Source organism: Schistocerca americana, chromosome 8 (genome assembly GCF_021461395.2).
Source record: "Schistocerca americana isolate TAMUIC-IGC-003095 chromosome 8, iqSchAmer2.1, whole genome shotgun sequence".
NCBI classification, from domain to species: Eukaryota; Metazoa; Arthropoda; class Insecta; order Orthoptera; family Acrididae; genus Schistocerca; species Schistocerca americana.
The window spans coordinates 240,230,718-240,374,896 of NC_060126.1; positions in this window are offsets into that span (position 1 = coordinate 240,230,718).

Here is a 144,179-nt window from a genome sequence, read left to right on the forward strand (position 1 = left end):
GTTTGTGGCACAACTTGACCAGAAGAAGGGATCGGTTGGTAGGACATGTTCTGAGGCATCAAGGGATCACCAATTTAGTATTGGAGGGCAGTGTGGAGGGTAAAAATCGTAGAGGGAGACCAAGAGATGAATACACTAAGCAGATTCAGAAGGATGTAGGTTGCAGTAGGTACTGGGAGATGAAGAGGCTTGCACAGGATAGAGTAGCATGGAGAGCTGCATCAAACCAGTCTCAGGACTGAAGACCACAACAACAACAACAACAAGTTAACTAATACCACAGTGTGCTTGAATTCATAATTCCACGTGACAGTTTACTGCTACAGTGGGATCAGAATGTATACAGTCTAGCATTTGACGTGTATGTAAGGTTCTTTTTCTTACTATGAAGATGTTGAAGAGGAAGGATGCCTACTCAGTCCACAGAAATTTAAGGAGGTGGAACCAGTCATCATAACAGACTGTTCTAAGCAGGATGATATAATTAAATCAGGATCAGTACACGTACAAATCGAATTTGAGTCCTCATCAACTTTCCCATAACACACTATAGCATATGCTCTACTTTTACATGACTGTGTGATTAAATATTGCCCACTTACTGGTGTCGTGTAACGTGTGGTATAAATGATCAAGTACCGTGGCAGTGTGAACGTCGTTCCCGACATTCAAGGTTTCTACGATGGTGAGTGTGAAAAATTCATATTTAAATATGTTGCATTCATAGCATACACAGAAGATGCTTTTATAATAAAGATATCCTCAGCAAGAATTGCATCACTGAGGCCTGCCAAGGATATGAATTGTGCTGAAACATGGAGTGCAAAGTGGTTAACAAATTTCTTTCATGGACTCCACTGGTACAATCCTGGCATACCTTATAAAGAAATGATGACGTCACTTCGAATATTTGATCATCTACTTCGAAGGCGAGGAGAAGATCACATATTTGCTGCAAATCTTCAAATCTGCATCTATTCAATATCTGGAATTTTATGGGTGCGCTGCTACCTATCAGCTCAAGAAGAAGAAGGTGTGTGAAAATAGTGTTGTGTCAGCCTGTGAAAATGTAAAATTACTTTTAAGTTGGATTAATGAAAATAAATGAAATTTTTATCCCAGATTCTGTGTTTTCCTTTCTTTCAACCTAGTTCCTAGTTACTTAGATGGTATGTAGCTTTGCCCAGATCTACGTCTGTGGCTTTGTTCAAGCACAGGAGACATAATTTCAGACATGTTTACTATATGTCTTTAGAAGTGGCCGGCCGGTGTGGCCGAGTGGTTCTAGGCGCTTCAGTTTGGAACCGCGCGACCGCTACGGTCGCAGGTTCGAATCCTGCCTCGGGCATGGACGTGTGTGATGTCCTTAGGTTAGTTAGGTTTAAGTAGTTCTAAGTTCTAGGGGACTGATGACCTCAGATGTTAAGTCCCATAGTGCTCAGAGCCATTTGAACCATTTGAGCCTTTAGAAGTGGACAGGAGGATGGCGCAGCGGTTCCCAGAAACAAGAAAACTTAAATTTGTGCACTGAGTTTTCTTGTTGGGTGATATTTCACTAGAAACAGTCATAGTATTAGTGTAAGAGAAACTGTACCTCAGCAGCAGCTGTAATCACTACTGCAACCTGAAGTAAAAAATTTGATTAACCAGTACTATTACTTTTAAACCAAGAACTGTGAACAAAAAGAACATTTCAAACAGTAACAAAAACTGGGAGTTTAAATTGCAGTATTACTTCATGTACTGTCAAGCAACAAGATTTGTGGATGTAAAGGTGTATTACTTCTGTGAATATTTATGTCTGAATAAAATTTATATGTATATATATATCCCGATGTGTCGAATTCATTAACACGGCACGTGATTACTTCGTATGGATCGCAGTTCTTCAGCCAATAGATGAAGCTATTTGTATCCAAATAAAGAAACTTTGATTCCACAAAATGAGTTTTAGTAAACTCATAGTGGGAGTGGTACGTGTGGAGTTTGGAGATATCCAGTACACACATACCCAAACAGATAGGTTTTTTAAACTCTACTGAAACCGTCAACATCTCCACAGCAAGAAAGTTCTCATCGAAAACAGCGACCAATTAATATTTGGTCTGGCGATGCATTTTATTATGCCCTAACACCCATCCCATTCGGTCTTAATGAAAATATCTCATTCATTTCTTACATTCTGCAGTGTTTTACCGAAAACAGAATTATTTATTAATTTATAAAAACCTTTTTCGAACTAACTTGTTGCGCCCTCCCTCTTTTTGGTAGTTAATTCAATATACTCCTTCAATCAAGGGGACTGATTGAAGGATAGCCTGGACGATTCTACCAAGTTCTGTCCCTAATCTGAGGCACTGCTAGAGATTGCGATAATGAAATACATACCTCTACTTGTATCCAACAGTGGTCATCAGTTTAGGGATAGTGCTTCCTCGCAGAACTTGTTGCTCTGGACATAAAAGTAAATCACTTGTCATTTCATGCATACTAACAGCGTATATGAGGACTGCCTCCACCACATACCCTACATCAGAATCAGTCGCCAGACCCAAAATTTTTCCCTTAATCCCTCTAATTCTTTTTAGGGTACCCAGTGAAACTCACCATCCGGCAGTGGTTGCATAATGGCGTGCCAATAGAAGTTATTTACATCTAAATATAAAATATAACTTGAGTCTAGTGATGTGGTGAACCCTGCACCCATACATGGGTTATTTGCCTTGGTGTACCTGTGGACACACTAGCAAAATCCTCCACTCAAAAAAAAAAAAAAAAAAAAAAAATCATATCAGCATCAGTCAGAAGTTTGAGGCTACTCCTCGTTTTCTTGAGCATTGTGACCCAGGACAATCCACGTCCATGTAATAAAAGATGGGGTACAGAGAGCACATGGCCATGCATATACTCTAGAATTTCTCAAAAGCATCCACAAGCAAGCACACGTCAGTGTCCATATTCACTCAAACTGGAAACGTCGATTTTCCTCCAGACATTCACGGCATGCTCATAATCTGCACTAGTTTTGGCATCGCCGTGGTAGTATTGTTAAATGCACGTATGTCAGGTAGTCTGGTTTCCTCGAGTTTCATCGTACTATCCAGATACTCACAAGGGAAAATCTCTTTCCTAGTCACAAGCTGAGACTTTTCCTCTTCGGGTTATGCAGATCGGGTGATACACATATCCTCCTGAGGTAGAGTTTCAACGAGTTTCTGGAGTGGCGCCTGCATAAAACGTAGTGTGTCAAGAAAGAGAGCGTAAATTTGGCGTCATTCGTTTGGAGAGTGAAATATATTTCTCAACAGTCTCAGGCAGTACAGTGACCTGATTTTTCTCCCAACTGAAATTAACCAATTGCTCAACAAGAAAGTGACCATCATACCTACTTAAATTATGGAAGGATACCGTTATGTGCCTTCATAACAGTTACTTCAAATTGTATGCATTGTGAGTTGCACCGGGGAACTTCCCCGTAAAATGACGATTATCTTTACAGAGAGATTCAGCCTTTCTATCTAATGGCAACCCACAAATATGACAGTGAACCACATCATTATATAATTTTTTATGCTCCTTTCAACATCCCATGAGATTTTTTCAAGCTCACTGAGCAGCCACCCGCAGGATTATCCCCTACATAAGATTCACAGCGATTAACACTTAAATCACATGAACATGCAATTTGGTACGCTGCCAGATATAGTACGTGTTTTTGCGTGAAGGTGGTACGTCAGGCTAAGGGGTTTCCTTCAGAGTCGGTGATAGGGGCAAGGAGAAATTTGAAGTCTGTGTGTACAACAAACGGACATCGTTCCAGCTGGTGAGCATTCTTGAATTTAATGAACTTGTTTTCTTCTGTAGACATATCAACACGTACCGGTTCCTCGGATTCACAGTCCTCCAGATGCCTTTTTAAATACTTTCTTTCTGAAAAGGTATTTAGACACTTGAAGCAAATGTGTTTTTAGCTTTATGTTCCGACAATTGGCTGTAAAGGAGGTGGGACATGTCTTTGATCCATGCCTAACGATGATTATCACCTTCAATGAAGAACATCATGTTTACATAAAGATCACATTCACCTGCATATTTCGGAAAATGAAATGGTCCAACTGCGGTATGCTTGTCGTGCTCCTCTGTCTGGGTTTTCTGCTTCTTCTTCAGACCATAAACGTGAACCAGTATCCTGGGATTTTGTGCCTCAAATTTTGGTATGTTCTGAATCTTTACGGTGAACACGATACCGTCAAAATTACAACATCCACGAATGTTAAGACCTGTTCAATGTCGAGATGTACACTATGGATCCTTTGTGTAATTTCTCGCACAAGCCAGGATTGAATATGCAAAACAAGCGTTATCCCTTTCGTTTTGAAAGTTAATGCAAGCCTTCTTGTACTTAATATCCTCAAGAAGTTTAATATAACTGGACCCTCCATTTAACGGATCAGAGACACGATTACGGATGTCGAGGTGCGATATTTGATTGAGTGCTCTAGCTGACTCTCTTAATTCCATTTTGGAAAGCTGAGCCCAAGGTGAATTCATGATACCAATCGGCGATTGTTGTAATCTGTGACACATCACCATTATCATCCCAGATGTAGTGCAGGCTTTTCTCCTAAGTAGCACCCTGCTGTTAGGAGGAAGGGGTGGGGAGGGTTGAGTCAACGCACAACAGAGTACTGTGTTACATTTAATGGCATTAAATCTTGTATCATGTAGTACCCGCTCCTAGAAACCTGACTGGGTCGCGAAACTCCACGCCCCCCAGCCGGATTCTCAATTCCAGTACACAAGATAACCCCTCAAAGGCTCTAGCAGCTGCCGAGCATTCAGAGGTGTCATGACACTGCTAATCTGATGTCCTTCACTATGAGGAAGGGATAGAGCACTAGCGCTAGCCACAGGTTCATTATCATTACAATACAACTAGGAGACGACTGCAACCACCCAGTGGATTATGGCGTTGGGGAGGAGACGCCTCCAGGAGGGAGGCACACATACCTTCCACTGCCGCCGAGGGAGAACAGCCAGAGCTGGAGCAGGAGGACGTGGCGGTGCTGAGGTTCTGTGGGAGCACCTAGGCTGTGGAGAGAGCGCTCGTTGATGCTACTGCAAGTTGGAGCCTTTACCATTACCAGCCAGGGTGTTGGGATATCATTGCTCTGACTGAGAGAACCACAGACGCCAGATGGCAGGCAATGGTCCCGAGGCCGGCACTGCAGCCGCCACGGCTGCATCTCCTACCTCTTGCACAGCACTCTGCACAGAGGTGCGTGGGCCTCAGATGCATGTTTGATACCTGCCCCCACAACCACTGCTCTAGGTGCACATGCCACAGCAAGCTGTTGTTGTGATGGTATTGGGTGGCACCTCTGTAACAAATGAATAATGGAAAGAAATTAAGTACAGTGCTCAAGATTTTTTAAATATATGCTGAAAAACAAATAACAACAATTAAGTACATCAGCATTCCAGAATAATAATTGTATGCTATAACGATGATGGTCACATTATAATCACCTTTTGCACTCTGGGTCCTAGGTTGAGCAGTTTGGTCGAACTATCTGCTACTTCTCCCACCCAGTCATATATATCCGTCTCCTTTTCCAGAAGGGAGAGATCACACCGCCTTTCAGCAGCACCATCAAACGCTTTCACAGTATTTCACCTTCGCCGGAATTGTTGCCGTGGAGCCACCAATCCATGCCACGAAAGTCACTACATCAAGATACTTATTATAAGAAACAACAAAAGTCTGAACTCAATTTGCCTACAGTGAGATATTGATTACATATAACTACGAAAGAAAAAAAGAAAAAATTCGCACAAAATGGAAGTGATAACTCCTGGTCATCACTCTCGATGCATATCCCTACTGGATTCTCATCCTCCTCTTGATCCAAAGCAGCATCTACGACTATGAAGAATGTATGCCTCACAGAATTGTATATGATGAAAAAATAGTCTAACGGACATATACTACAAATGTACTTACATTTTTGCTGTATTTCAGCTGCCAGCAGCCGCTCAATGTCCGTCAGCTGATACACTAACGCTGGAACAGCGAGACAGCGAGATTAAAAATTTTATAAACACTTGTTACGATCTGAATATATCAATAACTGTTTTCTGAATATGTAAACTATCACACAGAATTTGGAGATGTACTGACATGATGGTAGCACAACCACCTTTGCTTGCTGGGGACTTTGAACGTGCAGCTGACGTTCTAATTCAGCCAATATTTGGGGAATGAATACTGCAATAGCAAGAGGAAAAAGAAATTTTGTAATCACTTGTCACCTAATGTATCACAATCTCGAAAAATTTGAATACTTTCCTGCGAAATTTTATGACTGTCGCAATTTGAACTCGTAACTTTTTTTTAAATTTTTTTTATTTTTGTAAGCACTACATGGTAATAGCCCAATGTTTGGCCGTTTCGCATCACCACTGCCGATGGCAACACTACTGGCTGACCATTTCGTTTTGTGAGAATCGCACAGACACAACTAGGCACTGCAAGGACCGATGATGATTGTGGTGGTGGTTGGGCTTTCTATAGCTTCAAATTCCACCCTCTATCATGCAGAGAATCAATAGGAATACCATACTAGCAAATTATAAATTGCCTTCTCTTTCTTCAAGCAGGCTGGGTTCAGGTGTTTGAGGAACAGAGCTTAGCTGAGAGAAAGATCCTTTGTTAGCCAGCAAGTGAGTGGAAAATTGGAGGCAGCTGCTAGCTTTAGAAAAACAGTCTTTCTTCATTCTGAGTCAAACAGACAGCTTGACGCTCCCAACATCAGCTCCATTTCTCGAAATACATGTTGTTGCTAGTGCGGGTACAGCCTTGGGAGCCGGACGCCAACCTCACCATCTTTTTCTTCTTCAACCAGGTCTGGTGCAGTTGGCTGCTGTGGGGGCGAAAAAATACTGGGACAGAGAGATAGAAATTCTTTGCTGCAAGTGGATGGAAAATTGGACACATCTGGTATCTTTAGAAAAACACCCTTTATTCATCCTGGGACAAATACATTGCCTGGCACTCCCAGTGCCAGCTGCAGCTTTTGAAATATATTATGTTGTTGTTTTCATTAGTGCACAGCTGTGGGAGGAAGATGGTAACATTCGAAAACAAATCTATTGTTCGTGGCAGTTGCCCACCATTGCGTGCCTTGGGAATGGTGTACATTACAATCATCTGCTGATTTCCAACTGCTTGCTGTCGCCAACCCTGTGTCTTGGAAGCTGAAGACGGAGGAACTGCTGAGCAAGTGGCCGCTGCGTGGATCACTGGACATCAAGCCAAGCAGCGTGTAGGGTCCATCATTTTCATTTAAGGCTGCCGGAGAGTTACGAGCACTGGTGGTGTGGGGTGTCGGCCACTCTTTCATCTGTAGCCGCCAGAACAGAGCAACAGTAGGGGAAGTTGGGTCCGGTAACATCACGTGAGGCGAGGCATCTGTGGCAGCTATCGTGAATGCAGCCCGGTAGGGGATGGACCGAGCTTTTAAGGCCACGTGAGGTGGCTGCAGCCTGGTGTAGTGGATGGATTGAGCCAGACATAGTGCATTAGTACCCAGCAGCAGATCGTCTTAATGACTTTGCGATCACAGTATATGAAGTGGGGGTTAAACAGGAGTATCCCTGACCTACGCAATGCAAATTATGTCCTTCTCAGAGCATAATTCACCGAGTTCCCGTCCTACGATTTTTTTATTTCTACCATCTACTTCCGTTTTATAAACAATTTCCATCAACAATTTCCAATAATACCATAGCCTTTGAATTGACCATTGAATTGTACAGCGAAAATTCGAAATTGCCACCGAAATCTTGCTGCATCAGTGATCTCCGCATCATCGACATGCTGCTTCCAGCACAGTGAACGAGTCAAACAGGCAGAAGTCGGTAGGTGCGAGATATGGGCTGTAGTGGGGATGAGGAATAGCAGTCCAATGAGATTTTGTGAGCTCTCCTCGGGTACTCGTCTAAGTGTGAAGTCTTCCATTGTTATGGAGAAGAAGTTAATTCTCATTCTTTTCTAAGGGTAACACAACACACATCAGAGTTATTCGTTGCACCTTGAAGTGGGGCATCAAACAGAATAACATCTTCAGAGTCCCAGAAGGCCGTCGCCATGGCTTTATGGGCTAAGGGTACAGCTTTGTACTTTTTCTTCGCAGGAGAGATGATGTGACACACTTTGCATTGCCGTTCTGTTCCCGGTTCGAAGTGATGAAGCCCATGTCAACGCCTGTGACGAATTCCGACAGTAAATTGTAATGATCAGCATCGTAACGCGTAAACAATTTCGCACAGATGTGCTTCATTAATTTGTGTGGTCTTCTGGGAGGCCGTGACGAACCCAGCAGTTGGTTCAAATGGCTCTGAGCACTATGGGACTCAACTTCTGAGGTCATCAGTCCCCTAGAACTTAGAGCTACTTAAACCTAACTAATCTAGGGACATCACACACATCCATGCCCGAGGCAGGATTCAAACCTGCGACCGCAGCGGTCTCGCGGTTCCAGACTGTAGCGCCTAGAACCGCTCGGCCACTCTGGCTGGCTACCCAGCAGTCAAACACCTTTTAGTATCCTAACTGGTGAACGCGTGTGTCTGTACTAACAAAAGAGACGTCCACTAATATAACGAGGTGTTTGATTGTGATCCATCGATCAACTCGAATGGGAGTATTCACAAGTTCCAACATTTTTTTTCTTTATTGAATTTCGATTCCCCCCCGAAAGGGGGCGGGCTGGCAGCACCTTAGTATGCCGCTCTTCAGCCTACAGACTTTGTTTTAAAAAGATGAAGAGAATAAATAATAAAAACAGGCAATAAAATCGGAGACTTAAATAGTAACATGGCGAAAAAACCGTGGCCACGACATCTTGGTAGATAATTGTTGCAGTGTTTGTGTGTTTATGGGTTGCATTTTTTCATACGACTTGTCAAGCCAATGGCAGCACGGCATCTCTTGCTGCAATTGTGACAAGTGTATCTGGCTGCTGAGGCAGGAGCAGTGGTAGCATTGCGAAGCTTTTTCTTCCTTAATCTGTCTAACAAGCCTTCATCATGCTTCGACATTCCAGACGATATATCATCACGCCACTCTGGTCTCATGCTAGCCCGTGCCTCCCATCTGTTTGTGTCGATTCCAAAGCTCTCCATACCTCGTTTACAGGAGTCCTTGAACCTCAATACAAAACGTCTTACAGGTCTTTTGGCTACAGAGATCTCTCCAAGCATCACCTCACGTGGTAATCTGTCAGGATCCATACGGTGGACGTGTCCCAGCCAGAGAGTCGTCTCTGCTTAAAAATAGCTGAAATACTGTTGCAGTTAGTTTTAGATAGCACTGATTCGTTGGTCACTCGATCCTTCCACGTTACTCTGAGGATGGATCTCAGGCACCGCATGAGGAAAGCAGACAGGTAAAATAATAGACAGACAATTAAAAAACATAGCGACAGCCTGGTTTCTGTTCGCAAAAGACATAAAATTCACACCCAGCGACAGCATGGTTTCTGTTCGCAACACTAGAAAGACGAACAACACTGAACATTCACTGGTACACTGCACTAAAAAGTTGGCAAATGTGACATACCACAGCTGAGAGCAGGTGGGGGGAAACTGGACAGATGATGGGAAAATAAAAAAAAAGGGGTGGAAGGAGAGGAAGAGCGAAGGGGGGAAGGGGTGAAAGGAGCCAATGGAGGATGAGGACCCATAAGAGGGGTGGGGGGTGCTGGGCAGACGCGACAGGGAGTGGGGAAGGCAGAGGAGGGGAATACAAAAGGACTCAGGGGGGGAGAAGGGAGGCAGGGAGAGGTTTGCTGGGGAGAAAACAGGATGGAAGGGGGGTGGGAAGAGGGAGCCCAGTAAAAGGACAGAGGAGAGGAGGGGGGTGAGGATCAGAGTTGATAGGAGGGATAGATGGAGGGAGAGAGGGCATCATCTGGGAGAGGGGGGTTGATGAAGCCACCTTGGGAAAGGAAATGAAGGGTGTAGAGATAGAGGGTAGGGGGGACACAACAGTGAAGGCATGGGAGGGGGTGGGGATGGGAGAGGAGAGGAGCTACCAGGGGGTTAGAGGAATCAAGGCAGCGGGAGGTGTAGAGTATGTGGATATGTTCGAGGAATAGGACCAGATGGGGGAAGGGAATGAGGTCATAGAGGATCCACGTAGGGGACACGAGGCGTACATGGAAGGCGAGGCGGAGCGCATGACGCTCGAGGATCTGGAGGGATTTATTGAATTTGGGGGGGGGGGGGGGAAGGCAAAGATCCAGGTGGGAATGGCATAACAGAGGATGGGACGGATTAAGGATTTGTAGTTGTGGAGGATGGTAGAGGGGTGCAGCCCCCATGTCCAGCCAGAGAGGAGTTTGAGGAATCAGAGGTGGTTGTGGGCTTTGGATTGGATGGAGCGCAGATGAGGGATCCAGGTGAGGTGACGGTCAATGGGGAGGCCAAGGTAGGTTAGGGTGGGGGAGAAGTGGACAGGATGGGTGCAAACGGTAAGGGAGAAATCCAGGAGTCGGAAGGAGCTAATGGTACGACGTACGATGATTGCCTGGGTCTTGGAAGGATTGATTTTCATGAGCCACTGGTTACTCCATTTGGCAAAAAGGTCAAGGTGAGTCTGGAGGAGCCGTTGGGACCGTTGGAGGGTAGGAGCGAGGGCGAGGAATGCGGTGTCATCGGCATATTGCAAGAGGTGTACTGGAGGGTGGGGTTGGGGCATATCTGCCTTGTACAGGAGGTAGAGGAGAGGGGAAAGGACAGAGCGCTGGGGCACACCTGCAGAGGGGTAGAAGGTGTGGGAATTGGCATTATGGATGATAATATAGGAGGGGCGGCGGGAGAGGAAGGAGGCCATCAGACGGATGTATTTGACAGGAAGGGCGTAGGTTTGGAGTTTAAACAGGAGACCAGGATGCCAGATACGGTCGTAGGCCTTTTCGAGGTCGAGGGAGACAAAAATGGTGGAGCGACGGAAGTTAAGCAGGAGGGAGAGGAGATGAGTGAGGCGGAGGAGTTGGTCATCGGCAGAGAAGGAAGGTCGAAAGCCACACTGGGTGTTGGGGAGAAGGTGGTTTTGGTGGAGGTGGTGATGGATGCGCCGGATAAGGATGGATTACAAGAGCTTGCTGAACACCGATGTGAGACAGATAGGACGATAGGAAGAGACATCAGATGGAGGCTTGCTGGGTTTGGAGAACATCAGGATATGGGAGGTTTTCCACAGGTTAGAGTAGAAGCCAGCGGCAAGGATGACATTGTAGGGGGTGGCAAGGACTGAAAGGAAGGAGGGACGGGTTCCAACATTGAAGAAGTCACATCTTTGTGGTGTCGGCCGATAACCGGGAGATCGGACAGGTTTGCGCAACCGTGTTGTGATGATGATAGACCCTTCGCCCAACGACTCACAGTGCCTATGTTCACTGCTATTCCTCCGCAGATATTCTGCAAGAGTCTATGGATATCTGCGATGCTCTCGTTTCCCGCCAAAAGAAACTCAACGACAGGTGTCTTCTTGGAACGCATCTTCGTTACAGACGCCATTTTGAAGTTTACGTATAGCGCCGCTATCTATCGGAATTTCATGAAACTGTAGAGGCTGAAGCGGGAATATTCCACGCTGTTCCACAACAAATTCCGCAGTTTTTCCAACCGAAACTAGTGGAGAAAAATAATGCGTTGAATTACTTATTCAACGCTTATCGCACATTACATCGGAATGCCCCTTTCGGCCGAACTATCACCGACGTAGTTCATTGTTAGGAAATGCTCTTACATGCTGTATGGTGGTGCTTCATCTAGTTAAAAACGGAAATTTTCGCTCTGTTCTCGTGCTTGTGGAAAAAGGAAGATCTCGATTTCCAACCTATCCCTGTAGAAGATTTCCGTAAACGTGCGTGTGGCACAGCTAGCTGCATCAATGACACTGCCACCGTCAACCATACGAAGATGGCGCCATGGTAAACTGTTGGTATCAATACGAAACTTAAAATTCACCCCAAAATTCTATCTTCATTCATGTAGAAGATAGTGTTGTGAAATCAGATGAAAGTTTTTGAAACTTGTGTTACTGGTCAACTCACAGTTTATTACTGACACGATAACAGTACCAACCTTGGATGTTTATGCATGTGTTGGTTGCAGATTTCAAATGCCGATAGTTGATGAATTTGTATATTGGCCTAGTAGCATAGTTTTCAGTAAAGCTTTCGGATGTGAAATTAATGTATTCTACAACCGTTTTTATTTGAGAGTCACTGTGGGTATAATAATAATAATAAAGCAATTTCGTATGGCTAATTGGTTTATGCAAGTCTTTCAATTGCACGACACTTCGGTGACTTGCGTGTCCCTAACCCGACCCGGTTATAGAACTGGGGAAAGGGGACCTACAGTTTAACGTGGAATCCGAACCACATGTTGCTTCTGGCTATTGCTCAGGTCGTTGGAAGGTAAATACTAGGTAAAGCGGAGACTGAAAAATCCGTGGTCCGATCAGTTTTGGTCCCACGATCTCTAGGTTTCCAGGTTTCCGCTAGGTGTACTGAATTATGGACATTGAATTTCTAACGAAGCATGCAGGATTTAAAATTATTCGTGCTGTCTTGCTGTCTTGTCTTGGCCAGTGTGTGGAGTTCGTCATTGCGTGCAGGTGCAGCATACCCCCAATATGAGGCATGCATACCAAATTAGTTGTTTTATAACCGATTTGCAAAGTAAGAGTCTGTTTTTCTCTCTTTAGGGGTGATGTTCTGCTTATTATAGGATATATAGCAGCTAACACTCGGTGTGCTTTACTTGTTGTTGTTACTGTGATTTTCTTATAGGCAAGGCATTTGTTGTGGGATGTTCTGTCAGTTACGTTAACCCGAAGAACGTTGGCTAGTTTATACGTACGTAGAGGTTCAAATTCTCTGGCAGACAGTGTGTTTTAGTTGTACAGTCTTTTCTTCAGGTCACTCGAAGCAAACAGGACTCTACTTCCATGTATACACGCCGGAGAACCCTTTACAGGACACGACGGAAAGTACATGTCAGTTCTAGCCACTCCTCTCGTGATTCGTTCGCTTATAAAACGAAGGAGACATGACGGTATTGGTCTGTACCTCCTTTAAACTCTTTCACCTTTTTCTCATGACTACCACGCGAGTTATATGATGGATGCTGTAGCGTGTGTATGCACACCTGACTAGAAATGGGTATATGAACAAGTTATACTACATAAAATTGTGATAAACGTTGTACGTACGGAGAATCTGTCTGAAATCTGAGTATGACCGGTGCATAGGCATCTACATTAGATCTGAAGATGTTGTGTAGCTAACGTGCTGGAAATAAAAGATGAGTAGAACTTCTCTTTGTTGGGTCTGGCTGTTAGCTTCCTGTAGAACCAATAAATATCTAGTGTCACACGCGCTTGCATGCGCTGCAGCGATTAATCAGTCCGATATGGCTGCAGTTATTCCAGTGTGTTGCTTCCAACAGACTTCTTGTGCCTCTGCTGCCGCATCCTCTCCTGGAAGCCGTGATGAATGGACACAGACCTCACACGGAAAGACAAACAGGTTCCTTCCCTGCTGTGAGCCTCTCATATGTTTGGTGTAAATTGCGCAAGGCTACTTTGATGGACGCAACATTACATGCGAAAGTATAGTGCATTGCGTTAAAACAAAAAACAGGCAATGAAGTTTGATGATTTTCAGTTGATAATGTTTATTCTACTATTCACCCTATCTCAGTTTTCCTGTTTTTACTTTTTTTAGTTCAGTCTGTTCCTATACTGCGAAAAATTTTGCTTCCTCAAAATTTTTGGGATACTTATATTTTGATAAGACCAACACTAAAAAATTGAGAAAAACTGTTATTTCTCTGCCAGATGTTTAGTGAGACATACGAGGGGCTTTCAATAAGTAATGCAACACATTTTTTCTCAAAGCATGTTGGTTTCGTTCAGGGTTCCAGTACATCATATTATTTCCCATTCTTTTGGCTACAAGACCATATTTTTCACTTCATCTTCATTGGATGCGGCGCCACCTTACTTGGATGGCCAGTATCCCTGCACGGTATCGCTCTACTGGTACACGTCGGAGCCGAAGTTTTGCTGCATCGACAACCTCTCCATCATACACGTACTGCTTACCGTGGAGTGCATTCTTCATTGGGCCAAATAGATGGAAGTCGGAAGGTGCGATATCCGGGCTGTAGGGAGAGTGGGACGGAAGAGTGCAATGAAATTATGTGAACTCCATTCGGGTGCACGGACTTGTGTGAGTCCTTGCGTTGTCTAGTCTAACAGCGAGGTGTCTGACTGTGATGCGCCGATTACCTCGGAAGATCCGAGTCTGTCCGCACGTTCCAGCACTGCGGGAATCATATCTGTGTGCGGCCGTCCGGCACGCGGGAAACCGGGCAAGTTTGCGCGAACTTGTTGCGATGATGACAGACACCTTGCCCAACGAGACACCGTGCTTTTGTTCAGTGTCAAGTCTTCGTAGACATCCTGCAGGCACCCACGAACATCTACGATGCTTTGGTTTTCTGCAAAAAGAAACTCAATGTCAACTCTCCACTTGGAACGCACCTCCTTTACGGACGCAATTTTGAAGGCTACGTATTGGGCTGCAACCTATCGGAACATCATGAAACTATAAGGGCTGAATCGGGAGTACACCAAGATGTGTGTGAAATCTTATGGGACTTACCTGCTAAGGTAATCAGTGCCTAAGCTTATACACTACTTAACCTAAATTGTCCTTAGGCCAAACACGCACACCCATGCCCGAGGGTGGACTCGAACCTCCGCCGGGACCAGCCGCACAGTCCCGGACTGCAGCGCCTAGACCGCTCGGCTAGTCCCGCGCGGCACTCCAAGATGTTCCATAAAAAATTTCGCATTTGGTCACCCGAGACTGACCGAGAAAACAATGTGTAACGTTATTTATTGAACGCCCCTGTGAAACGGAAACGACGTACGAGTTATAATGGAAGAAAGAATATTGTTCCTCGCAGGGGCTGAGTCCATTCAAGAGGGCTCTGGGGCAACTACACAAAAGTGGGGCCTCCTCCCTCTCCTGCGCGGCCGCCTCTACAGTACCCCCTTACCAACTCTACAAGACGTCCACCAAACATCATCTCTCACAGGCAGCGCTCTGCCCCCCGGTCCCTGCACACAGACACACACACACACTACATTACACCATTAGGACTTGGCCACTCTCCTGGCACATAACTCAAAAACTGAAATAAGTAAGAAAGTACTTTAAAAACGTCTGTTTTATTTTACATACTTTGATGAACCGAAATACACTGAAGCGCCAAAGAAACTGGTACAGGCATGGGTATTCAAATACAGAGATATATAAACAAGTAGAATACAGAGCTGCGGTCGGCAACGTCTGTATTACACAACGAGTGTCTGATGTAGTTGTTAGATTGGTTATTGCTGCTACAATGGCAGGCTATCAAGATTTAAGTTAGTCTGAACCAGGTGTTGCCGGCCGTTGTCGCAGAGCGGTTCTAGGCGCTTCAGTCTGAAACCGCGCGACCGCTACGGTCGCAGGTTCGAATCCTGCCTTGGGCATGGATGTGTGTGATGTCCTTAGCTTAGTTAGGTTTAAGTAGTTCTAAGTTCTAGGGGACTGAGGACCTCAGGTGTTAAGTCCCATACCGCTCAGAGCCATTTGAACCGTCTGAACGAGCGGTGGGGCACAGCATCTCCGAGGTAGCGATGAAGTGGGGATTTTCGCGTACGAGCATTTTACGAGTGTGCCGTGAATATCAGGAATTCGGTAAAACATCTTATCTCCGACATCGCTGCGCCCGGAAAAAAATCCTGCAAACAAAGGACCAACGGCGGCACTTCTGTCACGTTGAAAAATTCTCTGGAGAGAATTGTTCATGGTGACAAAAGTGCTGCCAATTTCAGTGTTGGGCCATCAACAAGTGTCAGCGCGCGAACCGTTCAACGTAACATCATCGATATGGGCTTTCGGAGTCGAAGGCCCCCTCGTGTGCCCTTTATGACTGCACGACACAAAGCTGCCATTTCTTTTCACTGAAGAACCTCTTTGATTGTCATCCGCAGTATCCTTATAGCATAGCGGCACATCAACGATATTGTACGTTCTATTTTTTTGCCCTTCATGGCGATCCAACGTAGGATAACATTTCAGCGAAATAATACCTGCTTGCACACTGCGAGAGTTTCTACTGTTTGTCTTCGCGCTTGCGGAAGCCAACCTTACTCAGCAAGGTACCGGATGTCTCCCTAGTTGATACCTTTGGAGCACATTATGGACAGAGCCATCCAAATATCGAGAGATTTTGTCGATCTAACGCGCCATTTGGAGTCAGTCTGGCACGATATTGTTCAAGAGGATATCTAATAACTCTATCAATACCAAGCCGAACAACTGATTGCATAATGGTGAGAGGTGGACCAATGCATTATTGACTTGATAATTGTGTGGTTGTTATTTTCTACGTATCTTCGTAAGAACACATCGCAACGTATCGCAGTTCTCAACAATAGAAGGATCCCTGCAGCGGGCCACGACGTCTCCTAGCGACAGTCCGAGACGAGGCGACTGGCGAGTAGCGTGCACGTGTCCGTCCCCAGTCAGCAACACCTTAAGAACACCGTGAGCTGCTGTCAGAGCACGGAACAGCGGCAGTAGTGAGAAGGTAAGACTCCAGCAAACGTCTGAGTCCCGCCAATCCTCGGCACCAAACACATGGGCGTCGCATCGACGGCTCCTTTTTGCGGACACGTAACATAACTTCACACAGGTATGTATATTTAATGAAAATGGAAATCTCTGACGCTGTAGTAATATTCAATGTAACTTCTTTAGCGAACCAATATCCAGACTGTCTATAGTGGTTTGTCTGAGGCAGCTTGTGTGAGAAAAGCATGGATCGGAAGAACCTTGTAATTCTCGGAAGACTGGAATACTACAGATCATACATTATCTTGATCTCTGTATTCACTCCTATAGTCTTCATCTGAAAATGACAAATATGAACGATGCCTCGACTTGGCTCATAGCCCGAGAAGGCTTCATCATCGAGATTCGCCGAGAAAATCTATAGACGTTATTCGACAAGTATGTGTGTCACCTTGGTGTCTTGAAACTTATACTATGTGATCAAAAGTATCCGGACACCTGGCTGAAAATGGCTTACAAGTTGGTGACGCCCTCCAGTGGTAATGCTGGAATTAAGAATGGTGTTGGCCCACCCTTAGCCTTGATGATAGCTTCCACTCTCGCAGGCAACGTTCGATCAGATGCTGCAAGGTTTTTAGGGGAATGGCAGCCCATTCTTCACGGAGTGCTGCACTGAGGAGAGGTGACGATGTCGGTCGGTGAGGCCTGGCACGAAGTCGGTGTTGCAAAACACCCCAAAGGCGTACTACAGGATTCGGGTCAGGAATCTGTGCAGGCCAGTCCATTACAGGTATGTTATTGTCGTGTAACCACTGAACCACAGGCCGCGTATTATGTACAGATACTCGATCGTGTTAAAAGATGCAATCGCATTCCTCGAATTGCTCTTCAACAATGGGGAGCAAGAAGGTGAGTAAAAGATCAATGTATGCCTGTGCTGTGACAGTGCCACGCAAAAAATCAAGGGGTGCGAGCCCCTCCATGAAAAACACGACCACACCATAACACCCCCGCATGCGAATTTTACTGTTGGCATTTCTCACGCTGGAAGATGACGTTCACCAGGGTCTCGCCATACGCACACCCTGCCATCGGATCGCCAGACTGTGTACCGTGATTCGTCACTCAACACAACGTTTTCCCACTGTTAAATCCTCCAACGTTTAGGCTCCTTACACCAAGTGTGACATCGTTTGGTGTTTACCGGCGTGATGTATGGCTTATGAGCAGTCATTCGACCATGAAATCCAAGTTTTCTCACCTCCCGCCTAACTGTCATAGTACTTGCAGTGGATCCTGCTGCAGTTTGGAATTCCTGTGTAATGGCCTGGATAGATGTCTGCTTATGGCACATTACGACCCTCTTCAACTGTCGACGGTCTCTGTCAGACAACAGACGACGTCGGCCTGTACGCTTTTGTGCTGTACGTTTCCCTTAGCGTTTCCACTTCACTATCACATCGGAAACAGTGGACCTAGGGATGTTTAGGAGTGTGTAAATCTAGCGTACAGACGTATGACACAAGTGACACCCGATCACCTGACCACATTCAAAGTCCGTGAGATCCGCGGAGCGCCCCGATCTGCTCTCTCACGATGTCTAAAGGCTGCTGAGGTCGCTGATATAGAGTACCTGGCATTAGGTGGCAACACAATGCACCTAATATGAAAAACGTATGTTTTTGTGGGTGTCCGGATACTATTGATCGCATAGTGTACGTTCTCCCCCTAGATATTGTAAGAAATGATACATGTGTGTAATAATTTCTAACGATTATAGACGAATTTCAAATATTCAGCTGAATGTTTTTTTTTTTTTTTTTTTTTTTCAGGAAACATTTTGTCTTATGAATCATTGGTGCGTCATAAACGGAATGAAGTGAAATTTCAAACTGTTGTTTCTGCTAACGTATAATGAAATAAGCTAGCTTATCTTTGAACTTGGTGCGAGTGCAGTTGGTATCTTGGTGCGAGTGCAGCTGGTATCCTCAGTAACAATACAATGCGCCCAGGCTATCGTGACTTCTCGTCTCCCAAGAACTGAAGCGATAGACGTCGCTGGAATTCGAGCAGCGAATACACTTATTTTTCTAGATGCTGGTTTTCACCATCAAATGATATTGTGCGCAATAGGTCTGACATTGTAGTAGTCATCGTTTAATGATGTGCTTCATTTCGGTACTAAGTAATCTGTAGCAGTGTTTATTGTTTCTGATGTCTTAGCCATTGTGTACCCTTCGTTTCGGCGCTAGTACTGATCATCCACTCTTGAAAGACTCTAGGAGCAGTGGCTGACGAATGTAGTTGAGTTGTTTCTATAGAAATCGACAGACCATTTGTGACTTTGGACTGACAATCACTCGCTTCTGGTTGTTTACAGTTTTAGGCTTCAATGCTATGTGCAGAGAGTACCTTCTTTGACCGTATCAATAAACAAACAATTCCAAACTCAGTTACATATAACGTTTCTGTGCTCTTTAACTCCGCATGTTACGCCTGCTTTTGTTTACGGCTACGCACAGTGATTGGACATAAGTATGGAACTGCCAAGGGGAATTGCATGCTTGAATATGAATGCAGTTGCTAGCCCAAACCTACGTGTAGCGCTGTTGTATCTGACCACAAACGCCACCTGAGCAATACTCTCAATACGTTGCAAGTTTCAACCGTGGTGAGAACGATATTCTATGTAGCAGTTGCAAGACCTCGTGGTCTACTGACCTTCATTGCTTACATATTCCGGCCTCACAATTATATTCCGCACATCAAGACGCTTCATTCGAACCCAAACTTGATAAGATAAAGTCAATGTTGTATGAATTCATGTAAACGATATGCAAATAACAAGTAAATCGCAAGTGCGCACTGAGCTTGAAATACTCAAAGCTGGCATACACACACTCATTCATGACACGACGGTAACAAAAGCTTTTAGCTCGTGAGAGGCAAACCGTACACCAGGAGGCCGGTCCCTTCAGAGGATGAGTCAACCTATCTACGTCGGCCGGCGACCACCCGTAGAGCAGACAGCATTTGCCCGAGTGAAAGGGAGAACGACCTCGTGTTTGGCTTAAAACCAAATTCCGCTACATTGTGTGGGAGCGCACAGCCTACGCATTCTTTACAAACATAGCACGCAGTTTCAGAGGTTTTCACAGGGAGACAGCAAACGCCAAACGCCGATGCTACAGATTTCCGGAATGGTCGCCTTAAACGAATCGTCATTCTCCCGTTTTAGAAGAGCAATGCTGATTGGCAGACGATATTCCTGACGCCTTGAGCTGAAGGAGTAATGGAAGAGACCAAAAGATATACCCCTTCACGTCTGGTGTGGAGAGGGGCTGTTCTGTTGTTGCTCTTGGAGCGAGAACACGTAATGAGAGCGTGTGCCCTCGTACGTGTACTCAAAGAGTGAGGAACAAGTCTCTCCTCAGTACTTCACTGGGAGAGCACCTCTGTCGAGAGCGAACCAGAGTGCGACTCTATACTGAGTCCTTGCGATTAAGCGTTGTTCACTGTGTTGGCCGCCACACTTATTGTGCGGTGTGAACGGACAGAAATATAGTTAAACGCCTGCGAGCGAATTTTTGAGTGGCATCGCGGTGGACTGGTTATCTGACCGGTGTACCACACCAATAGTTAGACTAGGAGCGAATAGGAGTCTTTGACTTCATCAAGACATAGGGAGAGTTTGATTGGCGAAGGTCAATCCAGATAGAACGAGAGTTATCTTATTTGTCTGCAGCGAGCAGCGCAGACAGCAGTCATCGCAGCTTATGGTATAGTGCGCTACAGCTCTTGCGAGCCCCATATATCCTCCACAACAGTACACTTCACTGCATTTCACCCGCGACAGCCTCGACCATACCTAGCAACATTCTAACGGATAATTATTCAAGTTGCGTAGGTGTGGCTCTCATCCATTCTGCCAAGTCAATAACAATAGTACACTTTGTATAGAAATTTCATTAGCGAATCCTATCCTTAAGAGGTAACTTCACATTCTGAAAAGAACCCGGAAATAACTTGTTCAGTTCATAACTAAAAGTACCATTGTAATTTCTCAGAATTTGTGCAAAAAAAAAAAATCGTTAGTTTCATGTTTTTCTTACACTAACTAGCACTACTCCAGTACCCAAGTACCCCGCTAGTTACGTAAGAAATTTTGTGAATTTTTGTGTCATATCCTTACAACAGACGTCTCCAGAAGAAAATTATTGTTGAAAGTTTTCCAGGCATTTCTCTTTAGAACGTTAGGAGCGTCTTTCTGACTACTGTAGTAGTGTGGGAGTGGAAATTGCATCTCGCAGGAGTCACAGGGTAAAGTGTACATCTCAGATTAATCCGTTGCGCAGAATGACAGAATAGCACCCACACATCGCTCTCACTGTGAGTGAATTAAGTTTGAGCTAAAAGACTTCTAACGTGGGAAAATTGTTGGTGCTCGTGTGGTGGGTTGTTCTGTATCCGAGATACTGAAGATATATACCGTACTTAGTGTAAGCGGAAAAACATCATCCGTTACGTCACAACGCGAACGAGAGTGTGTGTTGCGTGATCGTGGACAGAGGATCATTGAAGAGGATTATGGCAAAATTAAGAGGACGACAGCTACAAATGGTACTGCAGAACTCAATGTAATACTCGTGAGCCCTGTCAGCACCAAACCAACACGAGGGGAACTCCATACGTAGAGAATTGTAGGGCGAGTTTGAATTCAGAAAACACTCATCAATGATGCAATTGCCTGTAACAGTAGGTGGTGGTGCCAAAGCCATAAAACCTGGCCAATGGGCCAATGGAAGAAAGTAATTTGGTCGGATGAGTGTTGGTTCATGCTGTTTCTATTTATAGCCGTTCCATTAGTGAAACAGATGCGGGTGATGAATTTGGCTGGCATATCTTGGTAGTCCATGGGCCTCATCGTTACTCTGAAAGGTCGCATTACTTACTGCCACGAGTTACGTAACCATTTTGTCTGAACAGGTTCATCCCATGGTACGATGTTTGTTACCCAATGGCGAATCTATGTTGCAAGGCGACAGAAAGTCTATACTCGCTGCTCGCATCGTCCAGGACTGATTTTCTGAGCGCGAGGATGAGCTATCTCGATTACTTCTTAGCCTTCATGGTCCAGTTTGCAGAGACGGATGTCGGATCGCTATCTACCTGCATCATCATTGCCTGAATTTGCCACTATATTGCAGGAACAGTGCTAGAAGATTCGCTTGAAAACCATAGCCGCGCGGAATTAGCTTAGCGGTCTAAGGCGCTGCAGTCATGGACTGTGCGGTTGGTCCCGGCGGAGGTTCGAGTTCTCCCTTGGGCATGGGTGTGTGTGTTTGTCCTTAGGATAATTTAGGTTAAGTAGTGTATAAGCTTAGGGACTGATGACCTTAGCAGTTAAGTCCCATAAGATATCACACACATTTGAAGTTTTTTTGAAAACCTTACAACACCTGTATTTGTCCATTCCGAGATACTGGAAGCTGTTTTGAATGCCAACGGGTTTCCTACATCGTAATAGGCATGGTAGTGTGTTTTTGGCGTTTTCAAATTTTTGGGCACCACCTGTTGTCTTCTAGTTAAAGTCGACTAATTTATTCGAGTATCTTTGTGTAAAAATGATTTCCAGAAGTGGCTTTGATTATTTTAATAGAGAGAAAGACTTCACTTGACCGGTAAATTTTTCTAATATTTCCATTTTGATTCTTCCTTTTTTTTCTTTCAGGCTCCAGGGGACCCTCAGCCTGGAGGGTCGCCGTGCAAAGCCCCGACTGAATCATTTCAGTTATGCACGTGGTTTGACATTCTGTCGACATCGAGTTATTTCGTGATGGGGAGCGTAAACATGCTTGTAGACGCATATCTGCGTGTTTTTAGTTCTATGAACCTCTGTGAATAGCTTCTTGTAACTCATCGCAGGTTATAGAGGGGAGGGGTTCGTAGACAACTGCATCATCATAGGCTGCATCCAACCACAGGAGAAGTAAACAATGGCAGGGGCGAACTTTATAACATTGAGGTCTTTACCGCTCATCCTAAGCTTTGTCAAGGCGAGAGTGACTAAGATGTTAAAAAAACTAATAAATAAATGTAAAACATTATGTACAAATTGCGATGAACAGCTGAGTTGCTTATTTTTTTACTTGTTGCCTAATTCCCATTCGAGATATTAACAGCCGCGTCAACTATAATGTGTATCATCAATAAACAATTGTACTCTGATTAAGAAGCTGAAACTAATAAGCATTCAATTTCTACAATAATTTTAAAGCTTCATGCACGTTGACTGCAATTCTGTAAGCTGGATGGGTGCCCGAAAATGAAGATCTTTGAGATAAACCGAGAGAAGCCTTTTGTAGCAGAGTGGATAGCCCGCCCTTCTTCGTTCGCAATCATAACAAGGTTGTATCACTGCGTTTACGGAGCGGGTGTTAAGAACTCTTGTAGAACATCTTTTCTTTTTATTTTCCGGAACGTTACACGACTAGCAATTTCCTTCGTGTGTTTCGTTCGCAGATCATCTGCTGCAAATGGGACGAGAAACACTGCCAAGGTAGCTGTTCGCTTGAAGGTTAGCAGGTCACTACTCTCAGTACAAATTGCGATGTCGCGAAATGTGGAACTCCGGGCGAACTGGCCTTGTTCACACTTTATAAGGCGGAGCGTTAGCATAGAAATTACGTTACGGCGTGATGATTCTGTGTCAGGCCTACCTCGTCCCTATAATTATGTAAACATTGCGCAGACCTATTACTCTTCTGCGACTTGATTTTCCACTCGTTATAAGTTTAGACGACAGCTCTGCTTTATGCACTAGCCTCTGCGGGCCTGTTTGAAAACAAGACGTATTTTTCATTGCAAAAGATTTCTGATTTTGGCAAGAAAAAATGCAAGAGGCCCATAACCTTTCCTCGGCAAAGTAGTCACAAAAAATATGAGATTTTGTCGTCATTTGCGTGTGTTGTTGGAATTAAACATATTTTCTCTTGTGGGTCAGTATACGGTATGGCACGGAAAGCGACTCCTGGTATTGCTTGACATTTTGCGCATACACAGAGAATTGTCATAATTTAAAGTCACATTAAGTGACAACTATATACATAAATTTAGGTTCAACCGGACATCGTGCTACTAACCTTTAGGATTTTACTGCCTAATTCAGCCGCTGAGATAGAGTAGGGCCTTCCATGATCCCGTACTTCATTAACTTCACTAATTACCCAGCACGATGCAGTACTTTGCGGTAACAACGTTCTCAGTGCTCATGGCCTGTCACAGTTTGTTGTAACACGAGTATGTCCTTGTTCCAGACGAAATTCTAGAATCATTCAGTAGTTATAAAAGTAGAGAATTTTTCCCAAAGTTGACACCCATCCTGCAACGTCATTTCGCAACAGATTTATTAACAAACAGGAGTCGTGGAACCAAAAACGATTCAATAGTAATACCAAAAAGTTACTGTGAAACAGAGGAATACTGCGAGACAAGTTTATTGAATTCTAAACCACGATATTACCGTCCGGATTCTAAAGAAACAAGAAATCATAAAATATTTAGGTTCTATTTAAACATGTCAGTGAGTGCTGTCCAGATACTCATTGAATAGAATGATAAAATCGAATCTGAAATAATTTTGTCTTTCGGAACTGTTCACTGTGAAAGTCACAAAACAGAAAAACACAAACATGGACTTGATAAACTAGCAAAGTGACCTGCTGGAGGAAATTCCACTAGATCTGATGAGATACCCGCTAGATTATGTATCTAGTATGCCAGAAAACGGTGTATCATAGTCACCAAACAATGTAGTGTCTTGCGAGACTGGAAAATAAAATACAATAATTAAAAATTGGGGTCCTGACCCACGTTATACACATATGAAACACTGGTGGGTCCTCCCAGCGTAGGAGATATCCTCTTGTAAACGGACAATTTTCTACTTGTAAAGGTATATGTGTCAGTTCTTCTGTTCGTTGTCCCGAAAGGAGTAAGCCAGGTTGCTCTGCAGAGTCTACTGCCCGCAGATCATTGTCCGTCATTTCCAGCCACTGAGCTCCAGAAGGCCGCAGATACTGCATCCGATCAAAAGTACCCAGACACCTGTTAGCGGATATGAACACGAGGTATGTCCACTCTTCGCCTTAATAGTGGCTAGGACTTCGCTGGGGACACTTTCAGTGAGGTGTCTGAATTTGGAGATATGGAAGCCCAAACGTTCTCAAGAGCCAAATCCAGAGACAGAAGCGTGATGTTCGACGCTGTGGTCTATAGCGAAGTTGACGTCTACCTCGTCGCACAGGTGTTCCACAGATTTCGGTAGAGACTCTGGGCAGACGAGCTGATTTCAAGAATGGTATTGCTCACAGACCGTTGCCTCACAGATGCTGCTTCATGACTGGGTGCACTGTCATGCTAATACAAACAATCAACGTCTCCGGATTCCTCCACTGCACCCAGTACACAATGCGGTAAAATGTGAACATATTCTTCTGTATCCAACGTATTCGTAAAAGCAGTGAGGGTACCACACACTATCGACGGAAAACGTGCCCATATCGTAACACCACCTCTTCTGTAATCGACTGTTGGCACTAGAACTGATGGCAGGTGACGCTCTCCAGGAATTCCCTAAACCCAAACCGATCCATCGGATTGTCACAGGGTACAGCATGTCTCATCACTCCAAATGATCCGGTTGTAGTCATCCTCTGACCTGTGGCAGCGCTTTTTACACCACCTCAAGCAGCATGTAGCATTGACAACAGAAATTTGTGGTTTGTGAAGAGCTGCTCGACAGTTGTACCCAATTCTTCTTGATGCTTCGGGCACAGTCATTGTGCGAGCTGGTCTGATGGTAACCCTTTGGAACTCAAGAGTGATCGCTTACGCTGGTTGTTAACAACTACCTTCTGCAATGCGAGCTGTGTGGACAGGAGATCCATCATACTGGAAGACAGTATCGTCATATTGGAACAGCCTTTGTACTGTGGGATGGACCTCAGCCAAAACGGTCACATAAACTTTGGCGAGAGTAACAATGGGGACCGTGGAATACCGCGATACGGCTGCCCAAATTATCACCGAACCTCGCTGTGTTTCACTATTGGGACGTAAAACAGTTTGAAATAATACTCACGCGACCAAATGGCTTTCTTCCATTGCTACACCGTCCAAATCTTATGGTTTTAGCATCGAATTTTGCCATTACACCCATTTGCATCAATGATGAGTGGTTTTGGAATTCCAGCTTGCCCTGAAATCTCCTCCTTAACGCCCTCCCTGCCTGTTAGTGTGTCAGTGCTGAGAGGGTTCGTGAGCACGTCATTCGGTTCTGCAGTGACTTTTACAGCTCCCTTCTTCTTAATTTTCGTCACAGTCCTCTTCAATGACGGACATTCACGATCACTAATCACACAATTACGTTCGCTTTGTGACTTAGCTGATGACGTTTTCCCTCTTTGCTTGTATGCGGTATGAATCTTCGATACGGTGCCTCCTGGAACATCAAACACTTCAGCTCCGTGGGTTATGGAAGCACTCACTATAAGAGCATCAATAATTCTCGTGAAGTTCCTGATCGTCAATATTTGTGCTAATGTCGGATTAAATTTCAAAAATGGCTCTGAGCACTATGGGACTAAACTGCTGTGGTCATCAGTCCCCTAGAACTTAGAACTACTTAAACCTAACTAACCTAAGGACATCACACACATCCATGCCCGAGGCAGGATTCGAACCTGCGACCGTAGCGATCGCGCGATTCCAGACTGTAGCGCCTAGAACCACTCGGTCACTCCGGCCGGCTAAATTTCAAATCTGTCCCCAGTATCTTGTGAAGTGAGGGCGTGAGACATTGTTGATGGTGAACAGCCCTCAAATGACATGAACCTCTCCAGCCCCCGTGTTGCTATTAGAGCGAAGTAGCCTCTGTGCCGGCACCGGCTTTCACCTTCTTCCTTCGCCAGTTCAAAAATGGTTCAAATGGTTCTGAGCACTATGGGACTCAACTGCTGAGGTCATTAGTCCCCTAGAACTTAGAACTAGTTAAACCTAACTAACCTAAGGACATCACAAACATCCATGCCCGAGGCAGGATTCGAACCTGCGACCGTAGCGGTCTTGCGGTTCCAGACTGCAGCGCCTTTAACCGCACGGCCACTTCGGCCCGCCCTTCGCCAGTCATAACCATAATTATAACATAAACATAGCGCTGCACTATAAACGCACCCTTTACATTCACCTACATTTCACAAATACACATACGACACAACTGTCGCTTTCGCCGGGAGAGGAGTCACTGTGGGCGGAGGAAGAACGCACTTTCACTAGGCGAATGAACCCATCTCGTGGGGTATCGTAATCAACAATAACTTAAAGCATTTAATTTAAGTGATTTGTCACTATTGACGTTTACCTAGAGTGTCAGAACCTGTTTCGTCTCACTCACTTTCGTTTTCGGATGGAACGCGGCTCGAAGTGTTGTACACTGCTGGCCACCGTAAATGCAACACCAAAAAAGACAAGAGGTAGCACAACAAAATTTATTTTGTGGATAACATGTTGACCAAGTATCAAATGATTACGTTTACAGACGTCTGTGACATGTGGTTCCTGCCAGAATCAGTAGCCAGAGTAGCCGCCATTGTTGGAGATCACCGCTGCCACACGTCTCGCCATTGAGTCAAAGAGACGTTGGATGTGTTCCTGGGGTACAGCAGCACAAGCAGCTTCCACACGTTGCCAAAGATCATCTGGTGTGGCAGCTGGGGATGTAATCTGGGTCACTCGTTGAGCAACCATGGACCACATGTTTTCTATCGGCGAAAGATCCGGAGAGCGACCCGGCCAGGGAAGCACTTCAATCTGGTTATTGACGAAGAACCTTTGGACAATGCGTTCCACGTGTGGTCGTGCATTATCCTGTTGAAATATGGCTGTGGCCGAGCCCCGAAGGTAAGGAAGGACAACTGGCTCCAGCACCTCGGATATGTAGCGCCGGCTATTTAAAGTACCGGCAATGCGTACTAGAGGCGTGCGAGAGTAATATCCAATACCGCCCCATACCATAATACCCGGTGCAAGACCAGTGTGGCGGTGCATAATGCAGCTGTCCAGCATCCTCTCTCCACGGTGTCTCCACACTCGAATCCGACCATCGTGGTGCTGCAGACAGAAGCGTGCCTCGTCAATAAAGACAACGTCATTCCATTCTTCCGTCCACATCCGTCTGTCACCACACCATTGGCGACGGAGACGTCTGTGGTTCTGCGTCAATGGTAGACGAAGCAATGGACGCCTTGCGGACAGACCACTCTGCTGTAAACGGCGTCGAATGGTACGCGCAGACACTGGATGATGCGTTACAGACGCAATGTGCTGTGCTATGGTTTGGGATGTCACTGAGCGATCCGTCACTGCCATGCGCACAATTTACCTATCAGCACGTGCAGTGGTGCACCGAGGTGATTGCGATCGACCACGTCGGTCCGTCGTACCCTCCTGCATCCAACGGTCACATATCCGCATTACAGTTGTTTGGTTTCATCCAACACCATTAGCGATTTCTCTGTATGATAATCCACAGTCTCGGTAAGCCACTATCCTTCCTCTGTCGAACTCGGATACTTGATCAAACGATGTTCGCTGTTGTCTACGAGGCATAACTGATCGTCTTGTGAAACAACCACAAGGTAAACACACGTGCCGAACGTACACTCGTCGAAATCGCCAAGCCTTAAATGGCGCTATGAGGTGGCGCCACAGGCGCGCGTGATGTGCGTCTGCGCTGAAATTCTAATCAGTTGCATATCTCATCGCTGCAAACCCATGGTGTAAATTTCACTTGATTCGGATGCTTCCTTCAGGGTGTTGCATTTACGGTGGCCAGCAGTGTACTAAACCTCTCTGTGAATTAACTTAGCTCCGACACAGCGCACTCCCAGCTACATAGACCACTGTTCTTACCACGACCAACATACCGAGCATACTACACAGTTGCCGTTCGTGGTCAAATATAACAGCAGAACCTGCAGGCTTGACTAGCATGTGCATTTATGTTAAAGTACGTTTTTGTCCAAACCCAGTGCATATCGCGGAATAACTGCGACAAAGAGTACTTCAAGATTAAAAGAAGTTTTCGTGACAACCATTCCTGTCGTGTACCATCCGAAAATTAAACAGAAAGTGAGGAAACAAGTTCTGGGGCCCTACGTAAATATCGACACCGACAAATCACTTCAATGTCGAGAGGCATAGTTGATTAGGATATCCCACGGATGGTAGAAAGAGTGTTCTTCCCCCGTGCACAGTGATCCCTCTCCCTGTGGATGCGAGAGTTGGGTCGTATGTGTATTTGTGAGATGTAGGTGAATGTGACGCATGCGTTTATAGTGTAGTGTTATGTTTATGTTGACGATTGGGGAAGGGAGAAGGTGAAAGCCGGTGCTGGCACAGAGCTTACTTCTCTATAGCAGCGATCAGGGAGCTGCAGAGGTCCATGTCACCATCCGACTGACAGGTCACCATCAAAAGTGTCTCACGCCCTCACTTCATAAGGTAGTGGCGAGAGCTTCGAAATTTAATCCAACGTTAGCACAAATACTGGTGATCAGGAACTGTACGCCACCACCTCTCCTCCCCTTTTTCTGGTCAAACACAGGCAGTTTCGTCCATTGCCAAGTTTCAGACCTACTTACCTCCGAGTCGAGGGCCAGCGTAACGCGTGCGTTAGCGACCTCGGCTACGGACAAATAACTCTTTTCCCCGAACGAATCTATGTCTGAAAGTATTTTATACAATAATATTATTGCATTATACAAATATTCGCACAAATACTTTCCCGACTGGTAATGCGTCTGGTTCTCAGTATTAAAATTATGAATATTTTAGGTGGGAGTTAGAAAAATACTGCTATATTCTCTAAAACCTATTTGTAACATACTGCAAGGAATCGGAGACTAAGTTACATTCTGTAATTATGTCCACTAAGAAAGACACTACGTGTACAGTCAGATAGTAAGTCGTGGTGTCATGACTGTATTACCTTTTTTGATAAGTTCTTAAGATGAATCGAATGCTATGTAAAGAAAAATATTTCATAAAACATGTAACATTAAGAACCAAAGAGTCCACATTAAACGTAGTCTAGAGGCACTTGCAAGTGAGAACTTAAAACGTGAGTCTCTGAAACAACGTATTGTGCAAAAGAGAACTTCTTTTTCTGTTATTCCGCATCTGCTGTTATACGCGCCGTAATAGGAGGTACGTCTACAAGCCTTTCTATATAGTGAAGGAGCAATTAAATAGTAAACTCAGTTTTATTTATAAGATGTTTTCAAGTCTTTTTAGAATTCTGTGTTCGATGAAATTGATATGTTGTGTGAGTTTTCTTATGTTTCAGAGGATACATATCACAATTGGGTACTCATTGTTTGAGAGTAGAACGACCGAATGGTCATTTAAATATTATTTTGATACAAAGTCAAACCTGCATATCCTTTTTCTTGAAGTCCGATATAATACTTGTTACCATATTTTTTTACGTGTAAGTCAAATTGATATTTCTGCGGTCAGAGAAAGCTTTCAAACAATGAAGATGTACAATAGCCATCTTTATGAGATACATCAAAAGCGGACGGTAAATGCGATGGTATTTGTATGGTAAAGAGGAACCTGACGACCGTACGTGAGGTTCAATCCCGCGTCCGGCCATCCTGATTTAGGTTTTCCGTGAATTCCCTAAATCGCTCCAGGCAAATGCCGGGATGGTTCCTTTCAAAGGGCACGGCCGACTTCCTTCCCCATCCTTCCCTAATCTGATGAGACCGATGACCTCGCTGTCTGGTCTCCTTCCCCCAACAAACCAACCAACCAACCGTACGTGAGATAGTTCAATTTCTATTTTATGTATGTTATACCGATAACTGCAACGTGCCGTCGCACTTACGACGTACTTTTCCGGAGGCAAACCATTCTTAAACGCAGTGTATACTTTCTTATAAAACGGAAATATTTTTTTCAAATTTTATTCTGCCAGTAAGAAATGGATACGTTTCGTAGTGATCACAGTTTCTTTAATTTGTCACATTCCGTGAGGTGCGAGGTATTGAGAGTGAATGTTGGAACAGCTACATGTGACTCAGAAAATGTCACTTGTGTTGCTCAGCAGTGGAATGTGCAGTGCGAGGAATCCGCAATGGAGACGGAACAGCTAGCCAGATCACGGATCGAGACGAACAAATGTTTCACGTACTGCTGTGCACCTTAAGCGAGTACTGTCCGCGAATATATCGTGATTGCTCACGACTCTGCACATAGAGCGTGTTTGAAGTCTAAAGTAGTCGCCAAGGTTGGCTTGAACACAACAGTGCCTTAGTGGCATGATCCGATCCTATTACACGAAGTTTGTTGCTGTCTGTGTCCAGCATGCGGTATCCATTATATACACAACATTTCGTTAGTTTATCCAAAGTCTGCTTCTGGTGCTGCGAGTTGCGCTGTTATGTGTGTGAGCGACCTGGACGACAACCGGAAACAACAATCTGGAAGCCACGGCGAGAAAATCTGAGAGATCACAATATTCGTGAGTTTTTTTTCTCTAACATCAGTTTTTAGAAACGCTATCAAGTCTCCCATCCCTTTGAATTAATCGCTGACTCACATGGGAAAGATTGTATTTCGTTTTCATTTGTATGTCACATTTTGGTACCACGTGGACCAATGACAACTTAATCTGAAGGAAAGATTGGCAAAAGCAAATTTGACGAAAGTTTAGTTTCATATCTTTTGTTTCTGCTAAATCTCGAGAGCCAAAATAGGGAAAAGTAAAAAGAAAAAAGGATGGAATGTAATTCCTTTCGTGGTGCCACCAGCAGCTTCGCGCTTGAGTGCTACTACGATGACAGAAGATATTGTTATTAAGTATATGATTCCAAATAAGGAAAATGAGAAAACGTATTTTAATACTATAAGTGGCCTGATATTTTTGTTTGCTTGAGGTGAAGTACCTTCTTCGTCAAATTTACATCTCAGCTTCTACGATCTTGCGTTGTTGACTTTAAACATATGTTTTTTTCATTATTTCAGTGAGTTTTTTTATCATAGTTTGCAGAAAAATAGATAGTTTTGGACTGTTAATAACAGATTATCTCAAGTTCTCTTACGACTTAGGAGCATAATATGTTTCTTGTTTTATATATTTGCAGCTGTAAGTAGAAACTAACAATGATAACATTTGACATTCTTATGAAAATTAACCAAATCAGTTACTAACATGAAAATCCAAGCATCGCAGTCAAATTTACTTCTAAAACTCTAGCTGGATGTTGGTAGGATGGGAGTGAGTAGGTATGTAAGAGATAGAACTGAGAAAGGATTCTTCCATAAACTGTGGTGTGACTGAATCGTCATTGCTCAGTAACCTCAGATCTGCTACACTCACCCGTTGTTCATCTCTGTTGTCGTTATTTGCCTATCTTGCAGCGGTCACTTTATGGTACTTTATATTTATTGTACAGCGACGCCTTTGGATCATGTATCGAGAGTCGTTAATTGGGCTCTGGACAACAACCAGCGAACTTCTCTTTCTCGTTCTCCCAGGGCTTTCTTAAGCCATTTACGCATGAACAAATCTTGCAAGCGGCAAGCAATAACTACACGACGAGCCACACGCCCCCATGGCTTCTGCCTCACCATTTAGAGGCGCGCTACGCATTTAACTAACGTACTCAAAAACCTGGCACTAAATTCTGCAACAGAATTCCCGCAGTAGGCTAAAACTATTGAAGCTACTAACCGTCCGGACATAGGCAGTACAACCGTCCAACATTCTCGACCCCTACAAAGCCTTAATTCGACCTACTCTCTCTTATGCCAAGTCGCCTGGATTTCTAATTCCTGCAAATCTTAGTACGCCTCACATTCCCCTTCCATGTGTCACTAGCCTCCCTCACTCGAATCCTATCTGGTCTTCTTAATTTCACAATTTTTATCCCTCACAATGAACAATCAGTTTCCTACACTACCCGCAAACTTGACACCAACCACCACGTTGTTTCAACCCTGATAAACAATCCTCGAGCTCTGGCGCACTTGAACGAGAACACCCACCCTCCCTTCCCCTTCCCCATGGCCCACACAACGCACACACACTTACGCATTCTTATCCTCCTTATCATATCCAAAATAAAGTCCTCCGTCTACTTGACCACAAAATTCGCGTAGAAATCTACCTATCGTTCCAAATTTAGCATAATACCTCCTATGCTCCTCCTCTCCCCCCATTCGAACAGGTTGGTTCAGGATCCATATTTCCTCCTTTTCCATATCTCACATTCTTGCAGAAAATGTGTTGTCTAAGGCCATTTTCAACAACTAATCGGCCACTGATAACTCCACCTTTAGAAAAACTACTTCACGGAAGTCACTATTTTTTAAATTTATGAGCTTCATGTAATTTACCACCTATTAATGTTACTGGCAGAAGTAAAGCTGTGAGGACGGGGCGTGAGTCGTGCTTGGGTAGCTCAGTTGGTAGAGCACTTGCTCGCGAAAGGCAAAGGTCCCGAGTTCGAGTCTCGGTCCGGCACACAGCTTTAATCTGCTAGCGCACACTCTGCTGCAGAGTGAAAATCTCATTCTGGTAACATCCCCCAGGCTGTGGCTAAGCCATGTCTCCACAATATCCTTTCTTTCAGGAGTGCTAGTTCTGCAGGGTTCGCAGGAGAGCTTCTGTAAAGTTTGGAAGGTAGGAGACGAGATACTGGTAGAAGTAAAGCTGCGAGGACGGGGCGTGATTCGTGCTTGGGTAGCTCAGTTGGTAGAGCACTTGCCCGCGAAACGCAAAGGTCACGAGTTCGAGACTCTGTCCGGCACACAGTTTTAATCTGCCAGGAAGTTTCATATCAGCGAACATTCCGCTGCAGAGTGAAAATCTCATTCTGGACCTATTAATGTTCTGAATCAGTTCCATACAGGATGATTAAAAAGTAGAATGCAGCTGTTTATTAAAGACCAGCTGTGAAAGATAGGAACACATTGCGCATTTGACTGCGTAAGAACGGTTCGAAGCTTTATGTTCGAGCCATACCATAAACGTCCTGCTCGAGAAACACTGAATCGATGATACATGTCATTCCACACACGGATCAACAGGTCCCTGTTCATTAAATCGACAGCTTCAACAATTCGATTTCTCAGATCTTAAAGGGTAGCTGCCGCAAGTGGGACAAAGTCTCTGTCTTTTACGTACCTCCACGGAAAAAAGTCTCAAGGTGTGACGTCTAGTGACCTAAGAGGACGAGAGAAGTGAACAAGGTCTCGTTGACCGCCTCTTCCAATCCAGCGTTGTGGGATGGTGTTGTTCAGATAACGGCGCAGCGCAAGGTGAGAGCGAGACGTGACGCCTTCACCCTCACGCATAAAAATAAAATCACGGGAATCTTTGTGAGGCTGAAGAAACAATCAATTTTGCGGCATGTCCAGGTATGACATTCCTGTCACAATTTTCGCCGCAAAAAAGAAAGGTCCATAAACTTCGTGAATAGAACGCATACGGAGTGGACGAGCTTCTTTCATGTTCGACGACGACGCCAGGTTTTTGCGACCCCCAAATTCTCACATTATGATGGTTTACTTTACCGTAAAGCTGAAACGTCGATTCGTTCGAAAAGATGAATCGTTCGTAGAAAGTGACGTCTGCCCATATCCTGAAGAATTTAAAAGCAAAATTCGTACCTTCCGTTATGGTCGCCGGGACGCAGTTGCTGCAGTAATTGCAGCTTGGAAGGCTTCGTATGCAAACGTTGTTTCAGAACATACCATATCGTTGTTTAAAGAAGTTGAAGTTCCTGGCCTGCACGTTTTATGGACTTCCAAGCGCACCGTGCGAACGCATCTCGGATACACTCGACACTTTCATCAGACGAGTGTGGCCAACCAGAGCTCTTCCCTTTGCATATGCAACCAGCTTCCAAAATTTTTTTGTGCCACTCACAAATCTGCTTGCGCAGCGGTGGCTTCTTGCTGAATCTAAGGCAGAGTGCACGTTGGATGGACTGACTTCGCGCCAATTCCATTACACAAACTAACTTCTCTTGTGGTGTAATCGCCATGTTGCTACAAACACACAACAGCGCAGTTCTGTCAAAACTTTGAACCTTTCCCTGTCCAATGACATGCGCTCTGTACTTTGTTTTATAGTTTGTCTGTAATAAACAATATAAGTCTATTCTTTCTTTTTGTATCACTCTGTATATTATTTAACGTTCTCCGGCTGAAGTGCGGATGTGTTACAATTGACAGACCACACTCACTTGTGTGATGCTTGGCGGATGAAATAACAGTAGGGAAAAGAATCGTCAGTTCCTCGAAGCTGTGTTTAATTGATGTGGCATCGCAACTTGGGTCTGTCCGTCCACCTTTCAAATCTGTTTCGTAGCTAGGCTGGAGATATAGCGACACCTGTGCGGTCATTGTTCCATTTGCTACATGATTCATATCTCTACGCCGCTACGCAACGCACTGCGGACATTCTGCCGCAGCTGCAGACGGAAATGTAGCGTCATTCCGCGAATCGCACGCCGCGGCCTACGGTACGACGGCCTTGTCACGGTGCCATCTCTACGGTGGCGGAGTACGAAACCCACTAGCCGGCAGCCGGGGGCAGAAGAGATTAGGGCGTGGCCGGCGGCGTTTGCCCTCTCCCGAGGTCACTGCCCTCTCTCCACCCTGGCGTAAATCTCGTCGCGAACGAGAAAAACCATTTCCCATCTGTGTGCCTCCATCCTGCCGGCAGCAAATCGGATCTTTCTTGTCAGTTCGGCCGTATCGAAAGAGGCTAGCTGTTCTTTTGTTTCGCTTCGTTGGCGGCACAGGTTTCAGCACTACAGGGAGGGACAGAGCAATTTTTGAAACTGCGACGTACGTTGTGTCGTGCGGAGATAATTCAAGCACGTGGCCGGTTACTTCGTAATATCCATCTACTTTTTCCTCCTGTTGTTTTCTTTCTAGAAGATGCATGAGCTACCTAAGAGACGTAAGTTACTTAATTACGTATTCAGAAGGCCATACATCGAAATTATAGGAAGCGCGTGAGTTTACAAGCATTTGATTTCAGGCTGATCACTTGCTGTTATGCACAAATCTTCTAGTGGAGTCGAACAATGAATACCTTCTGGCAGAAATATTTTCACACTAGTGTCTTTCCACTTAGGACTCTACAACGGCATCCTGAAACAGTAACTTTAATTTTGCCGTGCAATCAAATCGACCTTCACAGCTGTCTCAGCAGAATTTCACTCTTAGAAAACTTAAATTTTATAGAATTGATGGCTTCACACACAACTAGTTTCAATAATGCTTAAGAAAGAGACTGCAAAACGCTGTGCTGAATAATTCAAGCAATGCCAGATAGTTGCAAAATTTAAGTGACTGGGGAGAAATCACAAATGTAGCGCCACAAGGTTCAATTTTCGGGTCCACTCCTATTATACACATGAGTGACCTCGTATCTGACATTCAACAGAATTGGTACTTTTTGCAGACAATACTAGTGCCACAGGAAATCGCTTTACAAAGAATTATTAAGCGTTTGTCTGAAAATGGACTCTCTCTAAATTTGAAAAATAAACGCACTATATTCGCTTCTGTACAACAAACAGAGTGATACTATGAACAGATGTAGCTCATGAGCAGGAGCCAGTAAATAGTGTAGAATGCTCCAAATTTTCTGTTGAACATAATGATGAAAACTTGAACGGGGAGCAGCATATTACTGAGGTTCCCAGACAATTAAGTTCAGCTGCTATTGCTCTTCGTATAATTGAGAAACATGAAAACAAATGAATCAGCTTGATATCCTTGGAAACAAATGAATCACCTTACTAACATTTTTTGCATATTTCCACTCAGAAATGTCTTACGGTATAATTTCCTGAGGTATTGCGCGAAAGTGAGCACTAAGAAAAACATGCGGTGGTTACTCGCTATCGTCATGTAGTTACCGTACCTTTCCGAGGACTTGAGCATTTTAACTGCATCAGTGTAATACATATACTTGCTAATGAAATTCGTGGGTCCACTGACTGGAGACCGAACCGCACAATAACCTTGGGTTCGATGTGGGGCGGGGTGAGTGGACTGCTGCAGCCTGTTGTGGGATTGTGAACCACTGAGGGGACAGAGCCTCTCCGTCGTTTCTAGGTCCCCAGTTCAATACATACATATATACATACAGGCTGTGCCAGAAATTTCTTTTCTCCCCAGTTATATTCAGTACCTAGTCATTAGTTACGTAAGCTACCCATTCAATCTTTAGACTTCTTCTGTAGCACCACATTTCAAAAGCTTCTATTCTCTTCTTGTCTAAAATGTTCATCGTACACGTTTCACTTTCATACATGGTTACACTCCAAACAAATATCTTCACTTACAAATACCGTCAGGAAAGATTTCCTAGCACTTAAATGTAGTATATTCGATGTTAACAGATCTCTCTTCTTCAGAATCCCTTTTATTGCCGTTGCCAATCTACATTTTATAACATTTCTACTTGGCCATCATGAGCTATTTTGCTGCCTAAACAGCAAAACTCATCGACTACTTCAAGTGTCTCGTTTCCTAATCTGGTTTCCTTAGCTTCACCTTATTTAATTGGACTACATTTCATTATCCTTGTTTTGTTTTTGTTGATGTTCATCTTATATCTTACTTTGAAAGCACTGTCCATTCCGTTCAACTGCTCTTCCAAGTCGTTTGCTGTCGCTGACAGAATTACAATGTCATCGGCAAATCTGAACTTTAATTCGTACTCCAAATTTTTCTCTGGTTTGCTTTACTGCTTGCTCAGTGTACAGATGAACGTCGAGGATAGGCAAAATCTTCCCTTTTCAACCAATTACTCCTTTTAATCCTCCTCGACTCTGTATCACCGACCGAAGTGGCCGTGCGGTTAAGGGCGCTGCAGTCTGGAACCGCAAGACCGCTACGGCCGCAGGTTCGAATCCTGCCTCGGGCATGGATGTTTGTGATGTCCTTAAGTTAGTTCGGTTTAACTAGTTCTAAGTTCTAGGGGACTAATGACCTCAGCAGATGAGTCCCACAGTGCTCAGAGCCATTTGACTCTGTATAACTGCCGCCTGGTTTCTTACCCTTGATTACTGCTGCTACTCCCAGAATTTCACAGTATTCAGTCAGTATTGTCAAAAGGTTCCTCTAAGTCTACAAATCCTATAAACGTAGGTTTCTCTTTCCTTAACCTATCTTCTAAGATAAATCTTAGGGTCGGTATTGCCTTCGTGTTTCTACATTTCTCCGATATCCAAACAGATTTTTCCCGAGGCCGGCTTCTACCAGATTTTCCATTATTCTGCAACAAATTCGTGTTATAACTCTGTATCCATGACTTATTTAATTTTCGCACCTGTCAGCAACTGCTTTCTTTGGAAATGGAATTACTACATTCTCTCCGAAGTCCGAGGGTATTTCGCCTGTCTCACATTAAGACGGAATGGTTTTGTGATGGCTGGCTCTAACAAGGCTATCAGTAGTTCTGACGGAACGTCGTCCCGGGGCCTTGTTTCACTTAGGTGTTTCAGTGCTCTGTCAAATTCTTTTCAGAGTATCATATCACCCATTTTATCTTCATCTATGTCTTCTTCTATTTCTATAATGTTGCCTTCAAGTTCGTTTCCCTTCCATAGACCCCCTATACACTTCTTCCACATTTCGGGTTGGTTCAAACTCTTAAGCTGCACATTCGTCTTCTACTGCATTCCTTTACCCCGCTCCAGTCAGTCGTTGCCTAATGCTCCTTCTGAAACGCTCAACATCTAAGTTTTTCAACTTACCCAAGACCCATCTCTTTAATATCCTACTTTTTCGGAATTTACTCTGTTTTAAGCTCAGTACATAAAGAAGAAACTGTGGTCAGATTCTACATCTGCCCCTGAAAACGTTTTGCATTTTAAAATATGGCTCAAAAATCTCTGTCTTTCGATTAGATAATAAATCTGTAACCTTCCGGTGTCTGCAGGTCTCTTCCACGTATATAACCTTCTTTCACAATCCTTAAATACGGACGGTTGCTTTTACTCACAGAAGTCAGGTGGTTGTCGAGGGATATATGACTATCTACAGCAGTGGTTCTCAAACTTTTTGAGCTTCGGGTGCAAATAAATGTGGGCGTCTGTATTTTGGCTCCATATTTATACAAAGTTTTTCGAAGAAACGGGTTTTTACTGGTCTTGTTTTAATAAAATTTACCATCTGAACAACTTGTTCTAAGACTTCTCTCAGTTTTTCTCCCAGTGTTTTTGCTATTAAGGCGTCCCTATGAAGAAAGCCGTGAGTTACGATAACATCTTCATTCTGTTTTTCTTTTACAAAAGAAATAATGTCCTTAACACAGGCTACCATTGAAGGGGCGGGGTCTGTACAAATGTCTACATACGACTTCCATGTTAACTGCCACTTATTAAGATAATCATTTAAAATGTTGTAAACGTTCTCACCTTTAGCAGACACACTTAATCTTTTACAAAAAGGAAACAGATTTACTGTTTGATCTTGATTAATGAAACGAATAAATGCTAAGAGTTGCGATTGGTTGGTGATGTCTGTTGATTCACCAACGTGCCATGCAAAGTTTGAGTGCTTGAGTTTGTTACTGCATACATTTTTCTCAGTATCAGCTGACATTTCTGTAATATGCCTGTGAATTGTGTCTTTCGACAAAGGAATCTTGCTTATTTTTCATAGCTGCTCCATGTCCTAGCATCGTCACGACCATTTTTTGCAAGCAGGCAAGAGAAGTGACTCACCTGTAGTATGAGCTTTCATACTCTTTGCTATTAGTTTAGAGACTTGGCAGGAAGCGATCAGAGCTTTATCAGAAACAGACATTATACTTTCAAAAGAATTTGCTGTCCTTGTTTGCTGTTCAGACAATTTTTTGAAATAGCTTTCACGTTTATCTTGTAAATGTGAATGTATTGTTTTAAAACGTTTGCTCAGTTTACTAGGAAGCAGAGATTCATTTGCCATTTTATAGTCACATACTAAACATAGTGGGAAAGGATAACCTTCACTCCCAGTCCAAGTGAAACCATAGCTTAAGTAGCTTTCATTGTACTTACGAGCAGGCCGCTCTTTTGATTTTTTACTTGCCCTTGCACTTGCGTTTGTTCACTTCCAGAATCGGATTCTTCGACGGCATGCTTGTTTTTCAGAAATTTGTCCATTTTATTAAATTGTATTTTGCATATGAGTTTCACGTCCAGCGCTTTGAAAATAAGCAGTACGCTGTGCACAAAACACGAACCCCATGTACGCTAACAACACCTCACTGACATATCACCTAAAAACTCTGCGATAACGTCAAGTGCACAACACTGGAAACACGTTTTCCTCCTGGTCCTGGATTCTTGTGCCTCCCAATAACCTAGCAGGACGCTTCTGTCGTGAATCCGCTGGATCACTAAACTGCAGTGGAAATGACTCTCAAAGTAGCAACGCTTCATTAATAATGATTATCATGTTCACATGTGCTACTAATTTGTAGCAAAGAACGTGAAATGAAATTCCTTTAGTCACGGGCAGCTCGAGGTCAAATAACAAGCAGCTCTCATAGATAATTTCCTCTCCCAGTTTCTCTTTTCAATAAAATTTTATTGACAACGGAAAGGTATGGATTTTCAATGAAATATTATTAAAAAGTGACTGGTTGCGTATATTATTTATAATTTTTTGATACACTGTCGCGGTACCTAAATAGGTCATAACGGCCAACAATAAGAATGTGCAAATCACTTCCTAGGTGCTGTTGGAGCGCCACTCGGAGTTAGGTGGAATAAGTTCGCAATCATTGGGAACGACACGAAAACTTCCAAATTCTCTGGATAAGTTTTGATGACATGCATAACGCACAAGGCTCAATTTCAGCATGGCTATCATTATAAAGTCCGCAGCCCGTGGTCTTGCGGTAGCGTTCTCGCTTCCCCCGTACGGGGTCCTGGGATCGATTCCCGGCGGGGTCAGGGGTTTTCCCTGCCTCTAGATGACTGGGCCTTGCTGTGTCGTTTCCATCATCATCATTTATCCCCATTACGGTCGGAGGAAGGCAATGGCAAACCACCTTCCCTAGGACCTTGCCTAGTCGGCGGTGCGGGTCTCCCGCATCGTCCCATACGCTCCTCGGAGTATGGGACCTCATCATCATCATCATCATCATCATAACCATAAAAGAAAGACGACCATAGGCAAATCAACCTCGAAACAAAAGCACGACACTATCAGATACCACCCGTAAGGGTTTCCGTCGGAAAAATCCGTCAGTCGCCAAACATTTTTACACAGTTTTCTCCTGAATCTGAACGTTTGGATCTGACCAGAAATCCATTAACGCTTGACAACACTGTGAATTAACTCAATGTTTATTTACAAACTTTAAGAGCGACACAAGTGTCGTACGATTTGATTACGGAAAGAAGTCACGGCACGAGCCGTGCGAAAATAATTTTCACGGCACCTACAGGGCGAAGGGTGGTTAGAGGGGGGACGGTTAGAAAAATTTCGCGACCAGTGTTAGTCATCCACGGATGCCTGTGCGCCTTGTACTGACCAGCCATTAAGATAGTTATATTTCACACAAAAGTAAAAAGGGTTCGCTAAAAGCGCATTATTTCTATCAACAATTGTGAAATTAAGGTAAGCCTGTTGCAATTCAGTTTTAGTGCAAGGTGTTGAAGAAAATGGCATTAGAGGTATTTATTAACTATGAGTGACCAATATTGGACTACAAGTTTTTTTTACAACATATCAAATAAGTCACTGTGCTGGCCGCACCAAACTACACGGGGAATAAAGTGTTACATTTATAAATACAGTTACATTCATTATTAAATGAATTAATCACTGCCGCCACTGCATGTTGATATGATTGTAGCAATGTGACAATTATCTGGCCAGTCTGTTTCCCAGACCGCAGCATTCAGCCATCCGAATAATTATTTCCCTCAGCCCACTGCGAATTACACATTTTCTAGAATTCCTTACACTTGTCGGTGGTATAAGGAATGACCTCGATGGGCTAGCGATGTTTGATCATCACTCATTATTTTCAAATAGCTTTGCCCAGTTCCCAAACAGCCGATACTGTTGGATAGCTAAGATTAGCAGCAGTGGAGGAGAGAAGACAATCGGCATGAAACTTTCCGTATACTGTCGACACTACAAGGAGAATAAGCCATCTTATTTCTTTAACCAAACTGAACTATTCGACAAAAGTTAAAGACTAGTTCCGTATAATACATGTCGTGAAATGGATAAAATTGAGTAGCTGTATGTTCTTTTATATTTGGCCATATCTTTTCCTAAAATATTACAGGGCGCACCCGTAAATATTCTAGGGCGCACCAGTGCGCCCTGGCACGCACTTTGAGAACCACTGTCATATACGTTAATCATCATTTGTACACTTAGTTTGGAAAATTTTAATATGTGTAACTGGTCATCTAGAAATTTGTAGTTCAAAACTATGTGACTTTTAAATTCCGATTGCAGTGTCGCCTGTGTATTCTGATCTAGAATAGTCTGCGCTACACTGCTTTTGAGTACGTACATAGACGGTACAGATTACTTTCAAAGCGTGTGGTGCCAGTTACTCTGAACTATCTGATTACATAAAAATGGCGTCCTGATCAACAATCAATCACGATGCGTAACTATTACGCACTGGAACTGTGCACTTTTAGAAAATACATCTACTGCATTAAATCAAAATTTTATAAATGAATATTGTTCCTAATTTCATGAATGCTTAGAACCTATACTTGTTTCTTACCGTGTAATGGACAGCTCATATCTGCTCTGTCTTATGAAAGCTAGCATTGTCATACACACTGAAAACTAATTCAGACAAACACTAGTGTAGATACAAATGTACTCTTTACGTTTATAATGTAATAATTTTAACTGAAAGTGACACTACCAAATAATACATAAGATTCTGACCAGGATACATGACTGATAATACGCCCTGGATGCGAAAACGTAGATATTGTTGAACACAATGTACACACTGTAATAGCTTACGATTAGCTCTTCTGCTAATGAAAAATTATCTTTTTTTCCAAAAGTGTCGTCTCTCTATAAAATCATTTCAAAATTGACATTTAATCTCATTCACAACAGGGTGCACCTCAAATAAAAAGTAATTCTCTATTCGGGACGTCTTCCACCAAATCTCCACATTCAGTGGCGACTCACACACACGCACACACACTTTCTCTCTACAGCCTATTCAATCACTCACTCGTTCTCTGCTAATAATGCCACATCTGGTAGCCAAAGAATACGTATCACTCATGTGCTCAGGCGTGCAAAGACGCTAACAGTGAAAAAAAAGGCTGTCATTTCTCATGATATACATGCCTTTCAATTTGTGCACGTAAAAATCAGAAACATACGCAGACCAAACACTCAGATATAATGGTACACGTCGTCAACAGAGAATAGATGTTTCTTGATCAGTACAGGGAACATATTATTTTAGTAATACAAAGTACTTGATTATATCACAGTCTCGTAGTCACTTCAAGCTGTTGTATTTTTAATTTAGGAAGCTTATCGTAGTTCCCAAAGAAATTCACTGAGTCCCTGATAAGCTTTTCATTTATTATTTCTTTTACTTTTTGTACGTATTTTGCAATATAAGCACCGATTATGTGCGGTACGCAGCTCCCGTAATACTCGCCACCGAAGGAAGTCCACTCGTATGTTGTCAGAAGTTGTTGACCCTTATGCTACCAGTTCGAATACCAGGCGTCCTCCATTGGCACTAGACGATCTGGAAAACATTTATGTTTCATCCTTAAGTTGAGCGAGAGAAATGTCGGCATTATTGTTACAACGGGAGCACAACAGGATTTATTATCCATTGTGCCCTATGCACTCTAAATGCCAAGACACTGACAGGACGTAGACTTTACTTGCTTCCATAATCAACTGGGTAGCCATTTGAATAAGACAATGTGGATGGCAATAGCGTTTTGTTAAAGGGTTTGTACCAGCTCTTGATCCAATGGACAAATAACGGAAGTACTACCATGAATGCACCGGCCGTAGTGACTGAGCGGTTCTAGGCGCTACAGTCTAGAACCGCGCGACCGCTACGGTCGCAGGTTCGAATCCTGCCTCGGGCATGGATGTGTGTGATGTCCTTACGTTAGTTAGTTTCAAGTAGTTCTAAGTTCTAGGGGACTGATGACCTTTGCAGTTAAGTACGATAGTGCTCAGAGCCATTTGATTTGAACAACCATGAATATAATGTTAAAGTGTAGAGTTCTTGGAAATTTTCTGTGCTCGGTGTGGAAGTGTCATCTTCGCTGGACAAACTTACTGTTACTCCCGTCAAAAATCGACACATTGTGTCGTTAACTGATGAGTGGGTGAATTGCACGCTGGCTGCTTCGCAACTCCAGAGATTTCACAGGTAATTGAAGGTTTGCCTAAGCGAACAGTCGTATTTGGAAAGTGCAGACGTTTCTCAGCTGCTGCCGATTAATCGGAGTCTCTTGCAGCGTGCGTGGGAGGTGACCTTGAGCACCTGCAGCCGAGGTTGCACTCCTGCGGTCTTTGCAGACTCGGGGGCCATTTCAGCTGCACTTAGAGAAGGTCGTAACGAGCTGATGCCTAACATGACTCAGTTTGCAATGTTCCCCACACACAACGAAGATTTTCAGATCTACGCTAATCAGTCGCCAACTTTTTATCGAACTATGAGTCTCCCACATTCTCTTCCCTGTAAACAAGTTCTCGATTTATTTTAGTCTATCTTGAATGGAGTCTTTTGTTATGCTTTCTTCTATTGGTTCTAGAAGAGACAAAGACATTATCATGGATGAAATATATTACTGTTTTCCATGATCTTCACTGTACAGGATCGGGAAAGGGAGATTGGTACATCAGTTAGTGGGTGGATCTCAGTCCACTTCTGGTCAAATACCTGTTGTCATCAGTATGTGTGACAGTTCTTTTTAGGATAAATCCAGACCAAGGTTTCCTGCCTATAGGGTATCTACGGCAGGCTAGAAAATTTTTGGAACAATTCCGTGCGAGGTAGATTGTGAGATACCAAAAGTCACATATATTACATACCATAAAGAAAAAAACTACTGGAAAAGTAATGTGGGACATCTCACAGACTTAGCTGTCATTCATCAAAACATATAATCAATAAAGAATAAAATACAGTAATTTGAAGTTGAACACCGATCTTTGACCTGCACAACATTTTGTGTCACTGAGCACTGGTGTAGAGACCAGAAATCCATCACGGAGCATTATGGTTATATTAAATAAGAGACCTTTACTTTAGGACTATATTATATCAGAAAAGGAACACAGTTTAAATCACTACATAAACACTTTAAATGATACATTATTGAACTAACAGGAATTGACACCACCAAGAAATTAACCATTTTGTGTGTGTATCGATCACTGAGCGTTAATGTGGACACTTTTTTCAATAAACTAACATAAGTTCTGCATAAAGTCTCAAGTACAAAAGTCACCATAACTTTGTGTGGAGAGAGAGACATAAACACAAATATCATAAATTAAACTAGTACCATTCTTGTAAATATTATTCAAAATTTTGGCATGTCCCTGTTTGCAAAAGCACACTATTTATGCCAAACAATAGCAATAAAATCGGGTATGGAGAAAGGTCCCTAAACAGCAGGCCAACAGAAGACATTTATCAGAAATGAACCAAACCAAACCAAAACAAAGTTTGGATGAAGTTTATAGAGAAATCAACATAAATGGAAATTCACTAAATTCTCAACAGTATCTAAACTAAACTTTTAGGAGACGTTTCTAAAGGTACCCAAATCGGTATCAACGTCTCACAAAAACAACAAAGTACTTCAGTAGCATGTAAAAGAGCCACAGTTCTTAAATTTCTGTCATAGGTACAAAAGTATTTATAGGAAGGTGCTGACTTCCGCAAAAAAATCAGAAAATAAAAGTAAACCATTGTGGAAAGCCGTAGTGAGAGACTAACAAAGGCACAATAACATATCTATAAACGAAGTCGATTAAGTAATAAGTGACTCATACTATCTAATATACTAAGTGAATGAGAATTCTTCGAGTACAACAGAGAAATTACAACAATAATTCCCAGTAACCAATAAATCACACGTAAATATATTTGCACTAAGCACAATGATGTTAACACCAACCATGGAGATTGAAGACAATAGAACTCTACAAAACCTAAAAAAAAAGTAAATGGGTGTAGATGAAATACCAATGTGCGTGCTGAAACATGACTATAGAGTTTATAAGCTCCCAAGCTCCCTTTACAGACATAAGAAATGAATCATTCACATCAGGAAGATTTGCAGATATTTAGAACAGGAAAGAGTTGTACCTCTCCTAAAGAAAGGTAATGCAGACGACGTAGATGGCTACTAGCCCATTTCCCTATTGTCTCCATTCTCAAAAACTTTAGAGTCAACTATACAAGACATATTGATGTATTTTTTGAATAAAAACAATATTTTAAGTGAATCTCAGTTTGGTTTCTGAAGTGCCAGAAGTACAATATCAGCTTCAGTAGGATTAAAAAAACAGTGGTACTTGATGCTCCTCACAAAGATGAGTGTATCACAGGTATATTATAGATCTTTCTAACGGTTTTGCTGCTGTTGACCATAAAATACTACCAAATATAGAAGCTTTAGAGATATGAAGCGTAGTTAATGACTGGTCCTGAACATACCTACCAGACGGGGTACAAACAGTAAAGATAACACATACCTCAACTAGGTCAAAACATTTGGTAAAACTCTTATCAGAAGCAAAACAAATTATTACAGAAGTTTCCCAGAGCAGCATATTACGGCAAATAATGTTCCTAATAGTCATCAGCGACTTTACCAGTAGTATTAGTCACGGGGAAGTAATTGTATTTTCAGACGACAGCAATACTGTATTATAGCATTCAGAAAACAAGAGAATTCCCTGCAGAAAAAGCAAATGAAACCCCCAGGGAAGTTAACAGATGGTCAGTGGAGAATACTGTGTCACTGAACATCAAGGAAGTAAATGCCATGAATTTCAGTTTGAAGACGAAAATGAGACTGTTAAATTAAATTTATGTGAAACCTCTGTAGACTGTGTAACGAACACAAAGTTTCTAGGAATGGATACCGAATCTGTTACAATGGCGTGAAAACAGAAATGTACGTGCACACAGAATTTCATCAGCATGTTATGCTTTTAGAGTCCGGTCATCAGTGTATAACAGCCTGCGTCCTTTAGATTTTTACTTACATCCTATTTACATGTACACTTAATTCTTAGCTATGGAATACTTTTCTGGGGAGAAAATGTACAAAATATGAACATACATTTGCAACTACAGAAAAACCCCATAATAACCGAAAAGATCCGTTCGAAACACTGATAATTTTAACTACGCACTCTGAGTACATTTGACAGGAGACTGCACATACAAAACTTGACACTGACAATTACTGCACAAAGAGCTCTGTCCACAACCATGGAATAAGAGCTATACTGACCGATATTTACCAAGAAAGAATAAACAAAATACTTATACAGCATTTTCTACTAAGAAATAAATCTGGTCAATAAATTGCCCAATGATGTTAAAGACATTAGTAAAACAAAGTGATTTAAAAAGGCAACTAAAATGCGCCAGTTAAGCAGCGCATTATATACACTGAAAGGTTTCTTAGATAACACAGAGGAGCGATTTGGGAAAAAGTAATGACGACAGTAAAACATATATTGATAATTTCCAAGAACGCTTGCAAGCGATATATTTCGAACACGCAACTGTATCGGAGCAAGATATCGATTTTATTTACAGCGATGATACATGATCTTCGGCAAAGAATCTCGCTTTGAGCGACAGTATTGACACACAGTAAGTTGTAAAGAATAGTTATTTTCAGTAGTCTCGTAGAGGCGACCGAAACAGCAGTATTCAGTAGTGTCAGTCTCACGTGGCGTGATTTGATTGCTAGGCTGAGTATCGTTGAAAATTGTTTATAGTTCTAAAATGGTTCAAATGACTCTAAGCACTATGGGACTTCACATCTGAGGTCATCTGTCCTCTAAACTGAGAACTACTTAAATCTAACTAACCTAAGGACATGACACACATGCATGCCCGAGGCAGGATTCGAACCTGTGACCGTAGCAGCAGCGCGGTTCCGGACTGAAGCGGGTAGAACCGCTCGGCTGCAACGGCCGGCTTTATACATCTGTTGGGAGTCCCATTTGTTGGCCAATCACGACACTAGAAATTGCGTCAACTGTTATGGAGAGAACTGCATCAAACTTGGTTAAAAAAATAGCGATTGTTAGTTCTCATAACAATTGTATTGTAGCAAATGTCGGAAAAGACCAGTATACGGAAAACCCCATGGTTTGATAATTGTAAACTAACGATACAGCACAGTATTACCTTGGTTTCCTGCTGGATCAAAGATTGCATACGGGAAAACACAGAGTTATAAACTGGTCTATCAATGAACACTGTTTGTGACTATTGCTGTTTCTGTCGAGAATTACGTTACGTGATTTTGACTAATGACAGTGGTCCAATTGGTCGCGTCAACAAGATTGTGGAAATAAGTGTGTTGTTCATAACAGCTCGAAAACACTCGAAAGGACGACTTCTGAAGAGCGAAACTGAACTCGTTTGCGTATTCGAAGGCATAGAAAGAGACTCAAGAAAAGTGTATTCCGGGACTAAACAAACTTTAGTGTCTGTTGGCGCTACAGTCTGGAACCGCGCGACTGATACGGTCGCAGGTTCGAATCCTGCCTCGGGCATGGGTGTGTGTGATGTCCTTAGGTTAGTTAGGTTTAAGTAGGTCTAGATTCTAGGGGACTGATGATCTCAGCTGTTAGTCCCATAGTGCTCAGAGCCATTTGAACCATTTTTTTTAGTGCCTGTTATAAAGAACTTCGTCTTGCCCGGCACCAAAGTCATATGTATGGAAACTGTTCAACATTTTGAAGGAAGAGGGATTTCATCTCGAGTTTGTAAACTATTCTGGCGAATTCGTGTCTTCTGATGATCCGTCTGTGCACTCACAGAACATTGGGCCATTATAAAACCCCTGAAACCATCCATCAAAAGAGAGGGACGACCAGGAGATTGACATGAACTGAATATTTTTCAAGTACACCTCCTTCCACAACTTGCACTTACGCGGTATAAATCTTGCCTGTGAGACTTTGCCAATTTCCTTAAGAGATAATGCTAGTGTACTCCGGCTATGGAAAAAAAAGGACTTTACCACAAGCATATCGATCAAGCGGAACTCTCCAGGAAGGGGATATCGGTGACTAGTAAGGTAAGTGAAATTACATTTAATGTCGTCATTGGACAATAATCACGTATTGTTTCTGTTGTTGCTCGCGCTATAACCGAAATCCACGTCGTTCGTCTTTCATCGTAGTATTTCCAATCGCTGTAAACAAAATCGATATCTTGCTCCGCGACAGTAGCGCGTTCGACATATGTCGCTTGCAAGCTTTCTTAGTAAGTACCCATATATCACTTCGTATAATACTTTCACTTTATGTTTTCTCCTTTTTTCTTATTTTCGGGAAAAAACTTACTTCCAAGGCTATGTAAAGCATAACACTAACACTTTATCCTTTTTCTGATCTTAATATCTTACTCGTAACAGAAGCTAGCAAATGGGAAATTGCAGCACACAAAATAAAAACCAGACATCGTCGCTATGGTCCGGAAGTCAGCTGACAGCGTACGTAGTGTTACGTTACGAAACAATGTGGATACAATGTGTGTAGTTCATGATTTGTCTCCTATCAATGTTCTGCCAAGTCAGCTCATAATATCAAAATTTATGAGAGCTATTATAAACGAAAACTCGCGTAGGTCTAAGTGGTTTATCTCACGGTAACAGCTGCACATGGTTCTCTTACTAAGTAAGTTCATAATTCCGTGATCACTGGCCTTCCATTCAGCTTGACGGCATTCCAGTATCATATCAGAAAGCAGTGAAGAACACGGAGTTAATTTTGGATGAGTATTTGAATTAGGAAGAGAATACTGGCGCCATATACCGGAAGACTTCCGCTTGCTCTGTGCTCTTAAAAAGTTTATGCAGGGTGTGAAACGCAATCTCGCGCAGTCACTCGTTCTACCGAACCTCCACTATTGTTACGTAATTCAGCATCATACAAGTAGTGAAAACACAAGACGGTTAGAGCTAACCACGAATGCTTATGTACGTTCCATCTCCAACATTCGTCGTTATGACTACGTCAGCGCTTCATACACCCTGCTAGACAGGTTGTGGCAAGATAAGTTACGGGACTACCGATGCTGCGTCTACTTCACCGGCTCTCACTGCGCAAGCATCCCGGTACCCTAAATCAGAGATTAAACATTTTTCGTGCAATCATAACACAAGCACAAGGTCTGTACCATATAGAATATTAGCTGTGACGATTCACAAAACAAAAGCATCGGCAAGCTGATTCACTGTCGCTGCTGTCCGTCTCTGGAAAAAGTTGTCCTGTACTCTTAGTGCAAGTCGATGTTCTGTTAATTTTAGTAAAAAGTTGAAGAAATTCCTCCTGTCATCCTCATAGCGCTTCCCCAAAATTAACGTACACGTATGACCAACTCCCACTCTGTCAAAAAAGCAAAGCTAATGCTCCTCTCTTCACCTAGTTATGCTTCTTCTTCCTCTGTTCTTTTTCCAATGAGTCACGCAACTTCCTCACCATTACATTTTTTTCAAATTGTTTGTTATCACATACTTATTTCCCTTCCTTGTCAATTCCTTTCACTTTGTCCATTGCTACCAGCACTTACAATTAAAAGCCTACCTCATAGTAATCTCTAATTATTGTTATATTTGCTGTTTGCGAGTACAAAGTACGCGTATGTTTTTCTTCTCTCTACTATAGTAATTTTTATTTTTCTAAATTTAGTGTAACATTCGTACTGCCATATATACAATGTAAAATATGTAGAACGCCTGGTTAGACAAAACATTAATAATGTTAGGTTAAATATGTCAAAAAATGAATAATTACAAAAAAACAAATTTGTACTCCAATTCTATGAATCAAAGAAAGGAAAATAATCCGCTTCATTCATAGCAACGAAAACGAACCACGACGGAAACATGCGGAACAATGATATAGTGCAAAGGTTTAAGTTTGTGTACACAATTTAGAATTTTTGATTCTGTGTTTGGACACAATGACGAACTTCCTTGACATAATCAATATGTCCAACGCCCGGTGGCCCTCAAGGATTGATACTAAATGAAACATCGTTGTGGTTAATGTGTACTAGAATAAGTGCGGATGAAACCCTAGTACGGTCATTTATATTTTCCTGGTGCTTTTCTTATTTTATTATTTTTTAGTGTGTTTAAAGTCGCTCAAGTTAAAATACGGCGAATATTTTCTGTAATGTGTATGAGATTACATTTTGTTTTTTGAACACCTATAATGAATTTAATGAGAGCTGGATGGCAAAGTTTGGCAGCCTGACAGCAGAAATGTGTTTTTGGATGCACTGCTAAGTTGAACTTCATCTCTATACTTGTCGTTACACTCAGCGGCGACTGTCTTTCTTTCTTGACTGTTGCCAACGCTAGTGATCTAACAGCGATTCCACTATAGTAGTGTAGCGAACTCGTTGTACCTGTGTCAACTGAAAAATAAATAGCATAACGAGCCTGTTAGCACTCTAACAACTCTATGATACGCTTTCACATTACTTTGTTACTTCCTTACGTAATTTATACCATAGCTGCTGAGTATCTGTGTGCGTGCATGCATGCCGAAAAGTGCTATGGCAGACAGTTAGCACTCTCCATCTTACATCCGTCCTCAACGTGGGAGGAAAATTCTCCTTCTTGCTTAATTTAGCACCGACAACTTATATCGACTTCCGCCGAAATAGGCGGAGTGGAAAAAAAAAGTTTAAACATGATAGTTACTACCAAAAGAATGAACGGTTGTAATACTTTAGAAGACTTTAGAGCGCCTCAGAGTTTAATTCGTAGTGATGTAGCAACAGTATACCAACAGGCGTCCGCAAGGGGAGCAACAGGGCGCGATGGCCACTTGCCCCCCCCCCCCCCCCCCTCCACCACCTACAATGGAAACTAGGGTACAGAGTTCTTCTTCATATTACAGTGGATAACCGTGAATTCTATGTAACACCATACATTTTTGTGCTAACTATTCTATTTAGCTCTTACGATATGACATGTTTCGAAACTGCCCAACGCGTTTACGTAAAAGATGAGAATTCTAAGGTGCTGCCCCTCCCCCTCCTGGAAAAATTTCTGTGAATGCACTTGAATATACCTAACACATAAATTGGATCAAGTTCCAATTGCATAACGATATTCCGTGGCTGTGGCTTAGGGTTACTGTCCAATCACCGAGCTTGTGTTTGGTTACTTGAGGGTTAAACAACAAATACGAGTATAGTCTGTGAAACTTTTAAAACATTTCGTGACCCTGATAGCAAGAAGGGAGTTGCACTACGTAGGGCGACAGATTGTGTTGTTACCCCAGTTCACTTCAGGTGATACATCGAAGAGCCAAAGAAACTGGTACACCTGCCTAATATAGTGTAGGGCCCCAGAAGTGCAGCAACACGACGTGGCATGGACTCTACTAATGTCTGAAGTACTGCTGGAGGGAACTGACACCATAAATCCGTGGGAGTAGGAGGAAGTGGAGATCTCTTCTGAACTGCACGTTGCAAGGCATCTCAGATATGCTCAATAATGTTCGTCTCTGAGGAGTTTGGTAGCCAGCGGAAGTGTTTACTCTGAAGAGTGTTCCTGGAGCTACTCTGTAGCAATTCTCGACGTATGGGGTGTCACACTGTCACGCTCGAATTGCCCGTCGGAATGCACAATGGACATGAATTGATGCGGGTTATCAGACAGGATGCTTACGAACGTGTCACCTGTCAGAGTCGTATCTGGGCGCATCAGAGGTCCCATATCACTCAGCTGCACACGGCCCACACTATTACAAAGCCTGCACCAGCTTGAACAGTCCCTTGCTGATATGCAGGCTCCATGGATTTAAGAGGTTGTCTTTATACCCGTACACGTCCATCAGCTCGATACAAAGAAACGAGACTCGTCCGATCTGGAAACATGTTTCCTGTCATCAACAGTCCTTTGTCGGTGTTGGCGGGCCCAAGCGAGGTGTAAAGCTTTGTGTCGTGCAGTCGATGATGTTTCGTTGAATGGTTCGCACGATGACACTTGTTGATGGTCGAGCATTGAAATCTAACTTACGGAAGGACTGCACTTCTGTCAAGTTGGACGATTCTATTCATTCGTTGTTGGTCCCATTCTTGCAAGATCTTCTTCCGGCCGCAGCGATGTCGGAGATTTGCTTTTTTCCGGATTCCTGATATTCACGGTACAGTCGTGAAACGGTCGTAGGGAAAATCCCTATTTCATCGCTACCTCGGAGATGCTGTGTCCCACCGCTCGTGCACCGACTGTAACATCACGTTCAAACTCACTTAAATCCTGATAACCTGCCATTGTAGCAGCTGTAACCGATCTAACAACTGCGCCAGACACTTGTTGTCTTATATAGGCGTTGCCGACCGCAGCGCCGTATTCTGCCTGTTTACATATCTCTGTATTTGAGTATACATGCCCATACCAGTTACTTTGGCGCTTCAGTGTGTTATGGTAAGCTTTTTAATTTATATTTTGGAAGAGTGATGTGTTATTAAAGAATAGCGTGAATTTAATCATGATAGCCTTACATGACAATAAATGTAACTTTTGTGTCATGTATTTAATGTTATGGTTAAGGGGCTACCACTCAAACCATAAATAATCTGTTTGTATTGGCCGTTTAAATGCACGGCTTATAAGGGTTGTTCTCCAGAAGAACCACTATGGAACAACACTTTCAGAGTGGAAATGTGACTTCATATGTACTGTAATGTATAGAATAAGGTTAGTAAACGAACGGAAAACGTTTCATTACTCAGTTATAGGGATGTAATTACCATACCCTCTAGGCTTGCTTTATGGGGGCAGAGGGAAGCCACAGAGAAGCTAGCCTGTAGTTTGGTACACCTAAATATATAATTTTGCTTTTTATTAATATTTAATTTAGGCAAAAATTCTAAAGGGCTGTCGTTCCTTCCCTGATATACCACACCTACAAATCATGCCTTTAAATACGCAATTTTGAAAGAATTTTCGAGCTCTGTCCATCTGGAAAATAGCCAATGTCTATAACATCGTAAGGGAAACTGATAACTATTGAATATGGCTTTCTCTGCCTCGTGATGACTGGGTGTTGTGTGCTGTCCTTAGGTTAGTTAGGTTTAAGTAGTTCTAAGTTCTAGGGGACTGATGACCATAGATGTTAAGTCCCATAGTGCTCAGAGCCATTTGAATATGGCAAAATCAAACAGGTTCAACATGGCGGACATCTTTTACTGCCAAAAGCCAACAGCAAGTGTGGGACGTTCATGAACACTGAGTGGTGTGTAACGTGTTCCCGTCTCTCTCTCCACACTAACTGATGGCCAGAACAAATTGCCACAGTGAAGCGGAAATCGTCGGAGAACATCGCTCTAGACCCAACCAACATGCTCCCTACAATAACCAACTCTTTCTCGACGATCACGTGATTGAGGTAGGACTTCCGAGCATACAGACCAGCTGAGCCGCCCGGAGTGGCCGAACGGTTCTAGGCGCTACAGTCTGGAACCTCGCGACCGCTACGGTCGCAGGCTCGAATCCTGCCTCGGGCATGGATGTGTGTGATGTCCTTAGGATAGTTAGGTTTAAGTAGTTCTAAGTTCTAGGGGACTGATGACCTTAGAAGTTAAGTCCCATAGTGCTCAGAGCCATTTGAACCACTTTGATTAGACCAGCTGATTTAATCGCCGCGAAATGGTTGTGACACCGGTAGCGGTTGCAAAGTCCGCAGCGGTGTGCCTACGACTAAGAAGTCTGTTCCTCTTCACCAGAAAGGGTACGTACCGAACCTCTTGGGGTGTTTTGGTTCTTCTACAAACACCAGCATGGTTTCCCATAGCATTACCACCTTCAATGAACTTTTTAAATCGCGAGATGAAACTTTTGGACGCACCCATTACTGTGGTAACAGTAGTGACTCACTGACCAGCTTCGAGCCGTCCAACTGCTCGACCATGGTCGCCAGCACATATTTATTTATTTTCGTGTTCCACAGATGCGAATGTATCCCTAGGATTTAGAACGTTTCAGGTTATTACAATAATAACCATATCCAAATAGTCATAAGGCTTACAAACTAAATCATATATAAACAAATACACGAGGTTCAAGGTTTTATTAAACAGCAACACAGATTATACTAGTAACAACGATTACACAAAAAAGTTATAAGTGTTACATTCTAATACGTATATAAAGCATTGTGTTATCAATTGATATGTCAGTGCTACATAGTCAGTTATTATAGAAATTCTTAAAATTAAACACATCGTACTAAGTGTTACACATTGTCAAAAAATTCCTTTAAGGAATAGAAAGAACTATTCAAAAGATAAAGTTTGAGCTGTTTTTTGAATTTAAGTCACACACGAAGTTTACTGTATACTTTTATGCTTCAATAACAACTGCTTTCTGTACCATGCTGAGATTTTTGTGTCTTTATGAAGATCATGTTTACTTCTTGTATCATGATATTCACTATTTGTTTGTAAATCGTATGATTATTGTTCACAAAGGATATTAGTGAGAAAATGTAGTGAGATGACATGGTGGGATCCCGAGCTGCTTGAATAAGTTTCTGCACTAGCATCAGGGTTGCACTCTAGCCATAATTCTAATGACTTTTCTCTGCAAAAAAGACTTTGTTTGCTCGTGACTGGTTACACCACAATATGAGGCCATATGTCGTAACTGAAGAGTCAAATGATGTTTTGGAGAAATGTTGCCGTACCACATGGAATGTCGCAGTAATCGGTTCCACAACAACGTTCGTCAAATATCATACTACACGAACTGAGCGTCCGAATACTGGCTTAGCTGCAGTTAACTTGTCCCAGCCTCAATATTATCACTAGTCGGGTGTACCGTGGCAATTTCTGGTTGTTCAATGACAACTGGCAGTTGTTCTTTAGTAACTGTCAGTTGTTCCTTAACAACTATCAAGCAGTGCAGATTGCTGTTACGTTGAGAATGATGTTGTGCTTAATTAGAATGGAGACGTTATACGGTAATAACGAGCTGACACTAAGCCAATGATAAACTGTGGCAACTGACACTAAGACAATGACAAACTGTGTTCTTGAATCAACAGCTACTTTGTGTTTCTCGTTAGGATGAGATACACAAAGTAGCAGGTGCACTGTGTAATGACCGCTTGGAAAACGAGAGTCACGTCCCTTGTCTAGACAGGCGGTAGCGCGCTTTTTCTGACTTTCTGAGACGTCCGCTAAATAGGTTTTTCCTTCCATTTGCGCCTGAGCGCAGTCAGCAGGTCCCACTTCTCTGCAGAAGAACAGTCGAGCAATCGAGGAGTAAACGAAGAGCCTTCGTGACCAGACGCTGTTCAATTTAGAACTTATGGCAGTCGCTCCCAGGAAAATAGGCTTTCAGAAAGAATTAAATGTTGTTCATCTCCCAATATCAGTCGCTAGTAATACATTGCCTTGCAAAGCTTAAAGACGGGATAGATAAAATAGCATAACGTATTAACAATTTGATGTAAATGAATGATAATCCTGGAGAATGTTGCCAGAGGTGTGTCAGTCGAGCACAGAGAGTTTGACGTCACATGCGTGAGACAGGCGTGACTATAGCGCTAAATGGGACTGGCTCCAGGCAGTGGAAGAAAAGAAATGTTTGGAAATTAGCAAGCACTTGCGGTGTACTGGCGTGGTGTTTTTCATTACAGTACGGCCCAGAGACAAAACATGGATGACTTCAGACAAGGAAGAATCCTCAGGATGGAAGATGGATGATGTGTGACATAGAGTACAGTAGTTTTGTGTTGCCCACGGCACTGTTTATGGCGTATGGGGAGCGTTCCGAACCACAGGCACTGTTCCTCGAAGAGGAGGAGATCAGCTGCAGCGGCAGACGTCCACTACATTGCGCAAAAGGCAAGAGGGAACCCACGTCAGACAGTGGGTGCAGCTGCTACCACATTTAACAAGACTGCAGTCTTACGCTCAACAGTGGCACGGCAACTGCATGGAGGTGCGCATTGTGCCTGACGATCCTTACGTTGTGTTGCGTTGACGCCTGGACGTTGACGGCACCTCGTGCTATGGTGCCAAGAGCAGAAAGACTTGACCAACGAAGTCTGGCGTCAACTGCACTTCTCAGACGAGAAGTGCAGTGATTCTGGACGTAGACTCATTTGGCGAGAGGTAGGGTCACGTAATACACCGATGAACGTAGTCAGACATGAGCGTTTTCTTGCTCTATGTGTTATTATATGGGCAGGTGTAACTTGCATGAGTGTACTGACCTCTAAATCTTTTAACAGGTTACACTCACTGATCGACATCTCTGTGACGCTCTACTTCTCCCCCAAGTGCGTCTTTCTAAGGGTGCTTTTGGCCCTGACTTAATTTTTATGGACGACTGTATCAAACAGTACAGATGAAGGAGCTCTTGGAACGAGACAAAGGCCTTGCCGCAGTGGTAACACCGGTTCCCTTCAGATCACCGAAGTTAAGCGCTGTCAGGCTGGGCTAGCACTTGGATGGGTGACCATCCGGTCTGCCGAGCGCTGTTGGCAAGTGGGATGCACTCAGCCCTTGTGAGGCAAAACTGAGGAGCTACTTGATAGCGGCCCCGTTGTCATAAACTGACATACGGCCGGGAGAGCGGTGTGCTGACCACATGGCCTTCCACATCCGCATCCAGTGACGTCTGTGGGGTGAGGATGACACGGCGGCCGTTCGGCACCGTTTGGCCTTCATGGCCTGTACTGGAGGAGTTTAGTTTTTAGTTTTGGAAAGAGAGGACATGGCGAATGGACTGCTCTGCACCTTCCCCTGCCTTAACTCCCATATAGCACTTGTAGAATGCGTTGGGAGGACGTATTAGAGCACATCCACAGGCACCAGCGATCACCACAGCAGTTGTCAACCGTGCAGGCATACTAATGTGACGTTCTACCACAACAACTCTTTACAAACCTCGTGGCCAGCATGGGAACACGCTGCGGAACGTGCATTGGCATCCGTGGTAAGCACACACCCTGAGTCATGTCTCGCCCTTTGTAACGTCAAGAGGATCATCATGAGTCGCGGTGACCTCATTGTAATTATTATTTTTGAATAAAAGTGTCGTTTCAGTTCGTATCATTCTGTATCTCTTTCAGTTACCTACTATGAGCAGTTATTTATACGTATTGTCCAAGTTTCGTCGAGCTATGTTACTTGGTACTAACACATCATGCGAAACTTACTGCTATTCTTAAATTTTGCACAACAGTGTGAATTAACGGCACTGAGCTGTGAACAGCTTTTATAATTTTCAGTGTTTTGAAATAGTTGACCTATAGTAAGACATATGACGACGATTACACAGATACGTGAACTTTTTGGGCTGGATATGAAAGAAGCTTTTGAACAAAGATAGAAATTTCTTCTTGTTTGAGTGCCGTTATGGAACTACACATTAAGCTAAAGAGAGAGAACTCTTTGTGATTACTGCATAAATTTTCATTGTGTTTGAAAATTTCTCCAACGGCAGTAGTCATTCTTATAATTTGACCATCAAATGTCTTCTCTTGTACACTAAAGTTTGTGATATTTGAGCAACTATGGAGGAGTGACTAGAACGATTCCACACTAGCTGAATGTGCAGTACTGTATACCAGTGATTAAGGTTACTGAGAGATCGAGAGAGGATATAAATACAGGTCCAGCAGTGCCCTGTTTTATTTTACCGTGAAAATGAGTGTTATGCCGAACGTAGTCAGTAAAGAGCCGACAAAGAGGATGGAAACGTGAAAGCAGGTGGTACCGTGTGCAGCGGACCTCGATGATCCAAAAACGAACATGCGATTTCGAACTGGCGAGAATGATAAGTGTCTGGCAAATGTGTTTTGAACTGGTATCCTCCAGAATGTGAGCTCAGTGTGTGACAACTTGGCCACGTCGCATTGTTCTAGAGGCGAGTAGGTGAGGAACGACATTATGTGAGTACAGCTCATGATGACCACGAGTTTGTGTGCGTAGAATAAAGCAACAGTTTGTAGACATTTAACACTGTAGCCGCAACGTCAGTGTAGTGTAATGGACGTGAATCAGCCTGCATAGAGTTTTCTACTCAAACTCCTGCCAGCTAGACTGGCAAGGCAAATCGTTCGTCAACTTCGTCAAAAATCTGCAAATGTCTCATACAGAAATGTACGTAGTTTAGCTTCAAAAATACCTTCGTAATCTGTGAGCGGGTACATTGCTTACGAGAAATGGTAGGAATGTGTGTGAAATCTTATGGGACTTAACTGTTAAGGTCATCAGTCCCTAAGCTTACACACTATTTAGCCTAAATTATCCTAAGGACAAACACACACACCCATGCCCGAGGGAGGACTCGAACCTCCGCCGGGACCAGCCGCACAGTCCATGACTGCAGCGCCTAAGATCGCTTGGCTCATCCCGGGCGGCATTGCTTACAGATTACGTAGCTATTTTTAAACTGAACTACATTATATGGTTTGTAAGATTAATCTTATTTTACGCATTACAAAAATTGATGGCTACAGAAGTCCGGTGTGGGTGGCCTCTGTAGTGGTAGCTTTGAGTTGAGGCGGAGTGATAGTCATGTCGTTCACCTATGATGGTTCAAGAAAACATCATTAACAGCGACACATTTTACTAGAAAACATGCTATAGGACTTATTGTGTTAGTCTATGCTACATCCCATCCCATTTACCCCTTGGTATGTTCTGACACCAGCAAGCTCGGCGGTGCTGATGCTACAGGCGGCCAGGGACCCGGTAGCTGTGGGGCCAGAATGCTGACGTGCGAAGTCTCCGATAGCACGTATACCATCTTGATGTGGTGCTTCTCTCACGGCAGGCCATGCCGTCAGATGTGGAAGCCCAACGTTGTTGTTGTAGAGGCATGCAGCCCGCAGAAACTGTGTTCGCGCTTGTGAGCAGAGGCTTACAGAGGTGCAAACAGTAGAACAGCTGCACTGCCCCACCACGAACGGCTCCTTCCAGGGCACGAGGCTTTCTGCGGGAGAAGTGAGCCCGAAGGTGGCACATCAGCTGGAAGGCGCCACATCCAGGAGAGTGGACATACAATATATGACACCCGTAAAATCATACGTTTTTCACATTAGGTGCATTGTGCTGCCGCCGGCCGGGGTGGCCGAGCGGTTCTAGGCGCTTCAGTCTGGAACCGCGCGATCGCTACGGTCGCAGGTTCGAATCCTGCCTCTGGCATGGATGAGTGTGCTGTCCTTAGGTTAGTTAGGTTTAAGTTCTAGGGATTGATGACCTCAGAAGTTAAGTCCCATAGTGCTCAGAGCCATTTGGACCAACCATTGTGCTGCCACCTGCTGCGAGCTACTCCACGTCAGTGACCTCACTAGTCATTAGACACCGTGAGAAAGAGCAGAATGAGGCGCTCCGCGGATCTCACTGACTTAGAACGTAGTCACATCATTGGGTGCCACTTGTGCCATGCAACTGTACGCGAGATTTCCACACTCCTAAACATGCATAGGTCCACTGCTTCCGATGCGATAGTGAAGTGGAAACGTGAATGGACATGTACAGCACAAAAGCGTACAGGCCTATCTCGTCTGTTGATTGTCAGAGATCGCTGACAGTTGAAGAGGGTCGTAATATGTAATAGACAGATATCTATCGAAGCCATCACACAGGTTCAAATGGCTCTGAGCACTATGGGACTTAACAGCTGAGATCATCAGTCCCCTAGAACGTAGAACTACTTAAACCTAATTAACCTAAGGACATCACCACATCCATGCCAGAGGCAGGATTCGAACCTGCGACCGTAACGATCGTGCGGTTCCAGACTGAAGCGCCCAGAACCGCTCGGCCACTCCGGCCGGCCCAAACCATCACACAGAAATTCTACCCAAGTACTATGGCAGTTAGGCGGGAGGTGAGAAAACCTGATGGTCGAGCGGCTGCTCATAACCCACACATCTCGCTGGTAAATGCCAAACGACGCCCCGCTTGGTGTAAGGAGCGTAAACATTGGACGATTGAACAGTTGGAAAATGTTGTGTGGAGTGGCGAAACACTGTACGCAATGTGGCGATCCGATGGCAGGGTGTGGGTATGGCAAACGCCCGGTGAACGCCATCTGGCAGCGTCTGTGGTGCCAGCAGTAAGATTCGGAGGCGGTGTGTTATGGTGTGCTCGTGTTTTTCATGAAGGGGGCTTGCACCCTTTGTTTTGTTCTGCGTGGTAGAGAGTGCTGGCCTGAATCCTATAGAACATCTTTGGAATGTTTTGGAACGCCAACTTTGTGCCAGACCTCACAAACCGACATCGATACCTTTCCTCAGTGCAGCACTCCGTGAAGACTGTGCTTCAATACCCCAAGAAAACTTCCAGCACGTTATCGAACTTATGCCTGCGAGAGGGAAAGCTGTCGCCAAGGCAAAGGGGGGCCAATACCGTACCGAATTCCAGCATCACCGATGGAGGGCACCACGAACTTGTGAGTCATTTTCAGGCAGATGTCCGAATACTTTTGAACACATAGTGTAGAACCAGCAGTGAGCTCGTTGGTGGTGGACTGCAAATCTCACAGGCTTTTACAACCCTTTTAGAACAACTGAGCCAGTGCTACTGCTTGACCTTGTAGCCCCAAAAAATAGAGCTGGCCTACACGGCATGTTACAGTTATAGTTTAAGTTACAAATATTTTACGTTTATGGAGAGACGCATTGCTTACACATTACTTTTTTTTACAAGAAAGTTTGTTAATGGAGCTGTGATCCAGGAACTAGTCGTGAAGTATGCAATGGTATTGGTTCAGCCTGACCCCATGTTTTGAAAGGCGAGTGATGTCCACGGGATGGGTTGTCTTTTCTAATACTCTTTGAAAAACAGACCTCTCAGAGGATCGACAGGAAGTAACACCTTCCATGAGCCAACGGCCGTGCCACAGTGGTCACACCGGTCAGCGTTCGATCACCGAGGATAAGCACTCTCGGGCTTGGGTAGCACTTGCATGGGTGCCAGTCAGGTCTGCCGAGCACTGTTGACAACAGGAGTGCACTCACTCCTTTTGGGACCAACTGAGGAGCTACTTGATAGAGAAGTAGCAGCTCACGAACATTTACAACGACCGGGAGAGCGGTATGCAGACCATACGCCCCACCATATAAGCATCCAATTACGTATATGGGCTGAGGATGACACAGTGGTCGGTCGGTATCGTTGGACCTTCAAGGCCTGTTCTGGCAGAGTTTCAGTCTGAACACCTTCCACGAAGTAATATGAGCGTCAGCAGGGAACAGTCAACTGAAGTGCCCACATTCTAGTCTGGAGATGGATTGTCCTACAGGTCTGCATGTTAAAACAATTTTTTGGAGCGGTTTTGATAGCTCACGAAATCGGGAGTCAGTCGGCAGCTGTTGCGAGAGAAGAGTGAGAGTCGTGGAAGTGTGTGTATGTGATCCTCAGTATCTTGAAGTTGTTTACTTGTTTTCCTGTCTGTCTACTTTTTTTTTTTTTTAGAAGGGAGCTCATTATTAGTGTTTATTTGCATTTGCTAGGTCGACAGTGGTCTCACGTTAGAACGTGGAGACATCAGCTAGATGGTGGAAGAGTTTGATAGCAACTAGGTGGACTGGGAGAGATCTCATAGAAGACACTAGATTCTGTTTATTCCAGTGGGAACATGACGTTCTTTGATGTGTGTCCACGCTTTTAACTTTAGACTATTGTCCAGTTTTGGCTATGGAAGACAAACTACATGGCGTTGTCATATTAATGTGACCACCGGTACATTATATGCCAGTGTGCAATAACCACTCACAGATGGTAGGTGGCAGCACTAGCAATGATGGTTATATAAATCGTGCCGGCGGAACGCTCATAACACAACAGTCGATATCATTATGAGCAGAAGGAGTGATTTATGTAACGTCGAAACAGGCGTGATCAGTGGCTTTCGCGCGAATGTTCGAAGCGGCTAAGTGTGTGATACGTGGTACTTACTGGATTTAAGGAAAACTTGGAAGGGTCGACCCACCAATGTAACTTTCTTTTCACACAGCCTGTTTATTTAACAATGTATAAACTGTGTTTTAAAGATAACCGAAGCATTTAACTATAAATTTTTTTTAAGAGAATGAACAGATTTTCAAAATTCTTTTGACCTTAAACCTTGAGGTGATTAAGATTTTACTCTATGTAAAAGAAATCTGAAGTGCTGTATTGCAAAACAGCAAACAATATGACAATGATGATAAGACGGCCGGACCTATAACCGGCTCTATATCTGGTGAAACAGCGATGTTTACTACCGCGCTGGACACAGTCTATGTTATTAAATGCCCTTCTGCAACACATGAAAACTATATAAACACCATTGATGAAAAGAGTGATTCAGTTGCTCCAAACAGATGAATTAGCTTTTAATTTGAAAGCAGTATGTCGAAAGGTTCAAAGCAACCAACCTCTAAATTTGAGATGGCAACCAAGGTGCAACTGGATCCCAGTCCGTCCCTTCTGACAATTTTATTTTGACTAAGGCCCTGGTGACAGTTGGCTGTCAATATTTTCAAAGTTGAACTGATTATCAGTTATTGAGACGGCTCTGAAGGAACGTCTTAAAACATTACTTGTGAAAACTTATTGCTAGAGAACTCACTCGCGGAACCACAAAAACCAACTAAAATACGCCAATAATGACCCGGTCTTTCAAACACAGAAACGGACAGCTTAGTACAACAGGTTATTCAGATTATAACTAATAACTGAGAAATGCAATTACAATCAAAGAACTGAACCGGTTAACAGTTAAATCTAACCACAAGGTCCCTCTTTTGTTTAACGGCTACCTGTGCCTTAGTACAATTGTTCCGGCTGTATTTACGACCAAGAGCTGATTAATTAGCACATAAATGATTTGGTGCAAACCAGAAAGGAAAGGCAATATAATATTAGGAGAAATTTTCAAACGATAACTAGTGTCTTAGTACAATACTACTGCCTATATTTACGACTAAAGAGCCGACCGAGTTAAACTCTGAGGGACGGGTACAAACCAGAAAAAGATAAGGATTTCAGGTAGACAATGAATCAAATCGCCACGAGGATTCCAGAATGTTACTCCCCTTTATCAGCAAGCTGTTCCATAGATCCACGGTGCGTCGCAGCGGTTACCGAGTGGTGCCAATGAAAGCCAGGTAGAAGATGGCAGCCAGGCCACGAGCGGTCGTCCGACACGAAGTCGCCAACAATCCGACAGGATGTCGGCTTGCTGCTTGTAATGTCGACGCTGACCCCGGTGAAGTACTCCGGTATCTTCGCTCTGCGCAGGCCGTCCTTGTGCAGCTCGTGGCTTCGGCCGCTCGGAGCTCGTGACCACCTCTTGTCGCGACGCTCCTGCCAACGCCAAACTTCGTCCCTCTCCCTCGGGCCAGTGAACCCCGTATACAAATCGGCACTCAAAGGCCTTCTAAGGACACAACCCACAGATATCTACTCTTCCTCATATATATTGACAATGGGGCCGCAAGAGGGATAGTGGATACTACACATGAGCCAGTGGCGACAGACAGAACAGTCTACTAATTCAATGGCGCTACGGATCAATTCATAACTTGTTCAGGTGCCGCCGTGGTTAAAGTACACTGTGCAAGGCAAAATGGCGCTATCCAAAATCGGCGCTGAGGTATGTGTGTTGTATCACGTTCCATAGATGACAGAGCTGGTCGTCGGCTGCAGAGATGTATGTGGGCGAACAGACGTACACCTCTAGAGCAACTGATAGCCCAGATGAACCAAGGGGCTATCAACAGTGTGTCCACAATGGCCTCTCAGTGAACGTTGCTGTGTATGGACCTCCGCAGCAGACGTCTGGTTCATCCACTCATGATGACTGCGATAGAACCTAGAATTTGCCCGCCAGTACCGCAGCTGGATGTCCACTGATCGCCGAAAAATGAGCTTTTCGGATGGATCACGTTTTTTGCTCCACTGGACAGAAAGCACACGGTGCTACAATTGTTGGAAGAGTCATCGCCGGAGGAGGGACGTTATGGCCTGTGGAATATTTTTGTGGCATTCCCTGGACGATTTCATTATTGTGGAAGGCACAATGAATCATCAGAGGTTCTCATCTATTCTCGTGGACCATATCCACCCCTACGCACAGTTTGTTTCTGCTCAGCACGGTGGCATCGATCTGATGTGCAGTGCAACGTGTCACACAGCTCGCAGTATATAAGGATGATTCGATGAACACCAGGATGAGTTTGCCGTACTCCCTTGGACACCAAACCTCCAGGATTTAAACCAAATCGACAATCTGTGGGATCACTTCGATCGGGCTTTTCACGCCGTCGATCCTGAACCGGGAAACCTAGTGCATATGTATATACAGGGTGGTCAGAAACTGTCTGAAAATCTTGTGAGGATGTTAAGAAGTGGACTGTGCTGCGAAATAGTAGTTAAGAAAACAATATGATACGCTGCGTCATTTCCGAGTTAATTAGCACTGAAGTTAACCAATCGGGCCCGAGATCGCGAATTCAAGCGGCCCTCCAGAGACGTTGTTGCTAAACGTGGTCTCCGTTTGGTTTTCTAAAACCGAAACGAGAGCTATATAAAAATAAAACGTGGGACGGTAAGGGTCGAACTCGAGCCAAAGGCTGAGCAAAATCGTGCGGTATCATCTACTCTATGAGAACAACTGACAGTAAATGTGTGTCGCGGGACGCTTGAACTTGCGCTCTATAGCCTCATTGAGTAGGTTAAGTGCTAATTAACTTGGAAACGGCGTCACGTATAGAACTTTTTCGGAACAAACATTTCTCAGCACAGCTTACCCTGCAACACTCTTACAAGCTTTTCGTAATGTTTCTCACCGCCATGTATATGTGTTATGGAACAGGAATGTTAAAAAGTCTAGAACGCTTAGGGTACTTTCAACCAAATTTGCTACCCATGTGACCTAGTGTCTTCAAAAAACTCTGGGAGACCAGTATAGAGTGGTTCTAGGTGCTTCAGTCCGGAACCGCGATGCTGCTATAGTCGCAGGTTCGAATCCTGCCTCTGGCATGGATGTGTGTGATGTCCTTAGGTTAGTTAGGCTTAAGTAGTTCTAAGTCTAGGGGACTGATGACCTCAGATGTTAAGTCCTATAGTGCTTGGAGCCATTTAGACCAGTATACCTTTAGCGTTTCTCGGTACGAGTGTGGTTCTCCCAGTTAAACCCTCTGCAATGCGTAGGAGATTTCATTTAAATGAAGTACACGTATTGCTTACCATCTAGGAAAAAAGGGAGTTCACTCAGGCAGACTTAGTACCTCAACTGGTGCTATGATGGTGAGAAGTTGTTGTGATGTAAACATAGCTATGGAACCCCGAGAGCAAATCTACATCTACGTGAATACTCTGCTATTCACAATAAAGTGCCTGGCAGGGGGTTCAGTGAACCACCTTCATGCTGTCTCTCTACCGTTCCACTCTCGAACGGCACACGGGAAAAACGAGCACTTAAACTTTTTCGTGTGAGCCCTGATTTGTCTTATTTTATCGTGATGATCATTTCTCCCTATGTAGGTGGGCGCCAACAGAATGTTTTCGCAATCGGATGAGAAAACTGGTGATTGAAATTTCGTGAGAATATCCCGTCGCAACGAAAAACGCCTTTGTTTTATTGATTGCCACTCCAATTCACGTATCATATCTGTGACACTATCTGCCCTATTTCGCGATAATACAAAACGAGAAAATTCAGCGAAACTTGGTGTATGTAGGACTTATTGTCTAGAAAAAGAGAGAAAATTATAGAACGGTTACAGTCTTTTAACACACCGGCGTATCATGAATGCTATCGTTCGTTAGATGATTTCTAATGTTCTTCTTCATGTGGATAAGAAATTGGTAGATACACTCACGAGGTGCAGTTAAATCATCTAATCAATTTGCTGGCCTACGGCTCCCCATAGGAGACGTGCACTTTCAGCCACACAACACACCATCGTACCAGAGTCGTGTCTTGCTAAGCCGATGAAATACATCTAAACTTCAAATATTTTTTATTCAAGTCTTTGAGCACAATATCAGTTCTTTTGACGATGACCGGTTTCAGTCCATGATGACCATCCTCAGGTCTACAACATACAAATATACACACATAGCGAGCAATGTGTCTTTCAACGCATTACAGCAACACGTATCACAATGTAGTATCATACAACTAGGGAAATGTACAGATAAAATACGATAAAACGTACCTTTTCTACACCTTGTCCTAAAGTGATAAGGCCATAATTGGATCATCAAAACATATAAATATAGTCAGCACAGCATCGTCACATAGATCTAAAATAAGATACTGAATAGGCCACATCGTCCACAAATTCATTATTGCTGCTGGCTACTGAAGTACAGTAGCTACCAGAATTTGACAGTATTGGATCACTGTTCGTAAACGCGACTATGTAGCAGCTGGTTAAACATCTAAACTTGTTCGTTAACTAGTGAATGGGTGGCAACAAATCTCTCTTTCCCATATTTCGCGTTTCTTCGTAATGATAACACTTGCAGCAACCACAACCATTTCCTTTTTGGGAAACGTTTTGCAATTGAGTAGTTCTACAGCCAAATTCCCAAAGGCAGCATCTCAGCTACCATGTGTGGGACATGCGCTCTGTTGCCAAAGACCAGTTGCAGGAAACAGTTTCCGTGGGAAAGGGGCCTAAGGGTATGATTCGATGCGTCTATCGCGATCGATATACATACCCCAAAAGTTTCATCGAGAGACCAAAATCTACTAGCAATACAGCCGAGGCATTGCGGGTGTCATGCGTCACTTTACGTCGTCTTCGGGTCAAAATGCTTTCTGAAGCAAGAAGTAAGTTTTCTTTTACTGAGATGGCTCAGTTCCGGTGTGCGTGTGTAGCAATTTTGATTGTCATTTACAGTGGCTGCTCAATCTTTGTTTCTCACATCTTTCCAGATATTTAATTTTGGGTTCCAGTGTAGTAATTTGGACGCACCAGGTAACAGGTAACTAATTTTTGTTGGATGAGTTTGTAATAGCAGTCAGCCATGAGTGCATGTCTGTCTCGATCAACATGCGGCGGTCACTCTCACGTATAGGCAATTCCAGCAGACTACCGCTGCGTTCGTAACACAAAACACTTCACCTTTCGCAACAGTAACGCCACTCCTACACCAGAAGGCGTTACGTGGGTCTGGTGGACAACGATTTTTATTCCACTCAGTGAACGGACGCGTGCGTGTGTTTGGCGTCTGCCTATGGGAGTATGGATCCATTATGCAGGCCCGCGGTGGCCCACGGTGGCGATTGCTGGCGTGGGTTACGTATACGTGCCGGGAACTCTGACCTCTGCTGCCCACGGAGAAGCGCGCGTCTTGCTTCCCGTAATGCCGTCTGCTTGAGACCCGATGCGTCTGAATATGTTGTGCCTTCCCCACAGAACGCGAGGACATACCCAGACGCGAAAGTTAGCTCTGTGCAAGAATGGCACGAAGTACACGATATTTTAGTGGGTCAGAAACGTTCCCTCTCGTCTGTCGCGTCTGAGCTTTCGTAGAACCTGACGAAGAACCACTCGCGGCGGTGGCTATTATCTACGCACTCTTACCGCCGTGAAGTGCGCGAAGCAATCCACGCAACGTATTGTTCTGTAGACTTCATCGGAAACATTTTTCAGCCCACTCGCATTATTTCGATGTGCTGCTACGCACATACTTCTTCTATTGCGGTAAGCAATGGCCTGTAGCAACCCACCTACCTCCAAAAGACTCTCAATTCCGACCACTGGATTGGAAAACGAGCACTGCCATCAGAATTTCAACCGATTTATATTCACCCCATTCACATTATTGTGTCTCTCTGACGTGGATATAGGTTGCTAGGGCTATAAGTGCAGATACTGCGATCATTGGTACCTTAATATGCACGCACTTCAGTGTGTTAGTTGATTAAAGTAGCGTCCGTACTTCAACACCAGACCTGGCAAAATAAGCGGTAATGGGTTACTCTTGCCACTTGTACTTGGTGGAACTAACCAACCTAAAAGCATACTACTCCTAATAGCTATAAATATTAGTCTGCAAAGGAAGTAATTTGTTTTTACCAAACTGCTGAGTTCATCAGTCCCTAGGCTTACACACTAATTAAACTAACTTAAACCAACTTACGCTAAGGACAACACACACACCCATGCACGAGGGAGGACTCGAACCTCCGACGGCGGGAGCCGGACGGACCGTGACAAGACACCTCAGAACACACGGCTATCCCGCGCGGTACAAAGGAAGTAAATCTGATGTAATATTGTTCAGTACACTGTCCTCAATCACCAATAAAATATCTGCACTCATAACCCAGACACCCTATTTGTATATAATGATTAAACAATAGAACCCTTACCACCTGACTCTTTATAATATAAAAATAATATCTCAGACCACATTCCAATGAGCGAGTCGACAATCTTACCAAAATTATACTTTCAAGGCACATGACACTGATTTTTGGTGAAGGTTTAACTGTTCCAGGTTGATTCCAATTAATAATTCGAAACCATTCACTTTGTGCACTTCAGTTGCACGACAAAAAACGATTTCTTCATTAGTTTTTAATCTCTGTATTTGGCTATTCTTACACAGTTATAGTTTAGCCATTTATAATTAAATACACTTTTGTTTTTCCATACGACGTCTTTTTTACATAAAAATTAAACAATATCTTCACATCAGACAATGATCTACTCATTGCTACTCTTGCGTTCATTTGTTATGAAAATTACAAAATATTGATACTTCATACAAGATAAATTGAACAGACGAAGTCTTATATGGTATATAAATTACCAACAACTCATTAAATGAAAATGAACAATTTATTTATTTTTTTTCAGAAAAGCACGCACTTTGGGGTACCGAAAGATTTAATTTGCCTCTGGAATAGGAGAGTGCATTATCTTCTCATTCAGTAGCTTACATTTCAAATATAGCTTCACATGTTACCCCTTTCTATCGGTGCCCCCATCTCTAGGTGTAAATACCACCGGGACAGTCATCATTCAACCACGCAGGACCCAAAAGCAATGGAGTAAACACTAATACAGATAGTTTACAACCACTACTAAGAATGCAAGTTATACTTACTCGTCACCATTTTCCCACTCCAACACCCACGCGTTATGATTGCTGCATAAGCTCCGGCCCGTTCCTCGGGGACGGCAAAGTACCTGTTGTAGACGCGTTGGAAAGAAATATGAGAGAACGCTGCTGAGCCTTGTAACACTACAGATGGGTACGTCTGTAATTTCTGCTCACAGAAGCGAACAACTCGAACTGAAGCACGACTAAGTAACGATAATGTATCAAATGACCAACTGAAGTACTGTTAAGTGTTGACTGTAATTGGCTGTTGTGGTCTATGTCTGATGGAGAGATTGGTTTTGAAATGTTATTTCTGATTGTAAAGTATGTTTGCATTTATCGTCGTACGTGAATTCGCAGGACCATTGACGTTGGAATGCAACAGGAATTATTTGACCTATCTTTATCTACCAAACCACAACTTCTGATAGGTAAGTGAACAATATTGCAACATCTTTTTCAGAGTACTAAAACTAAGCAAAGGATTTACGATTATGTCATGACGCACAATGCAAGGGCACACAGTCCCAGTATTTCCATTACAATATTACGAGGTATCTTTGATTATGCGAGCATTAACTACCTTCATACTGTAGTATTAACAATGAAAATCCTACTATTATAACTGCAGGTGGGAATGGCCGAATGTTGCTCGCGTTAAATGTCAGTGAATGAAGGAAGAAAGGCGCCCAGGCGTGGCTTCGTTTGGAGACAAAGAGCAGATCATCCGCGTTTTGATATTCTTCTATTTGGATTGAATGAGGACTAGAATACATTCCAAAATTTCATGCAACCATACTATTGTTCTGATTCGAACACTGGTTGCTTTAATGGCACACAATTCCTCGCCGTGCAAAAATTAGACAGGGAATTATATTTTCCTTGTCGTCATCACATAGATGCACTAATTTTTCGGAATTTCTTTGGAAGGGAAATATTTGAGATTGCAAAAGGTCGTGGTATACCCCGATTCAAACGCTTAGAGAAACGTGAAAAATATCATTCCTAATAATGTTCATTGTAGTAATAAAGCACTCCGTCTTCAGGCCACAAGTGGCCCATCGGGACCATCCGACCACCGTGTCATCCTCAGTTGAGGATGCGGATAGGAGGGGCGTGTGGTCAGCACACCACTATCCCAGTCGTTATTATGGTTTTCTTTGACCGGAGCCGCTACTATTCGGTCGAGTAGCTACTCAATTGGCATCACGAGGCTGAGTGCAACCCGAAAAAATGGCAACAGTGCATGGCGACTGGATGGTCATCCACCCAAGTGCCGGCCACGCCCGACAGCGCTTAACTTCGGTGATTTCACGGGAACCGGTGTATCCACTGCTGCAAGGCCGTTGTCGTTGTAGTAATAAGTGTCTTTAAAATATCTTGGAGCTTCAGAAATTGAAAATATGATCGAATTGTACACCAATGGTTGGTTGGTTTTGGGGAAGGAGACCAGACAGCGTGGTCATCGGTCTCATCGGATTGGGGAAGGATGGGGAAGGAAGTCGGCCGTGCCCTTTCAGAGGAACCATCCCGGCATTTGCCTGGAGTGATTTAGGGAAATCACGGAAAACCTAAATCAGGATGGCCGGACGCGGGATTGAACCGTCGTCCTCCCGAATGCGAGTCCAGTGTCTTACCACTGCGCCACCTCGCTCGGTGTGTACACCAATGAACCACAAAAAGGGCCGCTCAATGTGAAAAATGATTGGGATGAACTCAGAAATCTCTATTATATTTTTTCGCGAGAGATGCTGATAATAAATTGAATATTAGGACTTCTGATGCACTGGATTAATCCAGAAGGGTGGCAAGAGCAAGTTATTGCCTGAAATCTACTTATTAAGATCAGAACTAAAGCTGCGTATGGAAGATCGAAATGTTTAAGAGACGTTTCGTTGTCTATCGCAGTGATTTGTGTTAAACCATGGCTCTTGCAGACAGCAGTTTTGAAAGTGCCTGATAAACATCTGATGTCATTAAAATAATTTAAATTGTATGGAATACTGTTCTGTCTAGAGCGGCTTTGAATATATTTAGTGAACACCTTTGATACTTTTCAACGGAACTGTCGCTATTACGTCTCCGCGACAGTTATGTTGATGTGCCTACCAAAACTTAAGTGGTGGCAATTTTAGACTTGAGCATCTACGCAAGGAAGGAGATAAGCCTTTTCCTGCATGGTACTTGATGGCGAATTACTTGGTAAATATGATATCGTTTTCAGCGAACAACTCTGTATTAAATTTTCGTTTATTTTCTCGCCTTCTAACTTCTGTTGTGCCTTCTTTCCAGACAATACAATAGATATGGACTAGTTGAGAGTTTTGGTCAGATAGCTCAGTTAGTACAGCACTTACCCGCAGAAGGCAGTGGTGCCGGCTCCGAATGCCGGCCTGGCACACAGTGTTAATTTGGCTGGAAGCGTACATTCTAATGCAGAGTGAAAATTTTGTCCTGAAAACTATAAATGATTCTGTATCCGTTAAAAGCAGAGATTTGTTATCTCATCCATAATTAGTTGAATCTTCTATAACTAGTTAATAGTTCTTTCAGCTGTGTCATCAACAACTTTTAATGTACCGTTTTTTTGGCTTCCAAATGTAAAACTTCGTTCTTCCATGCATAAGAGCAGTGTTAATATCGCTGTTATGCATAGAAGAATACAGTTTCACATTAGGAACCCGAAACAAACAGCATATTAAAGGGCGGTTAACGACACAGCCGAATGAACTATTGATAGGAAGGAAAGGCAAAGTAAAGACTGCGTTTTATTGGTAGAACACACTGAAGACTCAACAGATCTACTAAAGAGACTGCCTACACTACGCTCGTCCGTCATAATGCAGAGTACTGCTGTGCTGCGTGGGATGCTTATGAGGAAAATTGATGGAAGACGTCGAGGAAACCAAACGACAGGCAGCTCTTTTTGTGCGAGGGTTGTCCAAAAAGTAAGTTCCGATCTGCCGCTAAATGGAAACCACAGTGAAAATCAAAAACATTTTATTTGCAAGAGTTAGCTACACTTCCCAGATACTTCTCTACATAGTCGCCGCTCCGGCTTAGACATATGTCGGAGCGTTACACCAAATTTCCAACACAATCGTCATAGAAGGCAGCCGCCTGTGCTTTCCGATAATTCTCTACGCTGCTCTATAGCGCGTAGTCTGCGCCCAAGTCTTGTCTTCGTATCCAGCATTTCATGTGAACAGCGATGATACTCAGAACGAGCCAATCAGGGCTGTGTTGTGGGTGATCTAACACTTTCCATCGAAAATGCTGCAGGAGCGTCTCCACTGCCCCTGCGGAGTGCGGCTGAGAATTGCCATGAAGAAGGAAGTGCGTGGCAGTTGTGTTAGGTGGGCTGCATTCATTAAGGCGAACTCAGCGGGCCCTCCTACTTGGTGGGCGACATCGTTGTTCCAGGCAACTTTACTCGCTCACAGTGCCCTCGTAACTGAAAAGAGCATCTTTATGCGATCGACGGTTATACTAGAGACCACCCCACATATCTGTGCAACGCTTCAATGGGTTTTCCCTGTGGTGTCCATTTCGCGACCGAGAGGAACTTACTTTCTGGACAACTCTCGTATTACAGCAAAATGAGGGAGAGATTGTCACGGATATGACATGGGAGGTGGGATGTCAGCCATTAAAACAAAGGCGTTTTTGCACTGAAGAGCCAAAGATACTGGGACACCTGCCTAATATCGAGTAGGGCTCCCGCAAGTACGCAGAAGTGCCGCAGCACGATGTGGCATCGACTCGAATAATGTCTGAAGAGGTTCTGAAGGGAACTAAAATCATGACTCCTGCAGGGCTGTTCATAATTCCGTTAGAGTATGAGGGGGTGGAGACCTTTCCCGAATACCACGTTGCAAGGCATCCCAGATATGCTCAATAATGTTCATGTCTGGGAAGTTTGATGGCTAGCGAAAGTGTTTAAACTGAGAATAGTGTTCCTGGAGCCAGTCTGTAGCAACTCTGAACGTGTGGGCTGTCGCATTGTCCTGCTGGAACTGTCCAAGTCCGTCGGAATGCACAGTGGACATGAATCGATGCAGGCGATCAGAGAGGATGCTTATTTATGTGTCACCTGTTAGTGTGTCCGCCTCGTCCTAAGGGGCCCGGGTTCGATTCACGGGTGGGTCGGGGATTTTCTCCGCCCACGGAACTGGGTGTTATGTTGTCTTCATCATCATTTCATCCCCATCCGGCGCGCAGGTCGCCTAATGTGGCGTCGAATGTAATAAGACCTGCACCAAGGCAGCAGGATCTGCCCCATAAGGGGCCTCCCGGCAAATGACGCCAAACGTTCATTTCCATTACCTGTCAGAGTCGTATGTAGACGTATCAGGAGTCCCATATTACTCCAACTCCACACGCCACACTTACAAGGCCTCCACCAGCTTGAACAGTCCCCTGCTGACATGCAGGGTCCATGGATTCACGAGGTTCTCCATACCCGTAAACATCCATCCGCTCGATACAATTTGATACGAGGCACGTCCTACCAGGCAACATGTTTCCAGTCACTGGGCAGTTCAGTGTCGGTCCCAGGAGAGAGGTAAATGGCTCTGAGCACTATGCGACTTAACTTCTGAGGTCATCAGTCGCCTAGAACTTAGAACTAATTAAACCTAACTAACCTAAGGACATCACACACATCCATGCCCGAGGCAGGATTCGAACCTGCGACCGTAGCGGTCGCTCGGCTCCAGACTGTAGCCCCTAGAACCGCACGGCCACTCCGGCCGGCTGATAGAGGTAAAGCTTTGTGTCGTGCAGACATCAAGGGTACACGAGTGGGCCTTCGAATCCGAAAAAATGTCTCATATCGATGATGTTTTGTTGAATGGTTCGCCCGCTCACACTTTTTGATGGCCCAGCATTGAAATCTGAAGCAGTTTGCGGAAGGGTTGCACTTCTGTCACTTTCAACGATTCTCTTCAGTCGTCGTTGGTACCGTTCTTGCAGATTTTTTTTTTCCCGCCGTGGCGATGTCGGAGATTTGATGTTTCATCTGATTCCTGATATTCGCGGTTCATTCGTAAAATGGTCGTACGGGAAAATCCCCACTTCTTCGCTTTCTCGGAGATGCTGTGTCTCATCGTTCGTGCGCCGAATAGAACACTACGTTCAAACTCAAATCTTGACAACCTGGCTTTGTAGAAGCAGTAACCGATCTAGCAACTGCGCCAGACACTTGTCTTATATAGATGTAACCGACTGCAGCGCCGTGTTCTGCCTGTTTACATATCTCAGTGTTTGAATACGCATGCCTACACCAGTTTCTTTAGCGCTTCATTGTAGTTGTGGTGAGATTTCAGTCACCAGTTATCTCCTGTGAATGTGAAAATATTTTACTATAAACAACCTAAATTGGGAAAAATGATCGTCGTAAAATACAAGAGAAATCCGAGCTCGTATAGAAAGATTAAAGTTTTCAATGCGCCACGCGCTGTTAGAGTGTGGTACGGTAGAGAAACAGTCTAAGATGGTTCGAAGAGCGCTCTGCTAGGCACGTGAGTGTGAATTTGAGAGTAGTGACTTAAATGTACATCTAGACGATTACAAGGTATTTATGATCTGATAACTGCATACGAAAAACAAATGACATGCATCTTGTTCTGCGTTAAAATTCGTCGAAAATTGTACCCTGGCTACAAAAACAATACACCGAATTAAAAAACTCTATAGCAGTTTCAAATCACAGACCTTACATCAGAAGGAGTGGGGATAGATAAGTATGACGAAATGAACTGTATTTTACATCTTACAACTTTTATTTTTCGTTATTTGTTCCAAGAATATCGTTTAAATAATACTTGGCACTCATGTGTCACACAAAAGTTAGCTTTATCGAAATGTGTTGGTATTTCATTTTACGGAGGGGTGCCCATAAGTTGCGTACATCTCTTGATACGGATGCGTCTAGCAACAGGAAATGCGTGGATGAAGAGTACTTCAAATTAGCAACCGACATTTGCGACATAAATTTCATGTTGCCATTAGCTGAAGTGTTTCTCCTGTGCTTAACCAGAATAATGACGCTATCACGACACGACGAGTGAAAATTTTGTTGCTACATCTCCTGTACCTAAGGCGAGCTTCAGTCAACCACTGCAACGATGAGCTCATTGCTCCGACATCTGGAAGGTTCTATAGCTACTGCATTGTGAAAGATATTTCATTAGCGTAATAAACCCACACAGATGTCGCAGCTCCGTATCAGACTGCATCCTTCTCATACAACACCTTTCATTAACTCAGCTTGCGTGCTTAAACTCTTGAGGTACAAGTGACGCGCACCGCCGGTTAGGGACGATTAGTTTCCTTCCGAGGCAGAGCGGCAGAACTTGTGTCTTGTTACACCTGTGCGCCGCTCACAGGTGTCCCCGGAGATGCTGCCTTCTTGTACAGTAGTGTCATTCTCTCGCTAACGCAATCACTGGACGAGCTGCTCAGTCGCCATGCAACAGCCCAGCGTTGTGCAGCTGTTCACAGTTCCCGTTATATTTCACTCATCAAAAGTTTTTAAAGATTAACACCAAGGCTTAGCCCAAGCTGTTTTTATAAAAAGATAAAATTGTTGGTAAGCCACAACTACCCATAGTCAGTTTTGGTTTATTTCGTTAGGCGTGTGACTGGTTTGAGACAGTCCGCCACAACGTCCTCTCTTGCGCCCGACTCTTCATCTCAGGGCAACAGTTACACTCAAAATCATCGATTAATTTATTTGGATGTACTCCAGTCTCACAGATTTGTGACTCAGTTTTCGCAACAGACTGCACATTTTTTTTTCAAGTTTTATTATGTTTGGTATTATGCGTAAGTAAGTCCAAGTCGTTCCATCTCGCTCTCTTTTACTCTCTCTCTCTCTCTTTTATATATATTTATATAACGGCTAATACGGGAAGAATGTGTGTCGCTTCCGAAGACCGATGATCGAGTACCTCGTCACCAGCTGCAACTCTTTCGAAGGCCATTGCTCCTGAGATAAGCGCTTTCGTATTGCTATCGTATGAATGCGGGCTTCCACATGCAACTAAAATGATGCCAAGGCAAGTCGCATGTCGGCTGATACGGCGGTGACGCCTTTTGCTGCTGTTTCCACACGTCCTTGTCAAAATTATAGTTGCACGGCTTTCAGTACGGCATCAACAGATTATTCGTACAGATTTTGGTGTTGACATCAAGATTATGATGTTAGAACTTGATCAAGAATGCAATACGATGAAGAGAAAGCAGAAATGTTGGATTTAGAAGTGAGTTTTGTGCTGAAGTAACACAGGTGCATCAAATACCCTTATACGTAAAAGAAGTAGCAAGGGTAAAAGAAAATCTGTTGGAGAACCATTTTCGAATAATGAAAGTAAACTTGAGTTTATCTACGTATTAAGCTCTAGTAAAATTACGCGCACTACCTGGAGTGAAACTACTAGTGCCATTTCAACATTTAACATCTGTCAATTATCTGTCACCTCTCCGATACATACTACGTCCCCAAAAGTACAGACGCAACGTTCTTGTGTGATGTTGAACCCTGAAGGCATACCTGTAATCTAATATACTCACTCCTGCGAACCACATAGTTAAATAAGACGAGATATTGAAGCTATTCTGTACAGATTCATGGAATCATGCTTTCTACAAGAGTGCTGTAAGTTACTAACGTAGTTCCTGATTGGATATTCATATTTCTGATTAAAAGCTACAGTTAAGCTGAAATTATACTGCCACTAGACACCTTGTTACTACCTTCCTCAAATTCATCGAACAGATGCTTAAGTGCATTTTTGTTGCCAATAGAATCTGAATATACTGACAGTAGGCCTGCTACAACAATTTTCATTATTTGTAGATTTAAGTGAGGTGCTGTGAAACTAAGTATTATCTTTCTTTAGTTACCAGACAGTACTTGCTCACTCACACACAAATAATATCCATGCATCATAAACTTTCACTTCAAAGATGAACCATATTTTGCTGGTAACTGGAGTCGCACAACCATAGCTACCACCAAACATCAATATAGAAACGTGATACTATATTCCTGTCGTGGATCTTGTCGTGGATCTGGGTGCATATCGTTTTGAATAAAAACAGACACATCATGTTGCTGGTAGTCACCATATAGAATGAAATCTAATGCCACATCTTTTTGTTGTCATTAGCTGTCTACTTACCCTATAGCATATAATGATCAGTTGTTTTTGTATTGACTAAGCAAAGTAATAAAATCATTTTCACTCAGCTTTCGCAAACTATCCCAATTGTGTTTTAAATTAAGTGCAGGAAATTTTTTCTAAAGACACATAAAAAAAACTGTCATGTTGTTTAATATAGTTAATTTTGTTTAAGACTTTATATTTGTTCCATAAATTTAAGAAATCAGTCTTTTTTGGTGACAGATGGGTCTGCAGAGACACCAGTCTTATAAGTTTTTGACACTTTGTCGTATTTCCGGATTTAGGTATTGCGAGAACTTATTTTAGCTTTTGGGAAAAATAAATCATAATTGACGAGTTGTTCCCACATATCGTCCACTAGATGTCAGTATAAAGGCTCTAATCGATGGTGGGGGAAGGAAAATGGCAAGAAAGTTAAAGCAACTTTAAGTTTCGTGGCATGGCTAAAAGCGGCGGCCATCGATTGGCACCACAGGAATTTGGACGTTTTCACACAGAACTTCGATGACGCAGTTGAGTGACCTCCACGTGGCGACACTTCTATTTTATATGAAAACCCTGTATAATTTCTTGTTACCTGTTACAGGAATTTAATTCCTTTCTTATTGAGATGCTGTAAAGATACAGTCAGATATACACTGAAGCACTAACGAAACTGGTATAGGCATGCGTCTTCAAATACTGAGAAATGTAAACAGGGAGAAAACTGCGCTGCTGTCGGCAATGCCTATATAAGACAACAAGTGTCTGGTACAGTTGTTAGATCGGCTACTGCTGCTACAGTGGCAGCTTATCAAGCTTTAAGTGAGTTTGAACGTAGTCTTATAGTCAGTGCGCGAGCGATGGAACACAGTATCTCCGAGGTAGCGATGAAGTGGGGATTTTACCGTACGATCATTTCACGTGTCTACTGTGAATATCAGGAATCCGGTAAAACATCAAATCTCCAACAACGCTGCGGTCCGGAAAAAAGATCCTGCAAGAATGGGACCAACGGCGACTGAAGAGAATCGCTGAACGTGACAGAAGTGCAATTGCAGCAGATTTCTGTGCTGGGCCATAAAAAAGTGTTAGCGTGCGAACCACTCAGCGAAACGTCATCCATATGGGCTTTCGGAGCCGAAGGCCCACTCGTGCACCCTCGGTTACTGCACGACACAAAGCTTTACGCCTAGCCTGTGCCCGTCAACACCGACACTGGGCTGTTGATGACTGGACACATGTTGCTGGTCGGACGAGTCTTGTTTCAAATTGTATTGAGCGGATGGACGTTTACGGGTATGGAGACAACCTCATGAATCCATGGACCCTGCATGTCAGCAGCGAACTGTTCAAGTTGGTGGAGGCTCTATAACGGTGTGAGGCATGTGCAGTTGGAGTAATATGGGACGCCTGCATCCATTCATGTAGATTATGCATTCCGACGGACGTGGGCAGCTACAGCAAGAAAATACGACACCCCCACACGTCCATAATTTCTACAGAGTGGCTCCAGGAACACTCTTCGGAGTTTAAACACTTCCGCTGTCTACCAAACTCCGCAGACATGAACATAATTAAGCATATCTTTGATGCCTTAACGTGATGTTCAGAAGAGATCTCCACCCCGTCGTACTTTTACAGATTTTTTGACAGCCCTGCAGGATTCATGGTGTCAGCTCCCTCCAGCACTACTTCAGACATTAGTCGAGTGCATTCGACGTCGTGTTGCGGAACTTCTGCGTGCACGCGGTGCCCCTACAAGATATTAGACAGGTTACCAGTTTTTTGGCTCTTCAGTGTACATGAAGGTCAATAAAAGATAATATTAAGACCAAGTTGCAGATGCTCATTTGTGTCCATTTAAATAATATCGGAACAGCTTACAATGAGGAAGAAGGTTATTTCTTTAAAATGATATGTTTTATTTTTACAAGCTGAGAAGACGAGGGAAGTAGCTAGAGAATATTTTAAACAAAAAGTGATGGTTACTAGAAGGGTTTAATGACAGGTTATACTAACTTCGGTTTGCAGCCGGTTAATCTCTGCTGTCGGAATAGCGCGTTTTACCAGCCGCCAATAACGTCTGACCGGAGTATAAACTCGGGATAACTTAACCAGCGATTTTGGCCCGGGTTAACGAGTATAACTGGAGAATAAGTTCTGGCGATGACAGGAATAGTAGCAGAATCAGAGAGTGACGATGCTATTTTAATACAATTATTTGTTAGAATGAGGAAGGAGAAAATGGGGCGTAGCCCAATTACTACAAAGAATATAACGGTTCAGAATTTATATCGATATCTGAATTTCGTCCGTTGAAGGAGGACGTAATTCATCGTTTGGATCTCGTACGTGAGGAACTGGGTCATATGGCTGACAGGTGAGAATATTTCTGTGTTTCCTAGTATATATTATTTATTTTCAGTAATATGTTTTTTATATCAGGACGCAGTGAATCATATGCTGTCTTGTTATTTGTAAACAGAATTCATGCCAAAATAGTCTCGTTTGTCTGGTGTGTGCTGCTACTTCATTTTATTTAACAGACAAAGGTAAAATAGGCACAGTCAAATCGTTAAACGACACTAGACTTGAGCGTTGTCTTTATTAACACCTTTTACACTGTTAGACAAGGACATTACGAGTTTTCAATGTAACGAGAAGCCTGATAGCACACTAATGTCCCGAGTTCACTCATCCACATCTATAGTACACACTATGGGGTAATGCAGGAGTAGGTTTAATAATGAATAGGAAAATAGGAATGCGGGTAAGCTACTACAAACAGCATAGTGAACGCATTATTGTGGCCAAGATAGATACGAAGCCCACGCCTACTACAGTAGTACAAGTTTATATGCCAACTAGCTCTGCAGATTACGAAGAAATTGAAGAAATGTATGATGAAATAAAAGAAATTATTCAGATTGTGAAGGGAGACGAAAATTTAATAGTCATGGGTGACTGGAATTCGAGTGTAGGAAAAGGGAGAGAAGGAAACATAGTAGGTGAATATGGATTGGGGGACAGAAATGAAAGAGGAAGCCGCCTGGTCGAATTTTGCACAGAGCACAACATAATCATAACTAACACTTGGTTTAAGAATCATGAAAGAAGGTTGTATACATGGAAGAACCCTGGAGATACTAAAAGGTATCAGATAGATTATATAATGGTAAGACAGAGATTTAGGAACCAGGTTTTAAATTGTAAGACATTTCCAGGGGCAAATGTGGACTCTGACCACAATCTATTGGTTATGACCTGTAGATTAAAACTGAAGAAACTGCAAAAAGGTGGGAATTTAAGGAGATGGGACCTGGATAAACTAAAAGAACCAGAGGTGGTACAGAGATTCAGGGAGAGCATAAGGGAGCAATTGACAGGAATGGGGGAAATAAATACAGTAGAAGAAGAATGGGTAGCTTTGAGGGATGAAGTAGTGAAGGCAGCAGAGGATCAAGTAGGTAAAAAGACGAGGGCTAGTAGAAATCCTTGGGTAACAGAAGAAATATTGAATTTAATTGATGAAAGGAGAAAATATAAAAATGCAGTAAGTGAAACAGGCAAAAAGGAATACAAACGTCTCAAAAATGAGATCGACAGGAAGTGCAAAATGGCTAAGCAGGGATGGCTAGAGGACAAATGTAAGGATGTAGAGGCCTATCTCACTAGGGGTAAGATAGATACCGCCTACAGGAAAATTAAAGAGACCTTTGGAGATAAGAGAACGACTTGTATGAATATCAAGAGCTCAGATGGAAACCCAGTTCTAAGCAAAGAAGGGAAAGCAGAAAGGTGGAAGGAGTATATAGAGTGTCTATACAAGGGCGATGTACTTGAGGACAATATTATGGAAATGGAAGAGGATGTAGATGAAGATGAAATGGGAGATATGATACTGCGTGAAGAGTTTGACAGAGCACTGAAAGACCTGAGTCGAAACAAGGCCCCCGGAGTAGACAATATTCCATTGGAACTACTGACGGCCGTGGGAGAGCCAGTCCTGACAAAACTCTACCATCTGGTGAGCGAGATGTATGAAACAGGCGAAATACCCTCAGACTTCAAGAAGAATATGATAATTCCAATCCCAAAGAAAGCAGGTGTTGACAGATGTGAAAATTACCGAACTGTCAGCTTAATAAGTCATAGCTGCAAAATACTAACACGAATTCTTTACAGACGAATGGAAAAACTAGTAGAAGCCAACCTCGGGGAAGATCAGTTTGGATTCCGTAGAAACACTGGAACACGTGAGGCAATACTGACCTTACGACTTATCTTAGAAGAAAGATTAAGGAAAGGCAAACCTACGTTTCTAGCATTTGTAGACTTAGAGAAAGCTTTTGACAATGTTGACTGGAATACTCTCTTTCAAATTCTAAAGGTGGCAGGGGTAAAATACAGAGAGCGAAAGGCTATTTACAATTTGTACAGAAACCAGATGGCAGTTATAAGACTCGAGGGACATGAAAGGGAAGCAGTGGTTGGGAACGGCCTAAGACAGGGTTGTAGCCTCTCCCCGATGTTGTTCAATCTGTATATTGAGCAAGCAGTAAAGGAAACAAAAGAAAAATTCGGAGTAGGTATTAAAATTCATGGAGAAGAAATAAAAACTTTGAGGTTCGCCGATGACATTGTAATTCTGTCAGAGACAGCAAAGGACTTGGAAGAGCAGTTGAATGGAATGGACAGTGTCTTGAAAGGAGGATATAAGATGAACATCAACAAAAGCAAAACAAGGATAATGGAATGTAGTCTAATTAAGTCGGGTGATGCTGAGGGAATTAGATTAGGAAATGAGGCACTTAAAGTAGTAAAGGAGTTTTGCTATTTGGGGAGCAAAATAACTGATGATGGTCGAAGTAGAGAGGATATAAAATGTAGGCTGGCAATGGCAAGGAAAGCGTTTCTGAAGAAGAGAAATTTGTTAACATCGAGTATAGATTTAAGTGTCAGGAAGTCATTTCTGAAAGTATTCGTATGGAGTGTAGCCATGTACGGAAGTGAAACATGGACGATAAATAGTTTGGACAAGAAGAGAATAGAGGCTTTCGAAATGTGGTGCTACAGAAGAATGCTGAAGATTAGATGGGTAGATCACATAACTAATGAGGAAGTATTGAATAGGATTTGGGAGAAGAGAAGTTTGTGGCACAACTTGACCAGAAGAAGGGATCGGTTGGTAGGACATGTTCTGAGGCATCAAGGGATCACCAATTTAGTATTGGAGGGCAGCGTGGAGGGTAAAAATCGTAGAGGGAGACCAAGAGATGAATACACTAAGCAGATTCAGAAGGATGTGGGTTGCAGTAGGTACTGGGAGATGAAAAGGCTTGCACAGGATAGAGTAGCATGGAGGGCTGCATCAAACCAGTCTCAGGACTGAAGACCACAACAACAACAACAACAATGGCTCACTCTTATCTCTCCTTGAGGTGACAACTCCTCATCTGTTAGTGAATGTTTCAAAAGAACAGAATTGTCTCGCACGTAGCATTATTCCCATAAGCATGTAGATGATTTGTGCTTACTCAAGCTAATGGTAGCATAATAAAATTAACAAGGAAATCAGTGTTTTTTTCTATCACTTTTTTTTAAGTTACAAAATGCAGCTGTTGTGTTTCTCAGGTATTGGTATTACCCACATAGGCACATCCATATATATCGTAAAATAATTGTTATCTGTATATTATAAGAACATAGGTATATGTCACTCAGCTGACAGGGATCTTAAGTTACCGAATTTGCGTACTCACAATATTAGTGGAAGGATTGATTAGCATGTTTCTTTTCAACAGTCACCAAAATGTCTTTATGTCAATCTTTTCCTTCTTTCAGAGATGACTATGTTCCATCAATGAACAAGCCAGAACTAACTCTTAAATTCTTTGTCTCTGATGATTTCCTTCTGTCGATTGGAGGCCTCATTAGTATAGCCAAGGGGACAGCCAGCAGGATTATTAAAACCGTGTGCATGACACTGGACAACATGTGAAAGGGACAGTTTTGTTGGTAGTTTAATTCTCTGCTGAAATTAAATAAAAAATACATACAGATTAATATATTTTTATTGTTAAATCTTTTTTTTAATTTTCATCTTTTGATCCTAATTTTGACCTTTATGCTCTTCTTTTGACCAACACAGTTCTTCCTTCTTTCTCTGGTTTTCGTCGTGCTAACTATAAAGCAGCGCCGTCTGTACCCCTGCCAATTCTTTCACATTTGAGATTCTGTGTCTTTATTCTCAAAACAAATTTGGCAGTTTTAAGCTGAGATGATTGTAGCAAAAAAGAAATTACACACCGAAGGTGTCATTCCCCCTCCCTCTCAGGTTACCTATAGCTGCCAGAGATAAATGGACAAGACAAAACTATATACTAAATAGTTACTGCTCCTCGAACATTTAGGATGAGATAAAGCAACAGCCGCCAGTTTGGATATGTGCTATAGGTACATTTTTACTCCAGGATTATATAAAATATTATGATTGTCCGTTGTAAATATTGATGTCTTTTTCTTCATATATACCGTCAATATAATTTTAAGAATCATCAACTCATAGAAGCAGAATTTATATATGCCCAAGAACTGCAAAAGTCGATGCGTGGGTGTACAAATAATGTTCAGTAATTCAGCAAATGTACTTTCTCTAGAGCACACATTGCTTCTGTAATGAATTAATCATTCTAAGACATAAATACAACATCAATTTAGCCAGGGCACATCACATAATTGTGACTCAAATCAATCTTCATGATGTCTGTATTGTCACAGTTTGAAGAAAACACTCAAAAGACCGACACTTCGCAAAGCAGACCGCATTTCACATTTGCTTCTATATTATGTGCCTACTCACAATTCATTATCTACCATATAGTTATGTGTGATGTAGTATCATCGTGTCTAGAAATGTTGCACCTGAATCGAACGGACTGTGGCGTCATTCTATTGACAACTTTATGAAATAGTGTGTTTCACTGCACAGAAATTGGAACTTACATTCCTCTTATGGGACGTCACAATTCTGTAGCTTGTGCTACGTTTTATGGGCATAATACTTACGTGTTTCTTTCTTGAAAAAAGAAGAAAGAAGAAGAAAGCAGAGAGAGAAAACTTTACGTCCGTTGTAACTGCTCTGTCGATAAACACAAAGTTTTTTGTGAATGGAAACCGTTGCATATTTTTTCTTATGCTATTCGGAAATTTAGAAAGATCTCTTACTGGGCAAACAACAAGCGCTTTGACTAATTTCAAGACATATCGGTATATTGTTATATATAAAAGTACCTTATAAACTTAGTTAAATGCTTTGCACTAATATTTTCATTGAATGAAACCGCAGCAGTTTTCCTGTTTTCTATTACTCTACCGAACTCATTTATGGCACCTACCAGACTCATAGTAACCTCAGGCGATCTGCAATATTTACTTCTCATGTTAGACGCGCTGTTTCTCCAGACGACTATTAAATACATGTGAAACGACGTGCACAAAAATACCAAGCGTGCCTTTGAGTCGCTACCATCTTATTTGGACTAGAGCGATATTCCTGGAATACCTAACCGGGGAATAAAATTGTGTCGTACAAAACGCAGTACAAGTTAACACGTGGTTAGCGTATTCCTCGGGTAGCTATTCTTGGACTTATACCGACGTTGTATAACCAGACGTGAGAGAAAAATTTTATTTACGGTGGCTGTTTGGATCTGTATGTTCTCTTTGGAGACCTGAGGAAAATGTTTGATTTGTGTGACGTCGGTTGAAATTGAAGAAGTTAATCCCTATCGTTATTCCTCCTGTTCTCCTATTAACTTTTTATCCTTCTCGTGCTAGTAAAAAGGATAAGCTGCAACAGTATCTTAAAAATTAACTTCTGAACCAGTTAAGAGAAACGAGTTTGGACGAATGCAGAGTGCATACCATTGTGTTATTGAACTTCTTTGCCAACAACGATGATTTTTTTTTACTTGTCTCACAAACAGTGCTGACTCTAAAACCCGAATTCACATACGATAATTAAGTAAACGTAACACCACACTTTCCATAAAGTTTTTGCCATCTACGACTTCCACCAGTGCCGTGGAAGCTCTTCCCTGTGCTTTAACACTGATGCTATTTGCTTTTCGTTCTGATAATAATTATTTTCCATATATTTCTTTCCTCTACATTTGTCCGGAGAATGTTCTTATATCTTACAGAGTCACAATTATTGAACTATATGAAATAAAGTCGTCATAACTTCTGAACGGTTTGCGTTAGAACTTTAAAACTGCAAGGTTGGCCGAGGGGCATGATGGGAATTACTATGACTACCGAACGGCACCGAAAGTTTTGGAAGATGATTTCATCTCCATTATCCAAAGTAAACCTGATAGTCTGGTTTCGACAAGATGTGCATGCAAGGCGGAGCTCGACCCCATCGAAACAGGGGGGTGTTTGATGTCCTGGGAGATTATTTTGGGGACCGCATTCTGGCACTGGGGTACCCAGAGGCCACTGGCATTGGCCTCGATTGACCGCCATATTCTCCGCATCTGAACACTTACGACTCCTTTATGTGTGGCTATAATGAAGACAAGGTGTACAGAAATAACCCAAAAACCACTGATTAGCTGAAAACATTACATGTTGAATGAAGCGTGTGCACGCCGTAGTTTGTAACTAATTTACGGTTATTTTCGTATAGTTCAATAGTTGTCACGCTGTATCAGTTCACTTAATTTTCAGCGCCCATACGTCACAGCGCATCTCAAACGCTTTGACTCTCTCTTTTTCTTCTTTTTCGGTTTTCTCACAGTCCATGATTCACTTCCATTCAATGATGTGCTCCAGACCTGCATTTTCAGGAATTGCTTCTCAAAATATGTGCTGTGTTTCAAGTAACAGACTTCATTGCTCACTTAGTCTTTGCTAATGTGCTTCACGTATCTATTTCGCTTTTCTCGCCATACGTTATTTTGCTTCTAATGTAACAGAATTCCTCTATTTCGTCTACTATGTATTCTCCAATTTCGATACATTTGTCGCTGATGTCATTTTTGCTAGTCATTTCTTTTATCTTTCTTTGGTTTTCTATCAGTTCATAGTGTATGCTCATGAGACTTTACGTTTCATTCAGTAGGTTCTGCAACTCTTTCTCACCTCCTTTGAGGATAACAAGAGCACCAAAGAATGAGTGTTTACCATATAAGACACAGAGGCAAGTGCCAAGAGGTTTAACAGGTCACCCGTCCTTGATCAAAATTATTGTCCTTGTTACTTCTATCTATTGAGACATAGAATAAATCGCATGCCCTCTGTTATATCTGGAGTCACGAACGATAGAGCACCAAAGAACGAGTGTTTACCATATAAGACACAGAGGCCGGTGCCAAGAGGTTTAACAGGTCACCCGTCCTTGATCAAAATTATTGTCCTTGTTACTTCTATCTATTGAGACATAGAATAAATCGCATGCCCTCTGTTATAGCTGGAGTCACGAACGATGTCATGTTCTGCACGCCTAAATCACGCGTTCTCCGACAGCCAATGAGCGTTCAGTAGTGTTCTGAGCACTCTGCTCTGAATTACGTAGCTAATACGAGCATTAAACGTGATCGCAGCGAGATGTTTAGTGAATTTATATTTCATTTGTTGCGAGCTGTCATCACTTATGGTGGTGGAAAGTGATAAATTCTGCATAAGCAAGCGAGAGACATAATTTGCAGGATATACGGTTCCTTCAAGCGGAAAGTACGCGCATGCGCGTACCCCAACTGTCGCTTGGAGTCGTCAACAAATGCCATTCTCGTCCGTGCCTCGACATGGGCGAACCGCCATCGGTCGTGGATCAGACTATAAATGCATATGCTATAGTGAAAGTGGAGGATTAGGAAGGTGAAGCTCCTCTAGTAAATGTACACGATCACTAAAATGATCAATGAGAGCTTACCATAAACTGAAAATAAAACCATCCACTAGTGAAGGTGAACCATCACTGTACACGGCAAGGGAAAGTGTACAGTAGCATACTGTCTACTAGTGAAGGTATAGCGTCGCTGCTGCCGGGTTATTAACGGTGCGTCCAACAAAGCTAACACGCTTGAGCAGGAATGTAGATGTCAACTCGTTATTGTTATGTTGTACAGAAGTGCAGTAATGGTTGACAGTAGTCAACTGTGCGCACGGTAATAAATTGTTGTTTTTAAATAATTATGGAAGGAACGAGATATGCCACTGCGGCTACAACTACAACATTTTGTTTCAGGTCCCAGTTCAGTACTTGCCCTCTAAGAATAATGTCAGAGGAGGAAGTTCCAGCAGAGAAAACTGTTGCCGTGAGGACAGTTGCGACGTCTCAGTCTATGTTAAGTGGCCAGCGATTCTTCAGATGCGACTGCTAGCAAAAATGTCAGACTCTGAGATGGTTTTGCGGAAACAAAAATGTGTTGTGCAACTGAAAGTTTCATGGTGCACGTCCTTGCTGCAATAAATGGATTTTACATAATATGACCATGTTTTCAAACTACAGGTGAAAAATGCAACTTTCGATGTACGACTGTATTGTTATTACAGCCATGGTTCACATTCTTTACCTCTTGGCAGTAAAGGTATACATTCACTAGCGATAGTGCACTATCCCTAGTTAATGTGTGACAGAACAGGTATCAGTAATCCGCCTTCACAAAATGGGTCGGTGAAGGTGATGGTATACTTTCCCTGAAACTTCCACTAAAACAGATAGACTGCAAACGATATCTAGTCTTGAATTTCACCGTAATACAATACTAATGGTCACTTGGCATTATAATGTAAAACTGCACGTCATGATGCCAGGCGGACCAATCGGGTCGGACCGTCGTCCTCTACCAAGGCGCCATCGGATGTGGTACCGAGGGGGATGTGGTTAGCACACAGCTGTCCAGATCGCTGTCGGGTTTCTTGACCTTGGAATAGCTACTAATCGGTCGAGCAGCTCCTCAATTCGCCTCAAGAGGTTGAGTGCATCCTGTATCAGTCCTTACACCTAGGAAAAATCGCTGGTAGTACTGGGAGTCGAACCCGTGTCTTCTGCACGGCAGTCAGGCGGGCACCAACCGTAACGCTAGGTATGAAAACATTATTAACGTAGTAGATGCCAAATCCTTTGAACAACGTGTCGCATTTCGGCGATACTGCCAGTGTTTCTGCATCAGGTGTCAGAGAGGCGTTGTTCAATATTTGTGCGTTTCAGAACAATCATCCTGGCGTGAAATCTAGATAAAACATTATCTTAATATATTGCTACCTATCAGTTTTTATCTTGTATTTCCTAATTTACTACTTTAGGAAATCATTAAATTTAAGTAACGCGTTTATATTTATACTTTAATTGTTTATCTAACAAGGAGAACTTCCATGAGTCTTACATATGTTGTAGAGGGATCTATCCTTAGTACCTGGCTAACGGGTTAATACGACGGTCCCAACATTCCGGGAAATTCAAAATTGAAGTTTGATGCCTATCTTCTATATGCGTAAAGTTTGTCACGTTTGGAGAAAGAGAGAGTAACGCAGTGGCTAAGATATACGGCTATCTAACTGCTGGTACAAGTTAAACCTTTCATGAGCTCTTTTTATGACTCTCATTTTAATAGTACGCACTTTTATTAAATAGTATAACACATGCAAAATTATTCAAAAGTAGTGAATTTCGAATTATTAATTTAATTAATAAAGCCATCATTACACAGACATTCTTGAAATGTGGAGTGCGTTTGTTACAGATTACAGAATCGTCTTACTCGCTATCGCTTGCACGGTTTGCTGCTCTAGAACAAAATTACGAACTGTATTTGTTGTAGAAGCAACCGGAAGTACACATTCGTAGATCAAGATGCACATTTGATAAAAGCTACTGCCTGGCAGGGACACGGATTTTTCAGAAGAGATACCGGAAAACACCGTCTATCAAAATTCAGAAAGATTGTTCTTTCTTCGTTCAACTTCGAGTCGAACTACGCATGTTTCATCATTCCTGAGAAAGTAGGTACAATAAATCGACACAGAATTGAATAATGTATTTTTGTAGAATCTTCTTTCGGAGCGATTTCTCTATTAGACTCCACCAAGTAGGGAGCACTTTGAATATTTTGGCGAAAATATTAACCTTCTTGGAGAGGCAAACATCGTAGGGTTGGCTAATTCGCATCAACAGCGTGGTGGCTGTGACTCTTAAGAGCTATTCTCGCTTGATCAAAACAGGACTGATGTTGCGGATATAGGAAGCGCACACAAACTTCAAGATTTATTTTCTCGGAAACGAGGGACCGTCGTACGAAAAGCCGATAGCCATGTCTTCAGGAGACCCCTCTAGAACATACCGATTACTCATTAAAATCCGTGTTTAACAGCTGTCATGGTCTTATTGTAAGAATTATGTACGAAACGTTGTTCGTTCACGAATCCAAGATAGTCGCAGATAACGGGGCACAAGTTAGAGCAGCGCAGTGGCTATCAGCTCTCTTCGCTACAATCCTGCATTGCCGCCAAGTAAACTCAATTATCCAGAATGAGATTTTCACTCTGCAGCGGAGTGTGCGCTCATATGAATCTTTCTGGCAGATTAAAACTGTGTGCCGGACCGATACTCGAACACGGGGCCTTTTGCCTTTCGCGGCCAAGTGCTCTACCAGGAGAGCTTCTGTAAGGTTTGGAAGGTGGGAGACAATACTGGCAGAAGTAAAGCTGTGAGGATTGGGCGTGAGTCGTGCTTGGGTAGCTCAGTCAGTCGGCTTTCAGCCGTGATACCGTGCGGACGGGCTCGGCGCGCCGGGCAGTGCTCCGCAGGTGGTGTTGTTTACCCGCTAGCGCGCGGTCGGGTCGTTGTATTGCCTTATAGTACCTGTACCGACCTGCCATGGCGTTCTCATATCGAAAAGCTACAATCAAACTAACGTTCAACGCATCGTACACGAGACCAAAGGCCCATGAAATTGAACGGTTTCTACGAGACATCATGCACACAGAACCACAAGAACTGATAGGCATTCATTTGTCTATTGTAACCAGCACAGTGTACCTCAAACTGATTGACGAAGCGGCCTGCGACAGATTACTCCAACGATCTGCAAACGGCTTTCGCTTCTGTCACGCAGACGGCAATGTGAGCGTGGTAGGAGTTGACCATGCTGGTCTGGGGGTGCGTACCGTGCGCACCTTTGAACGACCGTTCGAAGTTCCTGCCAACCTTGTCGTTGATGCGCTGCGGCCATACGGCACAGTTCTGAGCCACACAGAGGAGAAATGGAACACATTCGAAACGTACCCTGTCCTTAACGGGGTACGACAGGTGCGCATAGAACTTAAGAAGCACGTTCCATCATATATTTTCGTTGGTGGCTGCCGCGCAATTGTTATACACTCCTGGAAATGGAAAAAAGAACACATTGACACCGGTGTGTCACACCCACCATACTTGCTCCGGACACTGCGAGAGGGCTGTACAAGCAATGATCACACGCACGGCACAGCGGACACACCAGGAACCGCGGTGTTGGCCGTCGAATGGCGCTAGCTGCACAGCATTTGTGCACCGCCGCCGTCAGTGTCAGCCAGTTTGCCGAGGCATACGGAGCTCCATCGCAGTCTTTAACACTGGTAGCATGCCGCGACAGCGTGGACGTGAACCGTATGTGCAGTTGACGGACTTTGAGCGAGGGCGTATAGTGGGCATGTGGGAGGCCGGGTGGACGTACCGCCGAATTGCTCAACACGTGGGGCGTGAGGTCTCCACAGTACATCGATGTTGTCGCCAGTGGTCGGCGGAAGGTGCACGTGCCCGTCGACCTGGGACCGGACCGCAGCGACGCACGGATGCACGCCAAGACCGTAGGATCCTACGCAGTGCCGTAGGGGACCGCACCGCCACTTCCCAGCACATTAGGGACACTGTTGCTCCTGGGGTATCGGCGAGGACCATTCGCAACCGTCTCCATGAAGCTGGGCTACGGTCCCGCACACCGTTAGGCCGTCTTCCGCTCACGCCCCAACATCGTGCAGCCCGCCTCCAGTGGTGTCGCGACAGGCGTGAATGGAGGGACGAATGGAGACGTGTCGTCTTCAGCGATGAGAGTCGCTTCTGCCTTGGTGCCAATGATGGTCGTATGCGTGTTTGGCGCCGTGCAGGTGAGCGCCACAATCAGGACTGCATACGACCGAGGCACACAGGGCCAACACCCGGCATCATGGTGTGGGGAGCGATCTCCTACACTGGCCGTACACCACTGGTGATCGTCGAGGGGACACTGAATAGTGCACGGTACATCCAAACCGTCATCGAACCCATCGTTCTACCATTCCTAGACCGTCAAGGGAACTTGCTGTTCCAACAGGACAATGCACGTCCGCATGTATCCCGTGTCACCCAACGTGCTCTAGAAGGTGTAAGTCAACTACCCTGGCCAGCAAGATCTCCGGATCTGTCCCCCATTGAGCATGTTTGGGACTGGATGAAGCGTCGTCTCACGCGGTCTGCACGTCCAGCACGAACGCTGGTCCAACTGAGGCGCCAGGTGGAAATGGCATGGCACGCCATTCCACAGGACTACATCCAGCATCTCTACGATCGTCTCCATGGGAGAATAGCAGCCTGCATTGCTGCGAAAGGTGGATATACACTGTACTAGTGCCGACATTGTGCATGCTCTGTTGCCTGTGTCTATGTGGCTGTGGTTCTGTCAGTGTGATCATGTGATGTATCTGACCCCAGGAATGTGTCAATAAATTTCTTCCTTCCTGGGACAATGAATTCACGGTGTTCTTATTTCAATTTCCAGGAGTGTATATGATGAACAACCGAGGACCTGCTCGGGCTGCGGCCAGGAGGGCCACGTTAGAACGGAGTGTCTGCAGCGCCGCTCGTTCAGGTGCCCCGCAATGAACTTCCTCAACGATTCACTATGACCTCTCTTCCGCTAACATATGTGGAGGTGGCACGACATGATGTGATGGATGATCAAAACCTGCTACCTCCTCAAGCAGCTCCCAGCTCCGTTGGAGAGTCATCGCCGTCGACGACGCCGCAGCCCAACGGTGCAGAGGTTCCTACAGCCTCTGCCCAACGCAGCGTCGTGGGCACCCAGCCACCGTCACTGTCGGGATCGGACACAGGGATTCCTAGCGACCGAGACTGTGTCGAGCCCCACCCTCCAGTGGATCTCGAATCTCGGACCCGAAAGCAAAAATCACCCAAGTGACACAAGAAGAGGCGATTGTCAGTTGAAGAACAGGACAGGGATGTGAAGCCGGCGGAAGACATCGACTTCGTTTACTCGTCCACAATTGCAACGAACTCCAGTGGCATCATTCACTAGAAGGTGCCTGAAGACAAGGAACACTCTCCTAAAGCTGGTGGCCCAGAAAACGAGGCGCATTGCGTCGACTCCCAAAATGTGGGCTCCTGTGAAAGCGACCAGCCACCAATGGCATCACAATCGTCTCTTGGTGATTGGGCAGACGATATGGAGGCAGATGATGCACAGCAAACATCGATATCTCCACCAGAGCCCATGGCTGACATTGAGCCCGGAGGGCTCTGCCAGTCAGGGACTCATACAGCACAGTAATGCACAGCATGCAGATGGATGGCTCTGTGGTGTGTGATATCACTGTGGGCTTGCACCGACACACTGCCTCCGCCACTAGATATGTCTCAGTCATACCGTGTGGGAACAGTCAGTGTAAATGGTGTCCACTCCACTGTCAAGACCCGCATGTTACGACATGATCAGAGTGGCAGACTTGGACATTGCCCTTCTCCAGGAGGTCCGTCCCGAGCTTCGTTTAGACCTACATGGCTACACCACCTACAGCCTACCCTTAGGTGACGGCGCAGGAGGAACGGACATCCTTCTCCCAGATGGCATAGACGCGACGGACGTGACGTACTTGCCGAACGGGCGAGGCATCGCACTCACACTTGGCGCAGGCCGTCTCATTAACGTCTACGCTCCCTCCGATAATTCGCACCGTGGTGACAGGCATGTCTTCTATTCGGAGGAGGTAGCCCCACTTTTGCAAGGAAATATGGACCAATACACAGTGGGCGGCGATTTTAACAGTGTTCTGCGGCCCGAGGACCAGATACCGCATTACGTCCCATGCCCGGCTCTACAAGCATTGATACGTAACCTCGCGCTCCACGACACATGGCTCTTACATCATGGGACCCAGAGTGGATATACACACTTTACCAGCCATTCTGCCAATCTTCTGGACCGGATATACGTCTCGCGTGCCCTCCGCACAGCAACCTGTGATGCAGAACTCTGGCCGACGGCCTTCACGGACCATCTCGCGTACGTCTGCACTGTCACCTTACCCCGACAACTCACAAGACGCAGCAGGGGACCGTGGACGCTGAACGTCTCCCTCCTTCGCGAGGAAGTGTGTCGGCGAGCCGTCACTGACACGTGGCGTCGATGTATCAGGCGCCTGCCCATGTATGCTTCCACGTTGATGTGGTGGCTGGGATGTGTCAAACCTGCACCCCGAATGACCTTGATGGCCTACGGGCGTGACAGATCGAACTGGCAAAGGGCAACATCGGAATATTACTATACAGCGTTACGTGAGCTGGCGACGCAAACGCCGTCTCCCGAACGTCAGATGTCCGTACAACACATCAAAGCTCGTCTACTTCGCCTCAGGACAGAGCAGCTAGAAGGTGTCCGCATCCGTGCGCGAGTGCAAGACTGTATCCCCAACGAAACGGCGTCAGTGTATCACATTGTGCGCGAGAGGCGCCACCGCAAACGTCAGCTCATTACGGCGGTAAACACGGAGGAGGGCGGCCGCGCAGTGACACAAACGGACATCGCGCACACGTTCGCCAGACACTATTGGACCTTGTACATGGAAGATCCGCGAAATGTACGTGATTATGACGAGCTGTTGCACGATTTTCCCGCCCTTCGGGACGTGGCACGCGATGATAGTCTGCTGTTGCCCATTACACCCGACGAGCTGACATCGGCCTTGGCACGTGGAGCACCGAACAAGTCGCCTGGGCCGGACGGTTTACCCCTGCAATTCTACCGCACTTTTTACGACCTTATGGGCGACAAGTGGCTCCAAATGTTTCAAGACCTGATCCGCCTTGATTTCACTGTCCCCACAGAATTCACAGAAGGCATCTTGATCCCAGTACCGAAACCGATTGGTGGTTGTAGGTGGCAGGACTTCCGCCCACTCACACTCCTGAACAACGACTACAAGATCTTCGCCCGTATCCTCCGCGCGCGTCTCCACACCGCTATCGGGAAAGCCATCCACACCGAACAGACATGTTTACGTGGTGTCAGCAACATTCATACGGCGTTAGGAGCATATCACGACGTAATTGCTTTGACAGCGGCCTGCAAAATACGAGGCGCCCTTGTCGCCGTAGATTTTGACCACGAATTCGACCGCGTCTTACGCGCAGTTTTGCATCACATGGGCCTCTCTCCGGAGTCTGCACAGGTGGTCCCTCGACTGGTCCACGGAGCGCGCTCCCGCATGATGGTCAACTGTTATCAGTCTGGTCACATTGTTGTTGGACGGTCAGTGCGACAAGGGTGCCCCCTGTCGGGTATATTATTTGCTGCAGCGCTTGAACCAGCTTTATATGGTCTACGGCAGCAATTAACTGGTATCTCCTTGCGGGACGTGACCTTTCGTTGTGGTGCATTCGCCGATGACGTGGTGTTCTTGGCCAGATCAGAGGATGAAATGCGTATGGCACTACAGTGGCTACGCCAGTACGGGGCGGTCACTGGGAGCGTCATCAACGTGAAGAAGACAAAATACATCGATGTCGGAGGGGGGCTTTCCCACACAGCGGCGGTGCCCCTTGACAAGGTGCCCGTACTCAAGTGTTTAGGAGTGCAATTCTATAGCAATGTCCGCCGCACGGCGGCGGCTACGTACCGCCGGCTCCTGCACCAAACACGTGCTCTGCTGCAGGACAACAAACTGCGTCGCTTGGATATGCTCCTCAGAATACGTTATGTCAGCACCTATCTTGTCTCTAAACTGAACTATTTTGCGCATATCCTTCCCTTGACGGCTACGATGGCCGACAGATTTCAAGCAGCATATGGACATTTCGTAAGCACCGGTCTGGTTTTTAAAGTCCAATACGCCTCCCTGACACTGCCGCAGCGGGCGGGTGGTATCGGTTTAATTCATGTATATAACCGTGCGCGATCGCTTTATCTCAACACTATGCGTCGCACATGGACCTCTGCTCACGCCACTATGACGGGCACCCTGATAGCGGAAGTGGCACCACACTCTCTGCATCCCCCGGTTGCTGTAGGACACATTTCACCGGCACTCACCCACATCAGAGAGTTCTTGATTGACTTCAGCTACTTACGATCAGAACATCCGATGACACGGAAGCCCAGCACGAAAGACAATTATCGCCTCTATCAACAGCAGCAACCTGTAAATACGGTCGCCCACAGACATCCTGAAGTTGCCTGGAACACGGTGTGGCGAGCGGTACACACGCCTTTTCTACCTACGACGGTGCGTTCATTGTGGTACGTGGTTGTGAATGGGAAGTTCGCTACTCGTCAGAGGCTACACTCCATACATCTGACGGACGACCCCTTGTGTCCGACATGCTCAGTCGCTGACACGGATACACACCGTCAGACGTGTGCCACGACCAGCAAGTGCTGGCTACTGACGCAGCGCATGCTGGCATTACTCTTGCGGCGATTGCCGGAGTCTATCTCCCCTGATGATAGATTGCGCCCCGACGGAGTATATTTTCCATCAACCAGGACGAACGCCGTTAACTGGCTAAAAGGCATGGCCGTTTACTACATATTTTGCGATGCTCCCAAAGGCACACTCAACTTCTGGTCCCTATTGATGACGACACATGCAGCTTTCAGCCGCCACCCGAAGTACAGAACTCGTTTCGCAAATTATTTAGGTTCATTATTTGCGGATCCTCCCGCTCACTGGGGCGTTCCGGGTATGAGACGCTGAAAATGAAGAAGAATCCTGGAGCATATTGATCCTCTACGGACGGAATAGGGGTAACCCCTCCCAACAACGAGAAGACGACTCGGACGCTCGGCTACGGCAGTTGTAGGATCTTTCTTTGTAATGAAACAAAAATAAATCTATAAATACAATACAAAATGACATTTAAAAAAAAAATTAAAAATGTTCTAAAAAAATTAAAGAAATAAATAAATAAAACAACATCGACAAACCCACTACAGTTCGGGACTCGGTCCGGGACACAGTTTTAATCTGCCAGAAATTTTCAAACCCAATTATGATTGATAGAGTAAAAATACTCTTCTAAAGTAAGGACAAGGCTGGTTTTAGCAAAATGATGTAAAACATTGTTTAATAAACGCGATCGGAGTTTCCTTTTATCAAGTCCCAAAGACACTCTGTTGACATCATATCATTAGAGACGAGGAATTTCCTAAGTAGAACAAAGCTGGTGTAATGTGTTATCCAGATAGAACATCCAAGTGGAGAGACCTAGCTGAACAATAAAGATGTGGTCACCAAGTTGGCCATTGTGTAGGCAGGGCCGACGTATCTGGCGCATGGCTCGTTGTTGGCCCCCGACAGTGGCGTCTGTCTTATTCCTGAGTAAAGATTCTTATCGAAGAGAGATGACAAACTGTAAACAACGGTGTAAAGAGGTACTTGCAGATATTGAAATAAACACAACTGCAGATAAGACTGGCTTACAGATATTGAAATAAATGCAAGTATAGATATGACTGGCGTGCTTTCAGAGACGAATGTTCTTTACTAGTGAGTCTTTTAGCACGAAGAAAGAGGCAGTCATGAAACAAAAATAAAATTTTCGATCAAAAAATTCGATTGGTGAGCCCAAAAACTGGCCCGTCAGATGTTTGACCACGTCCTTAGAACAGAGCCTTCTGGTAAGGGTACACGTATGTGGAGGGTTCAAAAATGTTAAAATGTGTGTAAAATTGTGTGGGACTTGACTGCTAAAGTCATTAGCACCTAAGCTTACACACTACTTAACCTAAATTATCCTAAGGACAAACACACACACCCATGCCCGAGGGAGGACTCGAACCTCCGCCGGGACCAGCCGTACAGCCCATGACAGCAACGCCTTAGAGTGGGAGGTTTCAATGGAGACACTTCACTGCTGGATCAGACTCCAAAAACAGCTCAAGTTCGCTCAGTTCTTTGCCTTAGCCGGCGTACATGTGTCAACATCCAGCTCTGCCTACAGGCCGGCCGGAGTGGCCGTGCGGTTCTAGGCGCTACAGTCTCGAACCGCGTGACCGCTACGGTCGCAGGTTCGAATCCTGCCTCGGGCATGGACGTGTGTGATGTCCTTAGGTTAGGTAGGTTTAAGTAGTTCTAAGTTCTAGAGGACTGATGACCACGGCAGTTAAGTCCCATAGTGCTCAGAGCCATTTTTTTCTGCCCACAGCCACAACATATACAGAGCCCGCCGCCTTCACGCAGCCGCCGGGAATAGTGACCGCCTCCCACATGTGAATCAGCTGCCACCACCACACTGATCACTACCTGGTAACGACAAGTGCTTAAGCTCCGCAGTCATAGTGCGCCCGCCAAAGTTCTCAGATTAACAAAAATTAAAGCCCCGGAAAATGCCCCTAAGAGAGTCTTGTTATCATAATGGGCATATTTTTGTTTTCTTACGTTAGTTATAGTGATTGGGAGTTATTAATTAATTTCTGTTTGCGTTATACTAAGGGTAATTGAAACTGAATGTCGTTTAAAACTGAATATTTTATGCAAATAAAGAGATTATATATACTGTATTTACCCTCAAGCAACTGGCACATCTAATCCCCGTGGCACACTCGGACGCTGTTGTATTATAAAAACGAGCGAGGTGGCGCCGTGGTTAGCACACTAGACTCGCATTCTGGAGGACGACGGGTCAGGTTCGCGTTCACCCACTCCGGTTTATGTTTCCCGTGATTTCTCTAAATCGCTTCACGATGGTTCCTTTGAAAGAGCACGGTCGACTTTCTTCCCCATTCTTCCCTAATCCGGTAGGACCGATGACCTCGTTGTTTAGTCCCCTCCCCCAAACCAACCAACCAACTACTACAAGCAATACTAGTAGTTAACATTAATTAATTAGTTTCAGAGCGTGGAGCCTCAACCAAAAAATCTAGTATGACAATGAGGAGCGGAGTGAGGAGTCGTTATAACACAGGAATAATTCCATTATACCACTAAACTGGTGAAGCGCGAAGTCAGGTTGATAGCACGGACAGTTCAAACCTATTCTCCAGTGTATTAAAAAGCGATTCGCTTGTCTCCATCCCATAAAATAAGATACAAATTTATCGATAAGTTTAAAAACCGGGAAGACGTTTCAAATTATGTTGTTCGTACGTCACTAAAGTTTTCAGTTGCTTTGTTAGCTTTTGTATCGTTATTCATCAGTCGCAATCAACAGTAGACTGTCAGATTTATCTCCTGAATACAAACATATAAATAAAAATAAACGGCACTGGCAAATTGGTCTAATTCATTGCCATTTCGAGCCCAGTTTTGGGTAAAAATGGTTACGGCTGTCTGCGACTCAGGTAAGTGCCAAATGTCATTATTAAATCTATATTCGTGCTACACAAGAAATATTTGATTTGAACATTGTAATATCATTTCACTCTTTTTTGCGGTAGTTACAGGGTACAACAGCAAAGTACTGGAAAGCTCGAATTTGTGGCTGTGTATCGCTTACTGATTTCGAAAGCATATTACAGAAAGAATAAACTCTGTATTTCGCAGTGAAATGATTCAAATGGCTCTGAGCACTATGGGACTTAACTTCTGAGGTCATCAGTCCCCTAGAACTTAGAACTACTTAAACCTAACTAGCATAAGGAGATCAGACACATCCATGCCCGAGGCAGGATTAGAAGCTGCGACCGTAGCGGTCGCGCGGTTCCAGACTGTAGTGCCTAGAACCGCTCGGCCAACCCGGCCGGCTGCAGTGAAAATTTATTTATTTAACCTGATATATTACGGTCTTCAGGTCCTCTCCTACAACGGACTGATGTTTTATTCATACAGGATTTTTACATAACCTTCTACTGGAGTAATGATAACGTTGTAAATCGTATCAACAGAAGTGAAAGATTATTTGAAATATGATTTGAAAGTTTCTTAGGGCCTTTCCAATAACAGTACTGAGTAGGGGCTATTAGGGGCTAGCAGTACTACTGTACTAGAACATACGTACGTATTTTGTGTGTACAAAAATGAGGTGAAATTACCTTGTAAATTAAAACTCGTCGTTGGAGCGGGACTCGAACCCGGAACCTTTGCCTTTCGCGAGCAATTGCTCTAACGATTCACGTAGCCAGGCGCCACTCACGACCTCTCTGCCCCCCTCCCCCCCACCCCCACTCACAGTTGTACTTCCGCCATCACCAGTCTCCTTTGCAAACGTCAGAGTAGTTCTCATCCATAACTTGCGGGAGTGGAGCTCCTGGAAGATATGATACTATGGATAAATGGCTTAGCTACAGCATGGGGGATTGTTTCGACAATGAATTTTCACGCAAAAAGGGTGTTATGGAATAGCGAGGCCTAACAAATGCAGTTGGACTACCGTAACTAATGAATTTTGGGAATTAGAAAGGCATGGTGGGGAAGGATCCCTCTCAATTGACGGGATTTAGGCGCCGTACGAAAGCAAAAGCAGACACTAGGATATGGGTCGCTAGCAATGTTTTATGGTAGGATATGTGATTCAGTTCAGTGATATGTTGTGGGAAATCATTCACAGTTGGATTGTTGCTGCGTAAAGTGATTTACAAAAACTAACTGTGCGATAGAGTGGAACAAGAGGGATTTTCCTCTGATGAGGACGAGCGTGTTTGCTGTCTTGTTCACATAAAAGCGTTAACGGTAGAGGGGAGATTTAGTAGTAGTTCAGGTGCCAGATTCGGCGTTTGGCCTTGAAAACGAATAGAACTAGTGATTTGAGACTGTAGATTCGTATTCGGAGCTATACATCTGTTCCACACAAAACAGGCGAAAAATTATGTGCTTCTTATTGCTAGCAGCTTCCAGTTCAGGTTAACAATTAAATTTTAGCGTGTGGAAAATAGTGTGAAGTTGATTAACAGTTAAAAAATTAGGTGTCGACAGGAGAAGATGAAGCGTTGCCTCGTGATCGCCGTATCAGGGTGCGCTCGCGACTGTAATCTGCAATATGGCTCAGAGCTGTGGTGACGTATTCCGAAGACAAATAGTGCTGTGCGCCCGCTGGAGAGAATTTCTCGAAGATGTCCGTTCTCGTTTTGGCATTGACGCACGGCGTTTGGGGCTCAGAAAGGAGGGGCGAGGGGCGCGTGCGGGAGTGGTCCCGGGGTCGACGCCCGGCGAAGTCGCTGTGTTGGCCTGTCCCATCCCAGTGAACTGGTGCGTGCCCAGACTGCGGAGCGCGCCGCCGGATGGCCGCACCTGTCACGCTGGATTCTCCAGCCTGCGGGCCACACCCAGCACTGCCCACGTCTGGAGTGGCGAGCAGAGTTCGTCGTACTTTACGAGCAGCTCTGAGGCGCCAACTGGTCCATACTGCTGTCCAACAGCTGTCACGTCTCTCGAGCTGGCTTAGTGCTGAGCTATCAGCTTGTGTCTCTTACTGTCACACTCATGTATATATTTGTGTCTGTTGTGCCGTACACCTAATAATCTCTACGTTAAAGATCGTTTGTTTCATAAACAAGACAGAACTGAAGCTGTGACGTGGGTCGTGAATGGCGTCTGGGTGGTTCAAGCCAAGAGAGAAACGATGCTCAAGAATCAGACAGAGTTGTTGGCAGATATTTGTGCTGTGCCAGCATGATTTGTGGCTCCAATTTACTATGGGAGGCTACGAGTTTCGCAGCACTGACGGAAACTCGTGAAATGCAAGAAAAATGTGAGGCTAAAATGGAAGAAACACATCACGGAGCTGCTCAAACAATTACGTTCAAGTACGTTTGCTCTTCGTGTAATTTCTATCCTAGGAAACAAACGAATCTAACGTATTTTTCGTATTTCCTCTCAACAGTGTCTTATGGAATAATTTTGTGGGTCAACTCATCACTCAGGAAAAAGTATCCATTGCACAAAAGCGAAGAGTAAAAGCAATGTATGATGTTCATCTGCCGTCTTCTGACAGGTACCTCTTCAGGGGATTCGGCATTTAACTGTCTCTTCATAATATACTTAGTCGCTAATGAAATTAGTCTTGAAGAAACCGTCAGAATTTTAGAAGAATAGTGTTGTCCATACCGAGAGCACTAGAAGGGTAGATGATGATTATTACTCATTACGCGACCCATCAGTGGCCCAGGAACGGGTTAGATATGAATCGTCCAAATTTTTTCATCTCTTCTGCAACAGCTTAAAATGTCTGATAGTAAAGAAATTTTTGAATCCAGCTCAACACCTACTCTTCTGCAGTTTCATCCGTTGAATGTATCACGCATATAATAAGATTACTCCATATGTATTGTGTGACTATCATATGTGTTGCGTGGACGTTACTCAAGTATGTCAGTGGAATTTTGCTGTAATAAGCACTTTTAGTGCAGGTCTGGCTTGAAAATGAACGGCCACATTCGAAATTAGCCACCAACAAAAATTAAAATCAACTTCTGAACAAATCCTTCTATTCCGCAAACGAATTTTTAAGAACTGGTAGCACGTAAAAAGAAACCAAGATTTAAACGTAGGTGCCGAGGAATGCCCGAAAAATACGTTCATTTCTGTTAAATTTAGCACTGTGTATCATTTAGGAACCAGAAAACGGCCGGTAATTAGCTACCCACTAAAGCTGATCATGTTTACGAATTCTGTAAACTGTGTAGTTGCTCACCGTTTCGGCAGAAAAAATATGTTGAAATGATCTATGGAACGTATAGCTGACTAACTGAGTTAGTAACCACTCAATGAACGACAAACAGAAACCATTTTCACGTGATTATGTGTTGAGTTGCCAGTATAAGACATTGTCGACGCTGTACAATGCTCTCGAGAAACTCGCCATCCAATAAAGTACAGTGTTCCAGTCACACTAAACCACTCCTTTACTTAACTGGACATGTTTACAGATAAAAATAGGGTTTGTTAACTTCACAAAAGTGGTGATCTCCACATCCATTTAATCACGTGGAATCCCCCATAATCTGCACATAATATTCCCAAAGGCACAATAAGACGGAAAAATACTCCTTAAAGCCGGAGCTACAGTGACCAGTAGAACGGAGCTCATCACAGTAATCCAGCGAAAGGCAGACAATTTTTTGTCAAGAGTTGAAACCAGAGAAGAAAGTGATGCTGAACGCTGGGATCTGGAGCGAAGTAGGCGTTCTAACTCACCCCAGAGGTGTTCGATTGGGTTTAAGTCAGCATTGTAGGTGGGCCAGTCCATTTCAGGAATGTTGTCAACAGACCGTTGCCTCATATATGCTGCTTTATAACGGGGTGCATTATGCTGTTCTGATTCCGTACTGTACGCGGTACACAATGTCGTAAATTGTGTTCGTATCTTTCCTCGTGTAGCATTTTCATAAGCGCCGTAAGGGGCCCACACGCTAATCACGACAAACGCCCCCACACTGTAACACCGCCCACTCACTACTTCATTACTGGCGCTACCCATAATGACAGGTAACGTTCTTCAGGCATTCAACAAATCCAAACCCTTCCTTCGGATTGTCATAGGGTCGGCGTGATCCATCACTCCAAGTCACTCGTTTTCAGCCATCCACTATTCAATGTCGCCGCTCTTTAGACCACCGTAAGAGACGATTAGCGTCGCCTACAGAGATGTGTAACGTATGAGGATCTGTTCGACCGTTGTACCCCATTCTTTGTAACTCCCTGCGCACAGTGAGTGTGCTCACTGGACTGCTGGTAGCACTCTGGAAAACACGACTCATCCCTTCCGGAAATTTCATGTAATTTTTTTGCAGTCATCTTGCGCAGAGATGGACGATCCCTGTCCGCTGTGAGCCATGCACGGCTCGCGTTTATCCCATTTATTGTTTGCCATCTTCTATTGCGGTACCGCCACCTCGTTTTCTGATTCCATTTACTGGCGGCACTAACTTCCTGCCTTACTTGCCCGTGAGCGGCAGCAGCAGCGCGTATCGATAAGTGCACTGTCGTACCATCTCTGGAGCGACCGAAAGTATTTCCGGGTCGGCGTGTGTCTGCCAGGCAGTAGGAGACGGACCAGCAGTACAGTCGGGACGCAGCAGCTGTGAAGTCGGGGGACAGAGCGCCGGTGAGGAGCCGACAGCCAGTGCTCGCTGGCGACACACATGAACTGTCCGACGGAGGGAGATGGGAGTGGGACGACCATTAGTTAGTTGTTCGGTTGGTCGTCTCATCGGCTGACGTATATTTGGTCCTTTTCCCGTTTCCGGGCCTGGGTGGTTGGTCGGTTGGCATGGAGCAGTGAGGAAATCTCCGCGGCGCATAGTTTGGCCGGGCCCGCTGGCAGCCTATATGTGGTGTCGGAGTGTGTGGTCCTGTTCTCATTACTACCAGGTCCGTGGCTCACCGATCCTGGACACGAAAGTAGAGTTTTGACTTAATCTACCAGCAAGTCACCACTGTTCACATATTGTCGTTTGGATTTCGTTGTCGGCTGTTGGGATATTCCCGCGAGAAACAACGTGTGTTTTCAAGTTGGCGAATTTTAGCCACCCTCCGGTGGAGTTTAACTGTACTTGGTTATTTGAATTGAAGTGCACCAGCAGAATCTTCTGCCTTGTGGCCCTTAACGTTCTCTCATCGTGTTGTCGCTGTCCAGCAGTTGTGTAGTTTGACAGCTCGATGTATAATTGGTTTTAGGCGCCAATACCTTCTACATTGTTCCACTGAACTCCACGTTGTGTGCTGGTTGGGTGAAGCGGAGGTTATCTTGTCGATGGGTTCGTTGACTATTTGTCGGTTGGGTTGTCGTCAGATCGACAATGGTTGGGGCCGACTGCCTGTCTCACCTAAGCGAGCGCTAGTGTTTGAATTCCAGGCCGACCCTCGGGATTTCTGAGCGCCCTTGGGTGTACTGCCTTTTCTTGTTTGTTCTTGTTGTTTGTACCTGTATGGCTTCTAGCCGATTTGTAGATTAAGCTTGTTTTGCCCTTAAGGCGTCAGATGGTTTGGGCCCTCAGCTTAATTTAAGAAGTGTTTTACGCAAAGCCTTTGGCATTTTTAAAATTGATGTTATTGAGTCTTAAGTACTGAGCCATCAGCCAGTTTTGAATTTAAGTAGTTTGCTCTTAAAGTTTCAAATTCTTTGGGCCTTCAGTGGAATTAAGGAACTGTTTTAAGATAAGTATTTGCCTTTTAAATTTCTGATTTTGGTTGAGCATTAAGTTATTGGCTTTCAGCCGTTTTTAAATTAAAGTGGTGTTGCCCTTAAGGCATGAGATTGTACGGTGCATTCAACCGCTAATTAAGTTCCAAAACTAAAGCTGTCTTTTTTTAAATTTTTTCTTGGCTCGTGTAATGTTTGATCAAATAAAAGGTTGTATGTTCGAATGTAACTGACAGCCACTTATTTTGGCCCCTTTCCTCAGCTTAAACTACCTGTCCTGTCCTGCGGGTTTATCAGGGAGTCTCACGTCGTACAAGAGGCCTGCCTGTTCTTGGTTTAGCTATGGTTGTTCTTTTGCGTTTCCACTTCACAGACACATTGGTAACAGTCTACTTGGGCAGCTTTTAAGGGTTGAAATGTGCCTGGTGCTTTTTTTACTCAGGTTACATCCAGTGACTATTCCATGTTACTTTTGATCGGATTGTGTACGTTCTGTTGTATCGAACCATGTAGAAGAAGACTCACTTAAAAACACAGCACGTTTCTATGGGTCGTTAGAGCAGGTTATGCGCTTCTTTCATTACTGAGTTCTCCTCTCTGCAATTTTTTTTTTTTTTTTTTTACGGCAGGTTGGACAATGGAATTTCACGGCCAACATCAGATTTGTCCATTTCTCAACGTGCTGTGTTACCTGACCGTGGAGTTTTAGACGACAGTAACTTTCATGGCCGTGCTGTTTCCTTTAGGATGTAACAACTTCCTTCATTACTGTCGTTTTCCTTTCAGTGGCTCTAGTTTTGATTCCATTATTGTGTTAATATCATGCAAAGTTTTCCCACAATTTCTGTATGCTGTCATGAGCCTAGACACAGTATCTTTATGAGATAGCCTTTCACGTTTTTACTAACAAAATGAAAGGAAAACATTCCTTTTGGTACAAACTGTTTTAGCTGCACGGAGTGGCCGCGCGGTTAGAGGCGTCATGTCACTGACTGAACGGCCCCTCCCGCCGGAGGTTCGAGTCCTCCCTCGGGCATGGGTGTGTGTGTGTGTGTGTTGTACTTAGCATTGGTTAGTTTAAGTTAGTTTAAGTAGTGTGTAAGACTATGGACCGATGACCTCTGCAGTTTGGTCCCTTAAGAACTCACACACATTTGAACATTTTGAACAAACTGGCATCGTCTACAGATGCAACAGAGATATTAGAAAAAAAATTTAAGGGTTTCCTGGCCACTTGTTGTCTTCTGTATTGATTTCTTTGGCCGAATTTTATTTGATGATTTCTCTGACATTTCGGCAGGTCGAGTGGCTGGCATTGTCAGAGTTTCACCCTCCATTGCTGGTGGCGGACTGGAATCGAGTTCGCGGCTGCAGGTTATACGAAATGGTGGGCCAACGTCCAAGGGCTTTACCGCGGTAATTACTTGTGCGGTTCTCCCCCTGCTACCTGCAACGGTCGTTGCAGCATGGAAATCCAGCATCCGTTCAACTTGAGGAATTCTTCTTTGTTGTCGAAGCCGTTGTCATGTTCGTGTATTTCTATAGCTTCCCTGAGCGAGCGAGTGTGATAGCTGTTCTATAAGGAAAGAACTTCCGCGTCGACGAATATTACCATGTGGTCGATCTCACAGAGCGCTTGCCCCACCATCGCCTTGATCCTGGTGCTGATTGATCGCCTAGTCATTCCAACACATCCATATGTACATGTTATGCCGCATATTTCAGACATTGCAAAGGGATCAACTTGCAACGAACGACCTTTACAGGTAGCAAGGGAAGAAACGCAGCGGTAACGACCACGGGAAAGCCCTTGGACGTTGGTACACCAGGTACATATAATCTGAGGCCGCGAACCCATATGCCCACCACCAGCAGTGGAGGCTGAGGCATTGACAATGGCAGCCAGTCGTGCTGGCGAAACATCAAAAAATCATCAAACGTCGGCCGAAGAACCCGAGACAGAAGTCACCTGGCAATTTGTCACTCCAGAAAATACTATAGAGCAGCAGCAAGTAGCGCACGACTTTTCTTTATGGCATGTTTGTCTCTTCAGACGCGTGCATCTACTGACATTCTAGTTGTGAACGGCCACACGTTGAATGTTTAGAAACAATTGACATGTGGCTGGTGGGCACAAAATTTTTGAAGATTTTCGCGTATGACGACATGGACATGTAGTAAAGGGAAGTCATATGCAACTTGTGGCAACTCCACAACCTTACAAATTCTTTCATTGCTTCAGAAAAAATCAACTTTAAAACTTATACACTTTGTCACAGGTTCGAATAGGATCTTGAAACATATGCACTCTGATGTCCGTGCATCAAAATCATGTTTTTGTAAGGATTCAACACGATTAATGGCGCTTTGTTTGACCTGAGGTAACAAAGGGAAGTAATTAAGTAATTAACCGATACGTCGGTTTTATACAGGCAATGAGACAGTAGTTAATGTTTTTCTTGATTAAACGGCAAATTGTCAACGTTATACGTGACTGCTGACATCTTCATGATGAAAATAATTCAAGGTTTCCGGCAGTTTTTCCAATTTTATGAATTACTTGAAGCAAACAATTGCCTCTATTGAACATTAACTTTTCTTAGATCTTTTAAAGCAAATATCGTGACATGTACAGAGTAAGTGATGTTTTTCCCGTCTTATACTGCATCTTTTGTTCGCCAGGTCGCCTTCATCGGCGCCGGCTTCTTCTGCTATTGTAGACTTTTCATTGCTAATTCTTGGAAGTTACCAAAATGTGAATCCGTCTTCCGCACGGAGTGCTTGTTACCAGTGTCAACGGGTTACTTATCGACGCGATATAAAGGTGTTGAAATTAATGAACTCTGCTGTTAAAAATGAAACAAAATATCATTAACATAGATTGCCCATTAGCTATTCAACCAAGATTCGCGACACGGCATCACACGTCTACTCCCACCAGAAGCTCTCTCCTACCTGTGGGGAAATTTATGAGTTGTGCTTTGTTAGTTCAGTCGTCGAAGCACTTGTCCGCGGATGGCAAACGTCGCATTTTGTACCCAAGTCAGGCACACAGTTTTAATCTGTCAGGAAATTTCAAATCATGGCCTACTGTGCTGTACAGTGAAAATTCATTTCCGACACCAAGAGTTGACATGCTAAATTCCGGCTCTGAGAAATGTATTCAAGTTTCACCTCCTCTTATGATTTGGGTACATGATTTTTACATTTTCTCGGTCGACTGGTTTGAACGTTTCCGTACACCAGTTGGTATGCTGCTGTTTGTGTGTTTCGATCAAATTGCACGGAATCTATTGGTTCCAGATTTTTCCGCAGCTAAATGTTCATGCAAATCCGAATGTAGTGCACCATTCGATACGGCTAAAGATGCTTCCATCTCACTGCAAGTCACTTGCTAATCCCCTAGAATAGTCTTGAAAAGCGCGTCATTGTTTTTTGGAAGAAATGCCGATTTTGGTCGTCACGAATTTCATCACTGATATAAGCACACCCACCACGAGATTCTACAAATGAATTGTAAACACTGTTTTTTGAATGATTCGGGCTACAAAAAAATAGAACGAAGCTATATGAGGCATTAACGGCGGCTTTTGCTTTCATGAAGGTCGTGAAGTATCATTCAACGAAGACTTAAACGTGAAAATTCCATTTTCTCACAACACTACTTTCTTAAATGCTCATTTTGAACAAACTGTTTGGCTAGTTTCTGGGCTGCATTATTTCAAAAGTAAAAAAAGACAAATTTTTAAGCAACAGTAATGTCACATATCACAAGCTCCGTCTAGTTACGTCACAACCTTCGATTGTACAACACTACTACTATCACAACAGTGCTTGAGGTTGAGAACTCTTCCAGATGTCGCGTAGTACAGTGGCCACACACGAGACGACGTCAGTATGTCACAGGTGAAACAGGCAACACGATGTTCATGTTACGCTGTGTGGTACGGCAAATGGTGGGAAGAAGTCTATCCATTTAAAAGAATCACGTGAAAGGATTCGTGGTGCCCACAAGTGTTAAAAGTGTGTTGAAGTATAACCTCATAAGTCCTTATGAGGTTATATACAAAATTTGAAAGTAGCATATATGCTGCATAAGTCCTTATGCAGCACGTTACGCTGTGTGGTACGGCAAATGGTGGGAAGAAGTCTAGCCATTTAAAAGAATCACGTGAAAGGATTCGTGGTGCCCACAAGTGTTAAAAGTGTGTTGAAGTATAACCTCATAAGTCCTTATGAGTCATCGGTCCCTAATGTTACGCACTATTTAATCCTACTTAAACTAACTTACGCTAAGGACGACACACACACCCATGCACGAGGGAGGACTCGAACCTCCGACGGGGGAATACTTTACCCCATGTGCTTTATGTACATCACTTGTTTTCTGTAACGCATGTTTTCGGTAGGTAACAGCATGTGCTTGAAAGAAGCTATATATCACAGACTTAGCATGTTTTCGAGAAATAAAGTTAATTTGTGATTGCTTTTAGTAACTTTGGATTCTAAAGCGTTTAGAATGTGCTGCAGTGTCGGTATCCATGCGAAAGCATGCGTACCTAATTTATTCCAAAACGCCGCGGATGAAAACAGGATTTTACGGTGCTCATACCTATGCTTATATGGTGAAAAAAGGTGGGCTCAAATATTTTGGATAGCCCTTGGGCTTGTGACCATTAATATACCCAACAGAAGACTCGTTTTAGTTCACTATCCTACAGTAAAGGGTCAATGTATGACTATTACACACTTACTATTGCTTAGGTAAATGGAGAAAGTAGCTTGTTTTCTTTTTATTATTTTATTATTTTGATGTGGTTTAAAGGGTCTTGATGGGACTTATGAGGCATCATTAGTTCATCCGGAGTTCCTCGGAAAACCCCAAGAAAATGTTTTTTGCTGTATTTTCGCCGTCACCAGAGGACCTAAGCCCAGTCGAGCATTCCAAGACGGCTATGCACAGCGAGTGGGTGTATATTTTAAGATATATTCCTAACATCACGATCTCGAACAACTGTGGACGTATCTTGATATCTTTATCCATTTAAAAGTTACCCTGCTTCTACATGTAAAATCCGTTATGAGAAGAAATCTAAGTAATAAATAACCGCAGAAAATTGCTCAAATTTCAACTATATATTCTCTAGGCTTTTATCTAGAAGAGCAGTCTCCCCGTTTTCAAAAATTTTAAATTTTATCTGTTACTGAGAAACACCCCAAAAACTTCCTTTCTTGCATACCAAAACTCAGACGCGGATTCCGGGACGGCTATGTGCTGCAAATGGCAGTAATTTGTACGATGTATTCCTAAGATACCGATCTCTTACAACCTTGAAAATTTTCTTGATATCTTTATTCGTTTCCAAGTACAGAGATTCAATTGTACCCTGTTTGTACACATAAGAAACGCACATAAAATCGGTTGTGAGTTTATAAAGTGACATAGCACGGGGAAATGAGCTGTAAAGTGTCCTTGTTATCATCTGGGAACCCCATGTTTTAACACTGAAGCACATGCAGTATTTTTTTGCACGTTAAATACAGTCTAAGGAGTAAAATTAGTTTTGCGTTAATTCAATTTCACGTAATTAAAGTATATAAATTTTACTACTTTTCAGTCGGAGCACAAAAAATGCGAATACGTTCACGTTTATTTATTTATTTTTTTTAAAAAAGACGCTAACTGAGAAGTGGGGTACCAGCTATCTCGTTCCTGGGCAGCTTTAAATATTTCTCCAAAAATTGTGGCATGCAAATATATTCACGCTTTTTTATGCTGGGGGGGGGGGGGGGGGGGGAAGAAATGAAACGGAAAAATAGTAAATACTAGAAGATTGTAGACAGTTATTGTGTTATAGAAAGAACGAAGTAGATAAGGACAGTGTGAGAGAAAGGGAGGGTCATAGAGGCATTGTAATACTTTTGACAGTGACAGAACAGTGCTAGGAAGAGGGTGAAGGTGATAATGTTGGTGGGGTGGGGTGGGGGGTGGTGGGTGGGGGGGGGGGGTAAGAAGGAATAAAGAGCAAGAACAAGTGGAAGTAGATGAGAGCCATTGATAATGAGAGAGAGAATATAGGACAATGAAATGGAGGAAGAGAAAAATAGTGACAGTGAGAAGAGACAGCTGCAGTGGGAAGAGAGCAATGAGATATGAGCAGTAAGAGAGGACAGGAGAGGGGGACTGATAATGGGTGGAGTCTGTAGTAGTAGGACAGAACGAAAGTGACTGTGGCTGTTAAACAGGAGACAATGACAGAGAGACACAAAAAGATACTGACAATGAGTAGGGCTGAATGAGTGAGTTAGAATGGGCAAGTGGGTGTGGATGGGTAGGAGTGACTCATAACAATGGCCTAGCGGGTGTGATTGAGCTACAATTAGGGAAGCCGGTGCCAATTTGAAGTGAGTTAGATGTTAAAAAAGCGCGAATATGTTCGAAAGACAAAGTTTTTGGGCAAGTTTTTCAAAGGTGCTGAGGAAGGTGGAATGGGGCAGCTGATACCCCACTTTTCAATCCGAGTCTTTTATTTAAGCAGGAACACGTTCGTATCTTTTGCGCAGGCATCGGATCATTTTTCCGCTGGTTTTAATATATCTTACTCTATCGCATAACTGGTTGTTTATTTCGTCACAAGAATACAGTGATGGTTTTTTCCACCCAGCACTGGATCTACATTCGGCCACATTTTGTGGCATTTTTCCCATAATTTTTAGATGTTTGACATTGAGTTTTCTGAATATTGCACATATTTAAGTTATTTTCTAACATAAATAGTATTCACTTTGAACACGTCCTAAAAGTTTGGTGAATCACAACTTTTATATATATATATATATATATATATATATATATATATATATATATATATATATATTAATTTGGCAGCTTAGTCTTATTTTGTTGCAGGAAATTAACTGACCAATAGTATAAACGTCTCATTCATAAAATCTAAACTCAGGACTGAAGGGTAAAAATGGGATATCAGTTGAACAACAAATACAGGTCTAAGCTCTGAACAATTGTACGGTGCTCAGCTACGGCACACATGCCGATGTCTTTATATGTAAAAGACGTAATTTGTAAGTTAATGCTGCGGACGTGATTCAGAGGGAATGCGCTTGGCTGAACAAAGATAGATCCCTGGCTTGCAAAAGGAGCACTTGTTGAAATTTTTCAATGACGCTTTAGTTGCACTGTGCAAGCGCTACAAGGTTGTCTCAGTACGCAAGAGCACTCCAAGAACACACATTGACATGGCGTTCACGTTAGGACGACATCACGTCACAAAGAGAAAGAGGTACGCATCCGAAGTAGTGGAAAGCGACGGGCTTTAGTTTCACATTACGTCACTCACGAACATGTTAATTTACATAAAAGCGAAAGCGATAAACTGTTGCAGTTTAAAATAATTTATTGCACTGGCGTAATACTGAAAGACTACGCACTAGCGATCTGATAGGTCGATTTGGTATCTGATACGGTCAGTTTCGAAGTACAGAATCATAATATGTCGTTTATGTTAATAAAAGTAACACAGAAAGTACCGATTATCCGGCTTATTACTTAGTAAGTGGCGATGTCACTCTTACTACTTAGTAAGAGTGACATCGCCTCTTACTAAGTTTCCTCTTCTTCGACAGGATGACCACATCATTTACGAAAAGACTATGCAACATCAGTATGACCTTATTGTAAAATTGTTTTTGTGATGTCATTTACCCTGGAGATGAGGTTTAACCCTCGAAACATATCGCTAAATAAATACGTAATACAATAGTTGACAATGTTTGTGACTGGTAGCGGTAATTTAAAAAAAAAAACATTTACATATTTAGAGGGTCACCAACGACATTTAGAAATTGTGCTCGATTATATTTTATATTGTGTTCCTGTCGTGTATATCACGTGAATATGTGCCTGGTGTAAGAAAACGTTACGTTTCAAGCATTTATTTACAGTTTATCATTATTGTAATGATTATGTTTCGTAATAATCAGTAACTTATTATTTTCAATTAACAAAACACACGTATGTGAAACGGTAAACTAAAAAAAGTAAACATAAAACAGGTATTTAAAACCACCCCATGAACATGGACCTTATCGTTGGTGGGCAGCTTGCGGGCCTCAGAGATACAGATAGCCTTACCGAAGGTGCAACCACATCGAACAGGTATCTGTTAACAGGGCAGACAAATGTGTGGTTCCTGAAGAGGGGCAGCCACCTTTTCAGTAGTTGCAGAGCTAACAGTCTGGATAATTGACTGATCTGGGCTTCTAACATCAACCAAAACGGCCTTGATGTGCTGATATTGAAAACAGCAGAATGCAAGTGGAAACTATGATGTATCATGCAGCGTAACTTGCTGTGACAGTGCGAGAGAGAGAGACATATTCCAGGTTCACTATGAGTGTTGTATTAGGATCGTGTCCTGTCTAGCGGTAGACATATATAAAGCCCCTTTTTTTGTTTACCAATACTACTACTAGGGTAATTACTGTTTAACTCTACAGGACCTTTATACTGAAACGTTTCCCCACACCACCTAGTATTGTATTTCTATGTGTGTGAGTAACTGTATGTTCGCTGTTGTGGGTAAATACATACAGCGTACACAGGGCGATGTGTGAATCTGATAGCGATTACACGCTTCCGCTGTTGTAGAAATCTGCTCCAGATGCTGCAGATGCCGTGTTGAGCTGAAAGTGGTAACCAAAGTACGGAGAAATATTCTTCGGGGCTCTGTTGCATAGCAATCAGATTGCTTCAGTTCTGAGAAATGTCCAGGTACTATTGTGGATTTGAATGATCCATGAAGTGACTTCTTTTCCGAAGAAAACATCGAACTATTTCACTAGAACTGAACGCTCCCGTCGGAACTGTTCTCAAGCTGGTGTTTATTAGTAAATCACAGTAGAAGTATATCGCTGGGTGTATAATAACACGTACCTTCTTGAAATGAACAATATTATATTGTGCTATTAACTGATTTCCTTCCATATACACATATATTTTACAATGTGAATCAAAAACTCGCAATGGCGGCGATTTTTACATCACAAGAATGGCTCTCCTCTCCTTAAATTTTTTTACTGTTAAGAAGAACAAAAGCTCTCTCTCCTAAGAGTAATTATGTGATCGCTGACCGCCACAGAGTAATAAACAATATCTTTGTCTCTCTCTCTCTCTCTCTCTCTCTCTCACTCTCGTACTGTCACAGCAAGTTACGCTGCATGACACATCATATATGTCCCTCTTGTGGACGGACGTTTTTGGGCAAAAACAAACACGAGCGTTCACACAAGACTATATCGGTGATTGTTTATGACGCTGTATTAATGTCCACTAGAGTATTAATGTCCACTATATTTCTTATGATATTTTGGTATTAGGGAATGACTATCTAAATGGAAATTATAGATTTGGGTGCATATACTGCTGACAAAGCCTGTGCTGCTTGAAAATTCCTGATGCAGCTTAGATGTATAGCTTACTTGCTTGCTTTTATTCATTTGTCAAAGCTTCTGTCACTCGCCGTGGGATGTCTCAAACGGGTAATCTAGCCATTCGGCAAAGCCCCACAATGGAAAACCAAGAAAAACCTCGGGGTAGATTTACCATCCTCGTATTTCTCATTTGCAAAGAAAATTAACTGAATTACAATGGAAAAAAATATTTACAAAATGGATTTTTTTTAGTGAATTTAAACACTGTTCACAAAAGAAACACAACACTGTTAATCTTCTGTGTCTTGAGGTGAATCGTCGACGCGTTGGTTTACGTCCATCTACGATTCCCTTCTGTCATCTCCGGGTAACTGATTGAATTCTGTTCCCATTTCACCGTTTCCTCGTGGATATTATGGTTTTCCACATATGATTAACATGAAAATAAGAGCCAGTGTAAGTTCCGTGGAAAAGGTGTTTGATCTATGCAGAGCTGAAATAGAATCTAATCTAAAGTTCTTTCTAATTCTCTGTCCTGAATTCGAAGTATTCGGAAGTCGTAAGGTGTTCTTCATTTCTATCAATAACCATAGAATGCACTATACACAAATCCAACTGGTGATGCCGTGTGAACTTATTCTCGTCATCTTTCAGATGGACTTTAACACTTGTTGATGTGCTTATAACTGAAAGGCATTCGCTCAGTCGGTAACTTCGCGAGCAACAATTGACATAACATAATTTACATACACAGGTATGTTACAACACTAGTACAATTATAAAGACAATGTCCATCACAAAAGATTGAAACAAGGTAATAGGCGTTTTTTTTTTAACTGAGAACGGGTTACCCCTTCCGAACAGTATGACTTCAGCTCAGCGAGTAAAAAAGCAAATACAAACATACACTGACATTGTTAAATTGACATAAGAAAAAATATCTTGCATAGACCAGATTCATTTGAGTCACTAACCCATGGTCATTATGCATTGTGAAACCTGATTGAAGTTACTATCAACTAAATAAAATTTTTTTAAAAGGAATCATTCATACTATAGCTAAATTCTCTGCATACTGAAAAGAAAACTTATCTTTACAGTGGAAAACAAATACATAATGTCTGCATATTTCTCGTACATTATGCCTGAAAAGGAAAACTAACTACTAAATTGCAAAAAGAAAGAAACTATCCTAAGTATGATTCATAGGTTTAATGAAAATTGTCTAATTAATATTATTTGATAAGAATAGGATCTTCAATATTCAGAATCTTCAATTATAATGAAATTACTTTAACAAGTGATGAGGATACATTCCTTTCACCTTTCCATTCTTCACATCCTTCAAAACATAAGTTCCTGGATGGGGTATTTTGGTAATCACAAATGGTCCTTGATACAATAATTGCCATTTTGTGTTCTTCCTCTGTATAAGTGAAGCTTTAGGATGAGTTTTTAATAAAACTTGGTGTTTCACTTTATATGTTTTTACTTTTCCAAGTCGATTGTCAAAATGTATTTTCCTTCTTCTTGCCTTGTCCATTATATTGAGTAAGGATTGTCGTACTTTATTTTGTAGGTCTATTTTGTTAATAGCTACTTTAGGAATTGGTCGAATCCAGTCATTCTGTTCCTGTTTTCCAAACATCAGTTCGTATGGGGTGTATTCTGTCGTAGTATGTGGCGTATTGTTTACAATTTCCTGAAAATCGTGAAGATAATCGATCGATTTTGGTTGCTGGTTGTGGCAATATGTTCTCATGAACCGGTTTAATTCACGAAAAATTCGTTCCATGGGATTCGCCGAAGGGTGGTACACCGATGTTAGAATTAGTTTTATACCACAACTGGTTAATGTTTGCCTCCAACGAAATCCAGTGAACACTGACCCATTGTCAGAAAGAATAGCCTCTGGTTTGCCTACCTTGACTATATAATCCTTGACCAGCTTCTTGGCTATGGATGCAGCAGTAGCTGATTTTAATGGATAAAGTTTGACATATTTAGTGAATATATCAAGAAAAGCTACAATATATTTGCATCCTCCCCTTGATGATGGTAGAGGGCCACAGACGTCGACCGAAATGACTGACAGCGGTTTAGTGGGTATAATAGGATGTAGGAAATCTTTCACACAAAAATTTCATGGTTTGGTTAGCTGACAAATTTAGCATTTCCTTAACTGTCTGTGTACTTTCCTGCGAATATTTTGGAAGTAGCAATATGCTTGAATCTTCCGAGCACACTTTAATACTCCAAAATGTCCCCAAGTGATGTGCGTGTGCAAAATTGAGTCATTCTCATTCTTCTCGGGAATACACACCTTCCAATTATCTGAATCAAGATGCCCTTTGAAAAATAAGACGTCGTCCTCAACTTTGTACAGTCTCTTCAGATCATCGTTTCCAGTCTTTGCTAAAGTTTTGTAACCTCCCCACAAAATTTTAAAATAAATAATATGAATATGATTCTGATTTAGTGTAACCTCACCACAAAATTCATTCACGTTTTGTAACCTCCCTACAAAATTCTTTCTCATTTGTAACCTCCCTACAAAATTCTTTCTCATTTGTAACCTCCCTACAAAATTCTTTTCACGTTAACCTCCACACAAAATTCTTTCTGGTTTAATCTAAGCTCAAAATTCATTCACATTTAGCGTAACCTCACATCAGTAAAATTCCTAAACCTCTCAACAGAAAAAAATTATAATTATGTCGTTCACATTCAGAGTAACGTCCCAATAAAAAAATAAATTCAGTAACCTGGTAATGAAACAGTGTAACTAACCTCTCATTTAAATTGTCGCTCACTTATGACTTTTCAATAATTCACTGTGAATTTAACATGGTAAATTTTGGACGACAGCAGTGCTGTGTCATGGCCCTGAAAGATCATTCTGAATAAAAAAAGGAAAAATTCTTACCTCAATGAAGTCGCAGGATATATCTGCTCTTGCAATAAATTTTTCCGGCACAGCTCTGTGCAATGCTGGGCGACCTATCTGTCATTTATGAAAGGAAGCAACTGATTTTTCTATTGCAATAATCAGGATGATCATGCATGGGAGAAATTAGTAAATTCTTTAAATTGAAGTGAATGGTTGTTAAAAGTTACTTTTTATGAGGAAGATTATTATTACGAGAGCTTTAAAACATTTACATGCGACTTGAGATAACATTACTACATATGCGCGAGGCTGCTTTTTACCTTATACAATAATACTCTGGCTCCGACATCGCTGCACCCCGACCGGGCCAGCCAACACGATACGCCATACCAGACCACAGCAGACTCCAGACTAGCAACAACTTACTGCTACAGCTACACAGTTCCTATTGCAGTTAACACTGCTCTCTGGTCAGAGACCTTGCATATCGCAGGCACAGCATGAGCAATACATCGAAATTACATCTGGTCGGACCTCTTACAGTTTTCTTTATTGAATGCCAACGAGGATCTTCATTCGGTAGTTTTTCCATGTTCTTACACATGTCAAGAAAATGTTTCCTATATATTCTATCAGTCATTATAAGAACATTAAATTCGGACGGATTGTCCGTGATGTTGATAGTTGACAAATCTCCATCTGGCATTCTAGACAGTGCATCGGCGATGAAATTATCCTGTCCGCTTATGTATTTAATTTCAAATTGAAACTCTTGTAGTGAGAGCGTCCATCTTGCTAATCTTGGATGTAATGATTTACATGTTTGCAAAAAACTTAACGCTTTGTGGTCACAGTATAGTGTTGTCTTCGCTCCGTATAAGTAATAGTAAAATTTCTTAAATGACCGGACTACAGCCAATGCTGCCCGTTCGGTAGTCGTATATGTTCTTTCATAAGCAGTTAAGAGTCGGCTAGCAAAGGCTATTGGACAGAAAGTTGATTTTCTACCTATCATCTTTACTTGGAAGAGGCATGAACCTATTCCAATTTCCGAAGCATCTGCCATTAAACCGAATTCTTGCCTCATATCTGGATGATATAATATTTGTGAATTTACTAAGGCATGTTTTATTGCTTCAAATGCATTCTGACATTGTTGCGTCCACACGCACGTAGTATTTTTGCGCAACAAGCTGTACAACGGTTCTGCATTAATAGAGTGGTCGTGAATGAAACGCCTGAAAAAAGAGAAAACTCCGAGGAAGCCCTTTAATTGCCTTTTTGTTGTTGGAACTGAAAAAGTTTTTGATTGCCTTTTGTTTCTCGTAGTCCGGTAATTATAAGATGACCCAAAAATTTGATTTTATCTAGAGCAAAATGGGTCTTTTGCAGATTTGCGGTTATGCGTGCTTCCTTGAAACGTTCTAACACTCTTCCCAATAAATCAACGTGCTCCTTCCATGTGGTCGTAGCTATAAGCATGTCGTCCACAAACAAATTTAAATTGCTTCGAAGTGCAGGTCCCAATGCGTAATCTAGAGCATTTATAAAAACTCCTGAGCTCACGTTTTGCCCGAAAGGTAAAACCTTAAATTGATAGCTTCTACCTGCATGTACAAACGCGGTGTACTTTTTTGATGGTTCGTCTAGAGCCACCTGCCAAAATGAACTTCTCAGATCAATATTTGTTAAGGATTTTATCCCATAGAACTTTTGAATTAGCTCATCGATATTTTCCGGATGAGTTCGCACGGGCACGATAATTATCTGCCGTGCGTCTAGCACGAGACGAACTTTTCCTCCCTTTTTCGAAACAACATGAAGCGGACTACAGTATGGACTCGTCGAAGGTTCGATCAGATCCCATTCAAGCATCTGGTGGATTTCCGCATCAACTGCCTTTCGTTGGTGCCACGGTACTGGATACAAAATACGGCAGAAAACTTGGTGTGGTATCACTTCTAAATGGCATGTGTATCCCTTGATTACACCAGGTCTTTCTTGAAAGACTTCATGATATTCCTGTAGAAGATCATATAATTGCTTTCTTTGGTGTTGTTTCAAATATTCACGTTCTTGCACCTTTCAATATACCATATCTTCAGGGTTTAAGACTGGTTGCAAGTAATTAATTTGGTAATACCGTGCAGATTTGCTATGTATCCACTTTGTTTGCAGCTTTCGTCTCTGACAATACTTTCCATGGGTACTATATTCCCTGAGAAGATCCACTTGATGTTTCTGATCCATTATTGCAAAACTGGCACGGCCTAGAGAAAAATCGATATGCCAATTTCTCTCTCTAAATTCATCTATACCCAGGATACAGTCCTCAACCAATTTTTCTATTACAAGGAACGTGCAATTTATAGCTACATTTCCTATATCTAAATGGAGTTGAGTCTGCACTTTAACCTGAGAAGACTTATGACCAGTAGGACCAACAATTCTACAACACTGAACAGGAAAATTCGGTGGATTTGCTTTCTGAAGTATTCTTTGAAATAACTTCTCAGAAACGACATTTACTGCTGCTCCTGTATCTAAAGTAACTTGCACAGTAATGCCTTCAATTGCCACCTGAATTTTCGCAAACAGGTTCAGTGATATGTTCCTCTTGACAAGGCATCATATCCTGCTGAAGTTCTTCTATTAATAATCTGCCATTATTGTACCGAAAAAAATTGACGCTTGAATTTTCGCCCCTCAAATCTTCCTCGACTGCACCGTCGGGGCTTCTGACAGTCGAGTTTAGTTTGACGATTGTCCATTATTAGTAGATTTCTGCTCCGTTACGTTAGTTATTATTGGTGGTTGATTTCTCCATTCATCTGCATTAGCATTTGGTACCCAACCTGAAGTTTGTGGTTAGTTGTGATATTCTTGGGTTGGTTGCTGATATCGGTGTTTCTGCTGATAATTCCCTTCTTGATAGTATCTTTTCCTCTTCTTATTATTCTTCCTCCATTTCCGTTTATATGTTTGTTCACATTGTTGGTCATGATTACACTGGTCGGGATTTTCGTTACCAAACTTCACGTTTTTCTGGAAATAATTCACCTGTGGGTTTGGTGAATTGTGTGCAAAAGGTTTGTTTCCATACTGTTTATTGGTACTATTGTATTTGTTAGGTTGGTAACTTGGTTGGTTATAGCGCACACGTGATTCTTCGAACAGAATGTCTATTGAATCCAATGTAGCTAGAATATCTTCCACATGTTGTTCAGGCACATGTAGAAGTTTTTCCTTAACTTCAAGTGGAAGTTTGCCCTTTAATATTCGAATAATATCCTGCGTCGGGATTGGTTCATTCCAGTATTTGCTTTTATTTATATACTTCTCGAAATACTTTCTTAAAGATCCATTTTTGAAAGAAAAAGGTTGTGGGTCAAAAGCATCCTTACGTAGTCTTTCTTGTACTCCCTTATTCCAGTATTTGTGCAACAAAGCGCGCTCAAATTGGTCATAATCTTGACACCAATCTGATGCTTCCGACGCCCACATCGACCAATCTCCATGTATGAATCCTGCAACGTACATAATTTTTTGTTGCTCAGTCCACATTCGCGGCAACATCCCTTTAAATTGCTTGATAAATACCACGGGATTGATCGGCTTCCTTTCGGGAATAAATGTCTGGAATTGACGATATTTAAGCATTTTTTCTTCATTCATAGTCACAGGTGTATTCTGGTGGCTACTTCGCGGTGAATGATAATCTCGATAATCTGTTTCTGGTTGATTACGTGAATATGCACCAAAACATGGATATTGTTGCATGGATTAGGTTTCACTGGTTTCATCAGGAATAATGTCTGCTTTTGATAAACTGCAAGTAGTATGTGCCCCTCTAGTATTAACTAGACCCTGCTGGCATGCTTTTAATGTATTTTCTATCTTTGCTTTCCAAGCAGGTAATTCATCTCCTATATTCTCCTTAATCTCTTTAACTTCTGCTTTAAGCTGTTCTTGTGCAGTTTTGTTGTTAACTTGCACGTTAGAAACCGTTTCTTTCAAGGTTTTGTCAACATAATTTCGCACTGTCTCGGTTTGCTCTTTCGCCCAATCTTCAATGTCCTTAGAGAATGCGATCTTATGTTCATTGAAAAGTTTCGCTATGTGTTTCTCGCCTTCGAGACTGAGAGTATCCATCCTCCGAGTAAGCTCAATGACAGCTTCCTCGTTATCGTGCTTAATTGTATTCACGTCCTGCGCAATAGTGTTCTGTACATGAATAACTTCTTGCACTTGATGATTTAGTGTATCTTGACGACATAAGATGTCTTTGTATTTGTTTCTTAATTCCTGATACTGTTGTTCTCGTGTAACTATGAGTTGTGCCTGACTGGCAATCAAGTGACTCTGCTTTGTTTCCAAAGTCTGGAATTTTTCAGTAATCTTATCATTTATTTCTTTTAGTTTATTAGATTGCTCCTGAGCCAAATTAAATTGCGCACTCTCCAATACCTGGAATATACGATTCATGTCATTTGCAAACGTGGATTGCGTGGTTTCCAATGCCTGTAATCTACGATTCATATCGTTTGCAAGCGTGGATTGTGTGGTTTCCAATGCTTTAATCCCTTGTGTTCTGACAGTCAAACTTGACATCAGCTGGGATAATAAATCGGTATTCTCAGCAATTGACGATTGCACTGGGCTTAATGAGGGTTGTACCGACACAATTTTCGGTACAGCCATTTCGTTTTCGCACGCGTCTGTGTCAGAGATGAAATTCATGTTGTTTGTTGGTTGCTGCATATTTCTCTGGACTTCTTTCGACATATGAATGTCGGAACTAGCAACCGTTTGTGTCGACGGCGTTAGCGCATTAATTACTGATGGTTGCTTAGCCGTAACCGACAAATCGCTAACTACGGCGGTATTAAATTCTGTGGCACTAGTTGACGATGCATTCACACTATTTTATTCATTTTGTGGCATTGTGATGCGTGCTTGCTTATTGGCTTTGAATATAGATCTAGTTATCACCATGTAAATAAGCAATTGACAGTTTCTCCGCTAAATAAGTCCTACAAAAGTGACTATTAAATTTTACACACGCAAAAAAACGTTAATGTCCTAATGCTGTTAATGTACACTTTACAATGTGACACAAAAACAGTACATAGATAACACATAAAATGTTGTCTTACTATATCTACTGAAATACTGGAATTCTAGTAAAAGTAATGTAACAACACTATTTATACTTAGAAAATTAATACGTGAAAGGTCACTACAGTGCATAAATGCTCAAGAAAGCTAGTAATTCAAATGTTCTGGCCTTTTTGAAATTTCTGCTCGGCTGCTGGGACGGCGTACTCGTTCTCTTCACAAGATACTCCCGCACGTTCCGTTAGAATAAAACATACAAAGGACGATAATGTAGTTACTGTATAAAACTAGACATATATACACACAATGAAACATTAATTACTAAATTACTAACACAGTTATATTGCAGGTTCACTATGAGTGTTGTATCAGGATCGTGTCCTGTCTAACGGTAGACATATATAAAGACTCCTTTGAAAAAAAAGAAAATTTTTTTGTTTACCACTACTACTACTAGGCTAATTACTGTTTAGCTCTACAGGACCTTTATACTGAAATGTTTAGCCACACCACCTAGTATTGTCTTTCTATGTGTGTGAGCAACTGTATGTTCGCTGTTGTGGGTAAATACATACAGCGTACACAGGGCGATGTGTGAAACTGATAGCGATTACACGCTTCCGCTGTTGTAGAAATCTGCTCCAGATACTGCAGATACCGTGTTGAGCTGAAAGTGGGAACCAAAGTACGGAGAAATATTCTTCTGGGCTCTGTTGCATAGCAATCAGATTGCTTTCAGTTCTGAGAAATGTCCAGGTACTATTGTGGATTTGAATGATTCATGAAGTGACTTCTTTTCCGAAGAAAACATCGAACTATTTCACTAGAACTGAACGCTCCCGTCGGAACTGTTCTCAAGCTGGTGTTTATTAGTAAATCACAATAGAAGTATATCGCTGGGTGTATAATAACACGTACCTTCTTGAAATGAACAATATTGTATTGTGCTATTAACTGATTTCCTTCCATATACACATATATTTTACAATGTGAATCAAAAACTCGCAATGGCGGCGATTTTTACATCACAAGAATGGCTCTCCTCTCCTAAATTTTTTTTTACTCTTAAGAAGAACAAAAGCGCTATCTCCTAAGAATAATTATGTGAGCGCTGACCGCTACAGAGTAATAAACAATATCTTTGTGTCTCTCTCTCTCTCTCTCGCACTGTCACAGCAAGTTACGCTGCATGATACATCATAAAACTACAACTGTAATTTTTCCCGAGGGTACGCAGCTCTACTCTGTAGTTAAATTATGATGGCATCCTTTTGGGTAAAATGTTTCGGGGGTAAAATAGTCCCCCATTCGGATCTCCCGGCGGGTACTACTCAGGAGGATGTTATTGTCAGGAGAAATAAAAGTGGCAGTCTACTGATCAGAGCGTGGAATGTTAGATCCCTCAATTGAGAAGGTAGGATAGAAGATATAAAAAAGGAAATCGATAGGTTGAAGCTAGATATCGTGGGAATTAATTAAGTTCTCTAGAAACAGGAATAGGATTTCTGGTCACGACAATACGGGTTATAATTACAAAATCACACACAGATAATGTAGGAGTAGGTTTAATAGTGACTAAAAAATAGGAATGCGGGTAAGGTACTATAAGCAACGTAGTGAACTCATTATTGTAACCAAGACTGACATAAAGCCTCCGCAAAAGGATAAGCTTATATGCCAACTGTCTCCGGAGGTGATGAAGAGATTGAAGAAGTGTATTATCAGATAAGATATATTACTCAGATAGTTAAGGAAGACGAAAATTTAATTGTGTTGGGGGACTGGAATTCGATAATAGGAAAAGGAAGAGAACGAAAAATAGTAAGTCTGGACAGGGGAAAAGGAATGAAAAGGATGTCGCCTGGTAGAATTTTGCACACACCATAATTTAATCATCGCTAACACTTGGTTTAGGAATCACGAAAGAAAGTGTATACTTGGAAGAGACCTGGAGACGCAGAGCAGTTTCAGAGGGATTATATAATTGCAATACAGAGATTTCGGAATCAGATTTTAAATTGTAAGACACTTCCAGGGGCAAATGTGGACTCTGGTCACAATTTAATGGTTGTGAACTGTAGGTTAAAGAAATTGCAAAAAAAAAAAAGGATATTACGCAGATGGGACCTTGATAAGTTGAAAGAACCAGAGCTTGATGAGAGTTTCTGATGGAGTATTAGGGAATGATTGACTAGAACATGGGAAAGGAAATTCAGTGGAAGCCGAGTGGGTAGCTTTCAGAGATGAAATAGTGAAGTCAACTGAGAAACAAATACGCAAAATGACAAGATGACACAGGAGATACTGACCGTCTCCAATGACCTCTATGTCAGCGCGATGTTAAACTCAAACTAACTTCCTTTCTTTCAGATGATACTGAAATTAATTGATGAAGGTAGAAAATATAAAAATGTTGCAAATGAAACAGGCGAACGAGGATACAAACATTTAAAAAATTAGATTGACAGGATGTGCAAAATGGCTAAGCAGGAATGGCTATAGGACAAATGAAAGGATTTAGAAGCGTGTACCATCCGGGGAAAGATGGATACTGCTACGGGAAAATTAAAGAGGTCTTTGGAGAAAAGACAAGCAGTGGTACGAATATTAAGAACTCGGAAGGAAAACCAGTTCTAAGCGAAGAAGGGAAAGCAGAAAGGTGCAAGGAGTGTATAGAGGGTCTGTACAAGCGAGATAAGCTTGCAGGCAATATTATAGAAATGGAAGAGGACGTAGATGGAGGTGAAATGGGAGACATGAAACTGCGAGAAGAATCTGACAGAGCATTGAGAGACCTAAGTCGAATCAAAGCTCCCTGTGTAGGTGACTTTCCGTTAGAACTATTGGTAGCCCTGAGAGCCAGCCATGACAAAATTCTTCCGTCGGGTGAGCAAGAAAAGGCGAAATACCGTCAGACTTCAAGAACAATAGAGTAATTCCAATTCCAAAGAATGGTGATGCTGACAGGACTGAATATTACCGAATTCTCAGTTCAGTAAGTCATGGCTGCAAAACAGTAACACGAATTCCTTACAGAAGAATGGAAAAATTGTTCAAGCCGACCTCAAGGAAGATCAGTTTGAATTCCGGAGAAAAGTAGGAACACGTGAGGCAACACTTACCCTACAGCTTGTCTTAGAAGATAGGTTACGGAAAGGCAAATCTACATTTATAGCATTTGTAGACATAGAGAAAACTTCTGTCAGTGTTGACTGAAATACTCTCTTTGAAATTCTGAAAGCAGCAGCGGTAAAATAGAGGGAGCGAAAGGCTGTTTACAACTTGTAACGAAATCAGACGATAGTTATAAGATTCGAGGGACGAGAAGGGGAAGCAGTGATTGAGAAGGGAGTGAGACAGGGTTGCAGCCTATCCCCGATATTATGGCGTCTGCACATTGAGCAAGCACTAAAGGGTATCAAAGAAAATTTGGAGAAGGAATTAAACTTCAAGGAAAAGAAATGAAAACTTTTAAGTTTGCTGATGACACTGTAATTCTGTCACAGACAGCAAAGGACTTGGAAGAGCAGCTGAACGGACTGGATAGTGACTTGAAAGATGGATATAAGATGAACATGAACAAAGGCAAAAGAAGGGTAATGGAATGTAGTCGAATTAAATCTTGCGAACCAGAGCGAATTAGATTAGGAGACGAGACACTTAAAGTAGTACATGAGTTTTACTATTTAGACAGCAAAATAACTCATGATAGACGAAGTAGAGGATACAAAATGTAGTCTGGAAATGGTAAGAAATACGTTTCTGAAGAAGAGAAATTTGTGAACTTCAAGTACACATTTAAGTGTTAAGAAGTTTTTTCTGATGGTATTTGTATGGGGTGTAGCCATGTATGGGAGTGAAACATGGTTGATGAACATTTAAGACAAAAAGAGAATAGAAGCTTTCCAAACGTGGTTCTACAGAAGAATGGTGAAGATTAGATGGATGGATCACGTATGTAGTGTGGAGGTACTGAATAGAATTGGGGAGAAAAAAAATTTATGGCACAACACGACTAGAAGAATGGATCGGTTGATGGGGCACATTCTGACACATCAAGGGATTACCAGTTTAGTATTGGGAATAAGGGTCAGAAGTAAAAATCATAGAGGGAGACCAAGAGATGAATATGTTAAGCAGATTCATAAGAATGTAAGTTGCAGTAGTTGTTCGGAGCTGAAGAGGCTTGCAGAGATAGAGCAGCATGGAGAGCTGCGTCAAACCAGTCTTCGGATTGAAGACCACAACACCAACAATTAGAATAAATAACTTGACTGGTAATGAATGTTTAGATATTGCAATTAAATATCTCGAAAATACAGCACGTTATGTAGAACTTATTTTGCAAAAATGGTATTTGAGAAACCAGCTTTATTATATCGAGATGTATTTATCTTGAAAGCTTCTTTAATGTCTATTGTAACAAAAGTTTTCATTTTGCAAAATTAATTAATGGTGATGGGCTATTTTGCTAATTTAAAATAATTACAAAATTCGATTTTACAGTTCCCAAGAACTTTAATTACACACAAACGCTAATATGAGAAACATTGTTTTAGTACCATAGTTTCGAAGATATCCCAACCAATATGCTAAATTACTTTTCGAAGTGTGGTTTACCTCTTAAAAGTGAAACTGGGCACAATCAAAGGAATATGAATTATTTTGTCCCATATATACACCTGCCAACTTTCATCAAGTTCGTTTATTGGCACTTAGGAATGTTCCTTTTTAATTATTAACCCCCAGACAACAAATCTTGCGTAACAGCAATAGATTATATACACAAGCCTTCCTCGTGAATCTGTCTGTCTTAGTGACAACTGTATGAAAATCCCCACAATGGTTTTTCAGATTAGCGTTCACAAACGAGCAGAAAAATGAGGCGGGGCAGTCTAATTCAGTAATATGTATAGTTGTATAGATAACGGTTGCGAGAGCTCATCAATTTAAATCACTTGGTGACGAAGAGACCTTTAGTGATTAGGCCTAATGGCAGTGGTATTACTGGAAGCACTATGATTAGCAGAATTTCGCAATTTTTCGCGTCGATCTTTCTCTTCATGGTATCTGTGCAACCCTTACACTCAACATTCTCATAATTCCTAAGACTATATCTATTTCCAGTGTCACAGCCCTCTTATAATTTAGAGAACCTCATTGCTCCATAGATTCCCACTTATCTTCTCTCTTCTTTTTAAAAGTATTATCCACAAAATTCTGTTCTGCTTGACTCTTATCAAGAAATTGTAACCCGTATCCTTATGAGACCATTTGGTATTCGAGTTGCGCCTGAAACACCACAACTCAAAATAATACATACTTTTCTCCCTCTGAGTCCCGGAATACTGGATACACAGCAATATTCGAAACACATGCTTTCACAAAACCTTGCCCTAATTTCTGTACTTTTAATAAATAATGTCGTGCGCCTAGGGCCTCCCGTCGGGTAGACCGTTCGCCAGGTGCAAGTCTTTTTGATTTGACGCCACTTCGGCGACTTTCGCGTTGATGGGGATGAAATGATGATGATTAGGACAACACAACACCCAGTCCCTGAGTGGAGAAAATCTCCGACCCAGCCGGAAATCGAACCCGGGCCCTTAGGATTGACCGTCTGTCACACTGACCACTCAGCTACCGGGGGCGGACTCTGTACTGTTACTTTTACGGTCATTTAGTTTATGAGTCTTTATCTTCAATAATTCTACCACTTACTACTTTGCTCTACAATTCTTGCGGTCTTACTTTTTTGGGGAATAAAGGAGTTATCTTGGTACGGTGTACGAGAAACTTCAAAGAGTTAGACATTATAATGTCAGGCCAAGTAATGTTTACTGAATACTGTACTATACATCAAGACGACAAAGATATACACTCCTGGAAATGGAAAAAAGAACACATTGACACCGGTGTGTCAGACCCACCATACTTGCTCCGGACACTGCGAGAGGGCTGTACAAGCAATGATCACACGCACGGCACAGCGGACACACCAGAAACCGCGGTGTTGGCCGTCGAATGGCGCTAGCTGCGCAGCATGTGTGCACCGCCGCCGTCAGTGTCAGCCAGTTTGCCGTGGCATACGGAGCTCCATCGCAGTCTTTAACACTGGTAGCATGCCGCGACAGCGTGGACGTGAACCGTATGTGCAGTTGACGGACTTAGAGCGAGGGCGTATAGTGGGCATGCGGGAGGCCGGGTGGACGTACCACCGAATTGCTCAACACGTGGGGCGTGAGGTCTCCACAGTACATCGATGTTGTCGCCAGTGGTCGGCGGAAGGTGCACGTGCCCGTCGACCTGGGACCGGACCGCAGCGACGCTCGGATGCACGCCAAGACCGTAGGATCCTACGCAGTGCCGTAGGGGACCGCACCGCCACTTCCCAGCAAATTAGGGACACTGTTGCTCCTGGGGTATCGGCAACCGTCTCCATGAAGCTGGGCTACGGTCCCGCACACCTTTAGGCCGTCTTCCGCTCACGCCCCAACATCGTGCAGCCCGCCTCCAGTGGTGTCGCGACAGGCGTGAATGGAGGGACGATTGGAGACGTGTCGTCTTCAGTGATGAGAGTCGCTTCTGCCTTGGTGCCAATGATGGTCGTATGCGTGTTTGGCGCCGTGCAGGTGAGCGCCACAATCAGGACTGCATACGACCGAGGCACACAGGGCCAACACCCGGCATCATGGTGTGGGGAGCGATCTCCTACACTGGCCGTACACCACTGGTGATCGTCGAGGGGACACTGAATAGTGCACGGTACATCCAAAGCGTCATCGAACCCATCGTTCTACCATTCCTAGACCGGCAAGGGAACTTGCTGTTCCAATTGGACAATGCACGTCCGCATGTATCCCGTGCCACCCAACGTGCTCTAGAAGGTGTAAGTCAACTACCCTGACCAGCAAGATCTCCGGTTCTGTCCCCCATTGAGCATGTTTGGGACTGGATGAAGCGTCGTCTCACGCGGTCTGCACGTCCAGCACGAACGCTGGTCCAACTGAGGCGCCAGGTGGAAATGGCATGGCAAGCCGTTCCACAGGACTACATCCAGCATCTCTACGATCGTCTCCATGGGAGAATAGCAGCCTGCATTGCTGCGAAAGGTGGATATACACTGTACTAGTGCCGACATTGTGCATGCTCTGTTGCCTGTGTCTATGTGCCTGTGGTTCTGTCAGTGTGATCATGTGATGTATCTGACCCCAGGAATGTGTCAATAAAGTTTCCCCTTCATGGGACAATGAATTCACGGTGTTCTTATTTCAATTTCCAGGAGTGTATTTTCCAACATAGTCATCAAGTCTCGCTAAACAGTGGCTGGAACGTTCTACCAGTGGTTCAGTTCCTGGACGACAAAAATTCGGTTCTTGGTCAAGGAGCTATTCGAGAACTGCTGCGTGAAGTCCTCATTGTTGGAAAGTATCTATAGAATTTCGTTTAGTTGTTCCTTGCTCTCTCCAGCAATTTAACTTTGCGTACCTCTTCATTATTTAACTAGCATTTCCGGAAAGTAGCGTAAATTTTAAGTTGTTGTTTCAGAAACTTTGCACTGTTGTTTTTGTTTACACACAGTTGCGTATAGGCCAAATTTGTTGAACCATATTTTCGTGTTTACACACAGTTGCGTATAGGCCAAATTTGTTGAACCATATTTTCGTGTTTATCTGTAACTATTACGTTTATCATGAGTGAAAAGTGCTTGACTTGTCGTAGAATTGTTAGGTCGGGGCTTTGGTGTGATGGGTACTGTAGTTTTTTCCATGTGGGTGACTGTAGTGGCGTGGGAATAGGGGAAGTAAATGAGACTCATCAGTGGTTTTGTAGGATTTGTAGTAGAGATAGGAAGATACTAGAACAGGAGGGGAAAATTGCCGCCGTTCAGGCTGAGTTAGACAAGGCCAGGGGAGATCTTGACAGGTTAAGGAGGGAGAAGGGTAAAGAGAAGTGGGAAGTGGTAACAGGCAAAAGGAGGAACAGGCCTAGAGCTTTGTGAATGTGGAAAATAGATTTGACCTGTTGCTTCAGTTAGAAGCTGGTGAGCCTCAAGCAGTTGCAGGTGTAGACAGGGCACAACAAACTTTTAGCAGCAAATTGAAAAGTAAGAATGTAGGGAAATCAGTAAAGAGAAAGAAAGTGTTGTTGTTAGGAAGTTCCCATGGAAGACGTGTTGGCCAACTTTTGCAGGATGAACTAGGATCAGAATACCAGGTCACCAATTTTTTTAAACCTATTGCTGGTCTGGAGCAGGTGACAGAGGATTTAGGATTACTTTGCAAAGTTTTCACTAACGAAGACACCGTGGTTATAGTGGGTGGGGCAGGTAACAGTATTGACAGAGATCATGGGTACAGTGTAGAGTGTGACCTGACAAAGATTGCATCAGCATCGAAGCATACTAGTGTTGAGTTTGATTCTGTTCTTGGGCGCCATGACCGACCTCATTTGAACTCTTCTGTCAAGAGAGTTAATTTGGAGCTGGAACAGCTGCTTATGCCGGGTGCAGGGTCACACATTGGTGTGGTTCCTGTTGATTCTCTCAGTAGGTGGGATTATACTAGGCATGGCCTTCACTTCAACAGGAAGGGGAGGGGTAAACTGGCTGGAGAAATAGCAGGAAAGTTAAAGGGGGAGGCACTGTCATGAGTGATAATAAAATACCAGTGGTTATAGGGTTCAGAAAAGACCCTTTTTTAGGGTAGGGAGGACAGAAAGATAGCAAATTTTAAGAGAGGTTAGAACTGAAACAAACCTTCACTTTGAGAAAGAAATCAAAAAACATAATTCCAGCTCATTACATCAGCATAAACAGCTATTGGTTAAGAATTTTCAAAAGTCAGCAGATATTTTAACTCTACCCAATTTTAACTCAGTTAACGTAAAATGTCAGCTATCTTTATTGCATCAAAATATTCGAGGACTGAGAAATAAAGTTAATGAATTAACTATCTGCATAGATGAATTAGTGTCTTCAAACTCAGCTGACATAATCTGCCTCTCTGAACATCATGTGACCACTGGTATAGAACTTTTAAGTGTTACAGGGTTTAGGTTAGCATCTCACTTTTGTAGATCAGAAATGGAGAAAGGAGGAGTTGCCACATTCATCAGGAACTGTCATAAATTTAAGAACATAGACATTCATAAATTTTGCCTAGAACAGCATATGGAAGCATGTGCAACAGAAGTAGAATTTCACAAAAAATCCTTCATAATATTAAGTGTATATCGAGCACATGCAGGTAATTTTAATCTGTTTGTAAACGACCTTGAAGCTGTACTGGCTCATTTAACAACCAAAAACAAAGAAATAGTGGTTGCTGGTGATTTCAATGTAGATTTCCTTAAACACTCTCCAAATAAGAACATATTTGAGTTAGTAACACTATCTTTCAACTTAATTCCCACTGTAAAGTTCCCCACTAGGGTAGCCAATTGCTCACAAACAGCCATTGATAATATCATTATAGAAAAGTCCGATGAACAAAATTATATTACAAATCAATAGTCAATGGCCTCTTAGACCACGACATGCAGTTCCTTCTATTAAATGTTAATACTGAACAGGATATAAAATCTGTTACATCTGAGCTCAAGAGGGTAATCAATAAGCCAAAAATTGATTATTTTAGGACACTCCTCAGAGACATTCACTGGACTGATGTCTACAGTGCTCATGGCATGAATGAAAAATATAACACCTTTGCTAATAAAGTGCTTACCTTATTCGAACACTGTTTTCCCCCAAAACGTACCAAGGTTAGAGCAAAGTCTACAAAGAAGCCATGGATTACTCAAGGAATAGGGGGATCTTGTAAAACAAAAAGAAAACTGTCAATCCGAAACAGTTCCGATGTTGATGCTATAGCACATTACAAGAAACACTGCAAAATATTAAAGACTGTAATACAGATGTCAAAGCAAATATATTACAAGGAAAAGATAGTCATATCAGATAGCAAAATAAAGACAATGTAGCATATAGTGAAGGAGGAGACCGGTAGAACCTGATATGAAGAGGAACAAATAGCACTAAGAGTAAATGATACATTGGTGACAGATGTGTATAGTGTTGCAGAACATTTTAACAAATGTTTTATAACTGTTACAGAAAAGATGGGGTTGTCTGGTTCAGTAAATGCTTCTATGGAATACCTCAAACCAGACGTTTCAAGTAACTTCCATAATATGAATTTGACCCTCACTACCCCAACAGAGATAATGTCCATAATAAAATCTTTGAAATCAAAAACATCTAGTGGGTATGGTTCAAATGGCTCTAAGCACTATGGGACTTAACATCTGAAGTCATCAGTCCCCTAGAACTTAGAACTACTTAAACTTAACTAACCTAAGGACATCACACACATCCATGCCCTAGGCAGGATTCGAACCTGCAACCGTAGTGGTCGCGCGGTTCCAGACTGAAGCACCTAGAACTGCTCAGCCACTCTGGCCAGCATCTAGTGGGTATGATGAAATATCAACAAAGTTAATTAAAGAATGTGATTGTGAGCCAAGTAACATATTAAGCTATCTGTGTAACCAGTCGTTTATCAGTGGAATATTTCCTGAATGGTTGCAATTTGCTGAAGTTAAGCTATTGTTTAAGAAGGGAGATAAAGAAATAGCATCAAATTTCTTTCCAATTTCACTGTTGCCATCATTCTCAAAAATTTTAGAAAATGTAATGTACAGTCGACTTTATAACCATCATATCTCAAATAACATACAAAGTCACAGTTTGGATTTCTAAAAGGTTCTGATATTGAGAAGGTCATCTACACTTACAGTGAAAATGTGCATAATTCATTAGACAAAAAATTGCAGGCAACTGGTATATTCTGTGATCTGTCAAAGGCATTTGACTGTGTAAATCGCAATATCCTTTTAAGTAAATTAGAATATTATAGTGTAACAGGAAATGCTGCAAAATGGTTCAAATCTTATATCTCTGGCAGGAAACATAGGGTGTTATTAGGAAAGAGACATGTATCAAGCTATCAGGCATCATCCAATTGGGAAATAATTATATGTGGGGTTCCACAAGGTTCCATTTTGGGGCCCTTGCTATTTCTTGTGTATATATCAATGACCTTTCATCAGTAACATTACCAGATGCCAAGTTCGTTTTGTTTGCCGTTGATACAAACATTCCAATAAATAGCAAATCAAGTGTAGTCTTAGAAAGATCAGCTAACAAATTATTTGTGGACATTAATCACTGGTTCCTAGCCAATTCCTTGTAACTAAACTTTGAAAAAACACACTACATGCAGTTCAAAACTTGTATGGCATGTCCCACGAGTATATGTCTAACATACGATGACAAGAAGATAGAAGAAGTGGACAGTGTTAAATTCTTGGGATTACAGCTAGATAATAAATTCAACTGGGAGGAGCACACCACAGAACTGCTGAAGCGTTTTAACAAGTCTCTGTTTGCAATGCGAATTTTGTCAGACATAAGGGATATAAAAATGAAAAATCTGGCATACTATGCTTACTTTCATTCCATAATGTCATATGGGATTATTTTTTGGGGCAATTCATCAAGCCAAGCTAAAGTTTTCTGGGCACAAAAACGTGCAGTAAGAGTTATATGTGGAGTGAACTCAAGAACATCCTGCAGAAGCCTGTTTAGGGAACTAGGGATACTAACTACTGCTTCCGAATATATTTATTCCTTAATGAAATTTGTCATTAAAAATATATCACTTTTACAAACCAACAGCTCAATTCATCGAATCAATACTAGAAATAAGAATAATCTTCACAAGGATTTAAAGTCACTTAGTCTTGTACAAAAAGGTATGTATTATTCAGGAACACACATTTTCAATAACTTGCCAGCAGCCATAAAAAGCTTAACAACCAATGAAATTCAGTTTAAGAGAAGCCTAAAGGATTTAATGGTGGCCAACTCCTTCTACTCCATTGATGAATTTCTCAGTAAAACCAACTTGTATATATATATATATATATATATATATATATATATATATATATATATATATATATATACCCTAGCCGAGCCTCAGGTACAGGGCGGGTCGCAGATGGCGGATAGCAAATGATCCATCAGATATGGTGGACAGCTGCGAATAAGGGGAAACCCAAATAAGCAGTCCCGGACCGAGGCGGCAGCATCACGAGGGTGTGGGAGGGTGACTTTTGGCAAGGGTCACGCTCATTCAAAAACCACAGAACCCGAAGACGTTGCTGTGTCATGGCGCGTAAGTGCCGCCATTACAATAAGCACTGTCAACACCCAAATCCAGGACGCGTCTGAAGTGGGAACCACCGGCATCCTGGTCAGCGTCTGTTCACACAATGTGCGGCTGGTCATAATGAGCCAGGAACTAACAATCCCTGGTTCTAAACACCCAGTGGAAACACTGGACCAACTTGATTACAAGCAAGTATGACTCGTGCAAGTAATAACAACATTACCCCAGGTGGTAACCAATCCTCCCATCAACAGATGGCAACCAGGAATTCGGATTCTGGGGAACCTGGACTTACACGATTACATCAGAGAAAGTCGGAGCTCTCTGGCAAACTTCCACTTAAAACACCTACATACATTGGAACCTTTAACATAAATACATTAATCCAACCAGGTAAACTTCTAAACCTTACAACAGAACTTGAAAAGCAAAAGATAGTAATACTAGCTTTACAGGAGACACCTTTTACAGATGAAGAAATATCAGATTATGGCAACTATCGCATCTTTAAGAGCAAGACGGATAAACGAATCGGAAGAGGAGCCCCCCATCTCGGGATGGCGTTTATCATACACAAGAGCGTGCTCAGCTCCATCAAGGAAGTTACTCCCGTAAATAATAGGATAATGACGATGCGCTTACAATGTGCCAACAAAACATACACAATGGTTAATGTTCATGCTCCCACAAACGGAGACAACAAGAAAAACCCCATAGAAACAGAAAAGTTCTGGGAAAATTTGGAGAATATAATGGCCAAGATTCCAAAAGATGATACAAAAGTTCTACTCGGCGATTTTAATGCCCAAATTGGTAGAGAGAAAATCCACCAAAAAACCGTAGGAAAATATCCTGCACATAAATTTACCAATAAAAATGGTACAAGGCTCGTCGAACTATGTAAGCAGAATAACCTGAAGATAATGTCAACATCTCTAAGAAAATGTCCAAGAAAACAAAAGAGATGGAGATCTCCTATACAACAAATTGGCGAGTTTCAAATAGATCATGTGGCGATTTCATACCCAGTACAAAAAGAAATTTACGACGTCCAAGTACGCAGAGGAGCAAACATTGATTCAGACCATTACCTAACTAGAATTAAAATCAAGTTTACAGCACGAAGAAGACATCAGAAGAAAACAGAAATACAGAAATATGACACCAAGAAGATTAAAGAATCTAAAGTAAAAGAAGAATGGGAGAAGGAAAAGGCAAACACATGGGAAGAATTTCATTCTAAAATCACGCGAATAGCTAAGGAAACTATTCCCTTGAAAAAGATATTCAAACACCCTTGGTGGGATTCAGACTGTGAAAATGCATTGGAAAGGAGAAAAAAGGGATTTCAAGAATATAACAGTAAAAAATCACAAGAAAGTCTACATTTATTTAACGAGTTTAGAAAACAGGTTTCAAAATCTATTAGGCAAGCAAAAAGGAAGTACACAAAGGCACAACTGGATGCCATAGAAGAAAATTTCCAAAACTATAATACGAGAGACATCTACAGAACTTTTGCAGATAAAATACGAGGATATATCCCTCAAAATTTATGTTTCAGAGAACCAGATGGTAAATTAGCCCTAACAAACCAGGAAAACTGTCAAGTATTGGCTCAATATTTTTCTAACCTACTAAATTGCCCAGAACCTAGTTTAAGGTTTCCCAAAGAAATGTGTGCCAACGCTCAACCGGATTCATTACCACCAACACAGGAAGAAATCAAATGTCACATTAAAAACTTAAAAAATAATAGAACATCTGGGGAAGATGGCATTGTTGCAGAGCTATTAAAAAACCTAGGACCAAAGACGTTGCAAGAGCTCACAAAAATAATAACAAAAATATGGGAAACAGAAAAATTACCAGAGGTTTGGAAATGTGCCCTTATTCACCCGTTACATAAAAAAGGAGACAGAACAAATGTCAATAACTACAGGGGAATCTCACTTTTACAAGTCACCTACAAAATTCTCTCAACATGCCTGCTGAAAAGAACACAAGAGCAGCTGGAACGCCAAATTGGTGATTATCAAGCAGGCTTCCGCCCCGGTCGCTCATGCATAGAACAAATATTTAATTTAAAGACAATATTAAAACACAAAGCAATTAGAAATGCCCCCATAATTTGTACATTTGTAGATTTTAAGAAAGCCTATGACTCAATTGACTGGCAATCTTTGTTTAACATTTTAGAGGAACTTGGACTTGACTCCAAAACACTAAGGCTTATCAAAGAATCACTGACAGACACTGTATCTAAAGTTAAATTCAGGGGAGAAATCTCTGAACCTTTTCTCATAAAAACTGGAGTACGTCAAGGTGACGGGCTATCTCCACTTCTGTTTAATATAGTCCTGGATAAAGTCATTAAGGAATGGGAAAAAGAATTAAAAAATCAATCCTACTGGAAACCAATCCATCTTGGTAGAACCAAAGACAACGTGGAAATATCTTGTTTAGCATTCGCGGACGACTTGGCCATACTTGCAGATGATGAAGAAATCGCCACCAAACAAATAGAGATCCTTAAGGAATGTGCGGATAAAGTAGGCTTACAAATTTCGTTTCAAAAGACAGAATTTTTCTGTACTAAATTCCATATACACAGTTTGAACACAAAATATGGAAAAATAAATAGAATAAAACATTTTAAATACCTAGGTGAAATTTTGGAGCCAACCGGAGGAGAGAAAGTTGCACAGAAGATCAAACAACAGAAAATGAAGAGAGCATATGGTATGACACATGAAATATACAATAAAAAATGCATCTCCTCGAACACAAAAATCAGACACTACTGCGCAGTAATTAAGCCAGCAGCACTATATGCTAGTGAAACGCTCACACTCCACACAAAATGTGATTTAGAAAAAAATACTAAAAGAAGAACGCAAAATTATGAGAAAGATTTTAGGTCCAAAATTAACAGAAGAAGGATACCGGATACAATCAAGAAGAACCACAGAAACTATATCAAACCTGGCAGCAGACATAAGAAGGCGAAGATTAAAATTTTATGGACATGTCACTAGACTTCCCCACCCACGACTCACCAACAGAATTCTCACTTACATAGAAAAAGTCAAATCAACAACACCATGGATTAGCCAAGTAAAATTAGATTTACAAAAAGCAAATATTGAACTTAAAGATGTCAAAGAATGAAAAACTTTTAGAAATAAGGTGGAAAAGTGGATTGTATTGTCGGAGAAGGAAGCACTAAAGAGACCAGGAACAAAATGGACAGAAGAAAGAAAAAGAAAACATGGAGAACGAATGAAAGAAGTATGGAAGAAACGACGTCAGAAAGCTTTGCGTGATCCTTCTGGGTCCATTCGCGATAAGTAAGTATATATATATATATATATATATATATATATATATATATATATATATATAATTTCTGCACAATTTCAGTCCAGTAATGTGTTCATTGTAAATATGTGTGTGTGTGTGTGTGTGTATGTGTGTGTGTGTGTGTGTGTGTGTGTGTGTGTAAGTACAATCTAACTTCTGCACCATTTCAGTGCAGTAATGTGTTCATTGTAAATAAGTATTATAGCAGTTGTATTAGATGTTTATTATCTTATAAATAAATAAATAAAACTTTTTAATTTTAAATTCAGTGCATTAGTATTTGTAAAATGACTCTTTCATATATTGTTCATTAAAAAATGACGATCATTCCACTTGGGACCTGTGGAATGGTACATTAGCTTATTAGTTTTAGTTGTAAATATTTGTCGTGTATTGTTGTTTTTATGACATGTTCCATATCCTGGAGGACCTCCTCACTACGGATCAATTGGAATGAAAGTAAATCTAATCTACTCTAATCTAAATGCGACTGCTGCGAATCAGTTCCTCGATTGCTTGGACTTGTCGTCTGCGTTCTACGCCGATGGTCTTACTTCCCGATCAGTATCATTCACTTCTGTGTGGCCTTGATCGCATCGTTCTTACAATTTCATTACGGCTGGAAGCAACGTTGCATTTTTGTCCATATACCACCAGTATCTCAAAGTGAATCTGTATGCAATTTAGACTGTTTGCCAGTAATAACCATACCGTTCCGCGTACTTTAACTTGCGTTACGTTTCCAGTTGTCGCGCAACTTCGCTCGCATCCTGTCATGCACCTGTTATCCGTGACTGTGTCTGCAGAAAACTCGGGACTTATACTCTTTCCTAAAATTGCGCCACTCTTTTTGCGCAATGATATTAGTGTGGAACGACATGCGTAATTTACTTTTTGAAGTCCCCACGTACTTAGACAACTACTTATTAAATGGGGCTGGTTTAGGTAATGATGAGCACTGTTTGCAACAACTGAGCCTCTATCGAGATATCGAAAGAGTTGACCTAGTGGGAAGATAATGGGCTCATATTCTGGATTAAGACAGTTCACTTCCTTGCCCGAAGATCTGGACTGAAGTTTCCCATAAAGTTTGTAAGTCACTTAAGGCATACGCCGGGACTGCGCCTTTGAATAGAATACATTATTATTTTTATTATTATTTGAGCACTATGCGACTTCTGAGGTCATCAGTCGCCTAGAACTTAGAACTAATTAAACCTAACTAACCTAAGGACATCACACACATCCATGCCTGAGGCAGGATTCGAACCTGCGACTGTAGCGGACGCTGGCTCCAGATTGTAGCGCCTAGAACCGCACGGCCACTCCGGCCAGCAATACGACTTTATTCCTCCTTCCTCCTGGTAGAGTTTCGCTACTAATGACGCCGTCGTCGAAGGGCGTTATTCTCTAACCCTTCTTCCTTTTCTATATCGGAAACAGAATACGAACATTACATGAAAAGCGTTAATTCTATCGCTTGCGCCTTGTCCCGTGGTTATGCAGGGTCGGCCATGGTTAACCGGATTTGGTATGTTAATTGTAAGGGATGGCCGGATACCCTTTCTGCCGCCACCCCGTACCCCCTAGGACGGAATTAGTGTACCCCAGCGGTCTGAGTCTAGTGTAAATCGTGAAGTAGTGTGAATGTATTTCAAATGTCCGTGAGTCGTGTAACTGAGGCGGGACGTGGGGACCAGCCCGGTATTCACCTAGTAGGATGTGGAAAACCGCCCAAAAACCACATGCAGGCTGGCCGGCACACCGGCCGTCGTCGTTAATCCACCGGCCGGATTCGATCCGGGCCCGGCGCGCCGACCCGAGTCCAGGAAGCAGTGCATTAGCGCTCTCGGCTATCTTGGCGGGTCACATGAAAAGCGTTAATATTGTCATCAAATTTAATGCGTGCTAGAGGCGTAGCGCTGGGAGGGTAAATTATTGTTCTGGTCTTAATAAGAGTGGGCCGCTTCTTCGGGGCTTCCCGCCGCTGCCATCATACGCTACGATGGAGTCACAGTGAATGCGGGTGGCATGCGAAGGCCAAAGGTCACACGAGGTTTCAGTTGTTTGACACTGAGGAGGTGCGTGCTACTGTCGGAAAATTACCGCAGTCTGTACGCTGGTGGCCGCTGTCCTTGGAACATAAATGTCTGGTGAGTGAAGCAACAGAACATCTGCGGTAGCTTACAAGGTAAAATCTGCCTTCCCGCCTGATAATACCTGTCCCCTTTGTAGTTAATTACGACACTCTTCTCAACTCACTGGCATAGTGTCTAAGCTTAGTCATCCAGGAACTCTGGTACGAATTCAGGCGGACTGCGGATTGTATAAAGAAGATCTATTGCTGTTAAAAATGCATATCTTCCTAGACGTCGTATCGGGGATTTCTTATCCCTGCTACAGATAAATCAAGTATGAGGCGCTGCGTCATATTAGGTTAGGATGGGGAAAAAATAGGGTTATTGAATATCCCACCCTTTATTTATATCCACAATGAATTTTCATTCAGCAGAGGAGTGTGCCCTTATTTGAAGCTTCCTGGCAAATTGAGAATGTATACTGTGAGTGAAACCTTTGCCATACGCAGGTAATTGCTCTATCGACTGAGCTACCCAAACACGACTCACGACCTGCCTTCACAACTTTACTACCACCAATACCTCCGTCCTATTTTCCAAATTTCACAGACATTTTGTTGCATTTCTTGCGGTACTAGCACTAGTAGCACTCGTGGAGTATAATTCGCAGAATTACGGGGGGAAGTAAAGCAGGTCGTTAGCTGGGCGTAGGCAGCTCGATCGATGGAACATTTTCTCGTGGAAGCTAAACGTTCTGAGTCTGAGTCCCGTACCGGCACACAGTTTTAATCTCGAGAAATACTTATTTAGTGTTGTCCTTCGGTTCTGGGTGATATTCACCAAAGTTGTTTACAAAAAGAGACGACGGTTATTCCATCCGACAGGTCCATATGCATGAAGAGAACATTGTTGAAAAAACTCGCAGGTACTGTGGACTCTTTTCGTTCGGCACATACATGAAATTCTGTGTTAACTAATGCTTGCTTCCGTTCTTAAAGAACAAATGCTGGTGGAGGGAACATACTAACCACGCACTAAAGATAATGTTCTGCCCTCAAAATAAAATGGTACTTAAAGACAAATAGCTTTTTTGTGTTCCACACCTAAAACTTTTTAAACAGGCATTCATCTTTTACCTTGGCTGCGTTTACTGAGGAATATGAATTGATTTACTCCCATCTGAACGATTTCCGCTTACGCCATTTTCAAGTGGCTGAAAAATGAACATAACCATTCTAGTGGTAATATTCTTTCGTGGCCCGTGTGTTTACGACTTGTAAAGTCCACGTCAATTTAAAAGGAATATCTGGAGCCATCACGAAAGGAGGGACCAGTAAATATCATAATTACCTTCCTTTTAGGAGTTCTAAGTTGTGATGTGGGAACTTTTTAATTTTTTATGTTTGATGCATGGTAACGTATACCTGACACATCTCATTCTCTTGTCACTTTTATCTTAGTTGCAGATCTGATGATTGAGTAAGACGAAACGTCGTAACAAATGAAAATCTGTTAAACGATTGGGCGGGTTTATAGGCAATAATCCACATAATCGCAGTCCTAGGGAACTTATTTTCTTTACTGAGAGTGTCCACCATGAACCATGGACCTTGAGGAAAGAGAAGAGACAATGTGAATATCTAGAGTTCAGCTGGCAGGCCAAAAAAGGGAAAGCGGAAAAGTGGAAGTAATTAGTAGAAGGGCTATACGAGAAAAAGAATTTGAAGACATAATTACAGAAAGGGAAGAGGATGTGGTTAAAATGAGATGAACGGTATGACGCTGTCAGAAGACTTTGACAGAGCTCTGAAAGAATTCAGCTGAAACAAGGCCTCTGGACTACACAACATATTTTCAGAATTTATGATGTTCTTGGAAGAGTCAGCTGCTGCAAAACTATTACACCTGGTGTGCAAAGTTAATGAGAAAGAGAAATATCCTCAGGTGTCAAGAATAATTAATAATTTCAGTTCCAAAGAACTGGGCGCTAAGGGCAGAGAATTTTACTAAACTATCAGTTTAATAAGTCTACTAAGTCATACTTGCAAAACAGTAACTTCACAGTAGAATGGAAAGGAAGAAGTGAAGGAATACTGACCCTACGACGCATCTTAGCAGACAAGTTAAAGAAAGGCGTACCTACGTTGACGGCACTTGTAGATTTAGAGAAAGCTTTTTATAATGTTTACTGGAATCACTCTTTGAAATTATGAAGATACCGGTGACAAAGGACGGGGAGCAAAATGTTATTTACAACTCGTACGGACGCCAGAGTGCAGTTATAAGTCCAAGGGCATGAAAGGAAAGCATTAGATGAGGAAATAAAAACTCTGGGGTTTGCGAGTGACACCGTAATTCTATTAGAAGTGATAAAGTACTTCGAAGAGAAGTTGAATGAAACAGAGATAGCCTTGAAAAGAGGTAATAAGTTGGATATTAAGAAAAGCTATAAAAGAAAGCGGATTGTAGTCGAATTAAATTGCTTGGTGTTGAGGGAATTAGACTGGGAAATGAGACACTCAACATAGTCGATGAGTTCTGCTGTTTGGACAACAAAACGACTAATTATGTGTAAAGGTTTTTTCAATTACCAGTCACCGTCGGAAAATAGTCAAAATGGATTCAAATTCTTCAACTAATTATGGCTGAAGTAGTGTGTAAAATGCATACTATCACTAGTAAGAGAAAGTATTTCTGAAAAGAGAGAAAATTGGTAACACGTAATAAAAATTTAATTGTTAGAAAGTATTTTCTGAAAGTATGTCTTGAGTGTAGCCTTGCACCGAAGTGAAAAGTGGAGATTCAACAGTTCAGAGAACAGAAGCTTTAGAACTGTAATGCTAGAGAAGAATTTGAAGATTATGTGTGTAGATCGAGTAACTAACGAGTAGGTGTTGTACAGAATTGGGGAAAATAGAAATTTATAGCATAACTTGAATAATAAAAGAGAAGGGTTGGCAGGACACATTCAGAGGCATGGAGCCATCGTCAGTTTGCTAATGGAGGAAAGTGTAAAATTGTAGGGGGGACGAAAGGATGAACGCAGGAAGCAGGGTCAAATTAATTTAGGTTTCATTTATCCAGAGACGAAGAATGTGACAGATAAGCTTGGACAGATGCATCAAGCCTGTTTTAGGAATGAGATCACTTTAACAACAAAGCAGAATATGTCTTTCTGCTGGTGTGCCTCGAGACAGTTCCTGGGTGAACACAGTCGTACATTCTCTGTTGAAGAGAGAGAATGACATTGCGACAGTACAGTCAAAGAATTCGACTTGAGCAAGTAAGTTACGAGCACCTGGCTGTTGTTGCGGAAACAATAGTTGCAGCAAATGTCAGCTGAGAGCTGAGCTGCGGTAATTGGGAAGAGCGCGCGCGGCATGCGCAGTCCGTGACTTGACG